Raw genomic sequence first — 136,341 nt, 5'->3', positions numbered from 1 at the left:
GAATTAGGTTTCGGTTTTGGTATTCATGTCAGGAGAAACTGACCCAGCTTACAGCTGGACAGCCTTGCGGAAGTTTGTACCGGCGTAGACGGCGTTGCTGCCAAGCTCCTCCTCGATGCGGAGGATCTGGTTGAGCTTGGCAAGACGCTCGGAACGGGCAGGCGCACCGGTCTTGATCTGGCCAGCGCGGATACCGACGACGATGTCGGAGATGGTGACATCCTCAGTCTCACCGGAACGGTGAGATACCATGACACCCCAGCCGTCGGCGTAGGAGTCCTTGGCGGCCTGGATGGACTCGGTCAGGGTTCCGATCTGGTTGACCTTGAGCAGGAGAGCGTTGGCGGACTTGAGCTCAATGGCCTTCTTGATGCGGAGGGGGTTGGTGACGGTCAAGTCATCACCGACAATCTGGATGTCCTGGGTCTTGTAGAAGTAGCTCCAGGCCTCCCAGTCGTCCTCGGCGAAGGGGTCCTCAATGCTGACGATGGGGTATTTCTTGCAGAGGTCCGAGTACAGAGCCGCGAGCTCCTCGTAGGTGATCCACTTGGTGGGGTCGCTCTCGGGGTTCTTGAAGTCCAGGTCGTACTTCTTGGCGTCCTCCTTGTAGAACTCAGAGGAGGCAACGTCCATGGCAATGTTCATCTTGCCAGTGTAGCCAGCCTTCTCAATGGCATCGGTGATGAGGTCAAGAGCCTCCTGGGCAGTCTGGATATCGGGGGCAACACCACCCTCGTCACCGACGTTGCCGGCGGACTGGCCGTACTTCTTCTTGGCCAGGCTCTTGAGCTGCTGGTAGACCTCGGCACCCTGGCGCATGGCCTCGGAGAAGGAGGGAGCGTCACTGGGCAGTACATGTCAGCCGGACATCACATCCTCGCCTGTTCAGAGCTCCAGAGTCAAACTTACGAGGGGACGATCATGAACTCCTGGAAGGCCAGACGGCCACCAGCGTGGGAGCCTCCGTTGAGGACGTTCATGAAGGGAACGGGCAGGACGAAAGGCTTCTTGGTTCCGGCCAGGTCGGAGACATGGGCGTACAGAGGGACACCCTAGAGACGGTCAGACGAGGCAAAGCACACGATATGATGACGAGACCAACCTTCTCAGCAGCACCGGCCTTGGCAACAGCCAGGGAGACACCGAGGATGGCGTTGGCGCCGAGCTTGGTCTTGTTGGGGGTTCCGTCGAGGTCGATGAGGAACTTGTCGACCTTGGTCTGGTCCTTGACATCAAGGTTCTCCTTGATCAGGGCGGGGGCAATGATGCTGTTGACGTTGTCGACGGCCTTGGTGACACCCTTGCCACCCCACTTGGTCTTGTCACCATCGCGGAGCTCGCAAGCCTCGTGCTGGCCTGTTTAATGGATGCCATCAGCCTTTGATCACTTCCATCTCTTCTTGGGGTATGATAAACCGGGTGAGGGAAAACGGCGGGAACGACGACGTACCAGTGGAAGCACCGGAAGGGACGATGGCACGGTGAAGGCCGGTCTCGGTGACGACGTCAACCTCGACGGTGGGGTTGCCACGAGAGTCGTAGACGTAGCGAGCGTGGATCTTGGTGATGGCCATGGTGATGATATGTGTAGTGTATGATTCCTAGCGGAAGGAGAGGAGAGATGTTAGTCGATAGTTTGGGGGGAGGAGAAGGCTTTATATTGCAGGGAGTAGGAAAAAGACAAGTGGGTGAGTCAACAAATGGCAATGATAGGACCGATTCGGGGAAATTGCTAAGCTTGCGAGTGCTCCTTGACCGGACAAAACAATTGCCTCAGGGTGGGATGGCATGGTGGGGTGATTTTCTCGCAAGCTTCACGGCCAACGGCATACAGCTTTGACATGGCGGGGCAGCTGGTTTGATAGAGGGGGCTTGGACGTGGATGGAACACGACTTACTTGGGTGATTTTAGGATGAAGAAGCCGCGAACTGTACCTCAGCAATTGAGTTGGTGTGCAAAAATGAGGCTGCAGTGATGGAGGAGAGGGATGGTTGTGCCAAAGCAGTCGAGGGGAAGGGGACGAAGGTGGCAGAGGTGTGTTCAGTGTTTTGGAGGGGTCTTTCCCTTCCCACCCCACCTTGCCTACCTGAGGAGAGGTGAGCCCAGAGCGTGTAGGTATTCCCTGTCCAGCCCAGCCCCGGTCAGGTCAGGGTGCAGTCCATACGGCAGGTAGAAAGGTAGGTAGGTACCTGCAAAGAGGTATCATGCCTTACCTACCTGAGGTACACCACCTCCTCAGCCCGGGGCTGCATTGTTGCTCGCACCTTCTTTTTGGTGGGTATCTCGACGTCGTCCAATTGCTCGTTGGCAGCCGGACCCTAGAGAAGGCGGGGCATCGGCCCTGTTAAAGCGCTACATGGGTCTGGAGCTCCAAACAGGCCAAGAACAACCACAAAACAGCTTCGTTTCATGGTACCATTCTTAGCACCACCACCTAGCAAACACGACGACTGCCACGGCTTCTTTGGTGAGGGCCGCTCCTCAACAAACCGCGCATTAGAAATTGCTGCCCTGCCAATGCGACCAGACACGTTTCCGCTGTTGTCTCTCGCCATTGGATCCTCATCTATTTTCGTCCCCAGCCACAGATCCAGCTTCAAAATCTCGCTTCACCCGTGCGTCTCCATGTCAAAAATCCTCGGTCCCGAACAGTGGCAGAACGCTTTTGCCATTGGGTGTCTTGTCGATTGACACCTTTATGTCAGAACCATCGTCTGATTGGCCGCCCACACCAACGTCGTCTGCACAACGGCTTTGCAACCGTCCATTGTCGGGTGTCCAGTGGGCTCAATCTGGGCCTGATGCGTAAAAGCGCGTCTTCGACAATCTCCAGGTCCCGATTCCCGATCTTCAAGACGTCTTTTCCCCGGACCCCGGTCCAACGACGAGATGCTCATTGGCAATTCTCATCAGCGAATGGTCGTTTTACTCCACAAAACGCCTGGGACGCGCTGGCCGCCATGGATTATCCCGAGGATGTTGCTCGGAATAGCCAGGTGCTAATGCGGTTCTTCCCGATCATGGATCCCGACCCCGTCACCCCGTCCAGTAATGCCGGGGTAAGACATCTGTAGGCAAGTCATATTATGGGAATTGGTACTTTTGACCTCTTTCTTTGAAGCCCAAGTGGGATGACGTTTGTTTTCTGTCCCGGGGAAGTGGTCCTTGGCGTGGGGAGTGGACGTCAGTCGTGTTTCCTCTTGGACTAACACCACCAACATGCCTTCCTTTACCCGCGACTCGGCCGTCCTTTCGACCGAGCCGAAACTGACAGATAAAAACACACAACATAAATGCGTTTGCATCTGCGAACAGCCTTACCATCTACAGTTCAGTATTTTAAATGCTGGCCCCGTTCTTTAGGGTCCGCCAATGCTGCATTCATACGCACTGGTTGTCCTGTGGATGCACGATATCTGGGGAACACGCTCTCAGCTGAACCGGGATGGTGGCTATCCAGCCTAGATTTCCCGTCTTTGGACCGAATCACCGGCAGAAATTCGTCCATCTCCCAGATGTACCACTGTCTGATAAAATGGTGTGACCGAGATTCTCCGGACTCACAGCCTACCCAGCCCATCTGCAAGCCCCGATTCCAACCATGTCGCAACGCCCTTTGCCGGCGCATGATGGTCACAACTGTACAAACACAGCCCAACACAGACACTGCTTGCATGGTACTTTCAGGCATGGACATGCAAAGTATCGTTGCTTCGGGCAGCCATCCAAAGTTAGCACGCGCACGCCTAGCACCGCTGGCTCAACGCGCAGAAGTGGTCACTAGCATTGGTCGTAGAATGCCTGGTGCACTCGTTTCCGGCATGCCCATTGGGACAGAGGCAAAGTTGATGATACCTTTGGGGGCCTCCAGGTTGTGAATGTGGGCAGCGGAGTTACTCGCTGGACACCAATTCTTCAAGTGTTTGGTTGTCTGGTAAATGTTTATCCTTGTGGATGTTTTCCCACGCCAATGGCCGCACGTGGTCATTTCCTGGATTTCGCCCGGGCGACTTTCCGAACGGCGCCGTGGGTTCGGACATGGAAAACGTCACGGGAGGACCAGGGCAGAATCCGGGAGGATGGACGCTCGGAACGGCTGTGGGCCGGATCGGGTGGACGCGGCTTGGCGTGGAGCTCGGGCGGAGCAGAGAGCAGCACGGGTCGGTGACCTGAGGCAGAAGGTGGGGAGTCTTGGATTTGCGCATCCGGGCGAGCAGCGCGGCCTGCATCGGCGCATCCCCATGGCTGAGACTGGAGCCTCTGGAAGCTTTCTATCCCCCTTCCCCTCTCTGGAATTGGACCCCGCGTTACATGTACCTTCCTTAGACGTGCATAGCTTACCTTACCTCAGGTAGCTGGGTGCCCGAACTGACCGCTTTCGTTCTTTTGTTGCTCTGGCCCCCGCCCCCTCCTTCATGGCTTTCCGTTTCGTAACCAAACGTACGGTCGATTTGACATCACGCATCACATCGACCAGACGGCCACTTGCGCGCATGTGGGTTCTCCAGCTGGATTGCTCACCGGCAGCATACACCGCAGCAGGTATTCATTGGCTAACAACGAGCGATACAGACCATACCAGTTGAGAACATATAGTGCATTCTCAGCGCAACAAACCTCCACCTCCCGAGCTACCCCTCCCAAACGGAACGTTCGACTCCAAAATCCCCAGCGCCTCGCCGCCACACGACACTGCTCATTCAAACGAAATATGTGCAGGCACGGAGAAGCTGCCGGCGCAGGCACGCTGAACTACCCCAGAGAGCAGCTGCCCACCAACGTCGTCCCGCGCCACTATGATCTGACCCTCGAGCCCAACTTTGAGACGCTCAAATTCGACGGTCACGTCAAGATCGACTTTGACGTTGCCGAAGACTCAAACATCGTGTCCCTGAATACTCTCGACATTGAAGTCAAGCATGCCGCCTTGTCTCTGTCGGCCGAAGGCCAGCAAAAGAGCCTCAGCGACCCGGTCATCACCTACGACGAGCCCAAGCAGACCCACACCTTCGAGTTCAAGGACCGTCTCACAAAGGGCGCCAAGGGTACTCTCGAAATCAAGTTCGTTGGTGAACTGAACGACAAGATGGCTGGCTTCTACCGCTCATACTACCCCAAGCCTGACGGCTCTAAGGGCATTCTAGCTACCAGTCAGATGGAACCTACCGATGCTCGTCGGGCATTCCCCTGCTTTGACGAGCCTGCGCTCAAGGCAGAGTTTACCGTCACCCTTGTTGCCGACAAGAACCTGACGTGCCTGTCCAACATGGACGTTGCCGAAGAGAAGGAGCTGCCCGCGGGAAAGAAGGCCGTTCGCTTCAACAAGTCCCCCGTCATGTCGACCTACCTCGTTGCCTTCATCGTCGGAGAACTCAACTACATTGAGAATAATGACTTCCGGGTGCCTCTTCGCGTCTACGCGCCTCCCTCCGAGGATATTGAGCGAGGACGCTACGCGCTGGAGATTGGTGTCAAGGCTTTGGAGTTTTACGAGAAGGCGTTCGGTCTCCCCTACCCCTTGCCGAAACTCGACCAAGTTGCCATTCCCGACTTTGCCGCCGGAGCCATGGAAAACTGGGGTCTCGTTACCTACCGTACTGTCGAGGTCCTTTTCGATGACAAGACGAGCGGTGCCGCAGCCAAAGAGCGTGTCTCAACCGTCATCACCCATGAGATTGCTCACCAGTGGTTCGGAAATATTGTGTCTCCCGATTGGTGGCACGCTTTGTGGCTGAACGAGGGATTCGCCGAGTTTGCATCTCGCTACTCTCTGAACGCGTTCTTCCCTGAGTGGAAGCTCAAGGAGTCTTTCGTCAGGGAGGATCTTCAGGCGGCCCTTGGCCTCGATGGCCTCAGGAGCAGCCACCCCATCGAAGTTCCTGTCCACAAGGCCGAGGAGATTAATGAAATCTTTGACAGCATCAGCTACGCCAAGGGCTCCTGCGTCGTTCACATGATTTCAGCCTTCCTGGGCGAGGATGTCTTCATGGAGGGCGTCCGGAAGTATCTCAAGCGACACGCGTGGGGAAATGCCACGACAAACGACCTGTGGCAAGCTCTCAGTGAAGCCAGCGGCAAGGATGTCGGTTCCATCATGAACATCTGGACCCAGAATGTTGGTTACCCTGTCGTTTCCGTTACGGAGACGGGCAACTCGATCAGCGTGGAGCAGCACCGTTTCCTAACTACCGGAGATGTCAAGCCTGAGGAGGACAAGGTCCTCTATCCCATTTCTCTCAATGTCCGCACCAAGGGCGGTGTTGACAAGGACTTGATGCTCACGACCCGCGACGCCAAATTCGAGGTCGCGGACGCCGACTTCTTCAAGATTAACGCCGACTCCACCGGATTCTACCGCACAAAGTACGGCATTGACAGACTTGAGAAGCTTGGCAATGCTGCTGAGCTTCTCTCTGTCCAAGACAGAGTTGGCATCGTGGCTGACACCAGTGCGCTGGCTACTTCGGGTTACCAGAAGACGTCTTCTTGCCTGGGTCTGTTCAAGGCTCTGAGCAACGCCGGCGAGGCAGAGTACCTGGTTTGGGACCAGATTCTCACTCGCCTTGGGTCCATCAAGATGGCATGGATCGAGGACGAGGAGGTTGTCGACAAGTTGACCGAGTTCCAGCGCAACATTGTCAGCGGCATGGCCCACAAGCTAGGCTGGAAGTTTTCCAGCGCTGACGGCCACGTCGAGCAACAGTACAAGGCCCTCATGTTTGGTGCGGCCGGTATGGCCGGTGACGAGAAGGTTCTGGCCGCGGCGCGGGAGATGTTTGAGAAGTTTGCGGCTGGAGACAGGACCGCCATTCACCCGAACATCAGAAGCTCCGCGTTCTCCATCGTGCTGAAGTACGGTGGCGAGAAGGAGGTGAGTTTCTTATCCTTCTCTTGCGATTCATCAACTGACCAAAATGCTGTAGTACGATGCCGTACTCAAGTACTACGAGACCGCTGAGACGAGCGACGAACGCAACAGCGCCCTGCGCACGTTGGGACAGGCTCGTGACCCTAAGCTTAGACAACGTACTTTGGATATGCTGCTGAGCGGCAAGATCCGCGACCAGGATGTTTACATCCCCATTGGCAGCCTGCGGTCTAGCAAGAGTGGCATCGAGGCTTTGTTCGACTGGATGCAGACGAGGTGGGACGAGATCTACACCAAGTTCCCCGCCCAGTCTTCCATGATTGGTAGTATCGTTAGCTACTGCACCAGTGGCCTCACGAAGCAAGAGCAGCTGGACCAAGTCGATAAGTTCTTTGCCGCAAAGGACAAGAAGGGTTACGTTCGAGCGCTGTCGCAGTCTACCGATTCCATCAAGGCCAAGATCACATGGACCGCCCGTGACACGGAGGATTTGCGCAAGTTCTTGGGTATCTAGGATTGCAGACGCCGTGCTATGAGCGGTTTGTGTGTTGTAAAGATCATGCCGCACAGCTGTTCAGAGACAGCCAAACAACCAAAATAATGAATTCATGTAATTGTTTGGATTCCCAGCCGTGCGACCAAATGGCTCGATGCCTAGTAGAGACACGAACAGTGCAGCGCCTCGTAGTTGCTTACTGTCCAATCTTGAGCAGAGCGCGCTGTAGTCATGATGTTCTTCACCGTTGTGGACTACAACCAAAACCCAAGGTCGGCGGTGGGCCCCATACAGGCTTTGCGTCAGAGGGGCTTGTACCCAGTGCGCAAGACACAAATCTCTGGTGTGCACCAAATGACTCCCTCTCACAGACATCCATTCGTCACAACACTCGTCAACCTGGTTGAATACTCGGAGCGGCCGCTGTCAGATTCGCTACAGGACCGTCCAACTGCTTCATTCCCACCATGGCAGCCCCTCGCCTAGCTTCCTCGTGGCAAGTCCGCGCCGAGGCCGGCGAGCCCTTCGCCGTGATCCGCGTCCGCGACCTGCAGGGCACCATCCAGGCCGGGACCGACGCCTGGGGCCGCGAGAACAAGTTGCAGCCGGTCCGCGTGTCGGCGGAGCTGTCCATGGCTAGCCCTTTTGACGCCGCGTCCTCCTCGGACCGTGTCAGCGACGACACAGTGCATTACGGCTTGCTCGCCAAGGCCATCCTCTCTAGTCTTGGGGGCATCAACAAGAAGGCACAATCAGCCGGCAAGCCCTCACATATTCGCCTCCGGGACGCAGTTGGTCAGATCTGGGCCGATCTGACCGGCCTCTCTCTCAATGGACAGTATGTCCCTGCCGAGGAGGGAAGCGTTGGTTTCTTGCGGGATAGGCTCTCGCTGGTTCGGTTCATGAACCTGAACGTCACGATGCCCAAGGCGTCTCTCCTCGGGAGCGCTGTTAGTCTGTCAGCGTCCGCCGTCTTCAGTCCCCAAGGGGGCCCGTCACCGGTCGATGTACGCAGCTCTTGCCTTCGCCTTCACGATCTGCGGGTACCCACTCTTATTGGTGTAAACGACAATGAGAGACTCGCAAGGCAGATTCTTGCGGCGGACGTGGAGATTGAGCAGTTTGACGTGTCCGAAGACGTGTACGTCGGCATTGAGTCTATTGTTGTAAAGGTCAGTCTATCTCTTCTCTCTTGTATTTCTAATCCCTGGTCGTTTTAAACATCCTCCTATGCCCGCCTACACAGAATGATAACCTAACATTATCCGGGGCAAAGACGCTATCAGACTCGTCCTTTGAGACTCTCGAGGCCCTTGGCCCCGCCATCACACAGAGCATCCGCAAGGATATCAAAGGCGTTGCGGCGTCCTCTGCCTCGCAGGCACCGGGCTGGGTTATCAAAGTGGCGATGGAAAAGCCGACGGCCATTACAATGGCCGAGGCCTCCCGCGTCGAGTACAGAGAGCTCGTCAGTGCCCGCGCATAGCAAAACGAACTTTTCCCACCGAGATCTTTGTTCCCTCGTTGTGTGCTCTCTGAGCGTAATAAAGCTGAAAATGACGGCGATACCGTGTCTGCTCGCCGCCGTTGCGGATCGTGAACCTTGCTCTAATGCCCATCTCCTCACCATGCACGAAACTTTTCGCACTGCGGAACATCTCCGTTGGTGATGTTCTTGATGAATTCGGCATCCGGGTCGAAGAGCATAACGTGGAAATGCTCGACCGCATGGACGGACTTGAGACTTCTCCAATTCTTGAACCAGATGACCTGAGAAAGTGATTAGCCATCCGAGACTCACCCGGGCCACATACAAAGCACTCACCGAATCAGGCTTCGTCCTCGACCGGAAGGTCCTGTTCACGTAGGCCTCAATTTCACCCCTCGCCACCTCGGTCAAATCACCCGTCGCCAGATCCTCGTCCAGCTCGAACTTGGTCCAGACAACGAGGTGCACAATCCGTTCGTCAATGCCGTACGGCCAATCATTCACCAAAATTTTCAGATCCTCGTCGAGCTCAAACGGCTTCCCCTTGGACACCAACGGCTCCTCCCACCCCAGACGGCGCCTCAGCACGAAGTTCATGACGCTGCCGTGTTCTTGGATCAGCTGGTGGATGAAGAGCCGGTACCGGCGCAGCTCCGAGGGCACCCGCTGAAAAAGGTCCAGCCGGTTCGTGGCGACGAAGCGCCGCACGGTCTCCCACGACTGCGGGACGTACTCGGCGTCCGGCGTGCTGAGGATCCCCACGTCCTTGGCGGAGAGGTTGCGGAGGCCCTCCGGGCACTCTTCGGTCCGGTGCTCCGGCGGCACATTGACCTGCCAGTACGGCAGGGCCGGCGACTTGTAGAGGCTACCCATTTCTCGTTCGCTACTGGTTCGCGGGTGTTGCGGAGAGAGAGGATCGATTGGGCTGGGGCTAGTGTGCAGACGAGGTGGAGTTGACAAGGTAGAGAGGGATTTGGTGTGTTCATGAGCATAGAAGAGATCCCGAGTTAAGAAGGGGGACCAATAGGTCGGTGTCCTCCTGGTTGCAGGGTGATCCACGGTTGTCAAAGAATGGAAGAGACGGCGAATGAAGGTCTCACACCCAGCATTAGCCGGTGGGACCTGATCAGGTCTTTGTTCGAGGCTTAATATATCATCCAGTCTCCCCCCCGTCGGCGAATCCGGACGAAAACTTACAAGTTAGAACAGGGCCTCTTCTCAACACAACGACGCATGAGATTGTAAATGCTGCGGCGCGGAAACCGGCAGACCCCCCAAGTCATGCAATATTACCCGCCTTCGCAGGTCCGGGACAGGGACCCGTCATGCAGTCGCGCGCGTCCTCGTTCCTTTTCCCGTCCCTCACCGCTAGTCGGCGCCGATTGATATGGACTGCAAGCCAGGTAGGCCAAAGGCCAGCCTCCACCCGGAGACGGTCGGTCGCAATCCGGCTGGTGCACGGCTGGCAGCAGCCGCTAACCTTCCTGGACATCATTGCCGTGTCAGTCGTATTCGCATCACACCTCACGCGTTGACATCACATACAGCCTACATGGCCCGAAAAGAAATTCCGTCAAGAGCATGAACACGCAGTGCTGCCTATTAAAATGCTATCAAATTCATACTGCTACTGCCTCGGGCATGCAGGTGTGCCGCCTTTTTGGGGAACGTTTTTATTTCTATTATCCCATCGCGTTTTCAGAATGTCATCCAAGATGCTTACCGCGCATCGTGACCTCTGCTGTAAAATGCTCAAAATACACAAACCCGCCAGAGCCATTTAGTGCTCAAGCAGACGCAAGCTACCCTGGACAACCACGTTCTCGAGGATGGATCCAGGGGGGATGTCGATGGTGCTGCCCTCTGTAGCGACGATGATGACAGTGCCCTTGAGCGTCACACCGCGGCCGAGGTTGACGGCACCGGTGATGGTCAGGTGGTCCAGCTCGATGATCTTGGGGATGGACGGGATGTGCTTGGCGAAGTCAGAGACCTTCTTGAAGTCGCTGCCCAGCTTGATGAGAGGGGCGTCGCCGAAGCGGCTGGAGCTCATCTGAAGCTGGCCATGCTTGACGGTGTAGAGGTCAGACTTGACGAGCATCAGGTCGGAGGAGGTCTTGACGGGCAAGAAGCGGCGACGGGGAACGTTGACACCGTGCGCGTTCTTAAAGTGACGGATGGCAGCTCCGACGGCAGTCTCCAGCTGGATGATGGAGATGTCGGACTCGCCCTTCTTGTCGCCGGGGATGGTCTTGCCGTTGGGGATGATCTCCATCTCAAGCTCGTCGTTCTCGACGACGCGCTTGATGGCCTTCAGGTTGAGCCAGATGTTGTTGGTGTTGAAGTACTTGAACTTCTTGATAGACTTGAACTCGTTGACGTGCTCCTTGGGGACCTGGGCGATCTCAAGGAGACGGACAGAGCCCTCGTAGTCGATGATGGTACCACCCTTGACGTCGGCCTTGGTCTTGTTGGTCAACTCCATGATGTACTCGGCCTCGGTCTCGACCATGTGCTGGAGGACGCGGAGATCGACGACAGCGCCCAGGTTGTCGACGTTGGAAAGGAAGACAATCTCGATGCCACGCTCGATGAGCTTGTCGAGAATGCCAGAGTTGTACAGAGACTCGAAAACGTCACCGTGACCAGGGGGGTACCAGTCGCTGATGGCGGAGTCGTACGTCTTGGGGACGGGGAGGAGCGAGTCCTTGAGGATTCTGGGGTATCTTGATTGGTTGAAGGTGAGGATGTCGACGTTGTGGCCCTCGTACTTCTTGATGATGGCAGCAGTGTCGTCGTTGGTGTTGAACGAGTTCATGAGGATGAAGGGAACGTTGACGCCGTAAGTGCGGTTGAGGTACTCGATCTGGCGGACGGACAGGTCCAGGAAGGACATGCCGTCACGAACCTCAATGACGGACTTGGGGCCGACGCAACCCATGGAGGTACCGAGACCACCGTTAAGCTTGAGGACGGCAAGCTTGTTGAGGAACTGAACGGACTCGGAGTTGGCGAGGTCCTCGTAGTCAACAACCTGGCCCTGAGCGGGGGGAGCAATGCGGTCCCAGTCACTATATATCGTTCGTTAGCCTGCTCGATGCTTGTGCTTCTTTTCCGCTGTAGACCTACACGGCGTTGCCCTTGGCCTTGTCGTTCAAGTAGCGACGGAAGAGGGCGAAGAAGTTGTCCATCTCGGTCTCGAAGAGCTGCGGCAGGGGTCAGCATTGGGCGGTTCTTGTACAGGCAATTATGAGTACTGACCTTCTTCTGCTCGGGGTCGGTGACCGTCTCGGAGAGGGTGGTGAGAGCATTGCGCATCTGGGCAGCGGCGACGCTGGTGGAAGTGTTCTCGAAAGCCTTGGAGGGATATCGTCAGTCTTCCATTGGCAAGTAGGTTTTGGGTATAATTGCGGCCCCTGTTGGGTGGGGCTTCATGAAGCTGTCGTCAAGTGATCTGCGGCGGGGCCAGTGTGCGATTACGGCCAGCTTGTTGTTTTCCCCTGAGACGCCATGAAGTCTGTTGCGAACCGACCCAACCAAAGCGCGTTTTGCATCGTCCTTCAGATTGCTAGAATCCATCAGATAGCAAAGCCACGCCCTGCTGCTTGTTTCGCTATACCACTGGCTTGAAAGGCCTTTTCAAGATGCACTGCTCATACTAGAGACAGGCGGACCAGAGGCACAGAAGCGATTGGTAATGGCGCGAGCAGAGTGACACAAAGCAGCCAGTAGCTACTCGTGCTCACATTGCACAATTCGTTTCATGGCGTCCTCGTGGGAGAAGCAGAGCCCCATCGTCAAACTTCGATTGGCACTGCCCGGGACCGCGTGGGATGATGGGAGGAGCAGAGAGCAGTATATACCATGTGAGACCTCGTCTTGCCGTGGTGGCGGGAGGTGAACTCGGCGTCATCAGCCTTGCCCTGGCCTCCAAGAGGAGACTTCAGGTGAGTAGGCAGGGCGCTCTTGATCGCTTGAGCCATTGCGGGCGAGTGTTTGGGTGTTTCGCGGTGAATGAGGTTGGACTGAGGAGAAAGAGTGTCAGTAAACGCGACCGGGCTGTGAAAGAGCTCGAAGAGAAGATTCTGGCGGGCTCTCGGGGGGGTGTAGAAGGCAGAATATTGTGGAAGGAGGGGAAAAAACAGGATGGGAAATCGCAGACGGCGGGGTAGAGCCTACGGTGACAGGGAATTGGCCGTGGGATGGATGGGGAGAAAAAGTGCTGGGACTAGGAGCTCAAAGGTATCTGTGTAGCCTGACGTAATTCTCGAGCTTCTCCATATGATGAGGAGCAAGAATTTCGGGAGAGGCACAATCGAGCAGGTACAGTGAAGCTTGGGGAAGGCGGGGGGAGGTGATATGGCGGAGGAAGGGGGCGAAGTGAGGTGCTTCTCGCCATGGGACGAACGCGAGAGCAACCTTGGCTTTCGGTTGGAGTAGGAGACGGGCAGATCAGCGGTGACAATAGTGACGGCGGTTGTACATGTAGTAGCAGCAGCAGCCAGCAGACGAAGACGGACCCAACTTACTTACAGTAGCAACGACGGCAACGGCAACGACAACAAACAAAGAGCGAGTGTGGATGGTTGAATTGGATGCAGAGAGAGGAAAAAGGAGAGATCCCAAGGGCCAGAGATGGACGAGGTGGACGGGGATTTCCCTTTATGTAGCGGTGATATCACTGTGGGAACCCAGTTCGCATTTGCCAATTTTCATTTTATCTCGTTCCCCCCGGGAGCCAGGAGTCTGGAGGGGACGGGACAAACGCTGCACATTCTCATCCATTCACCCACCCACCGCAGCTTCGGGGAGGGGACCTGGAGGGGAGGGAAGCCCTCGGAGCCAGGAGCCCAAGGGGAGCCGGACAAGAATTGGGGGGGAGGGGCCGCTGTGTTCCATGCAGGACGCTGGACCTGGACGCACCCAACACTGGACCTCCCCCATCTGCACCTGCACCTGAACAGCTGGCCTGGGCTGGCCTGGTCCCGGTGTCTGGGCTGCCACCTCCATCAACGGAACTCGACGAGAGGAAAGCTTTGTTATGATTTTGCACCAAAATGTCCACCTCTTCGTATTCATCGTCTCCATTTCATGCGAGAATACAGAGCACCTACCGTCCAACTCGACTGCTCGACCGACGATCGCGTCCAGGTACCTGGAGCTAGAGGAGAGGGGAAAAAAAAAAAATTACCTGACGCATGCCCTTGAGCCCATTCCAGTCCATCTTGTTGCAACCCTCCGATGAGCTGGCCTGGGCTGGCCACCGCCTTCTCGACGACCCCTGTGGCGTTCCAGACTAGCGACGCCCAATGGAGGGAAGGCGGCGGCAGCTGCAGCTTACGCGGGAAGAAAAAAAAAATGATAACGATGATGACGGCGGCGAAAGCAAGAAAAGTCCCGAGATACGACCCGGAAGCTGATATTTATCTACGCATGTCTACGAACATCGAACATCAACCACCGACCACCAGCTGGCCCTGAGCGCAGCCCGGTGCGTGGTCGCAAGATGCTGATCCTGAAGGATGCGGATATCTGCCGCACGTCAAAAGTGTCATGTCAACTCTCAACTCAACTTGGACCGCAGAACGACCTCCCCTGCTCAATGCGGCAAGGCCAGCTTCAACTCGGGGCGAGACATTCGGATGCCATGCCACGCCAAAAAGTCTGAGCACATTTCTGTGTCTCGGCCACGACACGAAGCTTCCTCGAACCTCTCTCCAGCAACCAACAACAACATCATGCAGGGACAGCTCTCTCCTTTCCCCCCCTTCCCCGACGCATCGCGGCTGCGGGAGCCGTCCAAGACCTTCAGACAGACAGCCGCTCACTAAGGCACCACAGAACAGCCATGCGTGCACTAAAAAAAGGTACCAATCTCCATCGTCTGCGGAGCCGGGCAGTCTTCTCGCTACATTGACTCTCCGCTACGCAAATCATGATTGGGATCCTGAAATACCACAACCCCCACCACCCAACATCCCCGCCGCCTGTGAGATGAGCTGTCGAACAGAACACCCGCCACAGAATGAACACCTTGCCTGGTACCCATTCGCTCACCTACTTTACCTCTGAGCACTTACGACTCTATTTGACTTCACCGCGCCTTTGCGCGCATGCCCCAAGGCCTTCCAGTCCCACTCGCCCGGAGTGCACCGCCATTTCACATCTGCAAGCAGCAAACTGTCCGGACATCTATGCTTTCGGTACGCCTTCGTCGCACCTGAAAGAAGGTTGGCTACGTCGAACGCCCACCCGTACGTCGGACTCGCCAACGACGACGCGCCCATCGCCTATAAAATCTCGCCACCACCCTGAACTCTCCGACGTCGCTAAATTGATCGCGTCAAAAAAAGGCTCAACCAGCGGCCGAAAATGCGTGTGCAATTTTGCCGTCTTCTCAACGCCATGAGATGGCTGCAACCACCACCTCTGCTAACACCATCGAGATCGGCGGCAACAAGTTGTCTTCCAATGGCAATGGCCTGCCCAGATCCCACCGGGCCTCTTCGGAATGTTTCCCGAACGCTCGCGCTTCGCGATCCCCGATATACGGGACAACGTGACAGGTAACAGGTTTCTTGTAAGTTACCGCTGTGAACCGCCGCCCCCTGAGTACCGGCATCTGCGCCCCGGGCGGGCCAATTCCCACTTGGTCTCGTTTGGGTCGGCTCTCAGCCAGGAGAGTCGACGGGTCCCCGGTGAAATCCCTCCCGTCTGGTCCCGTCTGGTCCAGTCTGGTCGGGAGTTTGATTACCTATTGCTTCGTGGTGGGGGAACTTTGGGGCCTTTGGAGTCAGTCCAAGGCAAAGAAGACAACCTATGCAACTCCAGCTTCGAACACGATTGTTCCATCTGGCTCGGCTCGAAGGCCAGGGGAACAAGGTAGCACCGGGCTTCGCCGGCCAGCACCGGGCTTGGATCACCTCCGATCTTGGTTTTTGCCCACCACTTCAGCCCCGGGAGCCAAGCCCACCGCCGTCCGTCCAACGCCAACACTATTCGTACCGGTGCCACCACCATCACGCTGGACCCCTGCCGCCGCCCGTCCAGAAGTGTTCCATAGTGCAATTTGCTCTCTCGACGCCATTGTCAATAATGGCCGTCTCTCCTGGTCTTCCCGACGGGCCTCGACTTGTCTGTCCACCTGCTGAACCCTCAAATGGGGCAACTGGCAATCTGCTTCAGGTCGACCTCAATTTTCCCGGTGCAGGGGTGGGCAAAGGAAACGAAACACAATTGGCGAAATGTCATCGAAAGCACCCTTGGAAAAGCAACGAAAATAGTTTATGCTGCACCTGAACCCCCAAATTCGCACCTCTAAAGGTGGCCTATGCAGCATGGTTGGGAACAGACCACCATCAAATGAGGCTCCCTCATGCGTCCCACGTGGGGGCAGCCCAGCCGTCCTGCTTTGAGCTTGTGTAAACACGGCCAAAGGACCGTCCTGGTGGTTGGGCTGAAGTTCCAGGGGCTGCGGCGCTTGAGAAGGAAGGTTTGCCATTCTCGGCGACGAATCAGCACTCTGCAAGGCAACATCACTGCGATTACACTTGTTTATCAAGATGAAGATGAACGGGGTATTTGGTTTTTTTTTCTTTCTTTTCTGCTTATCGTATATGTCTCGCTGTTTCGCTAGGCTGCTTCGTGGCTCACTCGTAAAAAAAAAAAAACCATGTATGTATCCGTACCATAACGCCGAATAACCATCCACCACCAGCCGACACCCTCTCAGTTCGGCCTCCAAGGGGTATAATCACCATTGAGCTACAGCCTTGCCCGACGCAGCCAGTCTCATTTCTTCTTCTGCAGCTTTTCCTTCTCCATATTCTCCGAGCACACGGGGCAGAACCATGTCCCATTAGGCTCGCTCTTAAGGCCGACGCATGACCAGTGGAACCACTCATAAGGGCAATCCTCATTGTCGCACGCCACCATGTCGCCAAAGCTGACATTTTGACACGTGCAGTACTTTTTGTCGTCGCCGGCCTCGTCATCTTCGGCGTCGAGCATGCTGTCGTCCCCGTCCCCGTCTTTGCCGTCACGCGCTGGTGTACCGCTTGCCCGGTCTGCCCTGCTACGGTCGCCGTCATCGCCACTACCACTCTCGGCATCCGACAACTCGCTGTCTGCTGTCGACGCCGGAGAGTTGCGGCTCCCTGCCTTCTTCACGCGGGACAACGACGACTTGTTGCCATTGGCAATGCTGCCCTTTTTGCGGTTTGCGGCGCCAGGTGTTCCTTTCCTGATGCCAGACACGCTGGCAGCCTTGGTTGATGACGACCGCGGCCCGGCGCTACCAGCCCGCACAGCACCGCCAGGGCCCGGGTTCGTGACTCCTTTCGGAGTGCCCGGGCCGAGGGAGGAATGCCTCGCCAGCCCGCTCGAGGTCGCCGGCAAGCTGCCCAGTCCGGAGTTGGACCGCGGGCCCCTCTTAGGCGCGCCGCTTCCTGGTCCTGCCGAGCTTTCTCTTGCCTGGCGATTCATTATCATGCTGGCGGCAGCCGGTGTCGCGGGCGCCGAGGAGGCGTGTTGCTGCGATATTGTGTTGCGAACCTGCGGGTTGCCGACGCGCACGGTAGCGGGGCTCGACGAGTTGACGATCGGGTTCAACGGGGTCGCGGTAATGGCCCCGGCCAAGTGGCTCGCCGGGTTGACGGCCCTGGCGGACGGAGCTGAATGGTTTGCCGCGCTTGGGCGTAGCAGCGACGGACACTCGTCTGGATCGGTGAACCCAGGCTCGCTCCGATCGTAGAGCATCTTGATGTGCTGGTCCAGGTTTCGCAGATGCTTGTCCATGATGAGCTGCAACTTCTGGGTCAGGGCGATCTTCTCGGTGGCCAGCTGGTCGGCGCGCATGTAGTTCTCGCGCATCTGTGTCCTCATGCCGTCCTCGCGAGGATTCGTCTCGTGGCTTCCGTTCGCCTTGATCCATTTCTGTATCTTCCCGTCGCGGTCCTCGATCAGCTTGACGCAGTCGCCGTACTGACGGTCCTTGTCGGCGATCTCATCTTGCAAGAACCGGATCTCCTCGGGGAGGTTCTGGACGCGGTTGATCCAGTCGTCGAGGATGATGGCCGGGTCAAGAGCCTCGGCTGCCGGCATCCTCTTGACGAAGTCGATGGACAGGTCGTCTCTAGGCATCTTGAGTCAACGATGCGCTCTAAGTATGCAGAAGCTGACGTAGGCAACAGAGCGAGGCAACAAAACGGCGGAGGCGGCGATGATATGCTTAGACAAGGGCGCAGGGGAGGGCGGCGACAGGTGGTGGGATGAGCGCGCAGTGGAGGTGCTCGCCAAGCGAGGCAGCGGCGAGTATTACGACGGCCGGAAGCAGGCAATGTGGAGGGCAGCGACTGAAGGAAGGTAAAGAGTGGTGAGACCGTCGTGACCCAAGGCCATCAGAAGAAGGAAGAAAGGAGATAAGATAGATAGGCAGGGCAGGTGCGGAGTAGAAGTAGAGCAAAGGCCCAACAGTAAGGTAGGCAAGTGGGAATAGTGGCACGCAGTATGACGGTGATGGCGCGGCAGCAGATCGGGGACCGTCGTGTGGGCTGACCGGCGGAGGCTCAGGGCCGCGGTCGACGAACCACAAACTACGGGCCGCGATCACGATGTGCGTGCTCTCAGTATACCGCAGTTGAAGACAGTGTGAAGGGAGGGAGGATAGCAAGAATCGCGCTGCCAGGAGCGTCGACGACAACGGAGTGCTTAATGACTGGCTTGGCTCACCTGGTTGAGGTTGGACCGACGGGCAGTCGACGGAGGCTCCAGACCAAATCCAGATCACACGCAAGGCAAGGCAAGGCAAAGGCAAGGCGGAGCGAGGCGAGTCGCGGCGACGGTCGGGCCCTGCCTGTGATCCCGGAATGTTTTTATTAAATAATACGTCCCTGCCGGGAAAGCGACGTGAATTTTTTTTCGACGCGCGAGGGTGGGGTTGGAAGAGGCTGGAATCACGTTTGTGGTTCCAGTCGCGGGTGTGTGGTGCGGTGCGGTGGCAGCTCTGGGTTTCTGTGAGGGAAATCGGCTGGTGCGTGTCGCGTTGGGTTTGGCGGCGGGCAAGTTTGCGAACTCGTTCCTCCCATCCAGTCCAGTCCAGGGCATTGAGCCAGTAAGCTGAGACGGGACGAGACTGGCGGAGACGGGAGTTTTAGCCTCCGACTGCCAGGCCACCTTTGGGCTCTGGCACGGGGCCTGTGGACATGTTCCATTGGGCATTGCAGGTTTTTAGCGGGTCCTCGGTGGTGCCTTTGAAGGCACGTACCTCATGAAATGGGCAAGAGCCTACATCCTGTTCTTGCTGAGTTGCCATGTGCAATTACACACAGCAGGCTGCGTACTCTATTTCTAGGTACTGTCATGTGGCATGCAAAAATCATGAGAGGAAAACTCGCACTTTGGGCATCCGGAAGGAACCAGAAACCTCGAGATTGAGCCACACTGAGGCTGGTGCCCAAAAGCAGCTAGCCTCTCTGGGTAGAGTGTGTCCAACCACGAACTTTGGTGGTCCCTGCACGCCACCAGCCACTACGACTCGACCTTGGTGCCCTCCGGCTGGGCTCGAGCTGCCTTAGTGGCCAGTAGCGGCTTCGTCCCAAACGCCTGTCACATCTCATCCAATCGAACCTGCACTCATCCAGCCTTTCGACGAAATCCCCCATTCGCATCGCAAAAAAACAACGACATCACGGAATTATAGCATAGCTTTTTCAACACATGCGTTTTCTCAGAGAATCACACACTTCTCAGACAAGACATTACCCGGATCTCCCACGGCGCAACCTCCCCACCTTGTCAATTTGTCATCTCCATCGCCTTCACACCAGGGTCAGCCAGTCTTGAGCATTGCGAAGCATCACAGCCAACACCAGGGCCCAATCTCGGGAGCCTCGGCGGTATAGCCGTTACCTTCACCTTCATCATGGACGCAAGCGCCTACAGATTTCGTGCACCGAAGCCTAATTATCTTCCCCATCGGGCCGACAAAGACGACATTGTCGAGGAGTACACACCTCTGGGCAAGGCCAGCGAGCTCGATGAAGCCAGGTATCTCAACAAATGCAAGCGCACCGCTCTCGAATCGGGCATCACCCGCCCAAAGGGATACACCGTCTCTTTCCACTGCAACCCCGAGATGGAGAAGCATCACTTTGGGCAGACCCATCCCATGAAGCCATGGCGCCTCACCCTATCAAAAAGCCTCATCTACTCCTACGGCATGTCCTTCGCCATGGACAATTACATTGCCCGCGCCGCTACTTACGAAGAGCTTAACGATTTCCACTCCGACGACTATCTGGACTTTCTGGGCACCGTCCTCCCTGAGCCTGTCCCGCGGGATGTTGATAACGCCAACCCCGATCTCAAGTTCAACCTCGGCGGCTCCGACTGTCCCCTCTTCGAGGGTCTGTACGACTACTGCTCCATGTCAGCAGGCGGCTCCCTCGATGCCGCGCGGAAGATTTGTGCCCAGCAGTCTGACATTGCCGTTTCCTGGGGAGGCGGTCTTCACCATGCAAAGAAAGCCGAGGCCTCTGGCTTCTGCTACATCAATGACATCGTCCTCGCCATCCTGCAGCTGCTACGCTGCTATCCCCGCGTTCTCTATATTGACATTGACGTTCACCACGGAGACGGCGTCGAGGAGGCTTTCTACTCCACCGACCGTGTCATGACGGTCTCGTTTCACAAATACGACCCTCTCAACTTCTTCCCCGGCACCGGCGGTCTGGACGACAACGGGCCGAAGAATGAGCACAACCCAGGTGCCCACCATGCCATCAATGTGCCCCTCAATGACGGAATCACGGATGAGCAGTACAAGTGGCTCTTTGAGAATGTTATCGGCCAGTGCATGGAAAAGTTCCGACCAAGCGCTATCGCTCTGCAATGCGGTGCCGACTCTCTCGCCGGTGATCGTTTGGGTCGCTTCAATCTGCAGGTGCAAGGACACGGTGCCTGTGTCGAGTTCTGCAAAAAGTTCAACGTACCCATGATCCTCTTTGGAGGTGGCGGATACACGCCAAGAAACGTGGCCCGCGCGTGGGCCTTTGAGACGAGTATCGCCATCGACTGCCAGGACAAGATCGATCCCATCATTCCGACGCACGCCCCTTGGAGAGAGCAGTTCAGATATGAGGAGCTTTTCCCGACCCTCGAGCAAATCTTGGGCGAGCCGCGCGCGAACCGCAACCCGCAAAAGCGACTGAACGACCTCGTTCAACATGTGACGGAGCAGCTGAGGTTTGTCCAGGCAGCCCCAAGCGTGCAGTATCAGGTTATCCCGCCCGATCTGGGCGGTCTTAGGGAAGACGTCGAGGAAAAGCTCAAGGAGGAAAGGGAGGCCGAGAACGACAGCATCAGAAAAGCACGCGAAGAGGCCGTCGGTTCAGCCATGGAGTACTAAATAACCACAGGCAGTGCTATGCTTGAGGTCATTGGGACTTCGCGTAGCCCATGACGGCGTTAGGGGCGTTTTATGATACCGTAAAGAGTTGTCTCTCGCAACGAAATATACCATTTTGTTCAAAATGACCATCTCTTTCTTTCTGCCTCTCTAGCCCAGCCACGTTCATTTGTGGGGTTTGCGAGACTGAAAATCCCCAACTCTACGTGCAAAATCTGCGAAGAACGATTCCATATCGACTCCATAAGGCGCGGTGTTGAGCAATAACTGTGCTTCGGAATTCGATTTATTACGTTACGGCCAATGCAAGGGGTGGGAGCACTTTTGCGGTGTAACGTGCCAAAAGCCGGCGTCTCATTCGATCTTATTTGGCTGCCTAGAGCGACGCATCCACCGCTGAACACGATCGGAAAACAAGTCCAGCTGCCGCCCCATCTCCAGCCAAAGTTGAACGCGGAGACGCACGAGTTGCCCAATCACACCGCACCTCTCAATGAGCACTTAAGCTTAATCCCAGCTCCGTCATGCGATGGGCCTGCAACGGGGCACCAATATTGGGTTGGACAAGAGAATTTTGTTCGGGGAGGATCCTGGTCGTAGCCCATTTCTTACTCCCCCGGATACGATGGCCTACATGCGGCTTAGTCCATGCTTGGAGTGACATTGCCGCAACCTCGAGCCGCACGGCATGCCCGCCCTCATGGCATTTATCAGATGGCACATTGGCAAGAAAAGCATGGCTATCTGCCGGCGGGCCTGTTGTTTTACCTTTGAGCGGTCACATTGAGAGACAATTGAGTATCCTGCCCAGCCAGCCAAAGACCCAAGACTGTGACGGCGAAGGATTCTGTGGCGCGGTCTGACCAGAATCGTCAACTCGTTTATTGTCTCAGGGGGCATGTTACTCTTCTGCCTGATTTGACCCATCCACTCCAACTGCATATATTAGACTGACGGCACATTCCAACTCCCAATATTCGTCGGTACGCCAAATCATCAGTCTTCTTCCCTCCACACGGCAAGATGGTTCTCTCCACACTCTCCCTCCTGGCTCTGGCGCCGGCCGGTATCCTCGGCCTCGCCACGCCGTCAGCCGGTCTCAGTCGCCGCGCAGTTGACTGGAGCAAGTGGAAGCCCGGCGTGTCGTTCCAGATCATCCTCCACGAGCCCATCAAGCACGACAGCACCGCCGACATCGTGCCCGCCAACGCCGATGTATGGGATATTGACCTGCAGCATGCTGATACCTACCGGGACATGATTCCCACTCTCAAGGTGAATACTCTTCCCTTCTAGCTCACCCCAAAGAGAACGTATTGACTAATCCATGACCGCAGGCTGCTGGGAAGATTGTCATCTGCTATTTCAACGGCGGTGCAGTCCAGGACTGGGACAACGATATCGCCGAGTTTCCGGAGGAAGCTATCCAGAAGCCCCTTGAGGGTTACTTGGACGAGAGGTACCTCGACATCAGGAACAGCAAGGTCATCGACGTGATGAAGGCGCGTCTCGACTTGGCCGCAAGCCTCGGTTGCGACGGTGTTGATCCCGACAACATTGATGCTTGGGCTCAGGTAAGCACTGGAATGTTGCCCATGTGGAGAGAGCACTTTATCTAACCAGACATAAAAAAGGACGACGAGGACCCCACAGGCTTCAACCTCAAGGCTTCCGACTACGCCTCGTACCTCAAGGCTCTGGCATCCCACGCCCACTCCCTCACCACGCAGGAAGGCCGGGCCCTCATGATTGGCCAAAAGAACGCGCCCGAAATCGCCCCGGACCTGGTTTCCACTGTCGACTTTGCCGTCCTCGAGACGTGCCTGGGCACCCGCACCTCTGACGAGGTCGAGCCTTTCTGCTCCGAGTTCCAGCCCGTCATCGCCGCCGGCCATCCCGTGTTCCAGATCGAGTACCCCCTCAGCGTCAGGAACGGCGTCGCCATCAGCCAGGTCGACTACAATTACTTTTGCGTCAACAAGAACGGCAACGAAGGGTTCAGCGAGGTCATCAAGCACGCGAGCGAGCAGGTTGACGGCTGGGGACAGTTTTGCGGCTTGGGCACGACGGGCGGCCGTTTCGAGACGCCTACTTTTGATGGATAGGATGGAACAGCATCAATGGCTGGGGCGGAACAAGACATGACGAATGAGGATGACTAAATCATGATTTAATTCCTGTACCTACTTTTCTCACACACGAAAGAATATACGAGACAACTTTTCATACGTTGACAAATTTCCTCGACACCTGCAGGCCATGCGATGATACAAAAGCGCCAATGAAGCAAACGATGTTTCAAGGGAAACATCCGTCACGAGCCCTACCATCAGTTGTAGCCAACAGCCGATTCGGCTTCCTGTTCCAGCATTTTCCGCTTCAACCCCCTCGCCCTAAGAGCAACGTATCCAACCATCATGATACCAACGGCGAAGCCGGCCGAGAGCAGAATGACATTGACAGGAACGGGATCGCCTCCGAACGTCTCGTGGAACAGGACGTCCAAGCCTGACTGGAAGAAGTTGAAGAGGCCGGAAAGGCAGATGATGGTGCCGTACACGGTGCCAAACGTCTCGAAGCCAAAGACCTTGGCGGTGTAGTCCGACACCGCAGTGTAGTAGAAGGGGCGGTAGAGCACAAAGAGACAGATCTGGATGTACGCCGCCCAGACGTTGTTGATGACGCCCAAAACGCCAATGGTTGTGGCAATGGTCACGAGGGCAGAGAGCACTGTGACGGTGCTCGTGTGGTCAAGGAGCACCCCGATAAACGGGATAGACAAGATGCCTCCAACAGGCAGGGCAATATCGAAAAAGTTGTTGATTTGGACGGCCTTGTCGTGGTCTCCGAAAATGACCTCGTACTGTGACCTAATGGTGGCCACAAAGTAGTTGATACGGAGCATCTGGATGACGGTGAACAGGCAGATGAGGATGAACCAGGGAGACGCAATCTGCCTCAGAGCCGTCCGGTTGTGCATTACGCCCCAGACTCCCGAAATCTCGTTCTTCTTCGCCTCGTGGCGCGGCTGCTTGCCCGCCTTCTGGGCGCCGATGAGTTGCTCAATGTCAGCCACGACGGAGTCGCGGTGCTGGCGGCGCTCTTCGCGGAGCAGAGCCGTGGTCTCGTCGACCTGGTCATCGTACGGGCTCGGGTCGGCATCGCTGGCCGCCGCAGCCTCCTCCTGTTGTTCAACCAATTCTCCAACCGTCTTGTAGGACTGCTTCGGCATAAGCGTGAGCTGGAAAACGATGATCAACACTGGCACAATCAGGTACACCATGAAGAACTTGTCGTGGCCGAACGTGCCGTCGGTTGCTTGGAAGATCAAGCGATACACTAGGAACAGGGCACTCGAAGCGTCAAAGGCGCCCGTCAAAAGGGCGAGGATGAGGCCTGAGTGCCTGGGGAACGCATTGGAGAGCTGGAAGGATGAAATGTACGTAAACGGACCTCCCAGCGCAAGCGATAGGTATCCGATCAGGAAAGCATCAAAAGGCAGCCGCTTGGCATATGCCATCAGAAGAGAGCCCAAAATCAGAAACATGCTCCCAATGATGCCGCATACTCGGGGGCCGAAATGGTCGAGGATGGCGCCGACTGGTAGGGCAGCAACGTTGGTACCGACAGCTGCCACCGTGAACATCAGGTTAAGATGAATCTCGACGCAGGTGTCGTCCGGGGACGCGCCGGGATCATCGGCGGAGCAGATGTCGCTGTAAGCACCTTCACGCTTAAGGACCGGCTTCAGCGCTGCGAAGCCAAAGGCGACACCGGCGGCAAAGAGACAGTAGACAACAGAAACGGCAACTTGGACTGTGCGGGCGGTCAGCGGCTGCTTCTTCCAAGAGACAATTGTTACATGTCGTCGGCTGGATGCGCATGTAAGCGCGGAACTCACGGATTCTCTTCCATTGTGGGACCTCAAAGGCTCCAACAGCGTGAACGGTATCGGGCTTGGCTGCGGCAGGATCCCACTCGTCGGGCAGAGGGTTGAAGCTCAGCCTGCCAGCCCGTACACTGGAGGCATCGCTACCTCGCCTCGACCTCTGGCCTGGAGGAAGGAATTGGAATGTCTCGACGGAGGCAACGCGATTCAGCGACATGGCGACGATTGCTGCGCCCGGGAAGCAACAGGTTTCGAGACGACGTAGAATTCCCAGCGAGCCTCGATTGTCTATGTGAGGCGCTCTTCGAGAACGGCGCGGAATGCGACCAGAAGCCGGTAGGCTGCCGCTGTGTCACTGATGGCACCTAGGTCTATCGTGGCTGAGCTGTCTCGCGAACTTGAATCGACAGTCGGGCTAAAGATGCGGGGTGAAACAGGGATTCCGCTGTCTAGGTGGCACAAGGTGCAATATGATCGTGGGACCAGGCGAGGAAGGGGAACGGGTACTGAAGAAATAAGTAGGTTGCCGGTCGGCCAGGGGAAGAAAAAAAATCAATGTTACGCCTGAAGAGAAAAAGGTTTCTCGGAGGACGAGAGCAGTCAGGTGGCAACGCAGAGAAGCTCCGGAAGGGTGGGGGCTGATGGTCAAAAATATGGACTTGTTCTTCCTTGCGAGAGCTACTGCAATGCGATGCAATGCAATGCAAGCTTGGAGAAATTCAACTGGGGCCAAGGGAGTGAAAAGGTGGAAGAAGACTGAGGTGGACAATGGCAGCAGAGAAATAGATTTGCCAATGGCAAGGTGTAAGCTGAACCACCCAAGGCGTCATCAGCGAATCCAGATGCATTGCTGCTCGCGTTTCTGGTGTTGCTTTCCCCTCACTTGCTCCCGCTTTGTTTAGCCTGGACTTGATCAGACGCTGCGCTTGGCCTGCCCAGCACTGCTCTCCTTGTGCGGGCTGTGTTGAGGGGGATTGTCCCGTCCAAACAACCGCCTGGGATGACGAACGCGCGCATGGATGAATGGAAGAGGGATCACTTCGTCATGTGGTCTCCAACACATGACGGTCCGCATGGGCCCGGCCGGCTCGGCTGTGGCTTGACGATTTGGAGATTTGGAGATCCATTGTCTTGCTGGAGAACAGATGAATTAGATGCCCAACCCGTGCCCAGCTGCCAACACAGGCGCTGTTCGCCGATGGCCTGCCAGTCCGGCTGGGACATCAGAGAGAAGGAGAAAAATTCAAATTGTTCCTTGTTCACCGGCGTCGTTCCCTGCTGGACATACAGGTAAGTGGCCGGGGCAAACCAACGGCGGCAAGATAGTGGGCTTGCAGTGTGGAAGTCGATACCCATGCCTTCCGGGGCGGATTCTCCACCAGGCGCACAGCCAGCGGCATCAGTGGCTACCGGTTCTACTCAACTCATTGGCTCCCGCATTTCGAGATGCCGCTTGTACCCAAAGCGGCTCAATCTGATCCGTCAAGCCATGCCGAAAGGCTGGTAAAAACCGTTTTACATAATGCCATCGAGTATTCAAGTCATTTGGCGCCGCCAACGAGCAGCAGTCTTACCCGTGACCATTATCTCCGGGCTTGGTACTACTTGAGCGTTGCCCGAAAACGACGGCTGAAAACTCTGAACCCCTCCATCTTCTCAGATGGGCGCCTGTTTGCGACTTCGGCCCGGATCCGGGGGGGCTTACCTGCCTTACTGCTCTAGGCCTGGCGATGGCCGGGTTCTGATGTGGGCCGGCCGGCGTCGGCGAGTTGCGGCGGCGGCTGACCGGCGACGTCCGACCTGCAGCTCCGAGATTTCAACCTCTACTCTCAACCACACATCGGCCCGAAGCGGCGCATCACTCGCTGCTTCGATGGAAGACGCGAGGAAAAAAAAAGAGGCTAGGTCGATCGTGAGCAATGAATTAAAAACTAACGTTGCGTCGGCAATACACGAAGCGGCTATAAGGGTCCCCCCAACGCCCGCGGGCTGTGCTCATCCATCATGAGACCGCTCGCGCAAAAGGATATAAGCATGGCAGGGCAAACAGCGACAAAGGAAACGATGCGTCAAGATGGTAATGCGCCGGCGAGGGCTACCGTTCTGTCCTTCCCCAATCTTCCCGTCCATTCTTATGCAAACTACCCGAGTCGAGTATCCATCATCATATTCTCCATTTAATCTTGCTTTCCAGTAAGGTCGGCCTGGCTTCCTCCGTTTCCTCCTCCGCGCAAAAAGGTGTGCCTCGTTCTCGAAGCAGTCGTCGTCGCAGGAACGTAATTCGTTGGCATTGGTCCGCTTGCTGGTAGAAAAAGAGATGACCGTCCGTCTCGCTCAAAGGGTTTCCCGGGGGGTAGTTCCAATTGCGCCGTTTGGCCGGTGAAGGCCGCAAGGCTGTTGACCTCGCCTCCAATCACTCCAACTTTTCCTCTCCAAACCCTTCTCCACAACATGAATATTATGCACAATCAATTAAAAAAGGCCATCACAGATCGTGTGCGGAAATCAGGTCTTTAGTCAATCCGCTGGTCGCGGTCGTGTCATGGCGATCCGTCGATATTCTTTGAGGTATTCACGAGAATCAAAATGCCCAAAAACCTCGCCAGGAAATCCCTGGTCGTGGCTCGCTCAGTAGAAGCGGATGATGGCAGTGCCGTCGCCGGACATGGCCGTCTAAACAATCGCTGTCAGCATATGCGAAATCGAGATATCACGAGCGGGTGTTCAACTTACAGTACAGCCAGTGCCACCACCAGTGTAGGAGCCGTCGACGAGCGCGCACTTGCTGTTAACATCGCCAGTGATTTCAATGTTGAAGTCGAGCTTGGCGGTCGAGGTCGGGGCATTGTTGAAGATGGAGAGGTAGGTGTTGCCGTCGGCGCTCTTGCCAACACCAATGTTGACGGGAGCCCAGTTACCGGCAGCGAGGGGGTCGGTGGCACTCTTCCAGACGCAGGCATCCTCAACGGCGACGCCCTGGTTGTTGACGTAGTACTGGGCGGTGGTGGGGCTGTTGTTCCAGACGTAGTAGTCGGGAGAGTAGGGGTTGGTCAGCTCCAGCTTCTGGCCAGGCTCAGGCACGGTGGCGATGACCATGGCCTCGTTACCGGGGTAGTCGGTACGGCAAACGCAGGAAGACTTCTTGAGGTCGTTCTGGACGTAGACGCCGCCAGCGCCCTTCTCGCAAAGGGTCTTCTTGGAGGTGCGGGTGAGCTCGAGCTTGCCCTGGGCGTTGCAGTAAAGTCCACCAACGGACTGCTTGGTCGAACCCTGGGCGGAGGGCCACTGGGTCTTCTGGTAGCCAACAGGGCAGGAGTACGAGCAGAAAGAGTTCTTAGTGCATCCGCCGTCGCCAGAGACAGCCGTCTCGATGAAGGAGATGGCCAGGTCACCGATACTGTAGTTGGGGGTTCTCTGGATGCCGGTCCAGCCGTTGGTGCCGAGGTAGTCGACGGGGACGGCACCATAGTCGGACGGGAACGTGGAGCAGTCAAGCTCGCCGCTGGGGAACTCAGCGTTCACGCCAGAGCCTCCAGAGGAGCTGCCGCCCTTGCTGGCGGATGAGGTGGAGGCGGGAGGCGCCTGGCTCGAGGAAGAGGGCGTGGGGGTCGGGGTCGGGGTGGGAGTAGGGGTGGTAGAGGTGGAAGTAGTCTTGGCGACCTTAGCCTCGAAGAACTGAGCATCCTGGGAGCTGGACGGCTTGGGAGCCTTGGAGGTAGAGGCGGGAGGCAGAGGCGTCGAGGACGGGGTGGTCTCTCCGACGACAACGAACAGGCCGTCGTTGATGCCCTGCTTGGCCTCGTCTTCGCTGATGACCTTTCCTCCGAGCTCGTAGGCGGTCACGGTCGGGCCGGATTCGTATACCACGACGACATCGGGGTCGCGCTTCTCAACGGGCGAAGCGGTGTCCTTCTTGACATGGCGGTGTCGGTGGTTGTGGGGCTGCGCGACGACACCGGCGGCCAGGGAGGCCGCGATGGTGAGGCTGACGATGGACCTCATTTTGTATATTGAAGACGTTCTGGAAGCGCCATGTGTTAGCGCATCGTGCACTTAAATCATGTTGTTGTAAGTCGGCGATTCAGGGAGAATCGACACAGTGAAGCAGCGCAGCGCAAGCAGCGAAGATATCCAGAGGCTTTCGTGCGATACCCTCCCAACAAAATCGCGTTCGCCGTCTTGTTCCCCTGGTCGCTGACACAGTCGATCATCTTCGCTGTAGTTGTTGTTGTGGTGGCTGTGGTGTTGTGTATGTCCTCCATTGTGCGGCGCCATGGCCGAGAATCGTCTGAAGCTCATCCCCGGGGTCTCTCCTCTGTGTCTCTGTGTGTTCTTACCCTTTATTATTCCTCGCGAGGGATCAATTAGAGTCGGAGCGAATGTTTCGTTCTATTCGCTGTGGTTGTCGGTGTGCGGGAGTCGAGGCGGAACTCGTGTAGGTGGTTGAAGGTAACGAATGTAGGTGAATTTGTTAGATTCAAAAGAGTGTAAGTGAGAGCGAACTCTCTAGTTGGAGGAATCAACGCGGTGAACGAGAAGTCAGACCTCGAAGACCGGAGAGCTGAGAAGAGGGAGAAGGAGAGGATGAAGTGGAGGAAAACAGGGTAAAGAGGGCCATGTCGTGGATCCCCTGGGAAATTAGGAGACCAGGTACATGAGGTACAAGCCACCCGGACCCCCAGGCGCTATTAGCAGAAGAAGACGATCCGCTGCAGGTACGGACAGGGCTTGCCAACTGCCTGCGAGGACGGGCCAGGCACAACGTCGCCCAGAGGCGCGCCCCCGGGAGGGAGGGACTGCACGTTGAGGTGGGCTTGGGCTTGGGCTTGGGGGAGAGTCGACGCCGTTGGCGCGCCTCCCCGGAAGGGCAAGAAAGGGGGTTGAAGGGGACGTTCCCAAACAAGACTAGCGGCCCTGGGCAATTAAATGAATGGTTCCTGCCTCCATTTATTTACCTTGCCTTGGGCATGGCACCGCACCGTGCACGTGAACGAAGATTGGGGGATCCTGGCAGCACCGAACTGGCAGGCACAGGCACAGGGCAGAGCAGACCAGAAGGGAAGGCGCGAATTCAAGTCGGAGCCGTCGTACGAGGATGCGATGAAGACCAATGCTGGACGGGAATAATTGAGTTGATGCGCACCGCAGGACTGCCCGCGACATCCCTCCCAGCTCCCGCCCCGGGTGCCCCAGGGAGACTCCCCGTCGCAGACGCCTGTGCTGCTCATAGCCATGTGTAACACCACCTGTTTCTGTCGCTGTCGTCCGATCCTGCTGATTTTCCCAGGTCCAGCCAGCCAGCCAAGGCACGAACACGACCCGGGCCTCGTGGCGAAGGTCACTCACGCATTGAGTTGCATGCTGTTGTGCTGTGCGCGTGCGGTTCATCCCAACTGACAGCAGCTACCTAATCTAACCTACCTATTTCTAGCACGTACACCCACGCACATAACAGCCTATGCATGACACGGGAGAAGAAGAAACTGGAAAAGAAAAGGAAGAAAATGGGAAACGAAACCAAACCGAACCAAACCATCAACAGCCCGCCATCGGGTACTACCTACCCACGGATGCCACCGTCCTTGCTGTCCGGTTCTCGTTGCCGCGACCTTGCCGCTCTCCCTTATTTTTTTCTTCCTCTCTCTGCCGCACACACAGACAGACTCAAAGTCTGGTTCGCCTGCTCCCTTACATCAAAGGGTTGAAATGATCTTCACCAGAAATTCGACAACGGCGGGCTGCATAACCACACCCAACCAGCCCCTATCGTCGCTCGTCGCTCGTCGCTTCGAGGAGCAAAAGCCGGCTTGCGGCGGTCAACTGGTCAAAAACAGTCTGCCCATCTCGACAGGCCCGGTCGGCCGAATGAAGATCACCACTGCCAGTGCATGCGACAGCGACTGGATCCATCCCAACCCTGCTGGATGCGACGCAGCAACACAGCCAGCCCGTCGCCCTGTCCATCAGAGACGGCTCTGTTTTCCTCGTTGGTCTTCTCCACGGCCCTCGACCACCAGCGGTCGAATCAGATTCGCTTGGCCTAATTAGAGATCCCTGGGGGAGGTAAATCTATCCTTGCCCGTCGCTGACCAGCAATTGATTGGCCTTGGTCAAATCTCGATGCTCCTCAGCAATCAATCTTTCCCAGCCGCCATCACCAATCGAGCCTTTTAGCACACCTGTCACCCTCGCGCTTTCATGTCGTCGTCGCCCGTCGCTGTTGTCGTCGTCGTCGCGGCAGCCGTGGTCGTCGTCACCTCCCAATCTCCATCTGGAGGGAATAGCATTGTTGTTCCCCAGGAACCTATGCCTTGTTGAGCCAGCCCACTCGACCGTGGTCTCCTTTTTGATGGGTCTTTTTTTATCTTCCATTGTTCGAGCCCGGCTCCTCTCCACGCTCTGCTGCAGCTACCATGCGCTAGCCGCCAAGTGCTCATACGAGGCTCGGCTCTAAGCGACGTAGCCGTTGACCATTGACCATCGGCGCAGGAACGACTGTTGTCCTGGGCCCTGGCCACCCCTATTCGTGAATCGTTCACCGTCAGGAGACACTTTCTCATCAGTCTGTTGACGAGCGCCCCAGGCCATGGATGGGTTCGAGATCAGTCAGATTGGCGATGTCTTGCCCTCGCTCAATGCACGTGCATATCCATGCACATGTCCGCGTCGTGCAAAAAACACTGGCTGACCGGTGTTGCTATTCTTCCCTCTTTTGCACTGCAGGCTAAAGAATACGTTTCCTGCCACAGGCAGCAAATGTCCTGCAGCCCGTCCAGATGATGCACAAACACGATGGCCTGCAGATCTTGCTAGCCTGGGCCGACTGCGGCGGTCTCGCTCGCTCATTTGAACTCAGGTCGGAGTCTACGACGATTCCTCACATACCCCACCAAATAACCAATCAATGACACAATCTCATGAGCTGCGCCGGCGTCTGTCACCCAATGTCCCGATATCCAATATTCAATTCCCAGAAGCCCCGGGTCGTCCACAAAAATAAAGGGGTGGGGAACAGGAGAGATTTCGGCTTATCGGCCGCGCCTGTCAGTCATTTCGCCAGCGGGTGCCCAGCATGTTTCTCCAGAACGCTGAAGAAGCAGAAGCCACAGACACCTGGGCAATAACAATGAAAGCCACCAGAAATACCTTGTCTTAACAGCTACAGACGGGCCGAGCGATCAGCCAAGGGAAATCAACTCATTAGGTGACCAAGCCGAGGGCTTCGGTAGTCGCCCGTTGCCTGAGAGTCGTCTCTGTTGTCTGCCACACCTCATTTGCTCTGGATTTTCTCAAGCGTCTGCTTCCATTGCTTCTGATTTTACCTCCCGTCAAATCGCCGTCGTCTTCTCTTTGCCGCAGCAGGTTTGCTGGCGCCAAGGCATCGAACAATAAAACATGGATATCCAATCAAGCTTTGGTCACGACCACAATACACATCCATGGACCGAGACATTGACAAGAATTCGAGAGGAAAAGAGAGCAGGAAAAAAAAAAAGAAAAAAAAAAGAAAAAAAAAAGAAAGAAAGAAAGACGCGTGCTGGCCAATCTCATTTAGGACGTATCTGCGTACCTGAGTCCGCGCAGGAGACCCCTACCCGTCCGCATATATTCCTTGGGCTGTGCGTCTTCGACCGTGCGATTTCTTAAATCTCATTTCAACCATGACGTCCGCAAATCCACCCCAATTTCGGAGGATACGATCGATCTGCGCTAAGGTAAAAAGCAAAAGGCTGTGCAACCACTAACAAGTAACAAGCAGTATCTTTCCACCTGAAACGTTGAAACATCGACAGCCTTCTGGGTCCTGGCCTGCAAGTTGCGTCGCTCACGACAGGGAAGCCCTTTGAAAGGCCTTCTAAAGGCCCGTGGCAGAGAGAGTCATGCTTTGAGCCCTTGCCCGACCAAGACCCTCCCCCTCATCGGCTTTACAATGCCGTATCTGGCGGGCTTGCGTAACATATCGGCGTTGACGACGATGCCCTCAATTCTCCCACTTTACGTCAAGATGCTCAGATGCGTCCACTGCTGGCCGACGACGAAGCTGAGATTTCCGTGTGTACAGACAAACTGCTCAGTCGACCCGTAGTGGCGGGATGCCGGGAGGTAAAGGACGAGGCCTCGTTCTCTCTTGGCTTTACCAATGGCGCACGCCTTCCAAGACAGAGCCATTCCTCGAGGGTCTCCGATCCATGCCATCGCGAACTTGAAAAACAACACCACTTGCTCGCGACGCCACGGAGCCCTCGTCCGCGACAGCGAATTCGCAGACCGCGGTCGCATTCCATAGCACCGCTCGTCAGGTCTCGATTGTTTGGCCGCGCTCCGCCCAGCCGTCCAACCCCCCCTTGCTGTGCCTGGCCTTTCTGAGCCTCGCGGGACGAGACCACCGTTGTTTTGCTTCGAGACATTGTGCAGAATCAGGGTGTGATGTTCAGGTACCAAGAATGACTATTGCGGCACTTGAATCATGGGCGGCGTCCCCTCCCCTCTTCCGTGACGGATGGCCGTCATCGAGACATGGCTTAGCCACCCGCATCTGGCCAAGCTGCGTTCCATTGTCACTGCCAATTATTTCTTGCGCAATTGCTTTATTTTTATTTTCCGTGTTGTTTCTTTTCTTTTCTGTTCATCTTGCCGCGCGCATGGTCTGATGACTCAAGTGTTCACATAACATGATGCGACTTGCGACGTTTCGCCAAGCTACACAATGTTGTCGCTCGAGCTCATGATCTACGATTGACGATAATGCCGAGTGGAGAACCTCCATTGTTTACCATTGTGTCACGGCATCTAGAGTTTGCAGGGCGGCATTCCATTTCATCTCCCGGTTCTGCGAGAAACAGCATCTCATGTTGTTGACTTCTCCGGGATGTGGCTGCCGCTGCTCTTGGGCAAGCCGCGACAGTCCAATGTGCAATGAGGCGTTGTTGGTTAATTGGGGCATTCACGACAAGTCGGCGAACGCTAGACCGCACCTGATGGAGAGAGCCCCGTTTCGCCGTTGTGGAAGATTGTTCTACTCGAGGCGTCGCTGGTGTGTGGGTGAGCCACACGTTCTGTCTCATTTGCCACGATGAATTTCACGATTCCTCGGCATGGCACATCGGGCCCGAAGGGACGGCACCATTGCGGGCCTGTGCCTTTTGAGAACCAACGCCCGCGCGCCGGTGGCAGATTCTCCATGGCGTTTGCCTGTTGAAGGACCCTGCCAAGTCGATAGTTGGTGAGGCCTAGCAGTCACCCCCGTCGCTAACCAGTATTGAGCCGGAAGCGCAGGACTGGATCACGGGCTAGAGCTGGTGTGTCGAGTTCTTTGCGCTACACCGTGAACTATGGGGTTCCACGGCGCCTGGAGGGTGGTTCGGGTCTAGAGTTTTCGTGCGTCTGAGGGTCGAGTATCGTGATCTATCTCTGAACGACCGCTCTCCCGGCTGCTTTTCAAAGTTCAATCATTTGGTGGCGTTCAAGTGTTGGATGTCATCCTCGACGCACTCATCCGCATCGGACATCGTGTCCCGGCTGCATGGTTCCGAATATGCGTCTCTGAGTGATGGCCTTGACTTTAGCTCTACGGTAATCGTGGAGCCACTCCTTTCCCGACTGAGAATTTCATTGTCATACCGTTGTATCCGTACAGCCTGTGATAAACTCTTTAGCACCGTGGCAACGGCCGAGAGCCTTTTGCTGAAGTAGCAGCCACATGAACTTGACGTAAACTGCACGGAAGTCCCATATAGATCCAAAGTTGTTCACCCAATGGCAACTCACTCACCCGGCTTAATATCACGTCAAGACACGAGCTCCTTCACGAAAAAGGCAGGGCCAGCAATGTCTGTTGACCATGGATTCTGACGATTCATGAGAGCGCTGTGTATTTGTGTCGGCCTCGGTGTACTTCAGATATTTCTTCTCGCAACGCAAGGTGCCCGGTAGACAGACGGAAAACCTTGGACTGGCCGTTCTTGCTGCAATCTACCGCTAAACGTCTCTCTATTGAGCCATCTGCGCTTCAATCTAGGGAACCCGATCTCGAAACCAAAAAGGAGAAATAACTCCACGTGGATTTGAAGGACAGATGCAAAGTCGACGAGGTAGGTGATACACACACGCTACTGTCGAGTCTTTGGTCTGGATGTCCCGATCTCTCGAGTCAGTCAGATCTTAAAAGTCGATAGATTGATTCCACCCTAAAAACGACATGGTACTACATGATTATCGTCGTCTAGTTGTGCAGTGATATTTGACATGACAACCCAATGGCAAACGACGAGGACGCTACTAGAAAAGGGGGGTATGAAGAAACATGTAGAACGAAGAGAGTACAGAACGCGCCTTCAGTCACACGTGGCGACAGGAGGTGCTGCCGAAAGGTGAACAGGCGTCATCCTATCGAGATCATCGTCTTGGCAAGAAACTCCTCGAGTCACCGTCCAAGCTGGGCCTGACGGGGTGTACACGAATCACATCATGGGCAGCCTCACCCATCGCTGAGGCGACCCAAAGACATACAAACACGAGTACGAGGGTGGGCACTTGCAGACTGCTTAAACATGTTTATCTACCCGGCATGTAAATTGCACTATTTGCCTCCTTTTCGGGGAGGACTGACCATGTGGCCTAAACTCTGCAACGAACGCTATAATACATGAGGGGGAAACCCCTACCGCCGATTTGCCTCCAGAGAAACGACCAGAACCGGAATTGGAATTACCGCGGTGAGCGCCAGGCATACTTTCTCCGACATGCCTGGCTACGAGATGCGGCCGAGGGGAAACCAAAAACTTTTTGTGTCGAGGTCCGCCGTTGCACTTCTGCCAGTGCCCCAGGAAAATAAAAACGCCTCCCACCCCGGACAGGTTGTCCCGCAAATAATATGGGTCAGAGAGGCAGAAGTAATGGGAGTAAAAAAAGAGAGATGAGAAATCGAGACGCCGACAATGAGTGAAAAACGCCAATTTATCCTCCAGCCGCCCGGTGAGGCTTCCTCTGATCCTCTCCCGCCAATAACATGTCGTCGTTGTTACATCGGTGATAGGTTGTAGTGAATGGCGTGTGGGAGTTACTTGTTTGTGTCTGGATTACGCCTTGACCTCCGTCGTTTCGGCCTCACGAGCCTCCAGCTGCTTCTTCAAGCCGGTGACCTCGCTCGTGAGCAGCCCAATCTGTGCCTGCTTGGCGGTGTCCGCCTTTTCGAATGCCGTGATCTTATCCGACAATTGTTTGACTTTCTCCTCCAGGTTCTGCACGTACGCCCAGAGGCCGGGATCCGTGGCGAACATGTTGTTGCCGTTTTCGGTCCCGCTTCCAGCGCCGCGGGCGTGGGCCCCAGCCGGAGCAGCAAAAACTTTGAAGCCAGTCAGTACACATATTGAGAGTCAGCAGAGTGGAGGGTGTCGAGGAGTACGAACCTGGGGAGGTGTTCCTCTCCGAGGGCCTGCGGCCGAATTGTTGCTGCTGGAATTGCTGTGTGAGACTTGGAGATCGCTGCCTCGCAATGTTGGCCGTGTCATGTGCAGTTCCAGGGCTCAAAGGCTTTGGACTCTCTGTCATGCCACTTTGCGAGTAGATGGAACCACCACTTACGGGCATGGAAGACACGCTCGTGTTCGGCGTGTGGCCTCCGGCAATGCTGTTCGGCATGCTTGGGGATGTGTTGGTACTTGATGCGCCGCGGTCGACGTTCGGCGGATACAGTCCGCCGGTCGTTCCGGGCCGTGGGCCTGCCGGGGGATATGTCCGGGAGTGGGGGGCATACCCTTCCATACTGCCCTGTCCTGCTACGTGCTGAGCCTTGATGCTGGGCAAGCTCAGGCGTCTTTCTTCTTCCGTCATGTCTTCCTCGTTTCCGTAGACCACGCCGGCCATTGAGTCGTCACCATCGGCCATGCTCGGCCCGTCCATGTCGTCCGTCTCGGCGAAGCTGCCCATACTTGAGCGGCGGCCGGCGCATCCGCCTGCGCCTTTGCTGTGCCTGGCCAGCGCATCGCCGCGAGCGAACTTGCGATCGCACTTGGGGCACACATGGGGCTTTTCGCCGGTGTGGAGTTTGCTGTGGCGCTTCAAATCGTGAAGACGGCGGAAGCGCATCGAGCATTCCTGGCAAATGTACGGCTTTTCCTGACTGTGGGTGAGTAGATGGCTCTTCAGGTTATGGTGGCGCGTGAACTCGGTGTCGCAGAAAGGGCATTTGTGCTTCTTGCCGGAAGACTGAGTAGGGGATTCGTGACCGGGCGACGGCATGGGAAAGCTCATACCGCGCGCCGGCGGTGCGGGCATCATGGCCGCGGCTTGAAGCGACCCGGGGTAGGATAGCGATCCGGGGGTGGTCTTGTCTTCTTGGGCAGTGGCCGGGTGCGGCGGTTGGGGGGTAGCCTGCAGCTGAGGCTGAGACTGCTGCTGCTGTTGGGGCTGCTCGTTGGTCTTGTGGTCGACCTCCATGGGACCCGGGCTGGCCGTCACCAGCGCGCCAGCTATGCTCGCGACACTCGTTGCGCTCTGCGGGCTGATCTCCGCATTCTCGGCGGGCGCATTGTTGGGTTGCGGTATCGAGACGGGTTGGGGTTCCTTGGTAGAGGCCTCCATGGAAGCTGTGGGCGCCTGGGGCGCGTCGTCCGGACGACTCATGGCGGCGACGCTGCCGGCGAGAACGGAGAGAACCGAGTGGCCGGGGTTGTCGCTGGAGCCGGGAGGGTTCAGGCGCTGTTCCCGTCTTCGCTCTTCGTCGAGAGCTTCGAGGGCGGCGGCAGCTGTCAAGGGCGTCGGGGAGCGGCGTGAGGAAGCCAGGGCAAAGCGGGCGGATTTGGTGGGCGAGGGAAAGTCGAAGGGCGCGATGACAGGAGCGGCAGCGGCGGGATCGGCGACGGAGTCGACGGCAGCAGACGTAGGTGAGGTCGGGGTGGTCTCGCGAGCTCTCTTGAGAGACTTTGAGCGAGCGGGATCTCCTCCGAGCGCGAATGCGTCCGATGCGACAGGAGCGGACGCAGCCAGAAGAGGGGCTTCGGTCGCGATGGGACCGTTATCCGAGGCCATGGGCGGGCTCAATCATCAAAGAGGCTAATTGAGTGTTGGAAAAGAGATTCGGGAGGGCGTATCGCGAGGTGGTGGTGGTTTGTTGTTGATGGTCAACGAGGATTCATGGGAGCTTCGGGTTGTTCAGCCACGTGTGGCGGTTGTCTTTTGCTTCTAGACGGGTTCAGGACCCCGAATATGACGGGACGGGCGGACGAGTCACGGTGGAATGTGGCGGGAGCAGCAGGTGGATTGAAGTCGTGAGGCTGGTGCAGCAAGGTCGTGGATGGAATAAGTTTTTGGGAAAAACCCGGATGCGCGTGTATTCCCGTGGATGCAGTGACGACAAAAAGGCTGAGGAGGCGAATGTGAGGTTGAGGAAGGGAGGGAAAAAGAAGAGACTGAATTCGAGGTGTGGCAGGAGCTGGAGGAAAAGGGAATGGGGTGGAGGGCGTCGGCGGCGGCGGCGCGGCGGGTGCAGCAGAGCAGCAGAGCAGCAGCAAGCATCAGCAACACAAGAGAGAGACTGGACGGGGAGCAGAGGTGAGGCAGAGGGCCGAAAGTGAGAGTGTGCGTGTGTGTGTGTGGTGTCCCCAGGTACCCTAGGTGAGTGAGGTAAGGTAGGTAAGGTAGGCATACCTACCTACCTAGGTACCTGGAGGAGGGAGGCAGGTGTGGCAGGTACATGGACTTTGACCCGGCCAGGAGCTGACCTCTGATGCGGTGCGATGGTGCCCGCGAACAGCCACAGGCCCTCGGCCACAGCAGAGGAGGGCGGGTCAGTTTTCGCTGAGGTTCCATGGAGGAGATACATACGTAGGTGGGCTGCGTAAGACAGCTCCGGCTTTGACGGCGGAGGGGGGGAATGTACCGGGGACAAGAGCACAAGAGCACAGTGTGGCTACGTGCCTTAGGTAAGCCAGGTACCTGCAAGGTATAGGTAGTGTGAGCCCGGTGGGTGGTGGACGATGACGGACGGGTGGAGCAAGTGATGTGCGGATGTGGATGAACTGCAGAGGGCCGCAGCAGCTGGCGATTGAACGGGGGTGGGAGCTGCTGAGAGTGTGAACACAACCCGCCATTCGGCCCAGTATTCCCGCCGCCGGGAACCCAAGCTGCCCAGCACCAGGCCCAGCAGCCAGGTACCTCCCTCCACACGCGACGGGCGACGCTGGGTACCTACCTTGCCATGCCCTGCCGTACCTGACAGCGCCGGAAAGGCTAACGTACTTGGTCAGATGCCTTTGGTACCGTAAGGTAGCAAGGGTAGGTAAGGTAGGTAGGCAGGTAGGCAGGCAGGCTTCCTACGGCGACAAGCATCTCCGTAGGTACCTTACCTAGGTAGGGTAGGTAGCTCATGTAGGGATAGGTATGTAAACAACGCGGGCGCAAGTCGGCCAGGCGGATGGATGGGTTGCGGAATACGGAGCACGGGGTACGGGCTTACACACTCGCCCGCCGCATTTCCTCCAGGTTGCGCCACGATGCACTTTTAGGTTCTCTCGCGAGTTCCAGCCTGCGACGCCACAGCTGTGGAATCCGTCTCGCCTCGATACCCGGGCAGCACCTTGAGAGGCAGAGGATAAAGGAAAAGAGGGGGACAACAACGAAAAAAAAAAAAACAAAAAAAAAACTGGAATATGACACGGGTTTCTTGGTCTGGAAATTCAAGTGCTGCTTCCCTGAGGAAACGGAGCCTGAATGGGGGCCCAAGGAGGGGGGGCTAAACAGGGCTTGATGGCCCCCGCGGTGGCTGTGCAGAGCCAGAGCCCCAGCCTCTCGCAGACCTGTGCTGCACCGGTGCTAGGTGATGCTGGTGCTGGTGCTGGTTCTGGTGCTGGTGCTGGTGCTGGACGCTGCTGCTTTCTTGGGACACTGTTTCCGTCTCCATCTCCATCTCCACCTCACCCCGTCCCACCCGTCCTGAACCGAATGCTGAGGTGACTGTCGCGCGCCAAGGTTCCATCCTCACACCTCGTAAACCGACGTGGCTTTGCATCCATGGTGCACATGGTTGTGAGGTAAGGTAAGGTAAGGTAAGGTAGGTAGGTAGGTTGGTGAGGTACTCTGTACTGCCCACACGTACCGCCCGCCCGTCTCCCAGCTGAGGAAGCCGAGGTCACTCACACTCAGCAGTCCCGGTCCCGCCAGGTACAGGCAGGCACCTTACGCAAGATCCGCGGCGCAAATACCATCCCCAGCATGCGAGGTCTTTTTTCCCACCTCAAATTGCACCCCAAAGACGCTGCGCTGCGTTGATGATCACCACCCACGGCTCAAGCCCATTCGCCGTACGAATACGCCTGCAATGCTTAGCTACCTAGGTAGGAAGTAAAGCTACGAAGAGCTAGCTATCAACTGTTGAGAAACAACTCTTTGCTTCTGCTTGCTTCAGTCATGCGATACGGACGGATAGGATAGTCTCTGGCAATGGAACCACAACACTAAACCACACCCAGCCACAGCCACAACAATAACTCACAAAGTATGCCCGGGCAGTCAACAGACACGAGCAGCGGATCCAAGGCACCTTGGCTTGGGTGGTAATCAGCCTCGAACGCCCTCTCTGCTTGCTCCCGAGCCTTGTTTGCTGTGCCTCACTTCCCACTGCCCCGCCTCGCCTTGCCATGCCTTATTGCACAATGGCTGTCTGCGACCAGAGGCATCTACATCCAGCTCAGATCAGATTGAACTTCTGTACGGCGTGCAGCAGGCATCGACTGGGTACCTGTACGAACGCCCCTCGTCTGTCTACCTACCATGAAGTCATCGCCGCATCTCTTTCATCTCTTCGAGTCGGCCATCCCACGACGCATGGAGCGAACCGCGAGCCCAAGCTTCGCCTACCCGCAACTCAATTAATACTCCAGCATCGCCTGCGGTAAACGCGCGCCCACACGTGCAGCCCGCCGGCATCCGTCCGTCCCTCTTGCCCGGGCCAATCCTCACCAAGTTACACATGGCTGGGCCTGTCGATCCACGCCGGACGTTGAGATTCCCGCGGCATGCGTTGCAAACCTCCGCCTGTTGCCTCGCCCGTGTTGTCAACCTAAGCAACCAAGCCCATGCTCCAAACAAATCGCCCAGCCAAAGACAAGGTACCGAGAAGAAGAGACGGCCGAGGGACAGGGTAGCCGGCCAATCGATGGCACCTCAAATGCCCAGGTACTGCGTACCTCAGCTTTTGTCAGCTCTTCAACCCGCGACGCATCACCCGGAGCCAGTTCCGTCCTCATTCGGTCGTCAATTTCTCTAGTTTGAGGAGCTAGTGCCCTTTTCGTCACCCCTGAGGCTGGCGAGTCGCCTGAACTGGGAACTGTTTCGCTTCCCTTTTCTCCCCATGTTTCTAAAGCTACTGCGTCCGCGGTGCCGGGCATTCTTGTGAACCAAGACGACAGCCCTCCGTCCGTCTTCCGTTGCCCGATCTGTCGATCGGTTGCCCATGAGGTCATGCTATATGCAGCATCCGCCCACAAAAACAAGGACTATTGTCCCTGGGTTGGTTTGCGCTCCCAGTTCGGCACAGCATCGTCAGCCAACCACAGTATTGGAACTCCTTGCGACCGCCGTCGTGCTGAGCAGTATCCCGCCTTCCCGCCTTTCATTCGTCATCTTCCGCTCTCCAAAGTCCAAGCACCTCGCCTTCGGCCTTGGAAACTGGAAAATGTAACTGGAAACATTGGAGGGAGAAGATGAAAGAAACACTACCTCGACGCTTGCTGGCCCCCAAAGACGCTGCGTCAGCTGAGCCACGACCTAATCACAGCTCGACCTGTCCCCTTGCCTTGCGCCTCCCATTGGCCACATCCACTTGCGTCGCCGATCCCATCCCTCCCAGTGCCTGCCACAGCACGAGTCTGGGCTCACCTGAACCCCCTCCAGCTCTCGGCCGCTCATCGTCATTAATCATCCTGTCCACAGGCGGGCGGGCAGGCGAACTCTGAGCGGCGAACTGAGGAACCGAAGGATGATGCGCGCTTGACGAGCCAACCACCACGTCCGTATCGGCGATGATCCCGCAGTGGCCAATCCATCTTCTCCAGAGGACGCATCACGTCACTCGCCTTCCATCGCTAGCCATATCCTTTTCTTCGGTGTTGTCAACATGAAGACCGCCCCATCAACTGCTGCTGCTTCGAGCCTCACCATCGGCCAATTCTCTTCGCGTGCGGTTGAGACACTCCGGACGCCTCAGCGGCGCCTCCAGAATCCCACCCCTGCCAATGTCAGGCGCTGCTCGTCATCTTTCACCCTTTGCATCCTTTTGCCCAATGACGGCAGGTGTTATATTTACTAGGGAAAAATTCGACTAGCAAATCAGAGACCTGTCAGCCCACGGGGGCTATTCCCGATTCTACTACACCCGACACGGCGAGGCTGGCTGAAAGGCTCCAATGTCGTCCGACTGGTTTCATGCCTTCACCTTTAGACTGGCAGACTATTGTGATTGAGCATTCTTGTTTGTCGCGGACCAACGTCTGTTTTCCCTGCCCTTTCAGTATGTTGCCGCCAGTTACAGACGCCACAAGGTGGCGCTCGAAGCATCGTCTCTCAATGCCTGACGCCGTGAGAAATCATGCCATGTCCTCCGATGGACAGTAGGACAGAGAGCCGGCGCCTGCCCATTGAGCTGCTCGGTCCGGCGTCAGAGGTTTGCGCCCTGCTTTCGATGGCTCTTGTTGGTCGTGTAGTGTCTCGGCGAAGCACCTGGGCATTCTGGTTTGGATTCATCTCACGGTAAGCATCCGAGATCGAGATTGGAGCTAGAAGCATCACACACCACGCGAGAGTAGTAGCAAGCAATTCCGACCTGTCTGCACTTCGACGATCTGTGGCAACCTGAGATCCAAGTAATGTGATACGGTTCCGATGCCGACTTAGATGAATACAAGTGTAATAGACATCTACGTAGATCGAGTTGGACCTACGGTAGCTCCTGATTTATTCACTGACCTACTTGCCTGAGGCCTCTTTCAGGATCTGTATCCATTGTCAAACAATGAAGACACCATAGCTCTCTTCACAGATAATTAGGCACAAACGCAGCAGAACCTCGAGTTGCCGCCGACAGGTCTGGCACGATCCCACGAAGCCAGTCTCTCCCGAGAAAGCCCAGGACGGCGAGGGTTACGATGGCGACCAGTACCGCCGTGATCCAGACGCCAGAACCTTGGTTATGAATCTGCGAAGCATAAGCGGCTCGTCCCTGGAGTAGTCAGTTTTGCATGCTTCAAAATAGCCACACAGGATGCGTCTGGGAACTCCGCTTACACTGTACTGCCAGTCCGACCAGACGGGGAAGAGACAGCGATACCAGAAGTGCGGCTGAGAGTACGGGTAACCCATCGCGTTCCATCTCTTGGTGCCGTCTCTGGAGGTCTTGGTGTACCAAGCGCCGCATCCCGTGTTCCAGACCGTCTTCTGCAGGGCGTCCTGGATGTCGTCGACGTAGCGTTGTTCGGCATCGCTCTTGATCATCGCGGCGGTCGACCGTCCTTTCAGGACAGGCTTGATAACACGCAAGGCGTAGTTGATGCAGTTTTCCAGAGCCATGACGGTGGACGTGTGTCCCGTGACGGAGTTGGGGCCTGTTATTAATGTCATTATCAGTTTGCTGGGCCTCGTCGTCTCGAAGCGACTCACCGAGGAGGAAGAAAAAGTTTGGAAACCCGCTCATGGCCGTGGTGTTGTACGCCCCCTCTCCCCCGAGAGCCTCCCAGCGCGACTCGAGAGTCTCGCCGCCGCGGCCACGGACGTCGATGCCCGCTGCGAACTGGTTGGTGTGATAGCCAGTTGCAAAGATGAGCACGTCGGCCTCGATGAAGCCGTTGGCCGTTCTGACACCGTCGGGCGTGATCTCGACAACCTTCTCGTCCGTCAGGTCGAAGTTGTCGGCATGTATGCTCTGGAGGTAGCCCGGGTCAAAGATTCGCCTCTTGCAGTTGACCTCGAAGTCGGGTATCAGCATGTCATGGTACTTTGCGGGCGCCGCGGCCCTCATGTAGTCCTCCGACACCTTCCTCTGGCTGGCCCTGAACTTCTTGCCCCCGTCCGTCATGCGGAAACCTCGGAACGAGTTCTCCGCGACGCAGAAGATCATGAGCCGCTGGAGCCACGCCACGGCGGGCACCCATTTGAGTACCAGACGCACCCACGGCGGGACGTCGGCGTCGAGGGACGGCATGATCCAGTGCTTTGTCCGCACAACCTGGGTCAAGCTCTTCGTCTTGTGGACGATGGCCGGCACGACCTGGGAAGCCGTACACCCGTTGCCAAACATGACGACCTTCTTCCCTTCGAGGTCGATGGGGCGCCACTTGCCCGTGTGCACGACCTCGCCCCTGAACGTCTCCACGCCCGGCACGTCGATCTCGCGGGGGGTGACGAGGCACCCGGTGGCGGCAAACAGGAACTGCGACTCGTGGTAGTAGGTGGTGTCCGACTGGCAGTGGCGGATGGTCAGCCGCCAGCGGGCTCGGTCCTCGATCCACTCGCAGCGCTCGACGGGCGAGTCGAAGGCCATCTTCCTCACGAGGTCGTAGTCGCGGGCCACCTTGTCGAGGTACTCCCAGAGCTCAGAGTGAGAGGGCATGACCTTGGTCCAGTCGGGGTTCGGCGCGAAGGAGATGCTGTACAGCGCGCTGGGAACGTCACAGGCGCAGCCTATGAGTGTCAGTCAAACGAACTTCACCACCGTGGGAGTGTATTCATACCTGGATACTTGTTTATGAACCATGTCCCGCCGAGCGAGCTGTGACGCTCAAAGAACTGGATGTCCTCGATTCCATACCACCGTTTGAGCTGTGCCCCGAGTGCAATGGCCGCGAAACCGGTTCCGATACAGGAGAAGAGGCTGTAGCTGACCTTTTCTGCGTCTGGATTCATGATGCTTCGAATCTGCTTGGGACTACAATTTTGGCAAGCAAGATGCTGTTGGTACGGCAGTGAAGTCACGGGAGATGTGAGTATGGGAGCGGGGTAACATTTCGTGCTCGCGAGGGCCTGTTCCTCAGACATATATCTCAGATCTCGATACCAGTCACACGAGGAAAAGGTTATCCAAGATTGTAACAAACTTGTACACGCAATACGAATGTCCCCCACCATGGACGTATAAGTGACGGCGGAGGGATTCTCATTGGGCTGTCAAGACGGCTTGATTCCGGTGCCTCGGCAACTACTCGACGTGCTTCCAAATCAGTCGAGTCTGCCAACGAACAAGATACCTGTTGGCGTTGTACGCAAGACATTTTGGTGTACGCATGCGTCTCATGACGATGAATTGAGGGGAAGGCATGCCGGTGCCAAGGTAGTTTGGTTAAAGTGACAAACGGCGATTGGCCTTGCATCCAACGCTCAGCATACGCAACTGAGACAGTTTCGGTTGATTCAGCGTCAAAAAAATGGAGAATACCAGTCCATCTTGCATTCGGTTTTGCGTTGGAAAGCTCCCAGATGTTCAATCCTCCCCGCGACCCGTCCCGCTCTTGTCCCGCAAAGCCCACATCTGGTGTTTCCTCGGGACCCCTCTCTCTCTTGCCACCCGCATGCACCATGGCGGGAAGCCCCTCTTCTGCCGATAGTCGACAGTAGTCGGAGGCGACACATGCAGCCCGAATGCGACCTACCACAATTGATATGTGCCGCATAATGCATAGCGAATGGATTTTCTGTTTATAATCTTTGAGGAAAGCTTGGCAACTGTCTCGACGTCTAGCAGTACACATGAGCTCCCAATTCGTTTTGGTCATGTCGATGATAGAACTTATAGAGAACAGCAAGCTGACACTCTTCGCTGAATCATGATGAACTCGTGGTTTCATGGATTGAAATCCACCAGGTCTAGCACTTGAGTGATTAGTTCCTTTCAGGGTCAGCTCACTTGTAGACAAATTGTTGGGGTAAACCCGTCCAAGCAGACGAGACTGTGGATATGTTCTTGTTTTCTTAACCATAATCAGGTTGAACTCTAGATCATGCTATATCCATGGCTGTTGTCTTATCGAGCCATCTGTGGAGGTGTATGGAGCAATTGGTATCCAAATGCCATGCGTGCAGGCCGTAATCCGCACCAATTACGGGGTGTCAGCTTCCTGACTGAACCCGTGGAAGCATGTTGACAATGACTCTATTTCGAAGTGGTGATCAGTGAGGTCCTCTGGTGTCAGCCTTAGTGACCACGAGAAGCGCTGCAATAGACGAGCGAGCTGGGGTGCACGCAGCTTCGATTCTGTTGATTGACGGTGATGTTCCACCTATGATGACAGTTCAATTTCTGTCAAAGGAGTTTGTTTGCTCCGCTAGGATGTTGCGCCGAGGAGTTAAGGGTTGAAACTAATACCGAAAAGCTGTCTACAGTTCTGAAATTCTCACATGCTGTTGATGTCAGTCAGGCACTTTAGATACAGAGAAACTTGGGTGGAATAGGTAGAATGACGTGGCTTTGACACAGTCACTTGGTAAAGAGACTGTAACTATGCTTTGAAGCTAGGAGAAATATCCTCTTCTTCCAGAAAGCTTAACTCCTCTTTACTTTAGATCGCTGCATGCCCTCTAAGGAAGGGTACTATCACTGTCTGATTGGTCATGGCCATCTCTAGGTTATCCGCCACGTTGGTAAGACTGTTGGCTGTCGTGGACGTATTGGAAATGTACCTCTCAATCAAGAACCAGGATTATGTAAATTATGGAGGAACAATAGCGTCAACCTCTGGTTTACTGCTGCGCTTGAATATGGCACCCGAAAACGACGCTCGACTTGAATATGATGTCTACACCACTCCTTCTGATTGAGGGCGTCCAGTAAAAGACATAGAGCAGTTTCCAGGGGAAATATTAGTGTTCTTCTATACTTCGAATCACGGGAAGCAGTTGGTGACATGTCAAGCATTTCTTGCGGCGATAAGGAGCGCTTTGCCCGGTGTACCTCTCGATATAAAATGAAGCCAAGTACATGAGTGACGACGTTTTCTTTATTCTAGTACATGGGCATCTAAATAGAGGCAAAAGCATCTAGTTCATTGCAGGATATCTTGGTCAACCCAATAAAATAAATCACTTTCAGTCCTGGCAACACTTTTTGCATAAGGATGAAAGATGCGGGTTTCCTTACAACTAGATGAGTCACCCAGGAGAAACACTCGCTAATGATATTAAGGACGTAGAGAATCAGAGGGACATAAGCTAGGAAAATCAAACGGAGTGATGAATTCGGACTTGACTCTGCAGGTTTAGCTAGCAACTGAATACGAAACCAACGGCGACAGCGGACTGCCTCCACGAAGGCCAATAGATGCTAGAAATTATTGATATAACATTTGAAAGCTCGGTGAGCAATCACATAATGAATAGATCAGGACATACGCTCTCTGGAGATTCGTATCATTCTGGCTTACATGCGCGGAGGCGTAAGGTTTTTTTGACGCACTCTTTTGACGCACTCTTTTGACGCACTCTTTTGACGCACTCTTTTGACGCACTCTTTTGACGCACTCTTTTGACGCACTCTTTTGACGCACTCTTTTGACGCACTCTTTTGTAACCAAGCTGTTTCTGTTTCTGGCTGCTTAAACAGACAGTAAAACTCCACAAAGACGACCAGCGTCTGATGATGCTTGCAATAAACTCCTTGAGCGAGCATCGGGCATGCTTCTGGATGTTGCGCTTGACGGTTATTTGGCAGATGAATCTACTACTATCGTCGAGCAGTTGGGGAATCGACCCAGATTGGTGCAATTGGAAAGTTATAAAAAGTGAGCCCATTCGTCAAGCAACTGAGGGAATCCAAGGCGTGGAACTCATTTCGCCATTCGAACTACGCGAACGGCGAGGGATGTCCGACTCCGGGCCGGACCTATCCCCGATGACCCACATCACACCGGGAGGACCGAGTGGATCCCGGCGAACCAAGACGGCCGTCCGAGTCGACCAGCTGGCACGGGCATGTCTAAAATCACAATGCATTTTTTCTCTGCTGTCCTTCCATGGGGTGCTTGGCAGTGCCACACTCAAAAGTTGAAGGACGAGGTGATGGATGTTAGTCCCGGCAGTTGACTCGTGCCTCAGGATGGGCCAAAGACATTGGGCAAGCGCCTACAGCGTTTGCAATCGTGCAGCAATCGGTACATGTGTCGATATTTTCAGACGCGGCGGCGTGATAGCCGACGTGCCAATGTTGCGGCAGCCGTGGCAAACACAAAGGGCCAATCACAAGCAGTCACGGAGGAGGTGCGAATCATGGCCGTGGCCTTGGGCTGGCGAGTGTAATCTCCCAGGGCGCAGGAGGTGGTAGCAAGAGTGGTAACACGTGTTGCCGCAGGTGACCGGGAAGGGCAAGATGCAGTAGGCGGCAGCAGCACGATGAAGATCCCTGGCGGCGCTATGATGTTGTGCGATTGCGACGGGACAGGGTGGGATGGGTCAGACAGACAGTGTACGTACGGCGGCTCTTTGGTGACGAGTGAATCGGGTAGGGCGGTCTCCGGCGACAGGTAGCGTCGTGGGAGAAGAAAAGAGAGGGACAGCATCGGGAAGAGGCGGTAAAGATGCGTTGGCAAGGAATGAAGTCGCAGCTGTGGTGGTGGTGGTGGTGGTGGTGGTGCAGTTGAATGGGAGCTGCACATGGCGACATGGAGGGGGCGAGTCGAGAGCTGATCCCCACATGGATTGGAGGGGAGGGCGGGAGTGGCACTCGGTGGCACCGGCTCAGCGAGCTGGTCTGTTTCTGACCGATCAGAGGTTGAGACTTGAGAGACACACCCGCGGGACGGGAAGAGAGTTGAGAGTCACAGATAGCAAGCCGGGTGGGTGTGTCTGTCTCTCTCTGCGGCGAGTGGTGGGTGTGCGAGTGTGGCGGACGGCAGTGTGGGAGGTGTGCTGTCATCTGAGGTCTGAGACTCGGGGGGCTGCCTGCTCGGTGACGAGGATTCGTGATTCGTCTTTGCTGCTGTTGCTGGTGGTGGTCGAGGAAGGGTTTATGGTCGATTTGGTTCGAGCCACCTGTGTGATGTGGTGATGGCCAGCGTCTGTCGTAGGTACGCAGGAGTCGAGAGTCGAGAGTCGAGAGTCGAGACTCGAAAAACCTGACAGGCAGACAGCACGGCGCAATATCCGTGGTACAAAGTACTGCGTATTGCAGCAATGGAGCCTGGAAGTGAGCAGTATCCGTACCTGTAGCTTGAGCTCGGAGGCCTGGAGACAAGGATGTCGGCAGCTTGGCTCTGCTGGGGGGTCTTGTTTCAACCAATCCTGGCTGTTTCCTCGCTTTTCCTGGTCCCCGGCTGCCAATTTTACGCAGCGAACATGTCCTCGTCTCGCCTTGTCCCGTCGCGGGCGGACTGAGGTGCTGCTGGAACTTTTACAGTGGATTCAGCATCAGGCCCAGGTCTCCCCCTCCATCCCTTCCCCAAAAGGCTCCAACTTGCCCCAAGCCTGTCCAAGCAAACTCCTCCGCTCCTCCCACCCTGGACCCTGAACCTGGCCGATTACGAGCAGCGAGGTTGGCCCGACAAGTCTGGGTTAGTGCAGATTGCAGCTGCTTTTTCAGCACTTAGCACCCAGCACCCAGCACCCAGCACCACCCCCGGCTACCCTGACCCCTTCTCTTCCACCATCCAAACCATCCACCCACCCATCGTCCCAGAACAGATCCCCAGCCACCCTCCTCCCCCACCCGGCCTTTTTTTGCCAATCTTCTGAACCCCCAGGATGAGCTTCACGGCTTGTCCCGGCCACTGCTTACTGTGAAAAACAAAACAATAACATCGCCAGATTATCGCAATCAGCCTTGCAACAGCCCCTCGAACATCGTTGCGCCGACCTGAAGGACCCCGCGCATACATCTAGCAACCGTACAATTAATTATCCCGTCATTCAATCGCGCGCAAACCAATCCACGACAAATGCGCACCACGGGGTCCCAATCGCCGCTTCAACCATGATGCGTGGTGATCCACGTCGCCGGAGCCCGGAGAGCTCTAGGCGGCGAAGAAAGGACCGGCGTGACTCTCGCGAACAGCTTGCCTCCGCCGCCGCCGCCCCCTCCACCGTATCCAGCATGCCAGGCCCGTCTGCTCAACCACAGCAATACCCTTATTCGCAGCAGCAGCAACAGCAGCAACAATACCAATACCAACCCCAGACATACTCTCCGTCGCAATACTCCCAATCCTACGCCGAACCCCAAAGATACCCCGATCATGAAAGCTACGCTCCGAGACCTGAGCGATACGAACAACAACAACAACAACATCATCATCACCAATACCAACAGCAACAATCGTACGGGAACCCCCAGAGATACCCGGAACCCGAGCGATACGCCCAAGCTGAGAGATATTCTGAACCCCCCCAACAATATGCCGAACGCGATCGATATGCCGGCTCCCAAGCATCAGCATCGGCATACACCGAGCCTGCGAGAACGCGCCCGCGCGGCGGCTCGAGTTCGTCCGCCTCGTCATCCACTTCGTCGTCCCTCCTCAACGTTTCTGCCAAGGCTCCAAGGTTCGGCGGTGTCTTTAGCACTTTTTGGAGGGCCCCCTCGGAGCAGCGTGAGCGACGGCGGAGGAAGAAGCAAAAGGCTCGCATCTTCTTTGCTACGAACTCGTCTTCGTCCTCGGTCAACTCCGACCTGGCCTACGGCCGCGGCTACATTGAACGCGACAAGAGCCAGGGTCCAACCCCCGCGGCTTCTGCTTATGCCAGTCCCGCCATGTATCGGAATGAGCCTGCGCCTACTGAGGTCCGTCAGCAACCACCACCGCCGCCTGAGCCGCGGCCCAAGACCGACGATGAAGAAATCCTCGAGATTGGCCGCCAGTTGCAGGACATCGCCAGGAGGCAGAATGAATCCGACAAGCGCGCCGCCGGCAAGTCCCGTGCGTCCCAGCTGGCTGGTGCCGCCGGTATAGCCGGTGCAGCTGCTGCCTTTGGTCACTTCCGCAATCACAAAGCGGGCGGCAAGAGTCAAGCGGGACCTTCGTCGAAAGTGCAGGAGTCTTCCTCTGACGACGACTGGGAATCCGCGTCTGAGGATGAGTCGTCCACGGATAGTTCCGACAGCTCAGATGGCGGCGGTTTGGCTTATGGCTTTGACAAGCCGTCCAAGTCTGCCAGGATCTCGGCCGAGCCTCCTGAGCAGATTCAGCCGCCCGGACGGAAGAACACCGTCGTCGACCCGCGCCTCTTCGGCCCTTACAACTCCCTCCGCGGCGCCGTCAAGAGCCCCTGTGGCTTTGGCGAACAGGACGACCCTCGATCTGCAGGCTCGTTCCGCCGTCATCACGAGGAAACCGTCGCGCAAGTCCAGTCACCCAAGACCGAGAAGAAGCCAGTGCAGCAGCCGATGCAGCATGTGTATCCCGTGCCAACTTCGGACCCAGACAAGTTTGACTTTGACCGCGCTTCTGTGACCGCGTCTAGGCAAGACCTTCCACAACAGTCCCGACCCGCCCCTGTTCCCCTGCAGCAACCTAAGCCCATTGTCCCGGTCTCATCCAAGGTTTATGATGCGGACAGATATGTAGAACCCCGGACTTTCAAGCGCCAGACGCCCACGGGCAGGAGCCCTGGTAGGATCCCCGTCGAGACAGCCATTGCCGGTGCTGGGGCCGCAGCCGCGGCCATTGGCGTGGCCATGGCTAACCGTAGGGACTCTGCCGATCACGTTCAACGTCACGACGAGCGCCGGAGTGAGGCCTGGGAGAGGCGAGACCACGCCCGCGAGTCTCGGGACAGCCGTCGACCAGACGAGCGGGTAGATCAGCCTGTCAAAATTGAAATGGACGACCGTGAACGCCGCGATCGCAGCGAACGCCGGTCATATAGGCATAGCCCCGTCGAGATCATCGACCAACGAGACAAGAACCGTACCGCCCGCGGCGATGCCCCTCCCGAGCCGACCAAGAAGCCGGAAGCACGTCCAGATGCCCGTCCAGATGCCCGTCCAGAGGTGTACCGGCTGCCGAAAGGTGACGAAATCCGAGTAGAGTATGACCCGGAGGAAGATCGACAGCGCCGAGAGAAACCCAAGGAGCCTCGTAAAGAAGAACGTAAGCCGGAAGTCGTCGAAGAACGCCGGGATGCGAAGCGGGTAGAGAAGCAAAATGACTTACCCCGAGATCATCATGGGGTGGAGCAACCCGAGGTCCCCTTTACACAAGCCCCTATTGACCCTTTCCAGTTCCAGGTCGCTGACGACGCTTTTCAAACACCGAAATACGCGACGCCCAAGAACGCCACGCCCAAGAGGCCGCTGACTCCCCAGGTCGTGACTGTTGATCGCGAGCCTAATTTCGACGATTCGCCCCCGAGGAAGCCCGACTACTCGGATTCACGAATGAGCCGCAAGGATTCTTTCGAGCTCGAGCAAAGGTTGGAGCATTACCAGCAAGGCTTCAGAGACCGCTCGAGAACGCCGGAACCCCGCCGTCGCAGAGACTCGTTCGAAGAGGAGAAGCACGCCGCCAAGGCAATTTACGACGAGGTCAAGCATGCCACTGCGCCCGTAGCCGCGGCCGCTCTTGCTTCTGCAATTGCCGTAGAGGAACAGAGATCGCGAAAACATCGTAGTGAACATGTCACCGAGGATGGCTCGCGTAGCAGCTCCCAGGCTGCCAGAGACGCCGTCCAGGAAGAGGCCGACAGGCATTACCGGGAGACCGTCCTTGCTCGCAAGATTGCCGAGGACGAAATTCGCTCTCGCAGCTCCTCGCCTCATGACGGGTCTGTTGTAGGCAAGTACGATGACGACAAGCGACCTGAAGTTGTCACCATCGTGACGCCCCCAGAGATGGACCATCCTCACGACAAGAGCCCCTACGACGCGCCAAACGCGGATGTTCGTATCGATCACGTCATAATACCAGACGAGCTCGCCCGTTTTCGTCTACCGGAAGGCCAGCTTGGTCCTGGCTCCACGCATATCTTCCGGTCTCGCGACCCCTCTTGTGAGCGCGAGCGGCCCCTATTGAATCTCGTCCTCCCTACACCTAATATCACCCCCCGCGCCACACCTGCCCCTGAGCAGCAGAAGGAGGCGGACCGTGAAGCGAGACAAGAGGAAAAGCCGAAGAAGAGCACACGTGAAGTGCCAAAGCCTAGATCCGTAGAGGTGACTGCCACTCCCGCGGATATCGCCCCTGAAGTCGTTCCGGAACCAAAACAAAAGGTTGTCGAGAGACCAACGACACCCACGGCCAAGTCGGTGACCTGGGGCGAGAACGAGACCAAGAGTTTTGAGATTGAGAGCCCGGAGCCTCCGAAGAGCGTGCCCTCATCCACTTCTCCCAAGAAGTCGAAGAAGCGCTTCGGTAAGAGCACCCCGTGGGGCGTAATCGCCGCAGCCATCGGCGGAGCGGGCGCTGCAGCGGCAGCTACCTCCGAGGTTCACGATCCTTTCGAGGAGAACAAGACGACGGAAGACAGGGAGAGACACAGCCCACCGCAGTCTCCCAAGTCCCGAGCCGTCGAGCCTTCCTCGGAGCCTATCGTTTCCCCCATCCATCCCAAGGTCACCACCTCGTTTGAGGATGATTTGCCTCCTGCGCCAGGTCCGAAGCCGTCCAGTCCACAAACCTCTCAGATGCCCGGGGCGTTTGCGGATGATTTAGAGTTCGCGTCCGTCCTCGCTGCTGGCTTGCAAGACACTGGATTTGACCCCAACATTGTCATTGACAACCCGACCTACATGCGGCGTGATAGTCCGCCGGGCCAGAATGAGCCAATCTACCAGCAGCCTTACGTAGAGACGGTCAATGACCTGGGAATCTACGGTCCTGAGAATATCGGGCAGCCCACGGCCGCCCGCGAGCCAGGCCACGTCATTAGCGAGGTTCAAGACACTCCTGTGGAGAAGGACCTGAAAAACGGCCATGCTGCTTTCGACACTCTCCCTAGAAAGTATCGTGATAAGGGCAAATCCAAGGAGACCGAAGCCTTGCATGAAGAGCCTGCTGGCGACGAATCTGAGCCTGGTAGGAAGCTCAGCAAGAAAGAGAAGCGCAAGCAGAAGGCCGCCAAGAGACAGAGCGTCGAGAGCGCGCCGGAGGAAACAACAAAGGCGGTAACACCGCTGGATCCTTTCTCACAAACGGCGCCCGAGCACGATTGGAACGACGACAGGTCTCAGAGCCCCTCAACCGTTGTATCAACCGTTGTGTCGGTCGGTCCCAAAGTTCGCGACCCTCTTGACGACCCCCTTTGGAATTCGCCGTCGTTTTCCCACCGGGATCGTCCTGTTGAAGAGCCCACATACGATTCCCGCCGTTATGTTGACGAGCCAACTTACCAATCCCGCCGCTCTGATGAAGAGCCAACGTATGACTACCGCCGTTCTGCTGACGAGCCAACTCCTCGGCGCCAGTCTGAAGAGCGAAGATCCCCCCAGACCACCCGATCCCTGGATGATTCTCCTTACGCTGGCACCTCTTTTGACGAACTGCCTTCTATCCAAGACACAAGATCCTTTGACGAGTCTTCTTCTCTCTACTCTCAGCCTTCTGAGGTGCCAAGCTCTTACGTACGCTCCCGCGATGAGCCATCTCCTCAGGCGCCGGCGTCATCTGAGACACCCAAAGCAGATGACGACGCCGCAGCCCCGACGAAGTTGAGCAAGAAAGAAAAGAAGAAGAAACGGTCTTCCAGATCAGACATTGTTGTGGTACAGGAGGATGGGAAAGAGCCGCAGGAGATCATCGTTGAGGAGCCGCGCAGCTATCGCGAGGAGCTGCCCGAGCACAACGACACTGCTCCGACAGAACCTCGCGAGAGGGACGATGACCCGTTGGACTCGCCAGTGAAGAAGAAGAAAAAGTCCAAAAAGTCCAAGCAGAGCTCTGACGAGTGGACCGACGTCGAGAAGCAGATTGAGGACGTCTCTGCCGGCGGTAGAAGCTCGCCCACCAAGCCTGTGGACGATTGGGACGATCGTCCTGCCAAATCGCGGCGGGATCGATCTAGGATCGACGACCAAGACACAGGCTCTGTCGTGTCCGATTCGACACCGCGGCGCAGCAAGTCTGATCGCCGCTCCAACGGCAGCCGTTACGAAGAAGACGACGCCAAGTCTGTGGCATCAGATGGGTCCGGTCGTAAGAGACGTAGCCGCGACGACAAGAAGAGTGTCAAGGACGATGACAAAAAGAGCACCAAGGAGGAAGAGAAGCGCGGCAGCAGCGGGTTCTTCAGCCTGTTTAGACCGGGAAGCGGAAACAAGGACACATCTGGAAAGGAGGAGAAGTCTTTTTTAGATAATGCCGGCACCCTTGGCGCGGGTGCCGGCTTGGCGAGCGCCGTGGCAGCTTTGGGCTCCATGATGTCCCGCTCCAACGCCACCGAACCTCAACCGGAAGAGTCTGAACATTCTCGTTCTTTGGAAAGGACCGCCAGTGCTTCCTCAGATGTGGACATTCTCGACCCCGAAATCACACAGCGGACAATCAGGCCAGCCATCGACCCGCAATATGGCGACCTCCTTCCCCTCCCGCCTAGTCCTATGCCGCCGAGCACTCCTGGCTCTCCAACGGAAGAGCTCGACGACCTCCCTGCCCTGCCTGACAGCCGGCCAGAAACGCCCCCAGAGGAGCGGAGACGACAGCACGAGATGAAGACGCATGTCCGGCGCCGCAGCAACTTGGACACCCCGCACAAGAGCCCAAGCCAAACTGCGGTGCCCTTCAAGCTGCGGCTCGGACAAAGGTCCAGCCCATCATCTCCAGGTAATCTGGGACATGCAATCTCTCCCATGACTTCTCCGACGGCTCCAACGGCCCCGGAGAACGCCCTGTCCCGGCGTCCTTCCATCAGACCATTCTCGTGGGAGAGCAGCAAGGAAATTAAACCGCTCTACCTGCTCGAGCAGGCTCGCCAGGAGCACGCCGCTCAGTCTACGGAGCCACACGTAGACTTTCCGGGGCTGCCACCCAGCGAGCCTTCGTCCCGAGAGTCCCCTGCACCGCAGTTTGCTCTCCGCGAGAACGACGTGGAGTACTTCCGCCAGCTTCAGGCGTCACCGTTCGAGCCTGATGAGCTCCGTGTCAACACGGATGTGTTCCGCTCTCCGGCTGCACGAGACCAGTTCAGCTCGCAGGAGACAACGCCAAATGCCGAGCAAGCACTGCACCATACTCGTGCCATGTACCGCCCCGAGTCCCCTGCTCTACCTGTCGTTCCAGACCTAAACATACGACTGGAGCTGTCGGGGCGTGACCTGGCTGCGCTACCTGTTCTCCCTGCCAGCCCGGCAAGTACGGGAACCGAGCATGAAGCTGCAGTGCCTGCCGAGCCGTCTTTGGAGCGCGCAGTAGCAGATCTACCTCCTCTATCTGACGATCCAGAGTCTCAGGCTGGGTTGGCAGAGAAGCCCAGAAGCCCTGTTTTCCTCCCTGAATCGCCCGCACTTCCCGGCATGCCTGATGCAGCCAGGCAACTGGAATCTTTCGAGTATGAGCCGATGGACCTGCCATCTCTTCCCGCTAGTCCTGTGACAGATCAGGCGCCTTCTCCTGTTATGCAGTTCCACGACGCGGAAGATTTCCCTGCTCTTTCAACAAGTCCATTGGCTGAGGACGCGTGCGAAGCGCCGCATACTGTCCCCAAATTCCTCCCTGAATCTCCTGCTCTTCCGCCTGTCACAGAGACCCATCGAATCGATCTCCCAGACCATTACTTTGAGGCTTTGCCTGTTCTACCTGCCAGCCCCAAGGTAGAGCCTCGAGCTTCGCCCAAGAGCGTCCGCTTTGCCCCCGAATCTCCTGCGCTTCCTATCATCCCAGACAACGCCGAAGGTTTTGGTCTCCCAGCACATTACCTCGATGAGTTGCCTGCCCTCCCCGGCAGCCCTGTTGCAGAGTATCAGCCAATTGCAAATGGCGTCAGCTTTGCACCCGAGTCGCCCGCACTTCCCTCGGTTGTAGATGCTGCACGGCTAGACATTCCCGAGTACGATCTTGCAGAGCTGCCCAGCCTTCCCGCCAGTCCGGTCCTGGAGCACAGGGACCGCGATATTGGCCCCAAGTTTGCACCCGAGTCTCCAGCTCTGCCAGCGTCCCCAGACAAGTTTAGAGATGTCATCTTCCCGGTCGACTCAGTGGACCAGTTGCCTGCTCTGCCTGGCAGCCCTATACTAGAGTACCATGAACCTGCTCCTACCATCAGCTACGCGCCGGAGTCTCCATCCCTTCCCACGTGGCCCGGCACAGGTTTCTGCTTGCCCACGCAGCTTGAGACAGACCTGCCTGCTCTTCCTCTCAGCCCTGTTTTAGAGCAGCAAAACCCTCCAGCAACAACCACCTATGCTCCAGAGTCCCCTTCTCTCCCCACGATTCCAGAGACATTTAGGCATTTCGACACACCGGCTTACAATGTGGATGAGTTGCCCTCCCTTCCCGCCAGCCCTGTGGCAGAGCACGAGGCCGTTAGATATATCTATGCACCCGAATCCCCGGCTCTCCCCTCATTTCCTGGCGCGAACTTATACTCCCCAGAGCAGCAGCTAGAGGATTTGCCTTCTCTTCCCGGTAGCCCTCTGGCGGAGACTGAGGCATCGCTGAAGAAGTTCGCCTATGCGCCTGAATCCCCTGGTCTGCCCTCAGTTCCTGGCGCGAGTTTCTACTTTCCGGAGCAGCAGCTAGAGGAGTTGCCTTCTCTTCCTGGTAGCCCTGTGGCCGAGGACGTGTCGAAGAAATTCACGTTTGCACCTGAATCGCCCGCTCTTCCCACTGTTTCAGGCGCAGGTTTTTACTTCCCTGAGCAGCAGTTAGGAGAGTTGCCTGCCCTCCCTGGAAGTCCTTCAATGGAGCCTTTTGTCACGGACCGTGAGGAGATTGCCCCTCCAAGGGTCGTCTACGCACCTGAATCGCCCGCTCTTCCCTCCGTCCCAGACACGGCTATCTACTTTCAGGAGCAGCAGCTGGACGATTTACCTTCCCTTCCCGGAAGCCCTGTAGCGGAGCCCCTTGTGATGGAGCGTGAGGAGCCTGCCCCTCCTAAGGTTGTTTTCGCACCTGAATCGCCTGCTCTCCCTTCAGTCCAAGATGTGGGTTTCCACTTCCCAGAGCAGTCTTTGGAGGAGCTACCTGCTCTACCCAGCAGTCCTACAACGGAGCCTATGGTCATGGATCGTGAAGGGACGAATGCCCCAAGGATCACCTTCGCCCCAGAATCCCCCGCCCTTCCCCCACAAACCGACTTCTACTTTCCAGAGCAGCCCATGAAAGACCTACCTGCTCTGCCTCCTAGCCCTGTGGCAGAACCTGAGGATCATTCAAGAGGCCCTACACTTGCGCTCGAATCGCCCGCGCTTCCTCATCTCCCGGACGCATCTCACCAGCTGTATGCCTCTGATCACCAGCTAGAAGATTTGCCTGCTCTGCCGACCAGCCCTGAGACGTTACCGGCGGTCGGGACACTTCCAGAGCCAGAGCCAGTTGAGGTCACCTCCAAGGACAGAAGTTCGTATCTCCTGCACATGACGCCCCCGTCTATCGTCAAGAATCTAATGGAGCGTGACCTTCCAGACACACCGCCGAGCCCCACGCCCACCAGATCTTTGGATAGATCCGAAGCGATGGCTAAAGTTGAAGAGGAGAGTCTCTCCGATGAGCGCGACGTCGCTCTTGGCGCCGTTGCAGGCGGTGCGGCAGCCGGGCTTGCTACGACTATTCTCGGCCATGGCGACCAGGCCGAGGGCAAAAAGCAGTCTGACCCCGACACCCAGAGTTTGGAAAACTTTGGAATGTTCGAACCGGCAGGGCCACTTGCTGGAACGAAACTGTCCAAAAAGGCTAAAAAGAAGAAGAGAAAGAGTAAGGCGCTGTCTATGGACGAGAACGCTGCCCCGACGGAGGCCGCCACTTCTACCGAGCCACCAGCCGAGAATGCCGCCTTGCCGTCGAATGACAATGCTCCTGTCAGCCCGATTGACAAGGACCGACGGCAGTCAATCGATGCTCCTCGCGAGATGCCCGCAGAAGAGTCTGCACCTCCTTCTAGTGAAGTTGACACCGAGGCCCCAGCTGAAGATCCATCGACAGAGGCCTTCCCGAGCGAAGCCGCTCCCACTTCGGAAACGCGCGCTGCTGAGGAGACGCTTCCAACGGAGGCTCCATCGGTTGTGGCCCCTCCCGATGAGGTCTCCATGCCCATATCCTCTTCATCTAAGTCGTATGAAGAAGACCTCCCGTCAACGACTCACGCCAACCTTGATCCGGCTGCCGGCAGCAATGTCTTGTCCAACGACGATACGCCTGTCTCCATCGCCCCAAGAGATGGTTTACCCCCACCGGTCGAGTCCATCCAGCGTGAGACTCCTTCCGATGACGTCGTCCGTGGAATCGAGAGCCTACTATCAAGCGCCAACGACAATGTGCGCGGTGAAGACACTCCTGTGGAAACTCAGCCTGAGATGCCCGCTGTTGAGAGCAAAGCGCCCGTTGATGCTGAGGCCTTGGAGACTGCCCCTGTTGAGCCTTCTACAGCAGACCTTCCCGCCGAAAAGAAGCTGTCCAAGAAAGACAAGAAGAAACTCAAAAAGGCTCAGGCTCGGGCGTTGGAGCTTGAACATTCTGCGAAGCCTGACGAGGAACGCAACCAGATCGAGTCTGCCACGGAACCAGTGCCAGATCAATTGCCAGAGGACAACTTCACATCCTCCCTTGCCGACGACACGCTTCCCGCGCCTGAGACTGAAGCACATGACTCTATGGTTGAGGTGGAAGCTGCTGTGGCTGACGCTGATACTGGTGGTCCAGCCCTTGAGACTGAGCAAGCATCCCAGCTGCCTGAGCCACAGGCCGCGACTTGGCTTCCCAAAACCGAAACCACCGTTCCCGCTTCTGTGCCACAGAGCGACGAACCGGCTCTCTTGCCCGGCACAGGCGGTTCATCCTCAGCGCCGACTTCCGGCGAGAGCAAGGACGTCAATGAAGCCGAGCAGCCTGTTGCGCCTTCAGTCACCGAGCCTTCATCTCCCGAGACAAAGAAGAGTAAGAAAAAGAAGAAGGCAAAGAAGGCGCTCGATCTGGATGGTGAAGTCAAGTCAACGTCTGAGGCCAGTGAAACCAACCCCGTTGCTTCCGAGCCAGTGACGCCATTCCCGGAGCAGGAAGTGTCGGCCAAGCTGGATGAGAGCCCCTCCACATTCGAGTCCACAGCACCAATTGCCCCGTTGCCCGACGCGGAGTTTCAACTTCAGCACACTCCTATCTTGGAACAAGATGACAACCAGTTGGCACGGGGAGACGATGTGGCAGACTCGTCGGCTCCAATTGAAGCGGACGTGGAGAAGACAGCCAGCATGGACGAGCGTACATTGGAGTCTAAGCCTACCGTTGAAGCGGAAGAGAAGCCTGCCACTCTCGAGGACACTTTGTCTGGTCATAACGAGGACGTTCCCACATTGCAAGACGCGCCTGCTGATGGTCAGCCTTCCTTGGGGCCACAAGTTTCAATTTCTGGCTTGGAAGAGAAGTCGGTCAGCTTGGACGACGATTCGGCTCAAGCACAAACGGCCCCCGGTGAAGACGAGGCAAAGCTCGGCAACACGGAGGACGACCTGCCACTGCTGCCGACTCTGCCTGCGGACGATGTCCAGCCTGCGCAGGAACCAACGAGTGCCGTCCGTGAGATCGCAGAGCCGGCGGAGACATCGCCCACCCCCCCTCTCAAGGACCAGAACCTATCTTTGGCGGCTGAGAATGAACACGTTGAGGCCAAACCTGTCTTTGAACAGGAAACTCCTGTTGCAGACGTCCATGCGGACCTTGCCGAGAACCCTGAATTGCCTTCTTCAGAATCACGTGGATTGGATCTGGAGGCTACGCCCACCAGCCCCATGGAAGCTACTTCAGAGAATGTCTACTCCGGCACACTCGAGGACAGGTTCCCCAAAGGATCGCAGCCCACAACCAGCGAGGCAGAGACCGCTAAAGTTCCCGCGGCGGAATCTGGCCCCAAAGAGGATCCCCTCTCTACTTCTGAACCTATTGACAATGTCCCTTCCACGACCCATAGCGCAGCTGAGCTTCCCGAGCTTTCCGAGCCTGGGCCAGCGAGCACGCAAATGCCGTCCGCCGAATCTGCTCAGCCTGAGCAATCGGAAAAGAAGAAGAAAAAGAAGAAGAAGAGCAAGGGACCTTCTCTGTCCCAGTTGGACGACATCCTATCTATGGAAAACACACCTGTTCAGACCCCAACGACGGAGACTCCTCCTGTCGTTCCTCAAGCTGCTGAGACTCCGTTAACAGAGACTCCTTTAGTCGATAATCCAGTAGTCGAGACTCCGATCGTTGAGACTCCTACGGGTGAGACTATCGTTGAGACTCCAGTTGTCGAGACTCGTGACCTCGAGGCTCCTGTAGTTGATAACTCTGTAGTCGAGACTCCAATCGTTGAGACTCCTACGGGTGACACTGCTGTTGCTTTCGACGAAGTAGACACGGCTTCCCAGATTACTCCAGCTCCTGCCGAGGACCTTCCTGTTGAACCCCCTGCTTCCAATACTCCATTTGGTGAGACTACAGTCGTTGAGACTCCTGTAATCGAGAACCCCGTAGTTGAGACTCCTATTGTTGAGACTCCTACAGGCGAGACTACTGTTGAGACTCCGGCTGTCGTCGAGACTCAAATCATTGAGACTCCGGCTGCTGTTGAGAATCCGACCATGGCTGGTGCCCCCGAGGAAAAGGCGCTAGATTTCACAGAAGAGCCAACCCCGGATACGGTCACTTCGATCGAGAAGGCATCCAACGAAGCTCAGGGCAATGACCTGGATGCTGCAAAAGAGCATCTGGCCGTCACCGCAGAGACTCAAGAGCTACCAAGCAGCACGTTGACAGAGTCAGTCGGCCAGGCTGACAATGTATCTCCCCTGTCAGAAGAGCCTTCACCATCTCGCAAGAACGAGGTCTCAGAATCCGACGCTACTACTATCATCCCTCAAGATGAGTCCATGGAGCCTGCAGCCATTCCCGAGCAAGCCCCCATGGCCGAAGAGACGGCGACAAAGGAACCAGACGAACCGGAGACGGCTATTCGCGAATCTCAAGAGCCTACAAACGCCGAAAGCGACGATGAGGCTTTTGCAACGCCGCCGCAACGCCCCATCACCATTGAAACCGAAGATGACGCGCCTGGAAGCCTTTCGCAAGAGCCCACCCTTCTCGACAGCCAAATTGACGCGGTCGATACTAAGCCGCAAGAGCCGTTCATTGAGAAGGAGCAACCCCGCGATGTTGAGACGCCAGTCGAACCCGACTCGCCAGTTGAGTCCAAGAAGAGCAAGAAAAAGAAGAAGAAGGCAGCAGCAGCAGCAGCGGCAGCCGCCGCGGCTGCAGCCCTACAAGCAGCCATCGAGGACACTCCTGGAGACCAGAAGGACCAGAAGGAGGCAAAGGACGAGACGATCACGGACAAGGGCACGAGCATCACACAAGACAAGACGGGAGACACGGAATCACCGCCGCCTGAGCTCCCGACAAGCGGAGAATTCGCTACGGACGTCAAGATTTCAGAGGAGGCGGACGCAGGGCCAGCTGTTACCAAAAAGGGAAAGAAAAAGAAGAAGGGCAAGAAGTCATCAACCTTGGACCCGGAGCCTGAGAACAGCCCGTCCACAAGTATCCCCGAAAGCACGGCAGATGTAGCGAATACAATGGACAAGTCCGCTTATGTTTCCTCTCCGCCGAGAGAGCCTGTCAGTGACGAAGCTCGTTTCCCGCCAGCAGAAAGCTCAACCGAGGCCGAACCTGTTGCAAATACGGGCGAGCAAAGACGAAAATCCGTGACGTGGGCACCTGCACTGGGATCCGCCGCGAACAATTCCGATCTTCCTCTTCAGGAAGCCGGCCACGGCTCGGAATGGCAACCTGAGGCGGCGACGGCCCCGCCCCCAGCCACCGGAGAACTACAAATGACGGAGCCAAGCGAACCTGAGGATCGATCGGAGGCAGAGAGCCTGCCTCGCGCAATTGGCGAGGAGATGCAGGGTTCGGACACGATGGCTGTCGACGAGACAAGCGAAGGTGTGGCGCAGAAGGATCTCGACCCAGAAAGCCAAGCTCAAAGGCACCCTGCAAGCGAGACCACCCAGACGCTGCCCCAACAGCACGAGCACGAACACGCGCACGACATTGCTGCTGACCCCATCGACTACTTCCCGTCATCCTTTGGGCTGCACGCAACAACGCGGGGAGCCACGAGGAGCGACGCTTCAATTCCCACCGCCCAGCAGGCCTACTTCCCCTCCGCCCACAGAATGCTGCCCGCAACTGGCTCGTCCAGCAGTGGTGCGGCCAACCGGAAGGGCGGTGAGACACTGGAGGGCGATGAGCAAGCGGAGCAGGTGGCAAGCAGCGAGGCTGATGCAACATCGGACGCCGAACATGCTGAACAGGCGGGCCGTTCTGGTGCCATTGGCAAACCATCTGCGACAGCAGACGCCCAAACGGGAGAGGTTGGCACCAGCGACCCCGGCCTGCATGCCATTGTGGAGCCGGACAGTGGGCCAGGGCACGACAAATCACTGGTCGACACGCAAAACGGGCGGATGACGGATGCAGAACCCGTGGGACCGGCCCTCACCGACTCGGCCCTGGAGGCTGGTGACCCACAAAACACCCCGGTCCAACCCTTGGCCAACCAAGACTCTAACCCGAAGATCCCCCAACCTTTACCCTCCCACGCCGCCTCCAGCAGCACCTCGCCTTTGGACGAGGTACCCAGTCCCCGTCCCCGTCCCCGTCCCCGTCACACTCCCAGCAGTCCCAGTTTGTTGGAGCGTGCCAAAAATTCTGACGCGGGGATTATCGATCCCGCCGCCGCCGCCGCTGCATCAGCCGAGTCTCGCCCGGAAGACTTCAATCTCAACGACTCTCCCTACATTGGGGATTTCAGAGAACACAAGGCCGAGGAAGAGCAGCACCCCGTTCCCCGCGCCACCGATGCTGCACTTCCGGGTCAAACTGCCGCCCCGGAATCACTTGGTGAATTCATCGCCTCGGAGCCGCAAGTAGACTCATCGTCGGAGACCGTTCCAGGCCTTGAACCCACAGGGATTGTGAATGCTGGGAGCACCACCCAGAGCCCTGACGAGACTGAGACACAGCCCGAGGAGGGAGCTGACGTCTGGTCCGAGCCCGCAACCCCAAACATGTCCAAAAAAGACAAGAAGAAGGCCAAGAAGGCAAAGGCTGCCGCCGCCGGAGAGCCGGACGATGTTGAAGACACCCAAGCACGGGATGTGGATGACAGCCCCTCAGCTGCTGAACCCGGTGCCTCGGCACCGATTGAGTCATCGGCGCAGCCGGAGCCGGCTTCCATCCCGGACGCTGCCAGCGCTCCCGGCGCAGAGGACATTGCGCTGTGGGCTGGTGATGAAGGATGGGCGATCCAACCTAACAGCAAGAAAAGCAAAAAGGACAAGAAGAAGAAGCGCGCCGCAGCTCAGGCAGCTGACGAGGCTGACGCGGTTGTAGCGCAGCCCGAAGAGTCTTCCTCAAAGCCCGAAGAAATCGTTGCTGAGCAAGCGCCCCCTTCTCCACCAGCACAGGATGAGAGGTCTCCGAGTCTGGAAGATGCAGTAAATGAGCACCAGACTACTGCTGAGACTTCTGACCTTCCCCTCGAGACCTCTGAGGCTGTTGTCGAAGGCGTGCCCGAAGATGTTCCCGGCGTGTCCCATGTTCCTGATGCCCCGCATGATACAAGCGCTGGGGATGAGCAACCGCAAGCACCTCAAGAAGCTGATGATGCTGGTTCGGAAGTACCAACAAAGAAGAGCAAAAAGAACAAGAAGAAGCAGCAGCAGCAGCAGCAGAGCTCTGTTGGTGAAGAAGCCCAAGGCAGTCTCCAGGATCCAACACGGCAGGACCACCAGCCTGGACATGGGGAAAGCACATCCACTCCCGCGCCTGCCCCACCTGTCGACACTTTGCCCGCCGACGCAGAACATCTCCAACTCTCCAGGGACCCCCAAACCCTTGACGATACCTTGCCCGAGGATTCATCAAAGGCCTCGACCCAGGAAGACACCCTCATTCTCGACCGCCCAGAAGACGCACCAAACCCAGCGTCCGTCTCTCAACCGCCGCCGGCTGCTGAGGCTGAGGTCCCTCAGGAAGCACAAACAATGCCTTCGGATAGCATTGCCGACACCACTGTTCTGGCAGAAGATGAGTTCCCCGTCGTAACCAAAAAGTCGAAGAAGGACAAAAAGAAGAAGAAGAAGGGCCTCGAGACCCCAGATGAGCCGATTGTGACGCTGGCGACGGAGCCAGTCGTCGAACAAACAAGCCCGCCGCAGCAGACTCCAGCGCCAGAGTCACAACCCACCCCCGCTGAAGTTCCCGCCGTCGACGAGCCTGCCTTTGAGCAAATCGACTCGTCTGAACCAGCTCGGGTGCTCGAGCCTGATGCACCATCCTTCAGCACGCCTATGACCGCGGAAGAAGCCCGTCCGTTGGAGGAGGAGGAACCCATCTCCCCAAAGAAGTCGAAAAAGGACAAGAAGAAAAAGAAGAAGGGTGCTTCCGCTGACATCCTCGCGGAGCAACCCCTGCCTACGGAAACGGAGACCCCCCTTGCCCCCGAAGCCGCCCTTATTGGACAACCCGAACAGATGGTGATGCCAGAGACTGAAAGCACTCCCCAGCCAACAGATGTCTTCACTGAAGACGCGACTACTACGACTGATGAACCCCAAACCCTGCAAGAGGAGGTAGCGCGCGAGCAACCCATGGAAACCACGCCTGATGACGAACCAGTCAGACAAGAGAGCTCTATTCATGACGCCACTGTTGGTGAGGCCACCCCAGCTGTGATTGCTGAGCCTTCACAGCACGAAGATCCCATGGATCTGGATGTTGCCGCAACGGAAGAGCTGTCTAAGGCAGATGTTCCCCCCGTCGCCGAGACCGCCCTAGCGGACACTGTTCTTGATCCCACGCAGACAGCCGAGGCGCCGCAGCCGGTCACCGTCAACGCAGAGGATGAGTTCCCTATTCCGGAGAAGAAGTCGAAGAAGGACAAGAAGAAGAGCAAGAAGGCCCAGGAGGCCCAGGTGGAGCCAGAACTTGAGGCTGAGCCTCCGGTTGAGCAGTCTTTTCGGGAGGAAACAGTGGCCGCCGAGCCCGAGCCTGCGAGTGCCGCTGTGGAGCCAGCCGAAGAGATTCCAATTTTGGAGGAGGAGAAGACGCCGGTTCAGGAACCCGAAATCATTGAGACAAGCCAGCCAGTGGTTGGCGAGGATGAGTTCCCGCTGCCAGACAAGAAGGCCAAGAAGTCGAAAAAGAAGAGGGAACAGGCTCTTGAGATGATCGAGCCGCAACCCTCACTCGAGCCTGCTGCCGAGTCTGCCGTCAACCCTGTCACTGAGCGCTCTCTTGACATTCCTTCGGACAATGTTCCCTCGGCGGAAGACATCTCCCAGGAGCCACCAACGGACACGCCGGCCGACCTCAATGATGTCCAGGAGCCTGCCACCGAGGCCCAAGATGTTCCGCTTCCTGACGCGGACACGCTCAAGGAAGACGTCGCCCTCGAGGCAGATAAAGCGCGCAGTGACGAGGCAGACACATTTGATATCCCGGAGGGCCAACCTTCTCTCCCACTAGATGATGAGCCCTCTTCGCCCAAGCTTTCCAAGAAGGACAAGAAGAAAAAGAAGAAGGCCAAGCTGCAGGATGATTCAAATGTTCTTTCTGATGCTACGCCGACAGTGGAGGTTCCCGAGGAACCTCTTCCCAACGTCCAAGAGGCGGCACAGGCTGACATTACTGCTCCTCCATTCGAGTCCACACAGCCGTCTGAGGAGGTCCCCACTGATCCTGCTTCTAACGCGACAGGCCTCACAGCTCCCGCGACATTACCAGCCGAGGACTCCATGGAGGTGATGCCTTCGCAATCGGCCGAGGCGGATGTCGTCAACACCCAGGAGTCCACGGCTCCCCAGCCTGAACAAGAGGTTCCCTTGACGCCCAAGAAGTCAAAGAAGGACAAGAAAAAGAAGAAGAAGGGCTTGTCCATGGACGATACCGCTGTTGAACAAGAAACCTCGAGGTCGCTGGCTGTTGCCGACGGCGCATCCGACAATCTCCCAGCAGCAGCAAGCGCGCCCGCGGCTGAAGCACCTACCAATATCCCTTCTGAGGCTTCTATCTCGGCTCCCATCGAGCCAGTCGTTGAGAAGGTTGAGTTTCAGGATGAAATGGACATCGATGTAGAACCACCCACAACTGTCGAGCAGGCACCGCCTACGTCAACGTCGGACACTCCCGTCATTGCAACGGAAACTCTGCCCGAGCCGGCCCAGCCGGTGGAAGAGATCGTTCCGGTTGCCCCGATTACTGTAGACCAACCGACAACGACATCAGAGCCAAAGCTTGAAAGCGTCAATGACGTGCCCTCTGCCAGTTTGGAGGATGCCATGCAGACCAAGGAAGCCGCCGTCGCCCTACCAGAAGATGAATGGCCCGAGACATTGCCTGCCAAGAAGTCAAAGAAGGACAAGAAGAAGAAAAAGTCTCAGGCGCAAAACGACCTGATGGCGTCTGAGGCTGCCACTCCTGCGACAACGGCGGTGGAAGAGGTCAAGGAAGAAGAGCCGGCCGTCTCCACTGTAGAGGAGGCCAAGATCCCCGACATCGCCGCACCCGACGTTTTCCCAGATGAGAGAAACCTCTCCGAACCCCTTAACGTCGATGCCAACATGGGCCTGGTTCGCGAGATGGAACGTCCTCATTCTCCCGCAGACAACATCCTGGAAGAGCAGGAGACGGCGCCGGCAGAAGAGAAACAGCAAGATGCCACGACTGACGCTGCATCTTTCGACCCTCTGGCAGCTTGGACAAACGAGTGGTCGAGTGCTCCGACAAAGAAGAGCAAAAAAGACAAGAAAAAGAAGAAGCGGCAGAATCAAGTACTTGAAGATGCCGAAGTTGCCATTCCCCAGGAGGACGATATCACGTCATTCAAGCCAGAGAGCGAGCCGTCCACCGCTGCCGATTCTTTCAATAACCCCCCTACAATCGCCGAACCCTCGGATGCCATCTCCAACCCTCCTTCACCGGCGCGGGCCCGGACACCAGCTCTTGCGGAGCAATCCATTATTTCAGTCAGGTCTCGATCTCCTGACCTCAAGGAGCACTCGGTTCTTTCGAGAAGGTCTGAATCGCCTGATCTTGCAGAGCGCTCGCTTCTTTCTGGGCGGTCCCGAACCCCTAATTATGCCGAGCAGTCAGTTCTTTCTGGACAGTCTCGATCTCCTAATTATACGGAGGGGTCACCTCGTTCGAGAAGGACCCGGTCTCCTGGTTACACGGAGGGGTCACCTCGTTCGAGAAGGACCCGGTCTCCTGGTTATACGGAGGGTTCACCTCGTTCAAGAAGGTCTCGGTCTCCGGGATATACGGACGGTTCATTCCTTACCAGGCGATCTCGATCTCCCAACTATACTGAGGGCTCACCTCGTTCAAGAAGATCTCGTTCTCCTGGTTATACGGACGGCTCATTTCTTACCAGACGGTCTCGATCCCCTACCTATGGGGATCGGTCGCTTCTTTCTGGACGGTCTCGGTCTCGCAACTACACAGAACGCTCACTTCTTTCAAGAAGGTCTCGATCGCCCAATTATACAGAGGGCTCGTTTCTCACTAGGCGGTCTCGATCTCCTAACTACACGGAGCACTCGCTTCTTTCGCGACGGTCTCGACGATCTCGATCCCCTAATTACACGGAGCATTCCAATCTCTCTGGACGATCTCGATCTCCCAATTATGCGGAGCGCTCGATGCTTTCAATACGGTCTCGATCTCCTGATTTTGCGGAACGCTCAATGCTCTCCGAGCGACCGACCGAGAGTGTTGCGCAGGAAGACGACGACCGGGAGAGCAGACATGACAACAGCAAACCCCAAAGCCCCGCAGCGAAAGACCGAGCCCACTCAAGTGCAAGTCATCGACAAGACGTCAATGTCGACGCCGATGGTTCGCGTCCCGCCTCGCCGACGGCAGCCTTGGACACTTCGAGAAGTATGGACCTCCCAGAAACCACACGTTCGTCTCTGGACGTGGTCGACCTCGGCGCATGGGACGTTCCAGTGACCAAGAAGTCGAAAAAGGGAAAGAAGGGCAAGAAACAGTCGATCCCGGTTGACGTAGAATCTCCACAAAACATTGACCCGACGCCGACGCCTGCGCCAAACGCCGACCAGAGCCTTGCGCCAGAGGGTGCCGAGAACGTGGGATACTTTGACAAGGAACCCCTCGAGGAGAACAGGAGTGCGTCCGCGCCGCCTCCTCCCGAGACAGCAAGTACTCTGCTGACCCCAGCGGACACCCCTCGGCCAGTCGATGCTACAGCGCCTTCTCCCAAATCATCCACGTCCGCGGATGTTGACTTGACGCCGGCGCAAGAGACAAGCAGAGTCGTGCACGAAGTGCCCTATGAACAGCCCGACAAGCGGAAGAAACTGAAGACCAGGGAGCAGTCCAACACACTGTTGCCGGAACCAATCTTTAGCTCCCGCGATATCGCAGCTGTGGACCTTGAGGATCACGGCAGCCAGGAAAACAACGCTGTCGGGCAAGTTGGCACGATTGCAGATGTTTCGTTGCTTCCGACATCTACGCCGGATGCCTCTGAACACCAGGGCCCTTCGGAACCAAGCGTAGACAGGGGCGTTTCTGAACATCATCCTACATCAGCGCCGGACGCCTCTGAACAACAAGGCCACCCGGAACCAAGTGTAGACAAGCAGGTTCCTGAACACCCTTCATCTGCTCTCGATATTGCCGCTTCATACCTCGAGCACAAGACTGAACACGACCCTATCGAGACTACCCGGGCCATGACCCCCGAAAAGCAACACCAAGATACCGGCTCATCAAAACTTGGTGTCGCGGCTGGCGCGGCGGCGATTGCGGCGGCAGCAGCAACCCTCGCCAAGTCTAGCAGCGCCAAGAAGAAGGGAAAGAAGTCCAAATACGCAGACAAACGCAGCTCGCAGGAGGACGACTTGTTTGACGATCCATCGCTGTGGGAAGGCGCCGACAAGAAGCACGTCAGTGAGGCTGCAAACGCAGAGGTTGAGAAGTTCTGGGGCGGTGTAGAGCCGCAGAGTGCGTCTGCTCAAGGGGCGCCAGCCGAGCCGGACACTACGAAGGATGAGGAGCATCACAAAAGACAAGACAAGACGATGGAGGAGGATGATGTTTTTGCTCCAAACACGAAGCAAAGAGATGGCCCGCCCATTCGACAGAACCCAGTCGAATCTGGCGAATTGCCGTCACCGAAGGAGAAGGAGGAACTTTCAAAAGGCATGCCTAGTCTGACAGCGCCTCTGAAGGAAAAAGCTCTGGACGACAATGTCGAAAGCCCTGTACTGGGGCGAGAGGAAAAGACTGAAGAGATCCCATCGGCTACTCAAAGGGACGCTCGCCAATCGCTGGATCCAGAGCCAAGCACGATGACCAGTGATCTGGACGAGGCCGTCGATCGCGGCTTCGAGGCCGAGTCTCGCCGCGATCTTTCCAGCGTCCTCTCATCCCGAAGCCCCGAGCCATTCTACGAGACAGGAGGTTTCCGAAGCCCGGTCCCAAGCATCCTGCCACCAGTCCAGGAGGAGGCTCACGAAGAAGCCGAACCTCAGCCCAGATCTCTCCCCAAAACATCATCTCGGAGGGCACTACGCACACCAGAGCCCCACCGTGACAGCGCGCTGAGCTCAGGCTCGTCTCACCCTTTCCGCAAGAGTGGTCTCGACAGCCAAGTCGAGCGAGACAGCGGTGTCATGCGCGACTGGCAAGAGACAAGTTCGCAAGGACGTGAGGCTCAGCGCACGCCCGAGCTGTCCAGTCACCGTGAGAGAAGGAGATCTCGTGAAGCAGAGAGGGCAAAATCACCATCGGTCAGAGACCTTATCCGACGATCGCCTTTCGCCGAGGACGAGACTCGCGACTATCCGATGTCCAAGACGCCTGTTCTGCGCGACCCTGGGAGCCGGCAACTCGATACCCCGACTCCAGAGCCGCACAAGATGCGGCGCATCAGTCCAGAGCTGGAGAGGAAGCGATCCAAGTACCAAGACCTGGCCTCTGCGGCGCTGGCCGGGGCTGCGATCAGCAGCACGTCGTCACCGCGTAGCACGCCCCCGCCCGGCAATCGCAGCGTCTCGGAGCGTGTTGCACGGCTGCAATCGCCAGCGCCGGTCGAGCCCCCTGTAGCGCGCAGATCCATATCCAATAGCAGCCTCTCGCGGCACAGGCGGGCCATGGGCTCACAAACACCGGAGCCACTCAAGTTCCGGCCTGAAAGCCCAGGCATCATCTCTCGCCCAGCCACTGCCACCCCTCCTCTCCGCCGCCGGACAGACAGGCGCATGAGCGGAGACCTGCGATCTCTCAGCCAACGAAGTCAGCAAGACCTCACCCAGGACCCGACCAGCTCGTCAAACACCCCCGTCGCCAACGAGGGTCGTGTCCGCACCAAGGACATGGCCGACGTCTTTGTAAGTTCATCCCATCTTTGACATTTCCTTTCCCGCACAAGCCATCCCTGCGTTTGTTTTATTCTCGTGCCTTGCCTCCCCGACCGTCTGGCTCCAATTGAGTTTTGGCCTTTGCAGCCTTGCTCAATCCTCACCGACTTTCCACTGACCCGGCCACCGTAGGATGGCTTTGGCGAGGGCCGCATCGGCTCCCCCCGCTCGCCCACTAGACCACACAGCATGCGTCGCCGTCAGAGCATGCAAGTCCTCGAGCTCGAGTCTCGCGTCGAACAGCTCCTGGCCGAGAACCGCATGCTCGCCGATGCCCGAACCACCGCGGACACCACCACCACCAGCAATCGCGCTTCAGCTTCAGGCATCCTAGCCGAACGCGACGCCGAGATCGACGTCCTCAAGCAGTCGCTCGAGTTCCTACAAAAAGAGGTCGCTCGCTTGACAGAGGTCAACGAGGGCCTCAACAGCGCCAACGCCCAGCTTGCTGCCCAACACAACGAACGCTACCGTTCATTGGAGACGCAGCATGCAGACACGTCGCGACAGCTGGACGAGGTTCGCAACGAACACGGCCGCTTCCAAGAGTCGCTGTCGCAAAAGGATGCCGAAATCAGCAAGCTGCGCTCCGAGCTCGACGCTGCCAAGGACAAGATCCGCCAGATGCAGCGCCAGATTCTGGCCGCCAAGGGCGCCGACGCCGACTTTTTGAACGTCAAGGACGTCGACCATTTCGACCACCGATGCCAGCAGCTGTGCTCCCACGTTCAGCAATGGGTCCTCCGGTTTTCCAAGTTTTCCGACATGCGCGCTTGTCGGTTGACGAATGAAATCAATGATGAGAAGGTCATTGACCGACTCGACAACGCCATCCTCGATGGCACTGACGTGGATGCCTATCTCGCCGACCGCGTGCGACGCAGAGACGTATTCATGTCCATGACGATGAACATGATTTGGGAGTTTGTGTTCACCCGTTACCTCTTTGGCATGGACCGCGAACAACGACAGAAGCTCAAGTCGTTGGAGAAGCTCCTCACCGAGGTCGGCCCTCCTCAGGCCGTCCGACAATGGCGCGCCGTCACCCTGACGCTGCTCTCCAAGCGCCCGAGCTTCAAGCACCAGCGCGACCTCGACACCGAGGCCGTGGTCCAGGCCATCTTCCAGACGCTGTCCAAGGTCCTCCCTCCCCCGTCCAACCTGGAGGACCAGATCCAATCACAGCTGCGCCGTGTGATGAGAGAGGCCGTCGACCTCTCCATCGAGATGCGCACCCAGCGAGCCGAGTACATGATGCTCCCGCCGCTGCAGCCCGAATACGATGCCGACGGCGAGCTCGCCGAGACGGTCACGTTCAACGCCGCCCTCATGAATGAGCGCAGCGGCGACAAGTCCCTCAACAACGAGTCTCTCGAAGGCCAACACGCCGTCGTCCGCATCGTCCTGTTCCCTCTTGTCGTCAAGAAGGGAGACGACGCTGGCAACAACGATGACGAGATCGTTGTGTGTCCCGCCCAGGTGCTGGTGGCTCGGCCCAAGGGCAAGTCTGTCCGCCTGTTCACGCCCGGCAGCGAGGTTGGCGGGTCGCTGATTGGCGGCAACGCGGCAGCGACACACAGCGAACTCAGCATGGGCACTTTCCTGCCCGAACAAGCGTCGAACGTGCGATCCAACTAAACATAAGGGGGAGAGTGTGTGTGTAATTATGGGAAATGGTCGAAAGGCCCAAGGATTAGAAGGAAACGGGTTGGTACATTATCAAAAAGAAAACGAAGCTTACGACACCTGAGGCTTCATGGGATGATTTGGAGAAGGGGGGTACAAAAGGTGGTTGCACAACGATACCTCTTTGGTTTTATTTTGTTTTGGTCATGACGATTTTTCCTACTGCGCGATGTCACTTGCTTCCTTCGCGGTAATTTCTATTTTTGTAATTGGGCCTTTCTAGACCGTAACGAATAATGATGAGCTCATTGAACAAGTGCTTCTTGTTGCCCGTGATGGGATTTGATCACTTTTACACACTTATTGACGCATATTTGACCTTGATCTTCTTCATTAAATGCCCCAGACGGCCTACGAGTCTACCAGCAACCCTCTCTGTCATACACACGACTACTACAAACCTGCGCGGTATCCTTTTTTCTCTATTATCGCAACCTCGGACAAACTCTTTGTCAACCACTGCATCACGCAAACGCATCCCAACCGTCATTGTCCTTTTATGTTTCGTAAAATACAGGCAGACCCCGCGCATTACGTATGTGCTAAATGTATACTTATATATGTATGTGTAAATCAACATGTCAGAGATGGGTGTCTGACATTTTTGCCTGTCGTCGCTCGACGTAAATTTAATCAATGAAGATCGAGTGCCTGTCGTTGGCCCCAGTGGAACCCGTTCAGGCCCAGACTCGGGTCGTGGAAACCGGAAATGTTCAGCTCACCAGTGCTCGGGTCATGCGGGAACAGGTTGTTGATAATGTCCTGCACCATGAGTTAGCTTCGTGACATTGCAAAGACAGAAGAAGAAAAAAGACATACCCAGTCCACGCCTTCGAGCGAGTTCACCATGTTCATAGGAGCCTGCGTCGTCCTGTGTCCGGCAACGCTTGCGCCGTCGCAGCTGCTTTCCGGGCTGTCCGCAGTGACCGGCTGCACACTCCACAGCGCCTCGCCGTTGGAGACACCCGCAAAGACAATGTTGGGTGGAGGACCGCCCATTTGGCCTCCGGGAGGGCCTCCTGGGCCGCCCGGAGACCCCATCCCCGGAGATCCGACGCCGCTGACGGGAGTAGGCGGTTGCAAGCCGGCTGCCATGCCGGACTCTGACTTGAGACCCATCGGCACATTCTGCTGGTACTGTTGAGGGGAGGGTTGCATCGTGGGGCTCTTGACGCCCACAGCGTTCTTGTTCGGAGCGGCGCGTGATGTTCCTGTGGGCGCGCGCATCTTGCGCATGCCCTGGTAGATGGAGGTCTTGCTCATGATCTCGCCCAAGATTTGCAGACCCTTGATCTCGGGCGGCAGAGTACGGTCCGTCTGGAAAACGTAGTCCAGACAGTTCCAGATGCGGGGGGCTTCTCGACTTTGGGGCCTGTAGTATACTTCAGTGGCCAGGAGCAAAGCGATCTGGAACTGCTGGTAAGCACCCAAGTACCAGGCCCAATCCTGGTATGGGGGTGCAGTCTCGAGCTGTATGGATATTTCGATAATCATGATACCCGACATGATGAGGATGTTGTTGAGGCGATGCGGCATGGGACTGTTGGCATTGGCGTGGTAAGGGTGCAGGACCATGGCGTAGAGACGGTACAGGAGCAGGTTCATCACGAGCTTTGCGTACCGTTGCACAGGCACGTCGCCGTCGAGGTATTTCTCGTACTTGTCCAGCATGCGCTTCCGAAAGTTTTCAATCTTTGTGAGAACGGCAGTCAGAGTCGTCCGCCGACTCTCGAGCCTGCGACGGTCCAGCCAGATGATGCGCATCATCTCGTTGCTCTCGAACCGGATGAGGGAGAACAGAGTGGAGGTCCACCGTTCTGCCGGCTCCGGAGGCGGGCCTGTGGCGTAGAGCTCGTCCTCCTCGCAGTTGAGCGGAAGCTTGGTGTCGTAGTCTTCTCGGCGGATGGCGGGCCGCGGGCCCTGTGCCTCACACGTGCGGATGTCTAGGAAGCACAGCTGGTGCCAGATGAGCCTTCTCACATGAGTGTCGAGGGGGTTCAACCCGTATGTCTCCCCGTCCCTGTGCAGACCCATACACTCTGCCATCCTCACCGCGGCGCCCACGAGCACGGAGTGAGCTCTGGACACCTCGGCTCTGCACAGCGGAAGCTGCATGCCAAGTCAGCAGTTGCAAGCACAAAAGCAATTGGGATAGGACGCACCATGTACATGACGAAAGCCTGCATCGTCTCGACTCTCGTCGTCCTCAAAAAGTTGGCTTTTCCCAGCGCAGTCTCCGTCGCGGCCTTGAGCCTGTCGATCAAGGATGCCTTGGTGACCCCGAACAGGCGGTAGACCACCTGCTCATCCATACTTACCGCGGCGCTGAACCACGCCGCGAACATGATGGCCTGCGTGGACGGCCGTGGCTCATAATTGCTGTAAATCTCCTCCCAGAAACCCTGGTAGTCGTTCTCAAACGTTGGGCGATGGACGCATCTCGCAACGGGATGGACGGCGTGGAAGTATTGTTGAAGAAGACGGTCCGCGGCTTCCCTAGTGGGCAATAAAGACTCCAAAGACTGCACCTCGGCCGACTGGCCAAAGAAGAAGCCGCTCGAGGGAGGAATGTAGGACTCGCCAGGCCTCAAAAAGTCGGGGAGTGAGCCGTTAGAACCTCCGCTAACGGTGGACATGGCATCCATGCCCGGCGGTGGGCCGGGAAAACCGGGATACCCAGGGGGCGGTCCACCACGGGGCGGCCCGCCACGTCCGGCCCCGCCCATTCCTCCCATTCCTCCCATTGCGCCCATCATTCCTCCCATGCCTCCCATGCCTCCCATCGCCCCCATGGGAGGAGGGCCGGGAGGACCTCCTGAACCGGGAGGCCCGCCAGAAATCCCGGCAGAGATCTACGAATTGCGGTTAGAATGTTGCCCAGAAATCGGACGACTGTCCAAATACGCACCTCTTCTGCTATCCTAGGCCTGGAAAGGCCGCCGATTCGCTCCGTGATGCGCATGCGGCCAACTTGAACACCGAGATCGATGAGATCGTCCGTGCCGTCGGCATCTTCATCGTAGGTGACATCAAGCGCCGTCATGTCCGTGGGCTCGAGATCGCGCTCCTCGGCGAACTCATCTTCGACGTCGTCGGCAAGGATTGCTTGCTGCTGGGCAGCGCGGGAGGTCGTTTTTGCAACGTCGCGCTCCAGCTGGCGCTCCAAGGAGCCGACCTTTTCCTTGATCTCTGTTAGACGAAGCTGGCTGGCCTCGTCGAGCTTGGGACTGAGGTAGACACAGTCGCGCGAGAACTTCATGCAGTTGACGCATGGTTGCGACTTGTTGCACTTGAGCTTGCGGCGGCGGCACTCGAGACAGGAAGTGATCATGCGCATGCGCCTGCGGATGGGCTTGGAGCTGACGGCGGAGCCAGCGACCGAGGCGCCGGGAGAGGTAGCACCGGCGGGCACACCCGTCTTACCTGGCACAGAAGATGTTGCCGATCCGGGCGACTGGGGAGGGCCGGGCATGAGATCTGAGTTGGGAAGTACGCGCGGGCTTGCCATGGAGGGGCCGGGCGCGGAGGGGCTCACAGGATTCATGGGGTAATACTGTGGCTGGCCATGGGGCGGCGAGTGAGGGTTGACGGGCGAGTGAGTGTGGTGCTGATGTGGGTGGGAATGCGGAAGCTGTTGATAGGCGTGAGGGTGGCCCGGTGCCTGGGCCGAGTAGATGGAAGCACCGGGCGCATGACGTGCAGCGGAATAATGGCCTTGGTCCATTTGATGGTTGGTCGGCGGTCTTGTTCTGTCACTTGTCGTCTTTCTGTCAACGGCGGAGCGTGCGAGGGCGGGTGATATGAGTTCCTGTTAAGGTTCGACGACAGACAAACAGCGCGGTCATTCGTTGGGCGAGGTCGAGATGGCGATCGAAAGAGGGTAGAGACTGGGAACGGTTGAGGGTCGGCTGGGTCGTCCGGGGGGAGTTACGGACGTAAAAAAGGACGTGGGCTGTTGTATGTGCAGGGCCACTTGGAGCAGGGTGGTCGCCGGAGATGTATGCGCGCGTGTGTGTGTGCGTGTGGGAGGAGCGGGTGGAATATGCAGGAGGTGATTTTTATTTAGACTGGGCCCCGGTCTGGCTGCTGCTTGATTGTGGTGGTGTCGAGCAGTCGAATCGTAGTGGTGGTGGTGTTGTGTAAGAGTTCGGGTTGGCGTGGTGTTGGCAGGTGGTGGGATGTGTTGGCGGTCGAGAGAGAGGACTCGAGCAAGAGGACGTGGAAGGATTCGAGAGCGTTGGAGTGCGGGTGTACACAGGACTATGTATCCATGTAAGTGTACAGCAGAAGAGGAAGAAGAATAAGCAGCAGCTTCCGCCTTCCGGCACAAAAGGCAAAAAAAAAAAAGACGGGGTGTCGTGGATTTGCAACTGGATTTGGATTTGTGCGCCGCGCTACGCCGTGTCCAACAACGGACGAACAGAGACGACGAGGAACAGGAGCAGCAGCGGCAGCAGCAGCAACAAGATGGGATGAGGGTAGGTAGACAGACAGGCACGGTGTGCAAGGGGTGTGCGTATGCGATACCTTCCTTACCTGGCGACGAGGGGTCCCTCGTGGGGTCTGGAGGCGCGACCCCGAGGTGAGCAACAAGTGACGGTGGAGGGGAGGTGAGCACGCACGCACGCACAGTGGGGAGGGCAGTGTACCTTACCTACCTAGGTCCATACCTTGGCCAGTACTTCCGGATGCGGGGGTTCGGCCCCCCCCTGGCGTCTTTCTCTCTGCCCAAGACACACCTCCACGAAGGGAATGGTTCATCGCAACATCACGCAACAGGCACACACCTCAGCGCCAGCGCCGGCTTCGCTAATCTGCTTCTCGCCTGGCCTCTATTCTTGTCCCTCCACGCTGCGCTCGAGGCGACGGAGCCTTACGTTAGGTCAACGGAGATAATCGTCTAGTTTCTGCGCCTTGGAGGGACCTTGGAGGAAACAGGTCAAGGACGTGATGCTGTGCCTGCGCGCTGTCGAAGCATCGATGCATCGGTCGAGAGCTTATCTGCCCCGGCCTCGACAGTGCCGCGCCCTATCCGTGAGGCAGTTTCCTAGCTGCCGAGCCCTGGCCTGGCGCCGGCGTTTGCCCCGTCCGTCTCGAGTCCCTGATCCTCGTCGCCAGTCGTGCCGTACTCATCGTTGTCTTGTCTCGTTGTGACCGGCCCGTCTCGGTCTGCCTCTGTGTCTCTGGCACTGTCTCTGTTCCTTGTTCGGTTCTCTCTCTCTCTCCCTCTCTCTCTCTACCTCTTTCTCTTCCTCTGCGTCACTGTGTCTCCCTCCCCATATGTGTAGGTACAAGCTCTCGACACACAGACAGTGGGCAGGCAGACGGACACATGGACAGACAGATAGACAGATAGACAGCAAGACACAGGCATAAGCAGGGTTGATGGGTTGATCTGTCTCGTCCTGCGGCTGCTGCTGCTACCACTGCTGCTGCTACCACTGCTGCTGCTGCTGCTGCCTGTCTCTGCAAAATCTGGATGGAACATTCCGCAGGGCACTTGTGGTGCATGCTGCATGGATGGGGAAATGCCCAATCCCATTGTCCACGGCGATATAGGCCCAACCTCCATCTAATAAGGCCATGTGAGCTAACGCCAGCTAGGGTTATCTTTACAGCGATTGTCAGTCGAGTTCGATGTCATCCACCTCGCGAAGCGACCTCGACTGGCGCCAATCCCACTCGGTTTTTCTTTTTCTTTGCTCATCTTCCCCATCCTCGCTGCACGTAATAATTAGAAGAAAGAGGAGAATTACGCCTTGAGAGAGACCCTCCGCGGCCCAGCACCTCTTGGCCCATGGCCCTAGTGGGCAAGCGGGCAAGCAGGCTGTGTGCTATGTACTTGGACTCGCCGAATGCCTCGGCCGAATACGCCAATTGCTTGCCGCATCACCCACCACCACCCCTGGTTACCCCCCCCCCCCCCCCCCACCCCGCGGACCTCGCACTCCTTCACTTCCAACAAATCTACGCCGGGCATAGGACACGGCACGTTCGTCTTTCTTGTAATAACTTACTCTGGCCCTCAGATTTGGTTGCATAGGTCATATTTCTTACCAAGATGAAGGACCGCCATCCCAGCAACCAACAGCTGCTCGGTACCAGAGGGGCTGGATAGACGGACCAGATCCCTCGATGCCGCTTCCATCTGCCTTCTAGCCATTCCAAACCCCCGTCTAGAAGCATCTCCTATCAAAACCTACAGACACCCTCCACGACGAACAGAGAGCCTCAAGAAGGAGAACGCTAAGCCTCGACGTCCCAATGCAGTAGCAGCAGCACTTACCTCTTGGAGCCACACCCGAGTCTTCCGACTTGCCGTCTTCTTTCACGTCTGCTTGTCTCTGTTTCTGTGCCTGGGGCCTTGCCTTGCAACCTCGTCGTGAACCCCTGGTCGGCGCAGCTTCAAGCAAACACACAGTATATACACATGAGCTGCATTATCCGTATATTACATACCTAGGTTAGGTAGACGTACAAGCAGATTGCACACAGTTCGCCCCCTTTCTGCTGCTTCACCGCCACCACCTACCCAACCACTGTCCACACCGTTTAGCCCTTGCCCTGGCCTTTTGGGCCGCAAATGACCGTGGTTAACCCTCCGGAGTCTGACCGGCGCGGCAAACCCTTGATCTCGTCTCTTTTGTTGCTTGTCTTGTTTTGCCCTTTACCCGCCCGCCCGCGCAAACACGTGGGAGACGGACCGGCCTGCCGCAATTGTTCTTACCACACGCAGCACGCGCACCGCCCAAACAAGGTTTTCCTTGGTGATGGAAAAAGTTGGGCCTGTCTCATGAGGCCGGCCAGAGACATCAGAGTCAAGAGTACAACAGACAAAGGGTTTTGTGGGTTGCTATCCGGTGGGTGGTTCCAATGGGGGTCGCGACACTCTCGCCGTACGCATGCGGCAGAGACATCCAGCGCACTTTCTCCTCGGGCCCGGCCGATGGCGGTCCTCCGCTTCAATGACCGAATGGATTCCAATGCCGGAATCTTCGTTGCCATGTTTCGCATCATACACCATCCACCATCAACCGCTCTGCCGCTCCGGCCCATGATGCCTCGTGGCGAACGAATGTTCTCCCGACACGAAACATTGTTCATTGCAGAATTCTGTACATTGCGCTAGTATGCCTCTTCTTTGCGACTCTGCACTCTCTCGTGTCTCAGCTTGGGAGGGCCTCCCTTCAGGCACCACTGCCGTGGACTCGCTGCGCTAGACTCGATGCCCCAGGCCCCATGTCTCAACGTCTCACATTCCCTTCATGGACGCCTGATTGGGGGGGACACACATGACTTCACAGTGTGTTCCATCCTCCGACGAGACCCTGCTACCCTGATTTCTCGCTTCCTCCGCACGCTCGCCCGAGGCAACGTTGGCCTCCCTCCACCGTTGCAGTCTTCGAGCAACGAGCCGCCTCTCCTTCTCCCCTCCGTGTTCCTCGATAATGTCCAACACCCAGGATATCCGACGCGTCCTCCCAGGCTCGCACCTCTTGAGCTCCCGTAAGCCTACAGTCACCACCGCCAAGACCACCCTGTGCTCGAGCTCGATCTCATGTGCCCTGAGCCACGTAACGCACCGCCCCACGTTACGTAGTATGGTGCTGTCAGTGAGATGTTTTGCCTCTGAAAACCAGACTGCCATATTCTGAATCAGCTCGATCCTCGTCTTCTTCCATCGCTCTGCCTCTGCCAAACGCCGCTCGTACGGCAGCTGTCGTGCTACGTTCTTCCGTGTATCGACCCGGCGCCAGTCCTGCTTCCACCGAAAGTCGGCCACGGCCCCACTGCGTACCACCTTCCAGACGATGGCGGGGTTGATGGACTCATCCTTGATCATGCCCTCCACGTAGCGCGGCCAGGCCTTCCAATCCCATTGTTTGAGGATCTGCTTGTCCCTCTCGGACTGGGGCAACCACTGCCACCATTGCCGCTTTTTGCCATCCAGGCGATCTGCATGGTTCTCTAATATCGAAAGTGTGGTAAGAGCGAAACGGTGATCGCCGCCCGCCTTGGCCAGCAGCGAGAACGGAATGATAGGGAGGCGTGTGTTGACTTGACAGTAAGCTCGCATGGAATCAAACAGTTCCTCTTGACGCCCGAAGCGACGCAAGAATTTCAGTAGGCTTAGCAGGATCCATACGGTCTTGGCGATGTAGTTGAGGGGGGTGTTGTAGCCGATTTTGACGACCAGCGCGGCCAGACTGAGGTCAGGACGGCCGGCGCAGTCGCGTGGCCATGCAGCAACCCCCTCTCCATGACTTTGCAGATACCCACGGCTCGTCCATTGGTGAAAGAGAAGCTCGCTGAGATGTCGACCGGCGGGCCCAAGCAAAGACTGGTCGAAGTAGGCCGATCTGACGCAAGCGTCCAGCAGGTAGTCCTGCCTTACCAACGGCATGTGCGCCAAGATCTGCAACCAAAATAATTGACGCGTCTGGTTCCGAGTCTTTCTCATACTTTCGTGAATGGCAGTTTCCAACTTGCCGAGTAGTGCGTTGTGGTCCTCGGGAGATAGCCTGCGGAGCGCGACGCCAATGTCCGCGGGCCGCGTGCGCCACTGTAGGCTGGCCGCCATTAGGCTTTGCACTGCCGCAACAACGCCCTCGTGGACATCATCGATGTAGGAGAGAGGAATCGCATCGAGTATGGTTTGAACCAGCGGTAGACTTGTGTGCCCCCCGAGCAGCTGAGATGCCTGTATTAGGACCTGGTTCCAGAAAGTGTCTTTGAAATCCGCAGCGCTGAAACGACTGGACGATTTGATGCCGCTGACCACGGCCGAGAGGAATTCCCTAATGGCAGTGTCGACGACCTTCCGGTCGGCTTCTGCGTTGGCGAGGGACAGTGGGAATGTCGAGACAGCCATCACCACCGCATCGGAGTCCAGTGCGCCCGACTTGATGTCCTGCTCAAGGTGCCGCGTGAAGCTCCAAAATGCCGGGTCCATCGCTTGCGGTGTAGAGGCAGCAACGGCCAATCGAGCCTGCGAGAGCCTTTCCATAAGGGGGTCGGCCGGTAGAGTTTCCCTCCCGTCGTCTTCTTGGGCTTTTTCTTCACCGGTAAGGGCCCCCATCATCATCTGTATCACCGTCCACGGTGTAGTCGACTCTGCTGGCGCCGGCCGGTCTTTCTCATCGTGCAGATCGTTTTCCCCGCTCGACTGACGAGGAGTCGGCGGCTGCCACTTCCACTTGCTCAGGTCGACGGGGAATTCCATAGCCCAGGGCGGCAAGGTCGACTGGTGATCGAGGTACATGGCCGTCATCTTCCGCCTCCCAAGCCGCTTCCTGCTCTCCAGCGGGCCAGGCGTGGAGCTCGAATTCCGTCGCGCGAGGTGCGATACATGGCAGTATCGCTCAAAGGCGCTCGTGAGCAGCCCATCCGTGATCCATATCGCTTCTATCGGTGCTCGAAGCTGCTGGACGGCTCGGGTGCAGCGCGCGGTCGGTCGGGAGGACATTGGGACGCTCGACTCGCATCCGACTGTTCATTGATTGATGGAATATAATGCGCCTGTTCCATGCCTAGCGAGCAAGGTCGGCAGCGTCAATTCGGACGTGGGTTTGGCGGTCAATTGGGTCGCTTTGGCGCGTTTGAATCGCTGTATCGTGGGGTTCGAATTGGCAGGGAGGTCAGCAAGTTTGGAAGAGCTTGTATTCGCCGACCCACTATTCGTTGCAGCCACGACCTCAGTGCGGTCGGGTGTGGCTAAGCCGCTCCGGCCGGCTACCTCGGCGACGCCCTGCGACTGGACAGGGGGGAAGCTTTGGCGGGGTTTTCAGCGGTCGCGGATTACGCGGGGCATCTTTCACCCAGAGAGGATCTACACCGGCACATCCAGACATCACAGACGCCGGCCGACCAGACAAGATGGAGTTGACATTTGAGCCATTGAAGAACGACCTGCTGCTGCGGGCAGCCCGCGGTAAGCACAAGCTTTCAATCGCTGCAATTGAGACGCAGACTAACATGACGATGCAGGCGAGACGGTCGAGCGCCCGCCATGCTGGATCATGCGGCAAGGTAAGGACCCCTCGGACCAGCACCGTGGACAACGAAGAAAAGACAGCAGCTTACTCCAGACAGCCGGTCGTTATCTCCCCGAGTACCACGAGGCCAAGGGCAACCGCGACTTCTTCGCCTGCTGCCGCGATCCCGAGATTGCCAGCACATTGACCCTGCAGCCCATCGAGCGCTTCGCCGGTCTCCTCGACGCTGCCATCATCTTCAGCGATATCCTCGTCGTTCCCCAGGCCCTCGGCATGTCCGTCGAGATGGTTGACAAGAAGGGACCGCACTTCCCCGACCCTCTGAAGAGCCCTACGGACGGCCAGTACGAGCAGGTCATGGCCAAGAACGTCGACGTCGCCGCCGAGCTCGACTACGTATACAAGGCCATCACCCTCACGCGCAAGAAGCTCGCCGGCCGCGTGCCCCTGATTGGCTTCTGCGGCGCCCCGTGGACGCTGTTCTGCTACATGGTCGAGGGTGGCGGCACCAAGCTTTTCATCCACAGCAAGACGTGGATCTACAGATACCCCGAGGAGTCCAAGAAACTGCTGCAGAAGATTGCCGAGGTCTGCGTTGAGTACCTCGCCCTGCAAGTCAAGGCCGGAGCACAGGTATGTCTTCTTTCCGCACTGCGACGTCTCCCTTGTGACTGACAGCTGTCCCAGAGCATCATGGTCTTTGACTCGTGGGCTGGCGAGCTCGGCCCGGCTGCCTTTGAGGAGTTCAGCAAGCCTTACCTCTCCTACATCTCCGCGAACCTCCCCAAGAAGCTGCAGGAAATGAACCTCGAGCGCGTGCCCATGACTGTCTTCCCCAAGGGCTGCTGGCATGCCCTCAACACGGTCTGCGACATCGGCTACGACGTCGTCGGTCTCGACTGGATGCAGAGCCCTGCCGACGCTGTCAAGATCCGCGGCGACAGACGCATCACGTTCCAGGGCAACGCCGACCCCGGCGTCCTCTACGGCACACACGAGAACATCACCAAGGCGGTCGAGGAAATGGTCAATGGCTTCTGGGGCCAGAAGAAGGGGTGGATCGCCAACCTCGGACACGGTGAGTCGATACACGCGGATTCGTATTGCGTATCAACGGAAGAACGGGCGTGGCTAATACTTGGCAGGCATCACTCCGGGTGTCAACCCCGAGGACCTCAGATTCTACTTGTCTGAGATCCACCGTCTGACGAAGAACTAAAAAGGTGTTAGGGTACGGAAGAACACATGAACCATTATTCGAGAGATGTCGCGGGCGTATAAAAGGTGTTCGTCTGGGAGGGGCACATCTCTACTGGTCTTACTAGAGACGGCATAGGTATAGACCAAAAATCGCATCTCAATATCATTTGTTGCAAGCCAAGAGCTGTCGGGCAATATGTGGACAGCATGTGATGCTTTTAAATGAGAGAAGTGATGACATGAATATTTGCTTTTCCTTTCCGTCCCTCGGTTTCATCAAATAGCTGAATATGGTATCGTAAACTTTTTTTGTGTCGTTTCAACTTTTTTCGTTGCCCATTCCAAACGCCCCAGGGAGACCATCTTTGATGTTCTTCCCTGTTTCCAATCCCCAAACTCCGTCGCCAATGTGCATGACCCGACGTCCCCAGAAGAGGTGATTAAGTCGAATTGGTCATTATCATAATCGCTTGAAAAGCTGTGCATGGAAAAGAAATAGAGAAGAAAGCGCTTATGCCTTCTTGGTCAGGTTGTTGAGCCACTGCTTGCCCTTGGCGGCGAGGCCGTTGCCGTCCTCGGGGCTGCGGCGGCCGCCGGTGGGCGAAGGCGTCTTGCGCAGCGAAGACTCGTCGTCCTCGACGGCGGCTGTGGCCTCGGCCTTGGCCTTCTTCGCGGCAGCCTCCTCCTCGGAGCCGGTCTTGAAGACGTTGGCGGCGCCTCCACGGCCGTAGTGGGTTGCGCCGTTGCTCTCTCGGCGGGGGACGCTGTGAGGGGGGCATGTTAGTCACAAGGGTGCTTCTTGCGGGCAAAAGTGGCGGATGGGACTCACCCCTCGACGTCCTGGCGCAGACGGGTCTCGTAGGGGTCGGCGTTCTTGGCCATGTTGCCGGAGCCGCCGCGGCCGGTGGTGACGACGGAGGTCTTGAGGGTCGGGGTCTCGAGGTCCTTGGGGGTGACCTTGGGCGACTTGGTGCTATCGGCCATGTTGCCGGCACCGCCGCGGCCGTGGGAGGCAAGCATCGTGAGGATGTGCGAGGAAATGTGTGGTGTTTGGGCTTGATGTCTATCGAGTCGCTTTTGCGACGCGCAAGTCTTTTGCTTGGGGAGGTATGTATGGGTCGTCGATGAGCCGGGCGTGGGTCGGAATAAGACCGGGGCGAGGGGTGACAAGAGCGCGGGGAGCGTTTCTCGGGACAGAGGGCGATCGATGCGGTGTGGTTCAAGAGTTGATGGCAAGACGACAACGCAGAAACACTGGAACTCCTGGAATCAAATTCTGGTGACAGTGCGATACGGGTGGGTAGTGTACCGGCGGCGACGACGGACGGGAGACAAAGGACTTAAATAGGAACGTGGAGGCACAGCAGCAGGCAGTTTTACTCGGTCTTTGTTTAAGCTTCGTTTGGTGGTGGTGGTGGGAGGAGGACGGAGGCAAGGATGGCATCGGCATTGGCATTGGCATCTCGGTCATGGCCGCAAGCAGATGTTGCGCGACCTTTCCCATGTACGGCGTAAGCACATCCTTGGCCTGCTCCTCCAGCCTGACGTAGGTTGCGCCAACAAGTGATCACAAGGTCGCTGAAATATTTTTTTTCTTTCCCTCTTGGTTTTGGGGCCTTGGCTCAAGTGGCTTTCCCCACACCAGGGGCACGGTCTCGGTGATGTTTAGCCTGGACATGGACAACATGTGGGCTCGTTTTTTTTTTTCTTCTTTCCCCCCCAATTTGTATTTTCTGCAGTGGATACCTACAGAACACACAATGGCACATGGCCGTGAGAGAAGGAGGGGAAAGGATAGAGAGCCCGTTGCCGGGAGGTTTTGCAGCGGTTAAGAGTCCGGAGGCATCGGCCGCGTTGGCTGGCAGGGAGTGTGGACGTTTGAAGAAACCGCGGGGGCCAGGGAGCCAGTCGTTGACAAACCAAAACGTAATGAAAACAACGACATCCAGCCAAAAACACCATGCACCCGCTGAACCGACAGGCACGACAGCACCCTCTTCCCAGCCCGGCCCCAAGCACTCGCCCTGCCGAGGGGTCTTTGGGTCCCTGTCCCTCTGCTCTGGACCCCAAAGCTCCGCCCTGTCTGGGATAGGCAAAGTCGCTGGTGGTGTCATTCAAGCTGCGCGTGTCACTTGATCGCAATCTACGAATCGCCGGCTCTAGGCCATGGCAAACACGCGGGGTGGATGTGGACGTTTTCCAACGACGAACGTCTCTGTCTTTGTTCTCGGGCTCGCGAGGTTGACGATGAAACCAGATTGCAAGGCGGAGATGCAGAAAACGAGGCTGGCAAGGCCTTTCTGTGACTGGCCGAGCTGTGCATACTTCGAAAGGAATGAAGGCGTGCAAGCGGTTGAAAGTGCTACTTTGAGTGATATTGTTGCTGTTGCTGCTGCACGTTGTGTCGGGTCTAGAACCAGCGGCAATCGGCGGCAGCAGCAGGGCTTCAGGTTACCCCAGGATGTTCTATTCGACGCAACAGAGCTGCGGCCTCGTCCGATGGTCTTGTGACCTGGTGTTGATGATTCCTCCCAGCCGGCTGTAACGTTCCCAGGCGGGAGGTCTGGAGTCTGTATGCGCACATTGATCGCAAAGCGACTACGTGCTTGGCATTGGCACGAGGGTGAAAAACTTGCCATTGGATCCACGCCGGGAGACTTGTGCTCCGTCTCCTTTGCCTCCGGCCACCGCGGCAGGTTTGTCTGCCGGCCCTCGGCGCTGCCCTAGAGCCGATGGACGGCAAACTCAATTCGAGTTGCCTGAGTAAAGAAAAACCAGACGATGCCGTGTCATTTAATAGCGCCTGTGACTGGTCTGGGCAGTAGTGACGTTTGCCTCGTTGCGCAATTGTCTTTACGCTCTGCAAGTGCTCCGCCAGGCTGAAACTGGTGCAGGATTGTGACTGGTAAGAATGCACCCCGGATTTTCGTCCAAACATCGAGACCTTGCAGAATGCTCAAGCCAGTCACATCTCGGCCTTTTCACATCAGTCGGTCATCTCCAGCCCCGTGCCAACACAAGCCTCGAGCAGAGGGCCGCAGCTCTTATCTTGACCTTTGCCCTCTTGCCCCTGCTTAGGCCGATGCCCTCTGTTTCTTGAAAGTCCAACGAATGCCGCAGGAACCAGTGCCTGGGATGTCAACGGGTGTCGTCCTGGCATCCATCCAGACAACCTTGAATGCAAGATTTGGCCCGGAAAGAGCAAAGTCTCCCTCGATGATTGGCCCATCTCGAATTGAGACCATCTGAAGAGCCGGCGGTGGCAATCCTGAAAATCTGGTTGGCCTGTTGCGGCGGAAAGAAAAAAGTTTACCATGCGCGCGGGCATTGCCGCTAGACAGCTCGGCAAACGGCGATCTGCATCTGCGAATAAACTCCGATGGCGAATTCCTGTGGATGACGCGCATTCAGCAGACTCTCCCTAGCCCCGAGGATATCCAAATGCTTGAGATGCGATGGCCCGGAGCCGAGGTGACGCCGATGACTGTTGGTCCCATTGTCATTTGAGCCATCCAAGCCAATCTGGTCTTGAAAACCGCTTACCGCTAAAGGGAGGCGGGCAGGGATGTTAGACGGGAGGATCAAGCTTTCCACTAGAACAACTCAAAGCAAGGGCAAGTCTGTTCCATTAGGGACCTATCTGTAGTGCAATGATTACGACGTAGGGCTATTTCTTGCCTCGAAACCCAAGGTTGTGACTGTGAGTATAAGCACTGGCTATGCATAGGGTTCTGTTCGGTTGAGCCGCTTGACGTCACGACTAGATCTTGCTTTTGGATGCGACCATGCCGTTTCGTTTGAATGGTTGCACGGCTCTGTTCCTGGACACCTCGGCGGTTCAGATGAGAGATCAGGCGTAGGCTCTGACAACTCCGGAGACTTTGAGCCTGTAGACATATTGAACGGCATTGTCTTGCCTCTTTATCCAAGATGAACCTCGCACTTCAGACGAACAGCCAGGCGAGCGCACATCATGGAGAGGGCCCACGCCCGTGCTAGCGCGGCAACCGGGTCACCTCCGGGTGCCCTAGACCTTGTCTGCTGTTAGGACAAGGTCCCCTGATTATCCACCTCGCGTCTACGACGTGTGCCTGCATCATCTACCGGCTTTGGCTCAGGTGCCGAGAAGCGGACTGAATGTGGCCAGGAGGTCGCGAGATCGTCGATAATAATCTCGGTGCCAATCCATACGCACTCGTTGCGTCGTTGGGTTCTTGATGTTCGTAAGATAATTGCTGTCTGGTGTTCGGCCATGCGTTTATCTAGTACAAAGAAACCGGGTTGGTATGTGTTCCGGCCTTTCGGTGGCCACGACCACTCTTACGAACGGCGGATGCTTTGTAGCCGAGAGGTCGTAGCGTCCTGCCTTGGTGGCCGAGGTAAATTGGGTATTACAACGTCGCAACTCATGGCTGCAGTAGGTGGAAGATGTAAAGAAACGACGAGCAGCCAGGATGTATTATCACAAGGTCTTATGACCCCAGGGCTTCCTTTGATAGACGTCAAACAGCCCCGATAGAGAGGTTGGTCTGATAATCTCGAGGAGCGTGCTCACAGTCATTTGTCAACGGACAAGGGTGCCAGTTAGCTGTCAAGCTGGCTGCCGTGGCTGGAGGTAAGGCGGAAATCCGGCTTGGCCAACACAGCCAGAAACCGAGCCTGGCAGCGTAAGTGCTATTCCGAAGCTGCAGCGTAATATTTGACAGGAAACGGCAAAAGGCGCAACGCATCGGAAGGTCTTGCGCATAGACCACGGCTCCCACACCGCAATTCGGGAGGCTCGCTCCAGGGACATGGCTTGAGGACTCTGACAACAGGGGAAGATGAGCAGATGCCATGGCACCCGGTTGTTGCTCCTGGCCGGCGCGGAGCGAACAAGAGGACGTTGGACGGTTCAGCCAATGGAGAAGAGGCAGATGGCATACGATGGGTAACACAGCAGGCGGGGATACTGCAGGTGAATTTCCGGCCGGGTGCGGATGGCTGGCGTACGAATGGAAGATGCGCTTTTGATTTGCACCAAAGCGCCCAGAAACGACCCAATGTGGAAGTTTGCTTTCACGGGCTAGCGAGAAGACGACCGTGGCCAAGCACGTTGGGCCAGGTAGGCGCTGTCAGTTGTCAAGGGTGAGATGTGGCACGGAGGAGCTCCCAGTGGTCAACGGGCAGGCCTGGGTGGCGCGGCCCCCCTCCCCCCTTCTTCTGCGAGACAGGAGGAGGTGCGGCTGAAGCAATGCGCCGAGCAGGCGTCGGGGAGTCGGGTTGTGTCAATGGGCACCGAGGGAATGGTTTGGCATAAAGTAGGCCTGCTGCTAAGGTCGGGACCGATACATGGGCGCGGAAATGGTTCGTGGACCATTGTGTCGGGTTGGGGTGGCTGTTGGGCGGGATGACGAAGGAGGGGGGCCGCTCGACATGTCTGGTTTCGGCATGATTCGCCGACTCTTATTGCCCGGCCTCGTGCGTTCGTGTCATGGAAAGCAAAGCCGGCCAGAGACGAACGACACGAGACGGTTGACGGACGGGAGATTAACTCCAAGCTGCCATGTTTTCGAACGAGGTCGGATCCAAGACATTGTGGGCAGATGCGACGGGCGGGGTGCCAGACGGGACGGAAGTGTGTGGCATGTGTGTGGTAACACACGGGTCGACGGGTTTTCTGTGCGGGAGGACGTGAGGAGGAGGAGGACGACGGATGGGTTGAGCTGCAGAGCAGGCGTCCTGCGTTCGAAAGGATACGTCTGCCATCCGAGACTGGCGATGTTCGGGCATCAAGCTGGTCGCCGATGGGTCAATCAGAACTGCAATCAGGTACGCATTAGTGAATCCCCGCCGCGAGGTGATGGATGATCTTGGGAAGGTAATAATGAAGTCCAAAGTACCTTACCTTAGGGTGTCTCTGAGCTGAGCTGGCTTTGGCGTACCTGATCCTTGTCGACTTTTTTTTTGCCTGCCCCGTCGCTAGCTGCTGTTTCCATGTTCTGCGCTTGTAAGGTACCGGCAATGCTGCAAAGTGCCAGCGGGGCCATGTACTCAGACACACAGCACTGGCTCGTCATGTCGAGAGGAGAGAACAATAGGAAAAACAAAGAACCCCGGGAGGAAGGGGCTGGCTCCGTCCGCATTGTCAGTATCCGAGGTCCCCGTAGAATGAAGCAGGCGTCTTCGAACAGGGCATCGTGTCTTTGCACTGCGTGTGGACGAGTTGACGAGGTGGCATGGCAAGGTGACTTTGTCCATGGGTACGTTACCCACCCGGAAGAAGGAGGCAAGAGGCGCGCCCGTCTACTCTATTCGTACAGTCTGCGGATGCTCGAGCCAGAGTCCGGCGGATGTTAAAAAAGCAGAGGATGGCGGGCCATGGCCCATCACCCGTTCCGCACTCTAGCACCGCGCATCGCTCGTATCCACCGCGACGGCAACCCTGGCACTCCATACAGCAGAGTACATTCAGGGAATAAAAGCAAAGAGGAATGGAAGGAGCCGGCGCCAGTGAGAGCGAGACCCAATGCCCAGTGATCTGTATGTACGGACAGGCACAGGTAAACCCCGCGCTGGCGGTCGTGTCAATGGTGGTCGATACCAGTCGTCCACCCAAAGTGGGCTGCCGCACAAACCGTCGGTATATCTGCATCAACGAGCGTTTGCCAAAAAAGAAGAATGGCGGCTTGTCTCATGTACGAGGGCGGAGGCAGGCGACGTCGACTCTTTTGCTCTGCCCAACCACGGAACCCGTGGGCATGATGTACAGCACGAGCACAGCACAGGCACGACAGCACACGACAGACACATGGCGGTCGCTCAACCAAGAGTCCCAAACCAAAGGCACCGACCCGACGACCTGCGGACTGTACTGTACTGGACTGTGCTGTGAATGTGACGACCGCGCAGAGGTACAGCATCAATCAGCTGGCAGCGATCCAATCCATGGATGGGGGCCCCTCCCTTGGTCTTGGAGCACCTGGGACCCTGCAAGCCCTGGTGCTGGTCTGCCGCCTGCCATCCCGCCCGCCCAACCGTGCAAGACAAACTCGACCTGTCTTTCCGCGTTGCCGCCACCAACCGAGCGTGCTGCGGTATTGCAAGGCGGCGCCGTGCCGTGTCGTGATGTCGTGCCGTGCTAGTGTCGGTGTCAGTGTCAAGAACGTCGGTTCTTTGCTTCCAGGTATTGCTGCACCTCTGCTTTCTGCTGTTCTTCTCTCGAGACTTGCTTGCGGGCTGGGCACCGAAGCAATCCGATGTACCTACAGTGAGTGTAGACTGTGAGGTGACAGAGAGCCAGTCAGTGTACCCGGCAGGTACTTCACTTACACTGTTCCTAGGTAAGGTGCAGACCCACCCCACGCCCGCCCACAACCAGGAAGATGCACACAGACCACCATTTGCACCCCTCCTCCGTCCAGAGTGCCCCCCTCTCTCTCCCCCATTTCCCATCTCCAATTGCCCAGTGACTTGCGTCGGTAGCTGCTTAGTTTTGTCGAGCTCCCTTGTCCGTCCATGTTCGTACCCTTACGCATGTGCAACCTTGTTCGGCCTTCCTTGGGTTGCTGCCTTCCTTCCACTTTCCTGCGGTACCGAAGAAAGCGTCCTGCGGTACTGCACCTGCGGCCTCTATGCACCTGCACCTCCAAAGCTCGAGCACCTTGGGAACCTAAAACATCCCGTCCTTTATAACGAACCCGGCTGCCCTGACCCGTTTCCTTCCTTGACCACCATATTTTCTCGAGACACGGAACCACGCTTCTCTCGAGTCTGGCAGTCCATCCCGCTAGGTACCGTGCAGTCCCCCTCTTGCTGCTGCACAATCTTCTTCCCGTGGCCGCGCCCGTATCCCGCAATTACTCCGCGCTTTGCTAACCCGGCGTGTAACGTAGCCGTGGCCTGCGATAACTTTCTTCTGCCGCTCTCGCCCCCCCACCTCCGCTCCGCGACGAGAACCCACGATCGAGCTTCGCAAAGAACCCCCGAAACCATGAACTACGACCAGCAACATCCCGCCTCTGGTGGCTACCACCATCAGCAGCATATGCCCCCGAACCCCTATGCTCAACAACAGCTCCCGCCTCCTCACCAGCAACATCACCCACAGCACCCCCAGCAGCATCCGCATCATGCCCATCCCTCGAGTCAGATCCCACAGCTTCCTCCCATGTCTTTCCCGCCTCCTGCGCCAGTACCATCTAATATGCCTCCCAACGGTGTCCCTCCTCAACACCCTCCCGCCGTCTCTTCTGGCCCCGCCACCTCGACTTCCGCGGGCCAGGGCCAGCCCCCCTCTTTCTCCAGGACAGACGACCTGGGCAGGCAATACGAGTTCGTCAAGCGTCCGAGCAAACCTCTCGAGATCATCAGCTTACAAAGTCCAGGCTTGTGGTTGTCCAACAACCCCAGAGAGCGCGCATGTGCGGATTCGGTGACAAGGTAAGCACGCCCCCTGTTAAATACTTGCCATCGTCGACACTCGTGCTGATGCTTCGTCTCGACAGGACCGCCGCCCCATTACCCCTCCGCCGTGTATCAGAGTAAAGGTCTTCAACCCCGAAACCGGTCGCGAGTTCAGTGTAAAGTTAGTTGGCCCCGCGTCTTCCAAGTTGGACATTGCGCTGACAGCCTGATAGCGAGGTCGAGCATGGGCATTTCATCATCAATGTCGACCTGTGGGACGAGAAGGCACAGCACGAGGTGAACCTCGTCAGGCACTCGAGCACAACGGCCTCCATTTCTACCACAACCCCGACTCCCTTCCACACGCTGAGGCAAGACCCCCCGGGCATGCCTCCGTACGCGGACCTGATACCCGGTTACGCGGCCGGTCCTGCGTATGGCCAGCAGCAGCAGCCCCCGCCGATTCCAGGGTATCAAGGGTACCAGCGTAGGTCTCTCGCGGCCCGCTGCATCAGTTCACGTGCTGACACGGGAAACAGCTCCTCCGACTGCATACACATCTACCAACGCCTCGTTTGCGCCCCCCACTCAATATTTCCCGAACCATGCCGCCAGCACCGTACCATCGCAGGCTGACTTGACGTACGGACACCGCCAGTCCATGTCGATGGCGACAAATCAGCCCCAGGGCATGTTCACCAGAAATCTTATCGGCAGCCTGGCGTCTAGCGCATTCCGCCTCAGCGACACGGAGGATAATGTCGGTATCTGGTTTGTCATGCAGGATCTGAGTGTCAGGACTGAGGGTCTTTTCCGGTAAGTACGCTCGCGGAAAGTCTCCTGCACTCCGCTAACCCGTCGAAGCTTGAGGTTCTCGTTTGTGAGTGTGGCGAAGCGCGCCGGACAGCCCTCCGCAGCTGGCTCTTTGGTCAACATGGGCAAGAGCAATGTCCTCGCTCAATGCTGGAGCGACGTGTTCCAGGTCTACTCTGCCAAGAAGTTCCCCGGAGTGTGCGAGAGCACCCCCCTGAGCAAGTGTTTTGCTCATCAAGGCATCAAGATTCCCATCAGGAAGGATGGTCCTTCGGACGGCAAGAAGAACAACGAAGAGGACGAGGAGTTTTAAAAAGGGTATTCTCCGTCGCATCACCCAGGCCATCCTTCCACGCGATGTGGGAGTCGCCCGCGCGATGAAGTAATGTTGCGTTGAATGGGCACGAAGCGCAGCTCTAGTAACGAGGCACGCCCGGGGAAAACGAGGCTACCAATATGTGGGCATCTGCATGATCTAAAGTGCCCGAGTATTCTGATTAGCACTCTGCCCATTCAGGAATTTAGTATAAAAATCCCTATTCATGTAGAGCGCTTTTCTTTTGAACCTCTGAGCCATTGCTGCTTCGTTGCGAGGTTCTTTGATTCAATGCCTTGACAACTAAATGAACTGATATGCATGGCTGCGGCTTAATTTTTCGCCCTCCTGTCACGCTTCTCGTCTGGGGACGGCTCTGTCTGCCGTAAGTTCTTAGTCTTATCTACAGCACTTCTTGCCCCGATCATTATGTGCTCTCGTTGACGACCTGGGGACAAGGCTTTGCTGCTTCCATTCCGGCCTACACACACTTCAGCTTCAGGCCAACGAAAGGGACAGGGAGAGTGACTTTTGCCTTCGGACCTGGGCCCGGAGTGCCCCCTCCCCCTCACTCGGCCGGGAGAGCAATCCCCACTCGGGTGCATACACGACGACGGCGCGGGCGGCCAAGCAGCAGCAGCAGCAGCCCTTCCCTTGCGAACAAGTAGCCCGAAAGTACTTCTGTGAAGGAAGACTTCCCTTACCTTAGTTCCCGTTGGGCGTGTGGAGAAGTTCAGCCCCCAAATGTGCCGAGGGGGTCTAGGTAGGTAAGTGATCTCTGCCTGCGCCGCAACAGCTGTCACGCACTTTTCCCGAACAAGGAGTTGCGTCTGCTTCTTTTCGCGGCGCTGGAACCCCAAAGTTTGGTGATCCTTCTTCACCGCCCTTGCGCGCGCGCGCGCGTTCCAGAGCGCAGCGGTGAGGGAGACAAGATTAGATGAACCAGAGCCAGAGGGGGGTTCCGTTGGGCCCTACCTTCAACGGGCGCCTTGCATGTGAATACGGACCATGTAGCATCCGGAATTGCCGAGTGAACGGTGATGGACGCACAAACGAATGGGTTGTCTCGACGAGATATCTCTAGTTTCGGCGGTTGTTGTCCAGTCGCCAATCTCGGGTGGGTTGAGTGTGTTCCGCAGCTATGGCACCGGAGTCTACCCTCCTGCGCCCTCGTCCGCCCCGTCCCGGAACCGCAAGCATGGCGTTGGTAAAGCCATTGCCGCGCGGGAAGCCGCAGCGGTGCAGATTATCCCCGCCGGATGGATCATGGGATGCTGTCGTTGGCGAGGCTGAGTAGCATCACCCCGAAATAACCGGAAGCATTCAAAAACACGCGAGAGACGGCAAGGTCTAATTCCGACACATCCATTGGATATTGAAAAACTACAAAAATGATGCCTGCAGTCCCTACTGCATGGCTCCAACGCCGACACGCCCAACCCGGGCTCAACCAACAACGCTCAACGCTCCCAAAGTTTTCATTGCTGATCCTTTCTTCTTCGTGAGAAGCCGCCAGTGACGTACATCAGCTGACATGGTCGCATTCCATCCGTCAAGACCTCATTATGTCGCCTTTATCAAACGCCATCTCGTTTCCATCTCGAGCAACAAAAGGGAAGAAGGGAGAGAAAAAAAAAAAAGCGGGAAAAAAAGAGCTGATAAACTGTACATGTTGGGGGCTTCCCCCTCCCCTGACCTTTATAGGATCATCCCATACCTCTTGCCCTGAATCATTCGTCGACCAGAGATCTCTCTTCTTTTTTTTCATCATGTAATACATGCCGCGGGAGACGAAATTGTCTCCCGGCTCATCTTGAGCGCGCAAGCAACCATCAGCGCGCATGTGCCCGACTGCACGCAGACCTTGGCCTGCCTATGGGTAAAGGAAAAAAAGGACTTTTGAAAACGCCGGCTGTGCGTATGCAAAGGGCTCTAGGAATCGGCCAGTTTCGCAAAGTGCTTGGACCAAATCCAACCAACTTGGTCATCAGGATCGTCTTGGTTCTTGGCAAGCCACAGCTCACCCTTTTCGGCAATGACATCAAAGATCTGTGTGAATCACTGTTAGCCATCTGTGGATCTCAAGACAAAGACGGGGCCAACTACTTACCTCGCCAGCTTGGTACGTGAGATAGGGGTACCCAGCCTCATGCTTTGTGGTTTCAATGTTGAACTCGAACAATGACGCTGCTAGCCAGAGCACATTATAGCCGTTGCCTGCTGGCGCCCGCTCTCGGGACGATGCTCTGGACGATCTCTGGCTCTCCTCGGTGCCGTCTGGCATGGGGAGTGCTGAGTGGAATAGGCCAGAGAACCGGCGCGACTCGCCACCTGCGTGCTGGGGGGTCTGATGAGCGGGATTCGAGTCTCTCCTCGTGTGCACTGTAGATTCAGAGCTCTGTCGGGGAAGGCCATTGGACTCGAAACTCTTGCCTGTTCCAGGCCGAGTCAACGAAGGAGGGATATTAGGGCGAGGCACCGGAGACTGGTCGCCTGTGACCGGAGATGGTGCCACCGACGGTCGGTGGCCATTGGCACCTGTGTAGTAGTCTCGGTAGTAGAACTGGTGCGGGCTGAGCGGGGTGGTTGATGGCGACAGGGTGAACTGCCCGCTGTGGCGCTTTGCAAAGTCCGGGGTGGGCAGCATCGGGGCATGGTCGCCGTTCACTGACAGGCCTCTGGGCCGGGGGGAGAGCTCGGCGGGCCGTGGTCGGAGCTTCGACGTGGCGGTGACGTCGTCGGTGCTCGCCGTGGTCGACTGTGACGTTCTGCCCTTGTATGCCGGGTTGAGGATGCCAATGTTAGTGAACATTTCCTGGGCGTACTTGTAGTCGCGCTGGAACTGCGCAACAATGTCTGCAACTTCGGGCGGCGGGCCCGTCTCTCCGGTGACCTTCTTGACCTTCTCCACCCAGATCGAGTACCAGTTGGCTTGAATGTTGACAAAGTTGCCCAGACAAATGTTGCCAATCTTCTCGGTCAAGGCCGACAGCTGTGGCAGCTCCTTCTTCAAGGTCTCGTTCAGGGCGTCATACTGCTCCACCAGCTCCTTAAGCCGAGCGTCGACCGTCTTGCCGCCCTTCTTGAGCTGCTCGGACCGCTCGAAATCGAGGCGGCGCTTCGAGCGCTTCTTCATCGCGAGGGATGGGTTGCCGTATGCTTTGATGACATGCTCGAATGGCTCGATAACATGCTTTCTCACTTGTTGAAGCTGGCCGACTGTTAGATGGGGGGGATGAGCAATGTCTCGAATGTTGTACTCACATGTTCTTCAAGGGCAACCTTTTCAATATCCCTCATGGACACGTTAAACTGGACCCATTTGCTTTCCAGCTCCGGGTAGCTTCCAGGCTGGAGTCGCATGACGAGTTCCATGGACGACAGATATTGCAAAAACTCGTGGACGTAGGCGCTGACTTGTCGGGTGTAGAACTCCACATCTCTGAGCACAACCTGCAGTCGGAGGTAGTCGTCTCCAAACTTCTCGTGAAGCTTTGCGTACACGGCATCCTCGGGTATCCTGGAGCTGGCAGCTTGCAGCTTGTCCACCCTCTTGCCAAAAGCTCGAGCAAAGCCGGCCTTGACATCAGACTCCTTCCTCTTGCGGCCGACGATTTGTCCCACAAGCTCAAAGTTCTTCTTGGTCTTGTTGATCTCAATGATGGCCAGTTCCAACACTTCCTTTGCCGAGATGAGCTCCGCTCGGTCAGGGTGGTCCTGAGGAGTGTGTGCCAGGAGCGTCATGATCAGGGTCGGGTATTTCGTGATACGCTGCATGGGCTTGATGAGGAGAGAGTCCAGATCCCAAGCTGCCGTGAGGTCCTTAGCCACTTCGTTGCACTCGTTCAGCCAGACCTTGACCGTCGGATCTTGCTGGATCTGGATCAACCGCTTTGCGGCGTGGTCGCTGTTCCTCAGGAACCCTTCATGTGCCACCCTCATGTCCTCAATGTGCTTCTTGAAGACGGGACCGATCGCCGTGGCTCTGTCCCTGTCGTCGCTAAGTTCAGGAGCAGCGGAACCGTTGGACGACGCTCCCTCAACAACAGCAGCCGCATCCTCTCTCGGCAGCGGCGACCGACGCGCATGAGGAACATACACTGACACCACAGCCTCCTTAAGCTGGGTCAGAAAGTTTGTGTGGAAGCTGATGATTTCGTCAGTGTTGCGGAAGATGAGCTTGATCGTCTTGTCGTCGAGTCTCGGGCAGGCCTCTGCCGTGCCCTTGTAGATCTCCTCCACGATGTTCATGTCCCTTACAAAGACCGCCTCCGTGTCGATGAGCTCCTTAATGACGTTTCGCCGCTGCACAAGCCGGTGTCTTTCCTTTCCAGTGGGGCCGTCCTTCAGTGGCGTCGATGTCGGCTCTATCGGCGTTTGACCGCCAAGAGATTGGTCTCTGGTCTCGATGGACATGTGGTCGATGGAATGCGGCGTGGAAACGGGCCGTGATCCCTCCTCACTTTGACGACGAGAGCCGACCAGGGTGCTGCTGGGAAGAGTGTCGGCGTAGAAACTGCTGACTGCCGTGCGCCGCGCATCGTATCCGGCCTTGGACGCGGGCACTGGCGGCGGCTCATGCTCGGGGCGCGGTACAGACTTGCGTTCTTTGCGTTCCTTTGGAGGCCAGGGGTAACTGGCGTCGGGATACGGGACAGAGAATCCTTCCCCGGTGTCCAGCTCGGGCAGTTGATGGATTGTGGCTCGTCCCACCGGCTGAGCCTCTCCAGATTCCGCCGCAGGTTGCGCTTCCGCTTCCGCTTGCGTGGTCGCGGGCTCCAAGGGCTGAGCGTTGGCGAATTCCGCGGTTGGGATATCGGGGCTGTAGTGCTGGCTTTGACGAGCGGACGAGTCTCTGCTAGAGGCATACAGCGAGTCAGTAGCGTACGGCGGCTTGGGCATGGGCAGCACGTCGTTGAAAGCCGAGATCCGGTGGTGCGGCGGGTCGTTGCTATCGACAGAGAAGTCGGTCCACGCGGATTGCTGGCTGACTCTATTCGCAGACGGGTGTATCGATGGGACCATCAAGCTGTGAGACGTGTCGGGCGTTTGCTGGCTCTCGAGGCTCGTCTTGTGGAGGTCCTCTTGCGCGTCTGAAGACTCACACGTCGATGCCCGCTGGGACGAATCGTTATCCTTGTGGTGGTCGTGGTAAAAGTCCTCTGGCCTCTCAAGCGTATCGCTGGATGCCTCAGCAAGCTCCCTCTCGGCCTGGTCTGGAAAGTAGGACACATCGCAGACGGACTCGTCCATGTCGTCGACCTGGCTGCCGCTGTCAACGTCGTCGTAGGACTCCATTCTTGGGAACGGGACAGTCTCTTGGCGCGGAGAGTCATACTCGGATTCCCGGCGCAGGATCTTGACCGTCGTCTCGTAGGGAGGGCTCGAGAAGGGCACCGGCTGATAGTCTTCGGAGATGGGGCGGGAGTTGGTGAACGCGCCGGGGATAGAGGGGTCATCGAACTCGCTCCTCGTGGGAGTCGGCTCAGGCGACGGCTGCGGCGACGTCTGGTCCAGCGAGATTTTGATCGAGACCTTGTCATCGGCTGCTGGCTCGTCCTCGAACGGGTAGTGATATTCGGCCCTCTCCGGCGTTGGCGCACGGCGTACTTCCTCAATATGCGCCTGCTCGTGGTTGCCATCAGCTTGAGCAATCGTCAGGCCGAGACCAGTTGGTGCAGGTGTCTCCAACTGGATAGGCGGAAGAGTCTGGGGCTCAATGTCAAATTCCGTCGTCTCCGTAGCCGCCGAGACTGCCGACTGCGGCACGTCGTCCACGGGAGGGCTCAGGGCAGGGAAGCTGCCCGGGATGCCCAGTGTGGGGGAGTCGATGGCCAGCGATGGAGGAGCCGCGATGGAAACGACGGGTGGCACTGCTGTCGAGATTGTTAGCGACTGGGGTGGCTGCTCAGACGGCGTAGGCTGGGCCGGCGGTTCCGAATCGTCGACAGCTTCCTCGGGAGCCACAGCGGGCTGAGTCTCGGGTGCTTCTGCTGGTGCGTCCTCGGGCGGGTCGGGTATCTTCTCGGTCGCATTCGCGTCATCCAGCTGTGGCAATTCTTGGCCAATCGTGGGCACTGGGGGTATTTCGTCCTTCTCCTTGGCGGCTGCTGCTTCTTGCTCCTTCTTTCGCTTCGCAGCTTGTTTCGCATCCCGAGCCTGGCTATCGCGAATAGACTTAGTATATGCGAGTCGGATATGCTCCCGGCGCTGCTCGAAATCGATGGGCCCGACGGATATCCTCCGCCGCCGGGACGTTGACTCCTCCGCCTTTGACGACTGCCTAGGCGCATTCTTGTGCGGGGATTTGGCCCTCTCGACGGCCTTCAGACGCGAGCTCGCGGTCGTGGCCGTCGATACCGACTGCCGGGGGCGGGAACTGCGCAGAGGAGGGGATAGTTTGGGCGGCGGCGCTGCCACAAACGCTGTGAGACGCGTGTTGTTATTCGGGGTTATGAGACCTCTGGGGGCGGGCTTGCGTCCACCAGGCGTTGATTGCGTCGGTGTCTTTGCCCGGGTCGTTGGTGTCTTGGCACGGTTGACGGGCGCCGTCGTCCGCGGTGTCTTGCTTGATGACGGAGGAGGGCGCTTGAACGTGGACGGGGAGTTGGCCCTGGAGCTTTCTCTCGTGGAAGGCGCGCTTGCCGAATCGCTCGGCGTGCTCAGCTTTCGAACCGAGACAGGGAGGCGCGACGACGGTGACGCAGCCCTCTCGGGATGCACGCCTTCTGGCGTCGGACGCGACGGCAGCGCCTTTCGCACCATTGGTGATCCGGTTTTTGACGCAGCAACGTCACTGTGCGCCCGAACATGGCTCCTCGTGTTATGGGCGGAGCGTCCTGTCGCGCCGTTTGGTTGTGTGGCCGCGGAGCGGTACCAGTCAGTAGGGGACGCCGGCTCGAGGTCGGGATCTGATTTTGTGCGTTGGTGTAGCCGAGCGACGTGGATGCTGGACTCTGAAGTTCTACGCGGGCGCGCACCGGAGCCTTCGATGCCGAATCCTGCAGTTGGAGTGTCGCGCTGGTCAGGGAGAATCTCGCCAAACAACAGGCCTGGCGCTCGTGGGGAGGAAGGGGGCGACAGAGTCGGCGACTTGTGCTGGAGGTTCGTCATGGATTTCGATGCGTTGGGGGTGCCGGTGGCCGACGGCGGGTTTCGCGGTTTGGCAATACGGCTGGCAAAGGATTGGGAGTTGTTTGACAGCTGGTCCTCGGCGACGAATTTTGTCCTCTGTGTACCCCGGGCGGCGGTGCCTCGACTGGAGTCTGTCGTCAGCTCGCGGTTCGTCGAAGTCCTCAAGGTGGAGTATGATGTTGACCCATTCCCACCGGGCGTCGACTTGTCACTCGTCGCAGTCGCAGATCTACTGGGCCGTAACGGGACACCTCGAACAGGAATCCGGGGACCGGCGGACGACGACGACGATGAAGGCTGCTGGTCGAATCTCTTTGTCAGGTCCTTGACGCTAGGTTTCCGGTTCGTGTTCGACCTCGGGGCACCGACGGGGGGTTCGATTGGGGCAGAGGCAGATCGCTGGGAGGGACGCAGTGCAGCTCGGGCTGCAGGCGCAGGCGGGTTCTTGGGGTTAGTGCCATTGCCGTTTGACCGCACGGACGGGTTATCGCGGGCTCGGGAGACTGAGGTCGCCATGTAGCCGTTGTCTGATGAAAGGGTTCGTTGATGATGATTTGACGACGGTCCGCCTCGATAGCTTCGGTAGAAATCATCCGGGTTTACGAGGCCGTGAGCATGTCCATCCGCAGCGAAGGCCTCAGCCGTGTCCGCGGCAGAGGCATCCAATGTCTGATGGGGATGGAAACCGTTCGCTACAGGGCTCGTAGGGAGGTAGTGGTGATGACGGGTATCTGAAGAATGTTCGGACGGGTGGCGGTAAGGGTCGTAGTCGTCGGCGTCGTGGTCGAGATCGGGCTCGTGGTACTCGTAACTCGTCTCGAAGTTTGGTTGTCGATGAAGTTGGTGATGAGCGTAGTGGGTAGTTTGTTGCTGTCGGTGCTGCTGTTGCAGGACGGCGGCCAGGCGGTCCTCCTCTTCTGGACTGCCAGCTTCCATTGTGGCCTGAACATCCGTCAGGCGTGTTGGGTGGACTGGCTCGTCAGGATTCCCATAGACCCATGCAGGCTGTGTGGGATGTTTGGGTTGGGAAGCATTGATGTGTTGGCCTGCAAGCTGAGTGGGCAGCGACAGTTTGGAGAGGCGACGGGCTGTCCCTGGTTGGCGAGCGTTGGCAGTGTCCGGGGCCTATCGACAGCAAATCTTAATGCATGGATGGGTGGCCACCGCAGGAGTACCCGTGGTGCGACTTCTGCTCTGTGGGGGTTATTATGGAGATTTGGATTTTTTTTTGTCTTTTTGGCAAGAGTCGAGACGAGATTCGGAAGGCTTGCGAAAAGTAAGTTTGTGACCTCTGTCTCTTCTTTTTTTTCGGGGTCTTTCCAGTTGGTTGTTGTGATCGAATCGGACGCAGCGAGATGGGATGGCAAGAGGTGAGATTTGGTGGTGTTGAAGGTGAAGGTAGGGAGAGACAGGCGCAGGCGCACACGCGCACGCACTACTCTTTCACGGGTAGAGAGCCACTCACTCAAACACACAAAGGCGAGAGAGCGAAGCGGGAAGGATAGACGGAGGTGTAAAAGTGAGGAGACAGATTGGGGGGGAAGGACGGCGGGAGGCGTATGCTGCTTTAGCGGGTGTAGGCGTAGCGATTATGGAAGGGTGAGATGGGGAGGAGGCGGCCAGCCCTTACGCAGTAGACTACTGGAGTTTGGGGGGGAAAAGCAGGCGCAATCCAATGTGTGCAGGAGTGGGCAGGAGGAGGAGAATTAATTTTTGGCGCAGCGCCTTCCTCGTCTTGAACTGGATCGAGGTGAATTGGCGTAGCTGCCTACTTGCCGCACCTGCTTCGTGTCCAGTCCTGCTTGCCGTGTTCAAAAAGCAAGCGGCCTACGGATTGATTGACAAGAGGAAGGAGGGTGCTTTCGACGAGAAAGAACGAGGTAGCCCGAGTGGCTAGATAGGTACCTCAGGTACTTTACCTTGGGGTGAGAACTACCCCAGCAAGTCACCTTACTTGAGGGAAGGAAGGAGGTACCTACGCAGCAGCTAAGGAAGTCGCGGTGGATAGGTTCACAGGTGAAGAGGAGCCTTGAATGGCGAGCTGAGACGGGAAGTGGGACTTTGCAAGAAAAGGTGAAGGCTCTGGAAGCTGTCCAATCGGTCTAGATGGGGTCAGTTCGGTCTGGGTTGGCAGCCAGGACCGCAGGAGTCAAGCAGGATTGGACGTCGTGTGCAAGGTACGGAGCACAAATTGGTTAGGCTCCTTGGCAGGCGCAGCCAGGGGAGAGGGAGGGACGAGTGGGAAGGGGGAGGGGGGCTACGCTACGGGGAGGGGAATGACGGCAGGTGCAGGTGCTAGAGACAGTACGGCAGGCACGTCCGGAGACTCGGGAAAGAGGGAGCGAAAGCCGGACGACACACCGGTCCTGGGGCTCCATGGATTCAACTGGACCTGGAACCGAAGCAGCAGGCATGACTCCATCCCGCCTGCTTTTCCCCGGGCGGAAAATAATTTCTGTCTCTAAAACTGCCCAGCGACGAGGACAAAAAGAAAAAAAAAGTCCGAATGAATGAAATTGACTTTGCCAACGGCCGACCTTTGCCATGCGTGCTAGGTGATGGAAACGGCCTCCCCCGTCCGGACCTGGACAAACAAAGAACTCGACGACAACGTGGATCGCTCACCTTACCCAAGCAATCACCCTTTCCCATTGCTTCCATCTGCTGGAACCGACGGATCCAACTGGGCCCTGCCGTCGACTCCGATCCATCCTACGGGCTGGAGAAACCAAGCCTCAATTTGCAGTTGCGATGCCATTCCTTGCTTGGCCTCTCCACCGGATTGTTTGGACCTTGGAAAACATGCCCGGGATATGGTTGCGAATACAGCCCCAGAGAAACAAACAGCCAGCTCCACCACCACCGCCGCCAGGCCAGTGCTTTGTTTGCAGGCATCTCGGCCGTTGTGTGTGTTGTTGTCGCAATCATTTTTTTTTTTCGGCCGGTTTGTATTCGTTCTTCCATGAAGAAAAATTCCTGTGGACCAAGGTGATCAGAAACTTTTGTTTCTTTTGTTTTTCTTCTCAGACAGAGATCCGATGTTGGTCCCTTGGCCCTCGCTTCGTCCCGTCTCAAAAGGTCTCGTGAGCGAGCAGACACGCCCGAATGCAAGACATGAGATATTAGAGGGACTGGAGTGCATTAAGTTCCCCGTGCCTAAGCCTCCCTACCCGCAAAGTCAAAACGGCACTCTCTGCTGGACTGGCATTTAAGACTCGAGTATATAATATAGCGTTTTAGAGACCTCTCACTCTGCTCTATCTATATATGTAGTGCTTTTCTATATAGGGTGTGATCTTCTCCCCAGTACTAGCACGCAGCACCTCTAGTACGAGGCAAAAGTAACTTTAACAGTAACCTATATCCCTTATACAATTTCAGAATTATAACAGAAGTACCCTTTTTACTACTAAGTCAGCATTTTAACTAAATCTAGCATAAGATATACTCACTACCTTTAAAGCTAAGGTCCTCTAAGTAGGGCTATTATTACTATATCTTACTAGATTGCTACTTACTATAATTTTTTACCTATATTATAGCCTACTATATATACTAAAAAACTACTAAGTTATACCTTCTTATAATAACTTTAAGTATTTCTATTAGTAATTAGTAAGCTAATAAAGGCTTAAAGATTAGGGATAGTATTATTATTACTATACCTATTATTAATAAGAGTTCTAACTTTAATAATAAAGAAGTTAAGGAGATTAAGCTACCTTTAGTTAAACTACTAAATCTATAATTAAGGAAGTAAAAGGGAATATCCCCTATAAATAATAATAACTCTCTACCTATAGCTAAGTCTAAAAAAGCAAAGAAGTTAAGAAGTATAAGTATATAGATTTATTAGTTACCTTATTAAATATTAGTATTTATATAGGAACTTCTATATACTTATTAGGATAAAAAGCTAAATATTAATAAGCTGTAAGTATTAAAGCTAGTATAAGTAGAGATTATAAAGAGCCTTAATAATATAAAGATCTTTAATTACACTATAATACTAGATTATATATATAATAAGTTCTATACTAAAAAGAAGAGGTTCTCTCTATAGGCATAAATAGCACTAAAGTTAGGTAATACTTTTAATATAATAACTAGTATAGTATACTATAATAATAATAAAAAGAAGGCCTTTTTAGCTAATAACCTTAAGTTATTATAGATATAGACTATAGGGTTAAGTTAGCTTCAGCCCTACTTAGAGATATAGAATAGAGACTTAAGAACTAGTAAGAGTATATATACTGCAGATAATCTTATATAAGTAAGAGACTTTAATATAGAGGATAATATTAATAAGAGTAATAAGAGTAATAAGAGTAATAATAAAGAGGAAGTTAATAACTTTACTAATAAGGAGGATAATATTATTAATAGTATACCTAGCTTACTTATATTTTTAACTTTATAGAGTAACTACCTTATATTAAGTATACTTTTTTATACACCCTTACTTTAACGTTTAATATTATAAATATTACTATACTTATTTAATATATTAAGACTATAAAAATATAGTAAGATAATTATAAACACTAAGAGCTAAGTTTATATAGGCTAAAATATTTAACTTATAAGGGAGAGAAGGTAGATAAAGTTAGAGGAGATAGTAGAAAGTAAACTAGTAATTAATATAGCTCTTATTAACTTTAAGGTAAATTTTTAAAGTAAGTTAATAGTAGTATAGTATATAGTAGTTATAAAAGAGCTATTATTAAAGCCTTAAAACTTTATTATATTGTTAATAGTTTTCTAGAATAAAATAGAAGGTAATAATAAGCTTAAAAGATTATATATTAATTAGATACTAGAGAAGTAGAAAGAGGTGTGTTTTTTAATATAATTTTTATATATATACTATATAGTGTTAGTATTAAAAAAAAGAGTGTTTTTACTATATACTTTAATATTAACCTATTTCTATTAAAGTTAATATTAACTTACTGCTTTGCTTACTACCTCTTTTTTTACTATAGCTACTTTAACTATATCTCTACTGCTATAAACTTATAAATCTTTACTATTAACTTACTTATATAGTAATTATCTACTTATTAATATAGTGCGTTAATATTAATATTATCTTAACCTTCTCTTTCTATTAGTTTTATCTTTATTAGAGGGTAGATTATTAGAAAGTTATAGAGTACTATTACTATATATATTATAGTAGTCTATTATTTTAAGCTATATTTTAGTACTAAACTTTAAATAATATAGAACTTCTTCTTAAGATAACTAAAAGCTTACTCTATAATTACTTAAAGCTAGTTATACTTAAGATTATATAGCTCTTAGGTAGTAACTAGTAGTAAATTTATATCTTTTTAATCTTATAGATAGTAATAAGTTTTATAGTATAGAATATTAAGGTTATTCCTACCTCTAAAGCTAACGTTAGTAAGGAAATATCTACCCTCTAGTACTATAAACCTTTAGTTATATATAAATATTACTAGCTTTAAGTTATAGATTAACCCCTCTATACTAGTAAATATATATAAAAAGCTATTATTAAACCTCACTATTATGAAGATATTCTAGCTTATAAAGCCCTTCTAATAATACTAAGTTTTCTACTTTTTTTCTAATATAAAAGTATAGATTAAAGTGCTATTAATAGCGCTAATGTAGCCTAAAAAAGCCTCTTACTTAGGGTCCTCTTTAATCTCTAATAAGATCTCTCTTTCTACTATAGGTTAAATATACGCCTTATATAGTTTAATGTAAGTAGTAAGTAAGAAGTTAATATGTTATGATATTACACTTTAGCTAACTTTAAATATATAAGTAGTAATATACTGAGAGTAGCCTTAGCCTAAGATATATAGGAATATTAATAGTTTTTACTCTATAGTTATATATTAAAAATCTTATAAATTAGTATACTTACTCAGCTATTAAATAAGTATATTAAACTGCTACTTACTTATATAGAATATCTTAAAGAAGTAGTAAGGTAACCTTATTAGTAATCCTCTTATATACTTATATACCCCTATAAGGCTACCCTCATTAATAGTTCTTTAATAATTATTAATTAATAACTGCTCTTATTAAGTTAAAATAATATAGACACTCTAAATCGCTATATCTATAGCCTTATCTATAGCTTTATTATTATTAAAAAGTATAATAGAGGTGTTAATTCTGCTATTAGAGGGGTCTAACTACCTTTAGCTATGCTATATACTAAAGTCTAGCCTATAGAGAAGGTTAAAAAGCACCCTCTCTATAGGCTAGGCTTTTTATATAGTAGAAGGGCTTCAAATAGCAGAAAACTTAAGTGCTATATACTAGAGAAGGGGGTATATAGTTATTTTTTATATAACTCTACTATTAAGGCGTTATACTAGGGTCCCCTTACTACTAGTAATAAATCAGTGCCTAGAAAGGTTAAGCGCATAAAAACGAGGTTTTTCCAGGCTTCTGTTACGTTAGAGAATGACCCCGTACTAGAGGTGCCTCGTACTAGAGCCCAGTACTGGGGAGAAGATCACACCTGAGGTAAGCTTGGAGTGCCAAGGAGGCACGGCCACCAGACGTCACATCCAATCGGCCAAACCTTTGGGCGCCCACCGATGGGAGCAAAGAACGATGGGGGGCCCGAGTGTGCAGCCGTCGGATTGGTCATTGGGGGCTGCGGTCGCTGCGAACGCACCTCCAAAATGACGGCAACATGTCACCCATTCCAAGAGGGGAGGATCCATGCCAAATGCCTCCATCTCCGCCAGCACCGCACCGCACCGACCCATGAGACAGCGGCAAGGTAACGTGCCTTGCGTCGCTCCGAGGCGAAATAGATTGAACGGGTCGAGCCCTCACGTCAGTCTCCAGCGAGGCACATACCAGGGAAATCACATCACGACGGCCTGCGTGTGCAAATATCACGGCAGCGTCGCACCCAGCAGGTTCCGGGTTGAAACATCCGAGAGTTACTTGCCCTCCAACGTCCCAACTATTTTCTAGGTTCGTGTGCGAAGCTCCGCTACCCGTTGCTTTTGCGGCGTTGCTTCGTCTCATTCGCCCGTCCACTATCGTCAATCACTCGATATCCAACCTCTGGTGGACAATCTGCCACATCGGCCTCTCAAATCATTTCAATAGCCTCGGTGCCGTAGAAGCCATGGTCGCGATAGAGGGCGACTGCTGCTGATTGCAGGTGCAGACATTCATGGCCGCAGGAACAAGCCCGGCTCGTGCCATGGGAGACGCGGCGAAAGACCATTTACGAACAGGGAAGTTCCCCAACTGCAACTCGTCAGGCGTCTGTGCCTATCTTAAGACCTGCAATATGATGCGAGGCAAATCAACGGATATGTGGTAGCACTGTACCGGCCGCAGCTCCCCCGCCTCTACCAGCTCACGTCAGTAGAGTAACGACCGAGGACTCGACATTCCTTGCGTTAGTCAGGGCCGGTGGGCTTGGCGCGCGGGCTGTATCTGAGCGGCAGCGGCAGTGCAGCCATCATCGTCGGTTCGTCGTGAGGTTGTTCACGAGCTTTTCAGCCTCTTAACCTCCACCTTGGCGACGTTAACATCCATCAAATCATCTCGCATGTGGATTTGACGCGCGAGCTGCACGCCTTTAGATCATGTCAGCAGCCAGGGGCTTGATTGACGGGCCTGGAGATCATAGATGTCGGTCCATTTTCCTTGGCTCTTTTCTCCCTTTCGGCCCTTGAGTCGCAAGCCCCTTACGAGGCGCAAGTGGCTGAGAGCGTCTCATTCACCCAGGTTGAAACCCACAACCCATTCGTCTTGCTTACCGCGGAGGCTCAAGCCCTCGTATCTGGATTGTCTGTACAGGCCAACGTCGACTGATGCCGTGTCTCTCGTGGACAATGTGTGCTTTCCCCCCAGGTGTTTCCTCCTCCCAAATTATTGGACACGCGGTACGACGTCGCACCGCATGGCTGAGAGTCTTCGTGGCCAGCCGCCGCCCGCTTTCCGCTTTGCGTCGCCCTTGCATCTAGCTCCTCCCCGCTGGCCCAGCCTTCGTGCGGGAAGGCAAGTGACGGTGCATATTTTTATCGACGTAGTGCAAAGGTAGTGCAGCGCAGCACATTGCGTCGCAGGTTCCTGTTGAGTGCAACGGAAGAAAGGGCCGGCTTGAGATCGGACTGGAGCTGGTGGCCCTGATGAATTTCGACTGCTGCAGGCAACGGGAGCACTGCTGTAGTGGACCCCCACGACCGTATTTTCGTCTCACCAACCCCGGCTGGGGGACGCCTTAGCGCCCTCGCCCTTGTGCGCCCCTGGTGGCTTGAGCGCCGATGCTGCCCATTGAACGTCTGCTGAAGCCACAAAGCCACCGTTTTGAGACGGCGCCCGAGTTCGGCAGATCACTGGACGTGCGCCGTCGTCCCACCTCAATGAGATGCGCCTAGACCACCACGCCGGCGTCTATCTTTCTGCTATTCGCGCTGGAGTAGCGAACGGTACGTAGCCACCGTTGCGGCACTGCTTTGTCTCCGTAGCGTCTCTGTCTCTACCGTCTTAGACAAAGACGCGTCGCGCTTGTCAACCTCAACGTCGACTTCGTATGTGCTGCCCCCCGTCTGTTACCACTATTCCACGGACACATGGCCGCATGTCCACCCGTAATGACATTCTCTAGCGTCTCCTCTTGAATCTTGATTCCTGATTGCGCAAGGAATCGAAGTGTCACCTCGTTCTTGCGTCCCATGGGAGACGACCGGGGGTCAACCGCACTTACAACCCGATGTTGACTTTTGGATGAGATCCAGCCACTACGATGGCGCCCAAGAGAAAGGCGGAGCCGCAACAGCAACCAGTCGAGGGCCGCTCTGGCTCCAAAAGGCTCAAGGCTGACCGAGCCCAAAATGCCGTCAGGCAGTCGGTCCTTCTACAGTACTACGACAATGTGCAGAATCTCCGCGAATACCTGCTGTCTAGGCTCCCGAGCTCATCCAGGCTTCGCCGCAAGAAGATTGCCTCCATTGGACTATCACGCACATCCCTGGCCAAAGAAGCGCTCCCGGCAGAAGCCGACCTGTCAAAACTGTTAGACTCGACGCTGGTATGTATGCACCGTCAGACTAATACAAGGGCTGAATCTCGCTGGGAAAACTGGCGATCTTTCTCGCAAAAGGGCAATGATTCAAAGTGCGACGATTCTGTGATGTCACTATCCGGAGGGCTAGCTGGCGCGACTTGCTCGCAGTCGGAGGTTAGTGCTGCTCTCCGACTACTTAGCTGTCCCATCTTAACAACGTCGGCAGATTGTAAATTTTGTCATTTGGCAACTCTTCTCCAGCAATCAGTCAGGTGGCTGGCCCAGGCATCTTCTCTGCGATGGCTTCCGAAGATACGCGCAAAACGCGGGCAACCCGCGAGAGCCCAGAAATGGCGACTGGCCGTCCGGTCTGTACCGGGTTCATCCCAACCATTTCGTCCAGACCCTCAAAGCTTCTCCGTGGCCGCAGCTTCTCATGCTGTTGGGGAAATCAGGCGAACAAATCATGATTGACCTTCTCATTGACACGGCCATTTTCCTCCCTGCGCAAGCGGGTGTAGGGAACATGTACCAGCTCAGCGGTACGCCAATGTTCGCTGCAGACACGGCAAGATGGGAGCCGGCTGCGGCACAGAAGCCTGCAAAGGACTCGAATCTTGAATCCGAGAGGCTGCCGTCAGAGCTGCCATTCATGAGGAATCGCATGCTGTATGCTCGGGCTGCTCTCACCGGCCGCGGGACTGTTCACTACGGATTCAGGCATATACGTGAGTCTCTGTTACCGTCATCAAACTGTGGCTAACATTGTCCTAGATGTTCTCAGCCGTTGCCCAAGGGTGACAGATTCCGCCCAGGCCGACCCAGATCAAAAGACGCGGCTGGATCAAAGCAATGAGCAGAACACGCTAAAGGTGATGATGTACATCTTCCCTCGTCAGTTTGGACTGCACAACGTCTTCACCTCCAAGGTCGACCATCTCAAGACCGCCCAGAAGCTCCCTGACTACACCCTCCGCGAAGAGGAGATCAACTCGCTGTTCAAGGATCAGAAGATTCGAACGCCGAAAAGGCTACGAGGAGACGTCAAACGACTGGTCGAGCACTTGCAATTGCTTCATGGCCGCTGCGCGTACGCCGAACTGCTGCGCCACCACTGCCCGTCTGCAATCGATGGCACGACTCGGAAATCAGCGCACAAGAAGCCGGCCAAGCCGTCAGGCACGCAGCTCTCGCTCACCTATACACAGGCGACAGCACCCGCCAGTCGAAGCGCCATCACGACAAAGCATCGCCACAAAGCTCGGCAACAGGCCCCTTCGATACCAACGATCAAGTTCGATGCCGTCACTGACCTGGCGACGCCGGCACCTCACGTGTCCGCCTTTTGCCGCGCCGTGCTGGCCAGACTCATACCAGACGCATTCTGGGGCAGCGGTCCTGATCAAGCACATAATCGTGATTTGGTCTTCAAGAGAGTTGACCACTTTGTCGGACTGAGGAGATTCGAAAGCATGTCCCTTGAGGAGGTGACTGACGGGATAAAGGTAAGCAGGTATGCATCGTTGTTGAAGGTTCTCGTTGACAGCATGCTAGGTCACAGCCATGGACTGGCTGGCACCACCCAAACTGAAAGGCATGAAGGCCAGCCAGTCGGACATGAAGAAGCGGCTCGAGATCCTGCACGAGTTTCTCTACTATGTTTTTGATTCCATTTTGATACCCCTATTGCGCAGTAACTTTTACATTACGGAGTCGAGCTCTCACCGCTATCGGCTCTTCTTCTTTCGCCACGACGTCTGGCGTTATGTGGCCGAACCAGCCATGGCGACGCTGAGAGCGAATATGTTGGAGGAGGTGAGCCTAGGCGATGCGAACCGCATCCTTGCGTCGAGGAGACTAGGGTTCAGCCGCATCAGACTACTCCCAAAGGGCAAAACCATGAGACCCATCACAAATCTGCGGAGGCGGGCAGCTGCCCAAGGGAGAAACGCACTTGGGCCGAGCATCAACTCCGTCCTCGGTCCTGTCCATTCTATGCTCAGGCTGGAAACTGTAGGGTGCCCCCGCGGTTCCACATCGATAGTGCTAACGACTACCAGGAGCGTAACCCATCCAAGCTCGGTTCGTCCATGTTCTCGGTGGGCGACATTTACACACGGCTCCGTTCATTCAGCGCAAGCTTTGGCGAGGACAGTCCGACCTTTTACTTTGCAAAAGTGGACGTGCAATCCGCCTTCGACACCATCCCTCAAGATGCCGTCGTTAGGCTCATGGGAGGCGTCCCGAGCCAAGCGCAGTATGTTATCAAAAAGCACCTCGAAGTCAAGGCCGGTTTGGTGGACCCTCGGCTCCAAAGGCGCCCTGCTTCGAAGCTTACAAGGCGATGGCACTCGCTCGCCAGCACCCGAGATGACCCAGCCGGCTTTGCGCAGGTTGTCCAAGAGCGCCTCGGCCCAAAGAGAAAGAATGCCGTGTTTGTGGGTAACATTTCGCGGAAAGAGCACGCGACAAAGTACCTCATGGAGTTGATGGAGTCGCACATCCAGCACAACCTCGTCAAGGTCGGCAAGAAGTACTACAGGCAGAAGAAGGGCATCCCGCAGGGTTCTGTCTTGTCATCGGCTCTCTGCAACTACTTTTACGCCGACCTCGAAGCAGAGCGTCTTTCTTTCCTTCGCGGCAAGGATTGTCTGCTTCTGAGGCTCATTGATGACTTCCTGCTCATTTCGACGAGCCAGAGGAAAGCCCGCAAGTTCGTCAAGGTCATGCACGGTGGTGTTCCCGAGTACGGCGTGGCAGTCAACCCCAACAAGACGCTGGTTAACTTCGACCTGGAGCTTGGCGGCGTGAAGGTATCCAGGGCACTAAAAGCGAGCCCATTTCCCTACTGTGGCTTGAGTATTGATTGCAAAACGCTTGACATTATCAGGGACCACGACACGGCGAAGGGGGCTGCAATCTCGAACGCCCTGACTGTCGACTACGGAGTCAAGCCAGGGCAAAACTTCCAGAGAAGGGTCCTGAGTAGGTCATCCGACCTGAATCTTCTTTCCTTTACTGACTCTTGCAGACGCCTTCAAGATCCAGTCCCATTTGATGTTCTACGACACCCGACACAACACGCTCGAGACCGTCTTCTCCAACCTCCACAAGGCCTTCACGGAGACGACAGAAAAGATGCTGGCTTACTGGCGCTGCCTGCCTGCTGCGAAGCGACCCAGGAGCCGCATGCTCACGCGTAGGTGCCTGCTGTTGCGACTGATTGTCATTTGGCTCACATTCTTTCAGAAACCATCAACAGAATCATCGACGTGGCATTTGTGCTCCTCACGGGCAAGGCGAGGAAAGAGAAGCACCCCGATTACAGCTGCGCAATGGAGAAGACGCATGTTACCTGGTTAGTACACTTTCGCGCGTTCGCAACCACAGCAGGCTGACATTTGACCAGGCTGGCACTTGATGCCGTGAGAAAGGCCTTGCTGAAAAGGCAGGCGAACTTTTCACCGGTCCTTGGGTGGATTGATGCCGAGTTGGGCAGACTCGACACAGCAAAGACTGCACGGGTAAAGAAGTATATCAAGTAGTACAGGAGCAAAATATAATCTTGCGGAGACTTCTGATGCGATCCACAGCTCGTCGTGTTGCCGCAGCCAGGGTGTCATAATGTCTTATTGGCGGCCTATCCCCGTGTCACCCTGTGCGATCCAGTTTGCGTGTGCCAGGCGTTTTCGAGGCTGTCGGCATCCGCGCGACCTGCCACATGTGTCACAGAATGGCCGTACGTCTCGAGGAGCACTGCACTCTTCTCGAGGCTGTCGGCGGTGATGGGAGGCATCTTTGGTCCCCTGAGATGCACTGATCAACCAGACTTCCATCACCAGCATTCGGACTCCGCAGTGAATACATCCGTTCCAATCCGTCACGATGGACGAATGCGAACGCCTGTTCCTTGAGAAGATCGCCGTGGCAGAGACGTATCCTGACTCCTTGATACGCCAGGACGAGCGACGCCCGGCGCTTCGGTCCTGCCTCGAGCACTACGCAGCAAACAAAGACGCAATATTTGACGGGCCTCCGTCGAGGATCGATACGCCGTTGATCATCATAGACTTTGACGACGCCGAGTCATGGAGCAAAGAAGAGGGGCCGAGACGGGTGAATTTGCACATCATCCGTAACGTAATTGGGCTGCGCAGGAAGCTGGCGTGGCCCAGCCCGTCCGAGATTACGATGGAATCGGCGACGCTCGGGAGGGATCCGGCTCTGAGAATAGTGTACGCCGCTACTCGGCTTCAGAAAACTGCCAGCTGACGGAAACACCAGGCTACTGGAACGCTTGAGCCCGACGTCGCTGCTGCTCAACCTCAGCGAAAAGGTCCTGCTGGAGCTCCTGACGTATCACCAGGTCCCGTCCTGCCTGCTCAACTTCCTCACGAGCGGCGGCGAGTCGTGGAGTTTTGCGAGCAGCATGCGCTTCGCTGGGTTTCGGGGCACGACGAGCCTGGCCTCTAAACAGGGCGCGGCTGTGCCGAATCTTGGCCGGAGCGGCTCGCACATTCAGCTCTGCTTCACAATGTTCAGCATGCGGAGGTACCCCCTCCACGCGTGGCCCAAGGGCGAAGACCCCAGCAAGACGCCGCGTTGGCAGCCCCACGCGGCGGCGGTGTACGTCCACTTTGACGTTGTCGAGGGCACGGCGGTCTGGCTGCTCACGAGCCCGCGGAGCTACCACCGGGAGAAGGGGAAAGGCACGCAGAATCTCCTGTGGGATACGGTCAAGGAGAGGTTCGAGGGGACACTGGAGGGGATGAGCGCTCTAGGGGTGGCCGACCGGTTCCGGATCAGTCTGGAGAGCCTCCTTGCTGTTGTCGAATGGGCTGTGGAAGAGCTGTCGCCGCATTTCCAGGATCTGGAACTGCATCTGTCGAAACTGGTAGGTTTGGGCTTGTTGATCAACGACACGAACTGCTAAGAATTGGTCTGCAGACAAAGCCGTACCTGCATCCCTTTGGCGACGAAGACGACGCGCAGACGGATGCCATCCACGAACTAGATCTCCGTCGCATGGCGTTCCTCATGGAGCAGCGTCACCGCAGCGCCATGAGGGTCGACAGCAACCTCCGCGTCCTCCGACGCCTCCGAGAATTTCTCACTGAACAGGTTAGCGACGAGCTGGACAGGCTTAATCTTCGCCACGCAGGCGAGATGCAGGCGCACTTGGACAAGTTCAAAGGCGAGCTATCGTCAGCGATGGAGGAGATGGAGGACTTGATGCAGCGGGCGCAGGCTCTGGACCAGCTGGCCGGGAACCGAGAGGAATACGTGAGTCGTGAACAACGCCCCCCGGTCGGGGTCCGCCGAGTAACGCGTTGTCAAAGATTCAACGGATGCAGACGCACCATGCGAACCAGCAGATGAAATCCATCGCCGAGTTGACCGCAGATGACTCGGCCGCAATGAAGCAGCTCTCTTTCATAGCATTGATCCTGCTGCCAGTGACTGTCGTATCGGTGAGTAACAAGACCCCGAACGAAAGCAAGGTGTTGGGATGGACAGCCGAGACGACGGCATGGGCTGATCGGATGAGTACAACTCGTTTGCGCGAGTTAGACCGTCCTGAGTACAGACATTGTAAAGTTTCAGGACCTTCCGAACGAAAACGAAAGCGCTTCTGCCGCCGGGGAGGGTCCTCCCGACGCGCCCGTCCCGGCGTACAGCTTCTCGGTCGCGGCGTTCGGGACGTGGGCCGTCGCGAGCCTGGTCATGACGGTCGTCACCCTCGCCATCGTCAAGCCGCTGGGTGGAAGGCGGGGTACGAACAAGAGGACCAGATTGCGGCTCCCGCGGCTATCGATGCCTTGGAATCTTGGAGGCGCGGTTCACACGGGCGAGGGGCAGACGACCACGCCACCCGAGCCAAGCCCGGTTGCACGCTCGATCCACACGGCGCCGGCGGTGGGCAAGACGGCATCACAGTGTCCAGAAACTCCGGTAGTGGGTGTGGGCGGTCCCGTCCAAGCCGGGGCCTCCCAAACGCTGACGTCGATGGGACGGTGGCTCAGGGGGGCTTGGGGGACCCTGTGGCGGTGGCAGACGAGCAGGACAAGAGAGACGACGTCGACGGCGGCGGCGGCGGCGGGGACTGGTCTACCCCGTTGAACCGTAAAAGACAAAAGGAAGCGCCGTTGTCCGAACGTTTGATGGTGGTGGGCAGAGAAACTGGTTGAAATCGCGGGGAGGGTTTTGTGCTGCATCATGTCATTAGCACCGTCGAATTAAGGTGTGATGGTTGGGTAGCAATCTAGATCGTGATTGCATTAGGGGGGAGGGAATCGAGTGCCGGGGTGGGCAGATTGACAGCCCAATTGGCAGATCGATTGGCCCCCTTGATTTGCGATATCCTTCCAAGGTTAAGGCGTACATGTTTGACACCGTCAGCTCCGATGAGCCTCACCTTGTTTTCGCATCTCGCTTGTTTGCTTTGTGTCGTCGGAAAGTGGATTGTCGTGCCGGTGCTTCTCTTCTCCATCAGATTGCCACTTTCGACCTCGCATGATGCGGTCGGTGGTGATTGGTAGGAATCCATGATGGGATTTGGTGGGAAAATGCATCCAAGCATCCGCGGTTTCCCACGTGAAGCGCCCCTGCGACTCGTCCCGAGGGCAAAAGAGGCAAGTCGTGGCAGTTGCCCCGCCCCGAGTCGGCGTCGTAGGTCGTCGTCCCGTACTCGTGTACGCTTTGCTGTTGCTGCTGTGTTGCTGAGCTGAGGTGAGAGACACTGGACCAGACTGAAGCAGAGACCGCCCGCCGGAGCCGCTGAGGGTCCCCGGCGGCCAGCGAATCAGCCCACTACAACGCACCGTGGGTGGGTGAGCGAGTCCGCTGCAGTGCCCCGCCATGATTCGTCGTCTTCGGACCCGGCAGGGAGCCACCTCGCCCACCGCTGGTCGCCTCCAGGGGCCACCCCGTCACCCGAGGCAGGACCGTGGGTGGGTGGCGGCCCGCCTGGCTGACGTGGGGCGAGTAGCATGCCGCGCGCCGGGACTTGGATCGACCGGAGACTTGTTGGTTGACGTCAGACGAAAGTTGATGCGGCGACTCGACTCAAACATGCTTCTCTTTTCTTTCGTCTCGTCTTTTGGCCTGCATTTATTCCACATCACGCACACATCTCTGCCTTCCTTGCTTATCTCTGGCATATCTCTCGTGCTTGCTTCCTCGCCGCGGCCGCACCCCTGCTCGCATTGCAATGTCATCCCATCCCCCCCATGATATCCTGCTACCTATTTGAGGGAAGCGTTTTGTTTCCAAAGCGGCGAAACGGATCTTCGACTTTAGAATCGCCTCGGGAGGGTTGACACACCTTTACACACCAACTCGTCTTTCTCGTCCTTGCTTTCCATCCTCTCTCTCTGTGTCTGTTTGTCTGGAGGAGCGCTATTACCACCACCCACCACAAATCGCCGCACTCTTACTCTCGCACACGCCACATGTCGCATTACCTGAGCCCGACGCTTTTGTCCACTTCCGAGGCCTTAAATCCCCCCATTCCCTTCCCTCTCGCCTTCGGATCGGGCTTTCCACGTCCCCCGTGCTGTCCTCCAATCGTAATCGGGTTCGGTTTCTCGTCGTCTTTCGTCCCGCCTCCTTGCCTCCCAACCGGGGTCGTCCAAGCACGACGGGAAGACTGCGGGGCGGTGGATGGTGCGTTGGTCGCGGGATGCTGTAAGACGTTCGGGAAAACGCAGCACAACATTCTCACGACGGCTCGTGAGCCTTGGTCGTAAATAAGAAAAAAGTCCGTTAGCTGGAGAATCCCTGGTTTCCTGCCCTAGTCGCCGCTTCTTTGGCTTCCCGTACTCGGGGCGAACCGGCGGTGTCCTCGTACATCTGCGTGCTATATCCGAGTCAGACAAGCCACGCAGAGGCGGCTGACAATGTTTTATTTATACTACCGGCCCTTCTCCTGAACATTGTCTCTGTTTCTTACGATCTCCAGGCCAGCCTGATCAGTCTCCCCCGCCTTCTCTGGACATTGAACGTAACCTGTCACGGTTGATCAGAGACATACCTCGTCCGACATGGCGGCTGCCATTACAGCAACACTGGGCGTGCCCAACATGACGGCGCCCATCCTCGCCAACTTCTCCAATCCGGCCGCGGACCTCGTCAACGCCAGCACGCCGCTCCTCGCCGCGGTCGTGCGCGACAGCTACCGCGCCGTCTTCAAGGCCCGCGTCGCGGCCGGCGTCTCCAAGCCCTTCGTGCTGCCCTACGGCATCTTTGGCACCTTCATCCTGCCCATCCTGTACATGACCATCCCGCACAGGAAGCGCCCGTGGGTCTACGCCGCGAGATGGCTCGTGCTGGCCTTCATCATCGCCTTCAACCTCAAGATCATGCGCGAGACCTCCAGCACCAACATGTCCATGGGCTACACGAGCGGCCTGTCTGCGTTTTGGGGGATGCTATCCAGCGTCACCAACCTCGTCTTCACCGCCCCGCAGTTTGACTTTGAGAGGGTGGCGAGGAGGAAGGTGAGCAAGACTGCTACGTCGTCGCCCAAGCCCTCGAGGAAGTCGAGCCGATCCAACTCGCCTGCTGCGCGGTCAAACTCCCAAGGCGGGCTGCGCAAACGGGCCGGCAGCAAGAGACGACGGAACAACAAGGCCTCGGCACCGGACGTCAACGTCGACAAGTACGAATACTACTGGCAGTCATACCCGGAGAACGGCACCTTTGTCGAGCGTCTGGGCTGGGTCGTGGACTTGTACACCAACTTCCGAGGCGTCGGTAAGTGTGAAGCTTCTGGAGGTATTGTACAGTTTACTGACAAGAATAGGTTGGTCATGGGCTGTTTCGTCCGTACCTAGCCCTGCTCCGCCTGAGCATCCGCACACCGAGGAGCTCGTCAAGATGGAGACGATCCCGCTGGAGACCTTCGTCGGCTGCCAGACGTACAAGGACGAGCGCGACTTCTTGTGGCGGAAGCTCATCCCCGTCTCCCTCGCGTACATCATCCTCGACATCTTCAAGGTCAAGAGCACCGAGGACCCCTACTTCATCTTCGGCAGCACGCCGTTCCCGCTGCCTCCTCACCTGGCATCCACCCCTCACTGGCTCTTGTCTGTCTACCGTCACTCCGGCATCATCTGCACGTTGTACGCCTCGATTGTCATGGTCTTCTCTGTTCACGATCTATTCCAGTACTACGTCTTTAGCAAGGTCTTCCCCATGCGCGGCGAGCTGTGGCAGTACTCCTCCGTCTTTGGCTCCTTCTCCCAGGTCTTTGACAGGGGCCTGGCCGGGTTCTGGGGCGCCTGGTGGCACCAGACATTCCGCCACTCCTTCTCCGCCCCGGGAAACTGGCTCGTGCAGCACGGGTATCTGAAGCAGGGCACGACGACGACGAAGCTCATTATCATGTCCATCGCCTTCTGGCTCTCCGGCCTCCTCCACGGCGCCGGCAGCGTGACGGCCATCCCCGAGACGAACTGGCTGAAGCCCTGCTCCTTCTTTTGGGCGTCCGGCGTCGGCGTCCTGCTGCAGAAGGCCTTCTGCACGACCTTCAAGTCCCAGATCGCAAAGATGCCCCGCATCGTGAGGCGGTTCGGAAACTTGATGTTCGTCCTCGTGTGGCTGCAGGTCACCGTCAAGCCCCTGGCGGACGACTTCGCAGAGACCGGTCTGTGGCTGGTCGAGCCCGTTCCGGTGTCTGTTGTGCGGGCGCTGGGTTTCGGTCGGGGGGAGACATCGTGGTGGAAGCCCGACATGGAAGCGATCGGACGTTGGCATACTGGTGAGCATTGGTGGGAGAGCGGGTTCGGTTACTAGAGCATCGGCGCAAGCCACCTTCATGATCATGTTGCGACCAAGTCATGTATAGTTAGTATTTTGATAGACCTGACATGTATTCCTTCTCTCTCTGAGCGTCCGTCTTGGCTCCGATCTGTTGTACGTCAGTCGACTCTGCTGGTTCCGTCTTCTCCCCGGTCAGGTCACAACCGCCATGACTGACTTGATTGGTGCTGTATCGCAACATAATGTCGTTCCTCTGCTTTTGTGTCAACTTACGAGGGACACAGACGTGCTACGAGCTGTCTCCCGCAAACTGGGTTAAGCTGTCAGTAGACCACTTCATGAAACCGCCTGCGTGGCACTCACATGTTTGACATCAAATGTCGAGGAGGGGCAGTCGGGGAATATCTCTTCCAGGCCCTTCTTGAGATCTTCTTTGCTCAGCCCCGACATTGGGAATCTCTCTCGGTGTCCCCTAGTCATGCTTGGCTTCCTTCGTGTTGATCCCCACATGGCTGACATGGTTGCGTGTGCGCAGGTTTCGATTTGGATTGGTGTACAGAGATGCAGTTGAAGCAGAAGCAGAGTCGAAATTCGCTGGCAGTCTGTGGTACTTGAATGGTGGGATGTATGGCCCAATGTTGGACTGTGAGTCGATGGAGTCGCGTGGGAGTCGATGGGATTGTGAGTCGGATGAGTGGAGTGGAAAATTCGGTCGACTCCTTCCCTCCAAACGTCGAAGTGGCTCCTTCCTTTGGCTGACTGGGCAACGTTCTCCGCTCAAATCGATATGAGATTCAGAACAAAGGACCCAGTCTTCCACCTGGTGTTGGTTTGCTCATGATTAACTATGAGTACTCTGGAAGCTTCGACTCAAATAGCGACACACTTCGACTTTGGCTTACTTTTGGCAATCATTCTTGATTATCGGAACACAAGAAATCGTGACAGTCTATCAAACCATGCCGAGTATGCGTCACCTTCGAGTCGCTTCTAGAATCAAGTGTGTCCACAAAGGCGGATAGCCTCATCACCAGTTCGCCTTCAACTTACGAGAAGAACAATCGAATCATCAACCACCACGCCGCCAAGCAAAGTATCGATGACTGTATCGGTATTCGAGATCTAGCCTATGGTACGAGAAAAGAAAGGGGTATCTTAAGCCAAGTAACTAACCCAACCCTCTCCAGTTTCCAACGCCGAGACGTTCCTCCGAGAGACGAAAAGGGGGGTAAAACCTCTGGTAAAAGCAAAACCAATCCAATCCTCCTCCGAAACCACCTTGCCATTCGCGATCGTAGGGCAAGATCTCAGTAGCAATGATTCCGTTTGTCTGAGCTCGCACAAAGGAAAAAGAATGAAACGAAAGTGAAGTAGGAAAAAAAAGACGCAAACTGTAGCAATGAGAGTCGGCAATCATCGATGACGTTTGAGCCGCGTTGATGTCTTCGTCTATCATGACAGCAAGCTAGTCATGGCAGAAGCCATCTTGGGAAAGCTGAGATACGTCAGAGTTGAAGTTGACCGAGTCATAGTTCAAAAGCGGGAGGCGTACCTTGACTCTCACCATGTCGAGAAACGTGACGCATCTGATTGCCCTTTCTGGTGGCATCAAGTCATTGTTGGACCGTTGGAGTCGACTTGATGTAAACCTCTCGAGAAGTGACTAAACGTGATTGGCGAGAGCGGGTTTGTTTTGTGACGATGGCGGGTTGCAAGAGTCGCCTGTTGAGCGAGCCAGATCCCGGCAACGATACAAAGAACGTGTTTGTTCGAGCGGGAGCTCCAGCCATCTGTGTCCGAACTTGCAGCTTGAGAGAGGCACAAGTTACATGAAGCGGCGCTTGCCACGCGGGTTGTAGACCTCGTCGTCAGGGTTAGACTCAACGTCCTCATCGCCGGAGTCCTGGTGGCGATGCTTGCGAGCATGGGTGCCAAAGTCCGGCTGAGCAATATATTGGCGCGCCGCGGCCTGGTGGCGCATCCTTTCGTAGGTATTGATGGAGGAAGTACGGACAGGGCGGGAGTTGGCCAAGCCAACATGTCCGGCGTACTGATCCAAGGCGGAGAAGCCGCGGTCAGCAGCCTTGGCGGCCTTCTTACTCTTGCGCTCAGACGAAGTGGGAGGCTTGTAGTCGTCCTCAGGGCCGTTCAAGTCGTTGTCGTCGTACTCATCGGAGGAGATGGTGACATACGTCTGCCAGGTCTTCTTGGTGGGGGTGAAGGGAGCAGCGCTCTCGATCTGAAGAAGATGGGTCAGCGGAGATTCAAGGATGGTAGAGCGGATCAGCTTACCGACTGCTTCATGGAGCCAACTGAGCGGTCAGCAGCATCGGCCTCTTCCCTTTCTCGAATAGCTCTGGCCTTCTGGGCAGCCCGAACTTTGTCCATGCGCTGGATGGGACGCATCTTTCCCCAGTTGAACTCATCGACGTGCATGGGCGTGTGGTTGCGGAGCTTGGTCATCTTTCCGTCGTAGACGCAGTTGCGGCAGATGACGTACGGACACTTCGTACAGCGTTGGTGGACCATTGTGCCAAAGGCACGCGAGTTGCAAATGTCGCACTTGGTCGTGTTCGTCGGAGCCGGCGTCCAGGTCTGGTGGAGGGGGGGAGCTGCAACTGGAGCGGAAAGCTTTCCAGTCTGCTTGCCAGGAGCAGCGCCAGAGTTTGCAAGAGCATCCAAACGAGGAGTCTGGGACTGGTGGGAGGCGTTGACCTTTGGCTCGAAGTTTAGCTTGGGCTGGATCTCACGGTATTTGGTCTTGCCCTGAGGAGTGGACTTCTTGCCGCGAGCGCCCTTCAACTTGAGCTTCGGCGCCGGCTGATTGTAGCGGTTTCCCGCGGTGCCTTGAGCAGCGCGCTTGTCGTTGGTGACCTTGCGACCACGCGCAGCGGGAGTGGGGCTTTCCTGGTGGTAGCGATCAGCAAAAGGGGTACGGTCAGGCGTCAGGACGGGACGGCTATCGCGAGCGTTGATCGGAGTCCAGCCGTGGGTGCTGTTGCGAGACACGGAAGACTATCATGTTCAGTTAGCGATGACGCGACGGCGAGGTGACACTAGAGTCATACCTGGTGGTCGTGATGGTCGTGGATAGGGGAATAGTCCTGGGAATGGATGTCGTCATACTGAGCCGGATAAGCGACACCACCTTGCATGTAGCCATGATCGTAGCCATGCTGCTGCTCGTGGGGGTAGTAGCCGTGGCCATCATGAAGTTGACGATGGCTCTGCGAGTATTGGAGAGGAACATAGTCCTGCTTGCTCCGAGGAGAGAAATAACTCCGAATATTCTGCGAAGGATAGCTCTTGATGTCTTTGACACGGACATGAGAAGTGCCACGGTCCCCAAAAGTTTTGGTAGGCTTGTCGAACGGGAAACGAGACGTCTGCAAGGCGGAGTCAGCTCACACACTTGGGTGAAATGATGAGGATACTGATCATCGAAGGGCTTACCTGGCACTCATCATAAAAGGTGCGCGGCTCTCGCTCATGCTCGGGGTGGACTGGAGCAGGGGGGCCGTGATGAACGCGACCGACGGCGTTGGAATGAGGGTTGAACGGGGTCTCGGTGGCGGCGGCGCCCAGAGTCGAACCGTTCATACGGTAAGGGGAGGACTGCAGAGGCAAGGGCCATGAGTAAAATTGACGCCGATTAAGACAAAATATCGGGGGAAATCACTCACTTGACGCTGCTCGGGTCCAGCGGTGCCAAAAGGGCCCATGTCCGCAACCTCGGCCATGGCGGTCTTGTCGCCATCGTAAATATCCCGAAAAAGCTCGCGAAGAGGCGGGAGGCGGGGAGCCATCTCGGCGCGCTGGTAATCGTTCTCAGCATCGGCAGAGTTGGTCGGAGGAGGGGCGGAAAAGCCACGCTCGCGACGGTAGGGAACTCCCGTGTCCATGATGTCAGTGCCCTGGATATAGGGGTTGACGACACGCGAAGCTGGGGTAGCAAGCAAGGCCTCGTTGTAAGAGACCATCTAAGGTATGATGTCCTGTTGTGTTGTTGTGTGGCGAAGGGCAAGGTGAACACCAGAATTTCCGAGGTGAGGGTGTAAACAAAACGAAAGCAGGTGGGGGAGAAACGAAACGTGAGAAGAAGGCCCTGGCCTGAGAAGAGTCTGAAGCGGAGAAGGAGTGTTTAGATGGATATGCGTGTAATTGACGTGCCACTATCAAGACTCGCGAGTAAAGGGCGTAGGGGTTGGTGGACCGACTCGATCATGTCGACAGCTTCACGCGAGAGAACCGGGGTCTTTTGTAGATGAAAGACACGGGGCTTTGATTCAGTGTCCTTGGGTCTTCGTGATTCACAGTCACCTTTGGCAGCCCCTTTTGTCTCCTTGGGTGTTCTGCCAAAGTGAATATGTGGACATGATGTTGGGATGACAGTTTCAACACATGGAGTTCCAAAGATGATTGATATAAACTACAGATAGTAAGTTGAGACGAAAGATTTCCATGCAATGAACAATGCATGGGAGCTGGTCAAACTGCCTTCTAGAGGAATGACCATAACAGAGACAAGTCGGATTAGCACCGTGCTCTCTCAACTTTGTTGATATTGAGGAGACCGGAGCCTGGATTTTAAAGCCCTCCCTATCAGAAGACCGCCGTTGGATATCACACACTTGACGTCTAACCATGACATGCTTCGATGGGATTCAAAAACCCGAAGACCAGACTGCCGTGCTAGAGAACACTTATCCCCAGGAGTGTCCTCAACACATCTTGGAAATGCTGTAAGGCTACCCCTCGTCGTCTCAAGTGCTGCCTTTCCAAATATAAGATATAGGCTCGTAAGCATGCATGACATGAACTTGACCAAGATGAATGCCGATGAACGCCCACAACAAAAGCCATCATGTCCCACGACGGCTGAAGTCGTCAGACGGCCACACGCGGCTGGACAGCTTTCTTTGGTTCTGACGAGTAACGTCAAGAAGTAATGTACTCGCTTTCGCAATTACACAGTCCGTATCAGTTGCGATATAACTCCCCACGGCACACTACGAAACGTATTGACGGATCGAAGAGGAGCGAACGTGAAGCATTCGTACTTTCGATTAGACGGGTCTCGATTGTCGAGGATAATCCGCCTGGACGGGAACAACTCTGCCGCAGACTCACATCGAGCAGTAGAAGTATTCTACCACCGAGAATGGAATATTAGCAACGGAGCTCTCGAGTTGCTAGGACGTGGGCGACGACAACGGCGAATCGCACATCACACAGCAACGGTACCCTTTAGAACTCACGGCAATCGAGTCGTTTGTCATTCTCACCGTCGTCACGAAACCAGGCGCGGCACGCGCAGCGCAGCATTCGGGAGAGGTGGGGTTTAAGTGCCTGCAGCATGAGCAAGAGGGGAATCCTTGACGTTGCGTGAGACCAAGATGCACTGAGCTGAGAAAGGGAGAAGCGGGGCCCCGTCTAACCCGAGACCGACAGGCCAGCGTCACCGCACCCTCCGGACAGTCCATCCTGTTGTTGGTCGTCCGTCCCGTCTGCCAAGGGGCTTTCGGGCATGGCGGCGAGTCAGCCGTCGGATCCTGCATCGGAGGCAGGAATGTGCAATTGGGAAGTTTAGCCCCCACCCGGCGATTGAGTCTCGAGCCGTGTTCGCGCTGTATGCTCGACTTGTCTTTCGCGCTCTTGGCGAGCAAACCATGCTTCGGCAGGATGTCACCGCCAACGAGCCCATGGCATTTGTTGGTGTCAAGTCGCTGCAGGCGCGCGGGTCGGATACTGTCATCGACCACACGTGTGCGTGCCTGGGGAAATCCCTGAACCAACTATTCTCGTTCTTCAGTTGTGCTTCTTTTAGGCGCTTGCGAGGAACATGGAGGGCCAGTAGTCTCAAAAGATGGAATTATCCCAAACAGGATTCAATTTCTGTTTGTCGGTCGGCGAATGCGCTTCCTTCGTGATGCGGTTTTCCGCAGTAGACGGCAGCCGTGTTTGCTGTTCAACGTGGCATAAGTCGGCTGAGGTCCGGAGGGGCGTGGCCGGCGGTTGTTCGTTTCGACAACCGCCATGTGGCTCAGACAAGTCTCGACCGCTCATGTCTTGTTGCAAGGTGATTTGAGACCAATAAAGCAGGCGGTGTTGAAAATCTGAATTGCTGAGATTTGACCTCCTGCGTCTGGGCAGTGTGGGCTGAGATTAAAGCGACTTCATTGATTGATTCCACACCGACCTGTGCCACTTTGAGGAATGGGTTTGGTGCTGACCAAGATCCTCGTAGTTTTGATTGGGCAGAACAGGCGTGGGCATGATAAAAGTCGACCTGTCGAACGGCCTATTTGATAGGGAACGGAGAGGTCGGCAACTGGCATTTGGTGGCCGGGAGGTGTCAGACTTTCATGCTGCGTTAGCCTGCCCTGCCTCAATAGGCTGCGTGTCCGAGAGACTGCTCAAGCCCGCGGGGCTGGGGTTCCAATTTGAATGGAAATGGAAGCCCTGGTCTATTGCTATTGTCGTTGGAACAGCGGTAGATGGATGCCGAAGCAAACGAGTGTTTGCGGTGGTGGGTGTGTGCGCGCTTCACTTGGACGGCTGTCACCTAAACTGCCATTCAGGCAGACAAGGGTCGGCGCTCTGAATGTGTCCCGTATCCAGGCTGTCGAGCGTAATATTGCAGCGCTTCGTGGCCCAGCTGACCCTGGAACCTTGCAGAGAGAAATGGGGATATGAGACGAACGTCTGAAGCATTAACCATGGTGGCTTGCGGACAGTGGCCATTCAATGGTGAGTATTTGTTGGGTTATTCGACGTGGTGCAAAGCGACTTTGGAGGGGGGGAAACGACTGACAAGGAGTGACATGAAATGGGCCACATGCCGGGGTGTTTCTATCTTAGCGCGAACCAGGGTTCAATGATCGTCGCGGGGATCTTGCTGGCACTGAAGCGAATCAGAGACGGGGTTGTTGACCAAAAAGGGCGCCCGCCAATCGATAAGTCCTGCTCGCCTTCATTCTGTGCGGGTTCGAGCAGGGGCATGGCTGGGACACCCCAACGTGAAGCCGCGGGGTCCTTGTTCTTCTGTCGTGTCTGCCCCTGTGAGGAAGAATGGAACTCATGATGACGTATGTAGCTGGATGGAACACGGCCAAGCCAGAAAATTGACAAAAGTGCGTTGCAGTCGTTAGAGTCGAATATGCGTGAAAGCTGACGATATAATCCACGCATCGGCAATCTCACGTCGAGACTGCCTGTGATGGAGATCAACCAAGCATGGGCCCGTGGCGATCAAGGCCTGCGTTGAGGTGTGCGGCCGGCGCCAGTGGGAGCCAGGCTTCCGGAGGTGGTGGATGTGTCTCTGTCATGACGGCAGTGGTTGGTGGTAAAAGTGTGGTTGGGTCGGGTGTCAAGGGTTCATTTGCTCGGCGCAAACGCTCCATCCAACTCCAATTCAAGGCCACCACCAGAGCCCCGCCCATTCATCCGCTCAGTGTCCACCAAGATATGCCGCTGCCGCAGGGTATCGGGTCAGTCTGTGACCGCCCGAATGACGGAGCGCGAGGTCGCATGGGCCAAAAAAGACCCCGAGGAAAATGGCAGGGAAAGGAATGTTAGTCCCGTTAAGCGGAAGATAACACGCACAAGGTGTCACGGAGGGGTAATTATTGGAAAACCGAGCCTTCCCCTCTTTATCGTTATCGTGGCTCCCGGCCGGCAAGTCGGCGGTCGGTCGGTCGTGAAATAGACGTGCCACATGTTGCGTATTAGAGCCTGGGATAATGCTGGGCCGATGGCAGTCTTCTGCTCTGTGCGCAAACGAAGGCTGTGACGCCGCCGCCGAGATGTTGGTGTTGATTGGTTTCTGGCACACTTTGTTTCTCAGCCATCATTTTTCCCCCATTGCGTCGCCTGATTCCCCGTGCGTCGTCATCTTCCCTTGAAGGTAAAATACGATTCATTCGTTTCTTCGCAAGAGGCGGGCGCTTTCCGCAGCGGGCCAAAGTTCCTGCAGCCACCGAGACAGCGTAGACGAGCTTGCCGCCACCCTTGCGACTTGCGAGAGAACATCTCGTGTGCCGGAAGAATTTTTTTCTTCTCGTCTGGTGCAGGCCAGGGCTTCCTTCACGCAGTGCGGTGGCCGGCGAGAAGAAGCAGGGTGTCCGTAGCATCGTGGGGTTTGCCAGGCCTCCCCTGGGGGGTCATGCTCAAGGCGGGTGTTCGGCGGAGGGGTCAAGCTGCGGAGCTATTGCACTAGAGGAGCATATCCGTTCGCAACGACCAGGAAGAGAGATGGTCGGAAGAAATGCTCGGAGCGATCGATACCGCAGTAAACGGACAGCCTCAGGCGTGCATGAGCTGGAACGAGCACACACAAGCAGAGGAGAGGTTGGCGACATGACGGCTTAATTTAAGCAGCATAGCCCTCTCTGGCCATGTCCCTCCCCCTCCATCCGGTCCAGCGTGGTGTCGTGAAAGGTCCTTATCCCGTCCAGATAAATGTTTTGGTGGGTTAGAGCGACCTTGGCCAGAGGGGTTCCAGGCCCGGGGTGTGCATCAGTCCAGGGTCCCGCTTGCCATTCGTCGAATGAGACGGGCATGGTGACTAAGGCACCTTCTGGTAACGGAAGGCGAGGAAAGCTGTGCTCCAACCTCGACAAAGCCGGGTGGTGTTAAGGCCTCCATCATGTATAACAAGCCGAAAACATACTGGTGCTGCGAGCCTCGACGACAGTGCGTGCGACTGGCCCGTCGAGTTGGGCTTGTAACACCTGACAGGCCTGCCTTAGTTTTTGTTAGTCTCAACCGGTTGCGCGCGCCCAGCTTGCGCCAGCCGGCCGACACACAAACGCAAAGGCGACGGCGTAGAGCTTGCTCCATACTCCCACACCGGAAGCGATGCTGGATCGAGCGGGAATACTGTGAGAATCAAGCACCGGGCCTTGCTAGCCAGTATATAGTCGCTCTGTGTTGAGGTTCGCTTGCGTCTGTGGTGGCACCAGGCCAGCACACCTTATTCGCAGGGACCAGACCGACATGGATGTTGAGAAGTTGGCTTGCGCTCGCTTCTTCCTTCGTACAGGGCCACCAGCCTCTCAGAGCTTCTTTGCACTGCAGCCCAGCCAAGCCATGCTGCCCTGATAACCCTGTCCGCGGTCCATGACCCAACCAGCCAGCAAGGTTGTGAATATGCGCAATGTCCTGGGCAGAATGACGGAGAAAGTGGCTAATCATGAGCCAAGGATGTTGCTGTTTGATAACATGTCCTGCAATCGTGCCTGTCGTGGATGGAGCACTGTAACCTACTGACACGCCGGCCTTGGGCTTGGTCCTCGCTCGCTTCCCAGCTCGCAACTTGCATGCCTTGCCCTTGGACTGAAGCGGTGACCGTGATGGATATTGAATGATGAAAGAAACCACGGCCTCACTTCCGACCCGAAATGCCCAGGCGGAGCCGACGGCAGCGTGAGAGGTGGGTTCAGCCAGTCCCGGTCTGATCAGCGGCCATCGGATAGCGAGGTACAAAGCGGGCGACGACACTGAAGCAAGCCGGAAGAGCGCGGGCAGCTGACGCCTTACATAGATGGTGCACCTGACGCTTCCGGAGAGCAGCGGGAACGAACTGACTGATCGAAATGCTGATGTGATGGCCGCGGCCTGCCATCAGCGCCCGCTTTTTCTGATACACCGTCCCTCCCCCGCCCTCGTAGCCCGGGCGACGGCAGAGACGATTGTGGAAGGGTAGTCAATGTCCTTTGGAAGGAAGCATGCCTGGCTTTTCTATGCGCTTTGCCCCCTGAAGCGGAGCTGCAGACAAAGCCGCGGTTTCCAGGTGTGTCCAGTGTCATCCATCCACATTTCCGGCTTGGTTTCGATGAGATAAAATGGTGCCCTGCAGACATGTAAGCAGTCAACTCCAATACCACCGCCGCCACCATGTTGGTGCTTGTGACCTCGCTCAATGTTTCTCTTTGGCAAGGCGCCTTGCCGCCAACTGACTGACACCCGTGGGATCCGAACAGACAGCGATTGCCCAAACACACCCGCCGTCTACCCTTGTCCGGCAAGGCCATCTGGGCCACAACTATCTCAACTTTGACTCTCTCAATCCTCACCGCGCCGGCTACAGCCAGACCCCAAAAGTAACGGTAGAGTGTCATAAAGGCGAGGACGAGGAGAATCGCTGCCCGCCAGCTCTGTTCCTTCGACGTGAAGATTTTGGTAACTTTGCCTCTGCGTCTGCACCCGTTTCCGCATTCATTTGCTGCTATTTGTTGATTCGCGGACCCGGTCGTCCAACCCTCGTTCGATGCTGTCGTTGTCGTCGCCATTGTCACATAGCCTGCCCCTCCACCGAGACGGAGTCACGCACAACCCAGGGCCGGCCACGCTTACAGGTGGAACGTGATGCGATGTAGGATACTGTAGGGATCATTGCGTGTGCAAAGGCAGCCCTAGAAAAGGGTACTTGACGACATTGTCGTGCCGTGCTAGTAGAGCAGCAGCAGCAGCATCAGCATCAGCATCGCAATCACCACCTCACCAGCAGCTGCAAGCGTTGTCGGAACCTCCACCGCATCCACCCGACCACACCGAGATTTCTGGGTTGAGAAGGCTGCTTTGCTGCCACCGCCCCCCCAGTCGTCGTCTTGTTGGTGAGAGCAGCGTACAAGTCCATTTCTTTGGACGGGACCTGGGATCGACTGGGAGCTGGAACCGGTGCGCATGGCCCTGCAACTTTCCTCAACTCGGCGCTCGCCCATTCGCTTTCACCTGGCGAGGTGGGCTGGACTCTGACTCTGAGTCTGACTCTTGCTCCTCACTGCTGTGGTGTGCATTCTCACTCGCCGCGGAGGCGGCTGGCCCCAGTGTATTCTCGCACTCCTCCCCTGTTCCCGACATGCCTGTCCAGCTGGCTGTCTGTCGTCTTCCTCATTGAGCGCAGTGCCGTGCCGCCGCCGCACCATGGCCTGGCCTGTTCTGCCCATGTTGTGCTGTGCTGTGCTGTGCTCTGCTGCGATGCGCTGTGCTGTGCTGGGTGTGCAGTGCTGTGTCAGGTGCTTTGCGGCACTCTGCTTCGCTGTCTGCAGACCAATCCAGTCCCCGTACCGCTCCTTTTCCCTGAACGACATGGACATTGGTGACTTGAACATGGACATGGGCATGTCATGGCCGTGGCAAGGACCTCTGGTGGTGGTCGTGGTAGTGCCAGCCCAGTCGCCCCAGTCCGGACCAGCCTAGGCTCTGGCAGTGTCTCTTGTTGCTCCCGGTGCGGTGCGTTGCGTTGCCGTACATAGGTATTGGCTTGGAAAGTACCGGACGTCCTCTGCCAACCGGTTAGAAACTAAGCTGCCTCACCCCAACCTACCTCACATCATCTCACCTTACCTCGCTCCTGCTGTCCCGTACCCACGTCAAGGTTATGTTGGGTACGTAAGTACGGCAGAGAGAGGAGCACAGCAAGCACCCTGACTCTGCAAATGTGCCGTCTTCCTGGTCCGACGCCAATCTTGTCCAGTCTGAGGTGTGAGACGCAGAAAAATAAGATAAAGCGAGCGTGTTAAAGGAAAGAGGAGACAATTTGGGCTTTGCTTTGGCTCTCGGAGCAGCAGGAGTAGCAGCAGCAGCAGGTGCGGTGAGGTGCCCTTGCCTTCCTTGCCTCACCTTGCTTGCCTTCCTCGAGGTGCCTTCCTGCCTTGGGTCCTTGGGCGGTGCCTTGAAGGTGCTCTTTCTTGGATTGCTCGCTCCTTCCCGTCCATTGTCTCTCTTCCCGTTTCTGGTCCCAGTGCCTCCGTTCATGGGCCATGTCCAGTCCCCCCAACCCATCCCCATCCACATACATCCACATACTGTGACATCCACATCCTCTTCCTGGCTGGTTTGGCTTGGTCTCTCAGGCCGGCGTCTTGTCTGGCTTTTTGACTCCGTCCCTCCTCCTGCTCCTTGCCTGGCCTGGCCCTCACACACACATACGCCTACGCCTGCGTCTACCTTGCGCCTACGCCTACGCCTACACCTACTTTAATTACTCCTCTCGTTCCCAAGGTTCCTTCCCTTCTGCCTGCGACGAAATACAAAACCAAGACGGTCTGCCCCCCTCCCCCTCCTCTGCCGTGCCTTCCCTCCCCTCCCCGGCGTCCCTTTCTCGTGGTCGTCGTCTCACCGATCCTCTTCGCCGCCTTCCGACCGCTCTGTGAACCTTCCTCCCTTCTTCTCCTCACTCGACCCTCGACTCTCGACTACCCGCCTCCCTTGCTCGGCGACATCGGCTTCACGACAAGCCAAGTGCATGCGGACCCCTCCTCGTCTGCCACTGCCGCTACCTCAGTGTTAGCAGCAACCTAGCAGCCACGCTCACGCACCCTCGTATTCCATTCAATACTGCCTGCTACTTATATCCCTCGACCTCGCTGCTCACCCCCACCTTCGCCATCCACGCACAATCCTCTTACACGCTCACGCTCCTCCTTCATCCCTACTCTCCCACCGCCTGCGACACCATAGCGAGGAAGCAAACCCAAGACACAGACCGCCTGCTTTTCTTGCTGCGAGCACGAGAACCGCCAGCTGCCTTCCTGCCTCAGCATAAACTACCACCACTTACACCCGCCTGTATCTTACCCGTTACGGCCATTCGAGACGCCTGCATCTCGCCCTTTCTTGAACGACGCACCCGCACCCGCACTCCTCGCTGCTTCGCCGAATGCGGGCATGAACCAGCGACCCGTCCGTGTCTTAACCATCACCCCCTCTCTTCCTGACTCTTGCACCTCGACACTGTCTCTGCCTCTGCGGCTCACCGACTTTGGTCTTGGATTTTATTCGGGACACGTCATTTTGCAAGCATCATTTACGCCGCCACATCGATGGGTAGAAGGGAAAGCCGTGGACCTGAGTATCTGATAACCGCCGACCGATAAAACCAACACCGCTCGGTCGAACCCCTCATCTCTCTCTTTACTTTCGGCCGCCTCAACGACCAACCCGAGCCCCTCCTTCGGTCAGTCCACGACGACTCGCCAACGGACCACATTCGCCGACATCCCCACTGCTGCGACCGGTTGCCTCGACCAACGGCAACCTGTACGACGACTCGCCCGCCCTGGTCAGAACAGAGGACTCGGGTAAAGCAAGCGAGCGACGCCGTGCAGGTGCATGCAAACGGGAGATTCAGCCGACAGTCGATTTTTTTGGGTTGGGAAAAGAATCCGTTGCTATCCGACGCCTCCTGAGGTCTAGGTTTCGCCTTTGGCCATTCTACGACAGCAGTACGGCATCACCGCTATGGATGAGACCATGGACTACGTCTACCACCACGCAGAGCACCCGAACCACGGCCAGCTTCCGTATTCGCAACAACGGTCAAGATGTCCCTACTTCAACAGGGCAGACGCTCACGGTCACCCGAATGCTCCACCACACAGATCGACGCCGCACTACGACCCCGTTCATGCGTCGGCAAGTCACTGGCAATCACAAGCACAGCTTCCACCGCACCACTGGCAGTCTCAAATGCTGGGCCACCGCGCAACGTCTTCGCCGTATCATCGACCGGCCAACTCGGTCCCGGAACCGCCCTACTACAACCATGCTCCCGTGCCGAATTTCGGTCTGGCTGGGTACCAGGGCCCTCCGCACGACATAGGCGGTATTCAGGCCATGCACCCGCCGTTCCCCGTCCCTTCGCTCCCCCCAATGAGATACAGCAACCCGGCGCCCATCCAGCCAAATCCGCCCAACGCCAATCAGCCCCCGATGGCCCCTCCTGACAGAGGCTTTGGACAACCTTCTGGGCTCCGTGATAACAGCCACTTTGGCGCATATCCTCCCGTAGTTGTAAACTTGCCTCCGTCAACCTCCAGTACCGAAGGCCCTTCCTCGCCCGAAACGTCGCCTCCTGATTTCCCGAGTGGCCCGGTCCAGGCGCTGCCGGCGAACCCCAGCATCCAGTTCGGGTCTGCACCGCCCTCGTCAGCCGCCCAACCGAACCCCGCCTTTACACCGTCGTCGTACTGGCCGCGCCGCACAGCTTCTGGAGGTGAGAGCTTCTCAAACGCATCAAACAGCGCGCTCTTCCCTGGCTCTGCTCACACTAGACCAGCCGGGTCGTCAACCGGGTCCTCGAGCTCACCAAGCATCCCAGTGCCAGTCGTCCCAGCGGTGGAGCGCCGTAGAGTACCGGCTCTTGGACGACGTGGGATGAGGAGACCGTCACCGCCGCCAGACCGCGATCCGGACCAGGAGAGGGAGTTGCAGATTCTCGAAAATTTCGTACTCAACCCGCATGGGCACCCGGGTCGTGATTTCGATGACATACAGATAAGAGCTGCTCAGGTAATGCGCGGATCCGTGACAACGAAGATGGTTGCATCCAACTCTGCCATTCAGTCCCTGCAGAGCGTGGCAATTTCGGATCTTTCCGAAAGCGAAAGAAGTGAGTTTCAAGCACTTGAGATGAGAGAAGGAAAAGAGCTAACGAACCGCAGCGTGCGTCATCTGTTACAACGACTTTGGCGTCGAGACGCCCGAAGGTCTTAAAGAGGCACCTCTGAGGCTGCCCAAGTGCAAGCACGTGTTTGGAGACCATTGCATCAAAAAGTGGTTCGAGGAGTCGGATAGCTGCCCGTACTGCAGAGACAAGGTGCCTTCGGAGCCAAAGGTCACCTCTCATATGTTGTCGGGCCTGTTCCGCCGTTCCAGGGAAAGGGACTACAGTCAAGGTCTTGACGAGCTGAGCAGAAATCTGGCGGCCCCCATTCACGGCGAGCGTCGGTCGCCGCCGACTGACGGTGGAGAGAGTCGACGAAGGGTTCGGTCTCGACACGGCAGCTTCCGCGGCCCGGGCTCCCCACCTTTCAGCGGCGGTCGCCCGGGGTCCTTTGGTGGTTCATCCTCGAACGGCTACGAAAGACGAGCACACCCGTTCGCGGCCAGCCGGAATCACGCACCGAACACAATGAGCAGGGCAGGTGCGGGAGTGCCACCGCCTGTGCCGTTTGCTACGGGCAACATTAACCATTATCATGCCTCGCCGAGCTATGTGGCACACACAGAGAGTGCATCTTCAGCGTCGATCCCGCCGTACGCCCCGCCCATCCACAGCGTTGCCGCCCCGCCACTAAATCGAAATTCTCTGCCGGCTCCGGCACCAGGCAACTGGCACAACGGGAGTGCATCAACTCCCGACGACACGCACCGGCGTATGATGCTCGACGACAGCAATGCTACGCCTCAGGCTGGTGGACCAACTTCATGGGGACCGCAGTAGTATGAACGTTACATAGCGAATTCCACGACCTTGGCTGGCATCGCATGGCGTGCTCATGTGGAGCGGCACAGGGTGAGGACCATCATTATCGAGGCCATTCAGCGGATTCGACAGATATACGCCAATGACCCTGATCTTGGATGGCAAGTGGCCTACATCTTCTTCTCTCATCTTTTTCCTTGAATTACACAGGTTTATGCTGGCGTCGGTTTGGGTACGGTTAATCATGGCGTTGTTTTTGGCGTTTCGGGATGGGAGATCAGCATCACCACGATGATATGAGACGGGAGTCGACGGTGCAGGATATTTCTACTTCTCTTCAGGGCATCTTCAAGCCCCTGTGATGGGAAACGGCGACGAGCCCCCATGGAGACGGGGCCAGCGGGCATTCTGACAGGAGCCATATTGCGCAAAGGAAACACGCCTGCAGTGGGCAACGATGCTGTAGGCCAGCGTATTAGTAAGCGGATGAATATATGAAGGTATCCCAGTGCGTTTTGGTGATTGTTGTTTGAATTCGGAGAGACAAGTGAAGTACAAGTGGGGAGACAAATACAGGTCTCGTCGCGGCCGAAAGATGATTGGTTGCGTGCGTTTGACTGACGGTCGGGGATAGAGGGGCAGATCAGCCGCAGAACGGCAGAACGGAGTTTTATCAACGGTTGCTCAAGACTCCGACGGAACGGGATTGTCCCTCGGTGATTTGATTGACCCGGTGGGAGCGGAGAAGGAAGCAGGGCTCAGCACAGAGTCGTGGAGAGTGACGAAGAGTCTGAACGCCAGGAATGGCTGGCTTTCTGCGTTGATTTAAGTATCTGGGGTGCAGTGGAGGGATATCCGGTGGGATCCTGTCACTGACGAGACCTTTGGGATTTCCTGATGGAGGGGGGCCTCTGATGGGCTGAATGACACGGAGGACTTCATCTGGTCTGCTTTAGCGTATTTGGCATACGTCTGCTTTGCTGTGCGGTATTCATGCGCCGAAAAGTGTATTTTCACAAATCATTCAGGTGGGCGGACATCAGATGGGGGGTTCCCAAATCGAGGAAGCGATGAATGGCATGGGAGAGGGAGGATCGGCTTTTAGTGGAGCTGGAACGGGAT

The 136,341-nt window shown here is 56.2% G+C and overlaps 24 protein-coding genes across 24 annotated transcripts; 11 read left to right on the top strand and 13 right to left on the bottom strand.

The window, feature by feature from the left end:
* Window positions 1–48: 48 nt before the first annotated feature.
* emp-7 (Enolase) lies at window positions 49–1,574 on the bottom strand (the record flags this gene model as incomplete). The annotated part of the gene is made up of 4 exons (XM_036632962.1): window positions 49–844; window positions 910–1,052; window positions 1,103–1,356; window positions 1,451–1,574. The coding sequence occupies 4 exons, from the start codon at window positions 1,572–1,574 to the stop codon at window positions 49–51; spliced, it is 1,317 nt and encodes a 438-aa protein (XP_036502917.1).
* Window positions 1,575–4,712: 3,138 nt separating this feature from the next.
* CGCS363_v001112 (Aminopeptidase 2) lies at window positions 4,713–7,383 on the top strand (the record flags this gene model as incomplete). Its single annotated transcript, XM_036632961.1, has 2 exons — window positions 4,713–6,872; window positions 6,925–7,383. The coding sequence occupies 2 exons, from the start codon at window positions 4,713–4,715 to the stop codon at window positions 7,381–7,383; spliced, it is 2,619 nt and encodes an 872-aa protein (XP_036502918.1).
* Window positions 7,384–7,832: 449 nt separating this feature from the next.
* Window positions 7,833–8,851, top strand: CGCS363_v001111 (uncharacterized protein; the record flags this gene model as incomplete). The annotated part of the gene is made up of 2 exons (XM_036632960.1): window positions 7,833–8,537; window positions 8,612–8,851. The coding sequence occupies 2 exons, from the start codon at window positions 7,833–7,835 to the stop codon at window positions 8,849–8,851; spliced, it is 945 nt and encodes a 314-aa protein (XP_036502163.1).
* A 137-nt stretch (window positions 8,852–8,988) lies between these two features.
* GIG1-1 (N-acetylglucosamine-induced protein 1) lies at window positions 8,989–9,727 on the bottom strand (the record flags this gene model as incomplete). Its single annotated transcript, XM_036632959.1, has 2 exons — window positions 8,989–9,135; window positions 9,191–9,727. The coding sequence occupies 2 exons, from the start codon at window positions 9,725–9,727 to the stop codon at window positions 8,989–8,991; spliced, it is 684 nt and encodes a 227-aa protein (XP_036502919.1).
* A 907-nt stretch (window positions 9,728–10,634) lies between these two features.
* fyu1 (putative UTP--glucose-1-phosphate uridylyltransferase) lies at window positions 10,635–12,837 on the bottom strand (the record flags this gene model as incomplete). Its single annotated transcript, XM_036632958.1, has 4 exons — window positions 10,635–11,925; window positions 11,984–12,060; window positions 12,116–12,211; window positions 12,718–12,837. 4 exons carry the CDS (start codon window positions 12,835–12,837, stop codon window positions 10,635–10,637), a joined length of 1,584 nt encoding a protein of 527 aa, XP_036501918.1.
* A 3,808-nt stretch (window positions 12,838–16,645) lies between these two features.
* ing3 (Inhibitor of growth protein 3) lies at window positions 16,646–17,995 on the bottom strand (the record flags this gene model as incomplete). Its single annotated transcript, XM_036632957.1, has 1 exon — window positions 16,646–17,995. One exon carries the CDS (start codon window positions 17,993–17,995, stop codon window positions 16,646–16,648), a length of 1,350 nt encoding a protein of 449 aa, XP_036501917.1.
* A 1,780-nt stretch (window positions 17,996–19,775) lies between these two features.
* Window positions 19,776–21,260, top strand: phd1 (Histone deacetylase phd1; the record flags this gene model as incomplete). The annotated part of the gene is made up of 1 exon (XM_036632956.1): window positions 19,776–21,260. The coding sequence occupies one exon, from the start codon at window positions 19,776–19,778 to the stop codon at window positions 21,258–21,260; it is 1,485 nt and encodes a 494-aa protein (XP_036501926.1).
* A 1,023-nt stretch (window positions 21,261–22,283) lies between these two features.
* CGCS363_v001106 (uncharacterized protein) lies at window positions 22,284–23,365 on the top strand (the record flags this gene model as incomplete). The annotated part of the gene is made up of 3 exons (XM_036632955.1): window positions 22,284–22,535; window positions 22,598–22,834; window positions 22,895–23,365. The coding sequence occupies 3 exons, from the start codon at window positions 22,284–22,286 to the stop codon at window positions 23,363–23,365; spliced, it is 960 nt and encodes a 319-aa protein (XP_036501925.1).
* Window positions 23,366–23,589: 224 nt separating this feature from the next.
* Window positions 23,590–25,366, bottom strand: CGCS363_v001105 (Protein FMP42; the record flags this gene model as incomplete). Its single annotated transcript, XM_036632954.1, has 2 exons — window positions 23,590–25,076; window positions 25,162–25,366. The coding sequence occupies 2 exons, from the start codon at window positions 25,364–25,366 to the stop codon at window positions 23,590–23,592; spliced, it is 1,692 nt and encodes a 563-aa protein (XP_036501924.1).
* A 2,411-nt stretch (window positions 25,367–27,777) lies between these two features.
* On the bottom strand, window positions 27,778–29,151 carry sun1 (Secreted beta-glucosidase sun1; the record flags this gene model as incomplete). The annotated part of the gene is made up of 2 exons (XM_036632953.1): window positions 27,778–27,822; window positions 27,883–29,151. 2 exons carry the CDS (start codon window positions 29,149–29,151, stop codon window positions 27,778–27,780), a joined length of 1,314 nt encoding a protein of 437 aa, XP_036501923.1.
* A 7,076-nt stretch (window positions 29,152–36,227) lies between these two features.
* On the bottom strand, window positions 36,228–38,178 carry CRZ1 (Transcriptional regulator CRZ1; the record flags this gene model as incomplete). Its single annotated transcript, XM_036632952.1, has 2 exons — window positions 36,228–36,493; window positions 36,558–38,178. The coding sequence occupies 2 exons, from the start codon at window positions 38,176–38,178 to the stop codon at window positions 36,228–36,230; spliced, it is 1,887 nt and encodes a 628-aa protein (XP_036501922.1).
* Window positions 38,179–43,177: 4,999 nt separating this feature from the next.
* CGCS363_v001102 (Baeyer-Villiger monooxygenase) lies at window positions 43,178–45,042 on the bottom strand (the record flags this gene model as incomplete). Its single annotated transcript, XM_036632951.1, has 4 exons — window positions 43,178–43,363; window positions 43,429–43,745; window positions 43,801–44,820; window positions 44,871–45,042. The coding sequence occupies 4 exons, from the start codon at window positions 45,040–45,042 to the stop codon at window positions 43,178–43,180; spliced, it is 1,695 nt and encodes a 564-aa protein (XP_036501921.1).
* Window positions 45,043–50,095: 5,053 nt separating this feature from the next.
* On the top strand, window positions 50,096–73,324 carry DAZ2 (Deleted in azoospermia protein 2; the record flags this gene model as incomplete). The annotated part of the gene is made up of 4 exons (XM_036632950.1): window positions 50,096–58,607; window positions 58,674–68,385; window positions 68,761–71,656; window positions 71,819–73,324. The coding sequence occupies 4 exons, from the start codon at window positions 50,096–50,098 to the stop codon at window positions 73,322–73,324; spliced, it is 22,626 nt and encodes a 7,541-aa protein (XP_036501920.1).
* Window positions 73,325–74,005: 681 nt separating this feature from the next.
* bik5-2 (Bikaverin cluster transcription factor bik5) lies at window positions 74,006–77,096 on the bottom strand (the record flags this gene model as incomplete). The annotated part of the gene is made up of 4 exons (XM_036632949.1): window positions 74,006–74,134; window positions 74,192–75,481; window positions 75,535–76,224; window positions 76,281–77,096. 4 exons carry the CDS (start codon window positions 77,094–77,096, stop codon window positions 74,006–74,008), a joined length of 2,925 nt encoding a protein of 974 aa, XP_036501919.1.
* Window positions 77,097–80,624: 3,528 nt separating this feature from the next.
* CGCS363_v001099 (uncharacterized protein) lies at window positions 80,625–82,838 on the bottom strand (the record flags this gene model as incomplete). The annotated part of the gene is made up of 1 exon (XM_036632948.1): window positions 80,625–82,838. One exon carries the CDS (start codon window positions 82,836–82,838, stop codon window positions 80,625–80,627), a length of 2,214 nt encoding a protein of 737 aa, XP_036502174.1.
* Window positions 82,839–83,248: 410 nt separating this feature from the next.
* HEM12 (Uroporphyrinogen decarboxylase) lies at window positions 83,249–84,586 on the top strand (the record flags this gene model as incomplete). The annotated part of the gene is made up of 5 exons (XM_036632947.1): window positions 83,249–83,303; window positions 83,360–83,401; window positions 83,465–84,000; window positions 84,055–84,445; window positions 84,513–84,586. The coding sequence occupies 5 exons, from the start codon at window positions 83,249–83,251 to the stop codon at window positions 84,584–84,586; spliced, it is 1,098 nt and encodes a 365-aa protein (XP_036502173.1).
* A 492-nt stretch (window positions 84,587–85,078) lies between these two features.
* On the bottom strand, window positions 85,079–85,587 carry CGCS363_v001097 (uncharacterized protein; the record flags this gene model as incomplete). Its single annotated transcript, XM_036632946.1, has 2 exons — window positions 85,079–85,331; window positions 85,397–85,587. 2 exons carry the CDS (start codon window positions 85,585–85,587, stop codon window positions 85,079–85,081), a joined length of 444 nt encoding a protein of 147 aa, XP_036502166.1.
* Window positions 85,588–92,539: 6,952 nt separating this feature from the next.
* On the top strand, window positions 92,540–94,078 carry VELB (Velvet complex subunit B; the record flags this gene model as incomplete). The annotated part of the gene is made up of 6 exons (XM_036632945.1): window positions 92,540–92,880; window positions 92,934–92,988; window positions 93,054–93,133; window positions 93,186–93,439; window positions 93,492–93,768; window positions 93,817–94,078. The coding sequence occupies 6 exons, from the start codon at window positions 92,540–92,542 to the stop codon at window positions 94,076–94,078; spliced, it is 1,269 nt and encodes a 422-aa protein (XP_036502165.1).
* A 1,935-nt stretch (window positions 94,079–96,013) lies between these two features.
* On the bottom strand, window positions 96,014–102,151 carry Dnmbp (Dynamin-binding protein; the record flags this gene model as incomplete). Its single annotated transcript, XM_036632944.1, has 3 exons — window positions 96,014–96,130; window positions 96,192–97,292; window positions 97,346–102,151. 3 exons carry the CDS (start codon window positions 102,149–102,151, stop codon window positions 96,014–96,016), a joined length of 6,024 nt encoding a protein of 2,007 aa, XP_036502168.1.
* A 7,834-nt stretch (window positions 102,152–109,985) lies between these two features.
* trt1 (Telomerase reverse transcriptase) lies at window positions 109,986–113,791 on the top strand (the record flags this gene model as incomplete). Its single annotated transcript, XM_036632943.1, has 8 exons — window positions 109,986–110,270; window positions 110,473–110,974; window positions 111,021–111,751; window positions 111,801–112,259; window positions 112,307–113,231; window positions 113,278–113,445; window positions 113,496–113,604; window positions 113,656–113,791. 8 exons carry the CDS (start codon window positions 109,986–109,988, stop codon window positions 113,789–113,791), a joined length of 3,315 nt encoding a protein of 1,104 aa, XP_036502167.1.
* A 340-nt stretch (window positions 113,792–114,131) lies between these two features.
* Window positions 114,132–116,434, top strand: CGCS363_v001093 (uncharacterized protein; the record flags this gene model as incomplete). Its single annotated transcript, XM_036632942.1, has 6 exons — window positions 114,132–114,481; window positions 114,531–115,140; window positions 115,194–115,529; window positions 115,586–115,717; window positions 115,818–116,201; window positions 116,270–116,434. 6 exons carry the CDS (start codon window positions 114,132–114,134, stop codon window positions 116,432–116,434), a joined length of 1,977 nt encoding a protein of 658 aa, XP_036502170.1.
* Window positions 116,435–118,288: 1,854 nt separating this feature from the next.
* On the top strand, window positions 118,289–120,041 carry CGCS363_v001092 (uncharacterized protein; the record flags this gene model as incomplete). The annotated part of the gene is made up of 2 exons (XM_036632941.1): window positions 118,289–119,000; window positions 119,050–120,041. 2 exons carry the CDS (start codon window positions 118,289–118,291, stop codon window positions 120,039–120,041), a joined length of 1,704 nt encoding a protein of 567 aa, XP_036502169.1.
* Window positions 120,042–121,833: 1,792 nt separating this feature from the next.
* Window positions 121,834–123,988, bottom strand: CGCS363_v001091 (uncharacterized protein; the record flags this gene model as incomplete). The annotated part of the gene is made up of 5 exons (XM_036632940.1): window positions 121,834–122,247; window positions 122,301–123,023; window positions 123,077–123,394; window positions 123,462–123,623; window positions 123,692–123,988. 5 exons carry the CDS (start codon window positions 123,986–123,988, stop codon window positions 121,834–121,836), a joined length of 1,914 nt encoding a protein of 637 aa, XP_036502172.1.
* A 9,265-nt stretch (window positions 123,989–133,253) lies between these two features.
* On the top strand, window positions 133,254–135,237 carry DURF2 (E3 ubiquitin-protein ligase RDUF2; the record flags this gene model as incomplete). The annotated part of the gene is made up of 2 exons (XM_036632939.1): window positions 133,254–134,403; window positions 134,456–135,237. The coding sequence occupies 2 exons, from the start codon at window positions 133,254–133,256 to the stop codon at window positions 135,235–135,237; spliced, it is 1,932 nt and encodes a 643-aa protein (XP_036502171.1).
* Between the last annotated feature and the right edge of the window lie 1,104 nt (window positions 135,238–136,341).

This window comes from Colletotrichum siamense, assembly GCF_013390195.1.
Source record: "Colletotrichum siamense strain Cg363 chromosome Unknown KSG_Cg363_contig01, whole genome shotgun sequence".
In the NCBI taxonomy this organism is placed as follows: domain Eukaryota; kingdom Fungi; phylum Ascomycota; class Sordariomycetes; order Glomerellales; family Glomerellaceae; genus Colletotrichum; species Colletotrichum siamense.
The sequence above is the reverse complement of the archived record's forward strand: the minus strand, read 5'-3'. Positions and strand labels throughout refer to the sequence as shown.